General features: G+C 47.4%; 3 protein-coding genes and 1 long non-coding RNA gene across 13 annotated transcripts in view; 3 read left to right on the forward strand and 1 right to left on the reverse strand.

Moving 5' to 3' along the window:
- Positions 1–23,467, forward strand: part of NWD1 (NACHT and WD repeat domain containing 1) — a 94,642-nt gene extending 71,175 nt beyond the window's left edge. For 6 of the 7 annotated variants that reach the window (XM_049877321.1, XM_049877322.1, XM_049877320.1 and 3 more), the window contains 6 exons: positions 479–569; positions 2,450–2,604; positions 8,214–8,490; positions 11,918–12,468; positions 15,207–15,312; positions 21,278–23,467. In XM_049877321.1, coding sequence (XP_049733278.1) covers positions 479–569; positions 2,450–2,604; positions 8,214–8,490; positions 11,918–12,468; positions 15,207–15,312; positions 21,278–21,573 — 1,476 coding nt within the window. In that variant the 3' untranslated portion in view covers positions 21,574–23,467. The remainder of the gene's footprint in view (positions 1–478; positions 570–2,449; positions 2,605–8,213; positions 8,491–11,917; positions 12,469–15,206; positions 15,313–21,277) is intronic. The other variant, XM_049877327.1, reaches the window with a different exon arrangement.
- Positions 23,468–60,361: 36,894 nt separating this feature from the next.
- SIN3B (SIN3 transcription regulator family member B) lies at positions 60,362–101,415 on the forward strand. Of its 4 annotated transcripts, XM_049877328.1 has the most exons (20): positions 60,362–60,501; positions 60,755–60,861; positions 62,898–63,051; positions 72,188–72,388; positions 74,092–74,235; positions 84,768–84,890; positions 86,363–86,452; positions 87,279–87,397; positions 88,127–88,282; positions 89,071–89,278; positions 90,749–90,865; positions 92,070–92,308; positions 93,373–93,556; positions 93,985–94,573; positions 95,266–95,435; positions 98,039–98,212; positions 98,454–98,546; positions 98,697–98,791; positions 99,636–99,840; positions 99,982–101,415. In XM_049877328.1, exons 1-20 carry the CDS (start codon positions 60,376–60,378, stop codon positions 100,210–100,212), a joined length of 3,525 nt encoding a protein of 1,174 aa, XP_049733285.1. In that variant the 5' UTR covers positions 60,362–60,375; the 3' UTR covers positions 100,213–101,415. The 4 variants fall into 4 exon arrangements, with proteins under 4 accessions (XP_049733285.1, XP_049733286.1, XP_049733287.1 ...); XM_049877329.1 differs by lacking the exon at positions 88,127–88,282; XM_049877330.1 differs by lacking the exons at positions 60,362–60,501; positions 60,755–60,861; positions 62,898–63,051 and adding exons at positions 64,196–64,224; positions 65,095–65,209.
- On the reverse strand, positions 89,649–92,175 carry LOC126072333 (uncharacterized). The gene is made up of 3 exons (XR_007516489.1): positions 92,094–92,175; positions 90,593–90,896; positions 89,649–90,138 (listed from the first exon to the last, which is right to left on the reverse strand). It is a non-coding gene; the product is annotated as an uncharacterized LOC126072333 (long non-coding RNA).
- Positions 101,416–110,027: 8,612 nt separating the features above from the next.
- On the forward strand, positions 110,028–112,528 carry F2RL3 (F2R like thrombin or trypsin receptor 3). Its single transcript, XM_049877332.1, has 2 exons — positions 110,028–110,307; positions 110,938–112,528. Exons 1-2 carry the CDS (start codon positions 110,190–110,192, stop codon positions 112,026–112,028), a joined length of 1,209 nt encoding a protein of 402 aa, XP_049733289.1. The 5' UTR covers positions 110,028–110,189; the 3' UTR covers positions 112,029–112,528.
- The last annotated feature ends 23,702 nt before the right edge of the window (positions 112,529–136,230 follow it).

Below are 136,230 nucleotides of genomic sequence, written 5' to 3' on the forward strand. Positions count from 1 at the left end.
TCTGTCCTCTTTGGGGGAGGTTCCTTGTCTCAGCTTCTGTAGTCCTAGCATTCCTTGGTTCCTTGGTGATCTTCACATGGCATCTCTCTTTCCCCTATTAGTGCTTGCTTCTCTCTGCCTCTGGGTCAGGTGTTCAACTACTAGCCAAAAGGTTGGTGGTTTGAACCTACCCAGAGATGTCTCAGAAGAAAGGCCTGCAATCTGCTTCTGAAAAGTCATAACCTTGAAAACCCTATGAAGCAGTTCTACTCAGCAATGGGGTCCACTCGAAGGCAACAACAACTCTCTGTGTTTACTCTGCTCTTTTGTATCTCAAAAGTGAGTAGATACACCCTACACTGATATGGCCTCATTAACACAACAAAGAAAAGCCTATTCCCAAATGGAATCACATTCACAGGTATAGGGGTTAGGGTTCCAACACATATTTTGGGGGGACACAATTCAATCAATAACAGGGATTCTTAACTGTGTACAGGTTTCTCCCGAAGGAGACCGCCTGCTAGAGAAGCTTCCGGAAGCTGTGGGGTTCCTGGTGATCTCCGAGGACGAGTCACTTCTCGCTGCAGGTAGCATTGGCTATCATTTGGGGGTATTGAGGAGGGCAAAGCAGGATTTTGTTGGAAGTGGGAAGGGGCTTGGGAAAAGAGAGGGATCCTAGGCCAGAGGTCGGCAAGCCTTTTCGATAAAGGACTGGATAGTAAATCTTTTGGGAGTTGCAAACGTTACGGTCTTGGTCACAACGACTAGACTCAGCTCTGCCATTGTGGTGTGAAAGCATCCATAGACAACACATCAGTGTGTGTATGTGGCCATGCTGATAAAAAGGCCCCTGGGCGGTACGAACAGTTTGCACTGGACTGCTAACTGAAGGTTGGGGATTTGAACCCACCCGCTGGAGCCGTAGAAGAAGACCTGGTGACCTGCTTCTGTAAGATTACAGCCAAGAAAACCATATGGAACAGTTCTATTCTGTGACACACAGGGTATCCATAAGTCGGAATCCACTCAATGCAATGGGTTTGATTTTATTTTTCTAATTTACTCTGTGCTCAGCTTTGTACTGGGTACCAGGATACAATAGTGAGCCCAAACAGGCAGTTCCTGCCTTCCAGAAACCTACAGTCTTGTAATAATAATAAATAGTCACGCAATTTTCTGAGATTATTGATTACTGCCATCCCCCATATACACTGCCAACTATGTGAGGATAGGGACTGTCTTAGTCTCCTAGTGCTGCTGTAACAAAAATACCACGTGGATAGCTTTAACAAATGGAAATTTATTTTTTCTAAGTTCAGGATGCTAGAAGTCCGAATTGAGGGCGCCGGCTCTAGGTGAAGGCTTTCTTTGTCTGCTCTGGGGGAAGATCTGAGTCCCCTCAATTCCTTGGAGATCTCCACGTGGCATCTATCTTCCCCCATTAGTGCTTCCTTGCTTCTACGCCTAATTTGCTCTTCTTGTATCTCAAAAGGGACTGGTTTAAGACACTTCCTACACTGATATGGTCTCATTAACACAACAAAGAAAACCTTATTTCCAAATGGGATTATTCCACAGGAAGAAAATTTAAAAAACCAAACCCGTTGCCTTGGAGTTGATTCCACCTCACAGCGACCCTATAGAACAGAGTAGAACTGCCCTAGAGGGTTTCTAAGGAGCAGCTGGTAGATTCTAATTGCCGACCTTTTGGTTAGCAGCTGAGCTCTTAACCACTACACCACCAGATCTCCACTCTGCAGGAATAGGAGTTAGGAATCCAACTCATATTTTTGGGGGATACAATTTGTCTTAGTTATCTACTGCTGCCATAACAGAAATACCACAAGGGGATGGTTTTAACAAAGAGAAGTTTATTCTCTCACAGTCCAGTAGGCTGGAAGTCTGAATTCAGGGCGCCGGATCCAGGGGAAGGCTTTCTCTCTCTGTCGGCTCTGGAGAAAGGTCCTTATCATCAGTCTTCCCTTGGTCTGGGAGTATCTCAGTGCAGGAACCTCAGGTCCAAAGGACGCGCTCTGCTCCCGGCACTGCTTTCTTGGTGGTATGAGGTCCCCACGTCTCTCTGCTCGCTTCTCTCTTTTATATCTCAAAAGAGATTGGCTTAAGACACTATCTAATCTTGTAGATCTCATCAATATAACTACTGCTAATCCATCTTATTACATCATAGTGATAGGATTTACAACATACAGGGAAATCACATCAGAGGATAAAATGGTAGACAGTCGTGCAGTCATCCAAGGGAATCATGACCTAGCCAAGCTGACGTATTTTTGGGGATGCAATTCAATCCATGACAGTATTCAGCCCATAACAGGGACCGTGTCTCTTTTGTCCCCCACTATATTCCTTCCACTGGCACATAGTAGGTGCTCAAGAGAATCCTGGTTGATTGAAGGACTCTTGTACTCAAGGAACGGAACGCATAACCCTGCCACTGCCGTTTCAGGCTTCGGAAGATCCGTGCGGATATTCTTGGCTGACTCACAGGGCTTCCACCACTTCATGGCCACAGATCTGGAACACGAGGACACGGTGGAGACAGCTGTCTTTGGTCCCAAGAACAATCTGATTGTCACAGGGTCCCGTGACTCGCTTATTCAGGTGAGGGGGAGATCCTGTCTGGCACCCTCCTTTCTGACTCTGGAATAGAAAATACGATTCTTTTGGGACTTGTTGGCTTCCTGGTACAAAATCCCATGAAAGCTAGCACAGCCAAAACAGGGCCCGTCATCGGGAGGATATGGGGGTGTCTCCAGGGACACAGCAGCAAACTGGGGGCGGCTACTCAAATGGTCGATGAAGGAGATAGTGTTCCCAATGCAACTGAAGAGCTTCCCAGTGAATCTGAAAAACTGGGAGGTTGTGGCCTGCAGGGCAGAGGATGATGTGGGAGGGAAAATTCCAGTTAAGTTCAAAGTTACTGAAGCTGGCAAGAAAACCAAGTGGTAGGGTAATGGTTCTCCAACATTTTGATATCAGGACCCCATTATACTTTTAAAGATTAGTGAGGACTCCAAAGAGCTTTTGTTTGTGTGGATTATATCCACTGACAGAGAGATAGAGAGAGAGATAGACAGACAGACAGGCAGATATTGTTAGGTGCCATTGAGTAGATTCCAACTCATAGCGACCCTATGCACAAACAGAACGAAACACTGTCTGGTCCTGTGCCATCCTCGCAATTGTTGTTATGCTTGAGCCCATTATTGCAGCCACTATGTCAGTCCATCTCATTGAGGGTCTTCCTCTTTTTTGCTGACCTTCTACTTTATCAAGCATGCTGTCCTTCTCCAGGGACTAATTCCTCCTGATAACACGACCAAAGTACGTGAAAAACTCCACTGTGGAAAACACCACTGAATACTCATGAGAGAAAGAAAGTGAAAAAGGCAAATTACATATTAGTATTTGTCTTAGTCACCTAGTGCTCCCATAACAGAAATACCAAAATGGGTGGCTTTAAAGAACAGAAATCTATTTTCTCACAGTCTAAATCGGGGTCTCAGCTATGTGGATTCCTTCTTTGTCAGTAGCCCTGCGGTGCTCCTGGCTTCCTTGGCTTGTAGACAATCATCATATGGCGTCTCTCTTCCCCCATACGTGCATGTCTCTGTGTCTAACCTGTTCTTTTTTATTTTTTTAATTTTTATTGTGCTTTAAGTGAAAGTTTACAAATCAAGTCAGTCTCTCACACAAAAACCCATACACGCCTTGCTACATACTCCCAATTACTCTCCCCCTAATGAGACAGCTCGCTCCCTCCCTCCACTCTCTCTTTTCGTGTCCATTTCGCCAACTTCTAAACCCCTCTACCCTCTCATCTCCCCTCCAGGGAGGAGATGCCAACATAGTCTCCAGTGTCCACCTGATCCAAGAAGCTCACTCCTCACCAACATCCCTCTCCAACCCATTGTTAGTCTGTTCTTTTGATAACTCAGAAGTGATTAGATTTACAACCCACCCTACTCTGATATTATCTCATTAACATAACAAAGAAAACCCAGGATCACATCTACAGGTATAGGGGTTAGGATTCCAACACTTATTTTCAGGGGGACACAATTCAATCCATAACAGTATTATTATGAAAAGAGTCTTGATTTTGCAGAACCCCCAAGTGTTATGGATTGAATTACGTCCCTGAAAAGTGTGTGTTGGAATCTTAATCCCTATACCCGTGGATGTAATTCCATTCAGAATAGGGTTTTCTTTGTTATGCTAATGAGACTATATCAGTATAGGGTGTGTCTTAAACCTAATAAATTTTGAGATATAAAAAGAACAGACTGTCGCAGAGAGAAGAAAGCACAAATGAGGGGAAGATAGATGCCGTATGGAGATCGCCAAGGCACCGAGGAATGACAGGGTTATAGAAGCTGTGACAAGGATTTTCCCACAGAGCTATCAGAGAGAAAGACTTCCCTTAGAGTTGGTATGCTGAATTGAACTTCTAGCCTCCTTGTTGTTGTTGTTGTCAGGTGCCATCATGTTGGTTCCCACTCATAGCGACCCTTTGTACAACAGCAAGAAACACTGCCCGGTCCTGCACTATCCTCACAATCGTTGCTATGCTTGAACCCATGATTTCAGCCACTGTGTCAGTCCATCTCATTGAGGGTCTTCCTTTTTCACACTGACACTCTGCTTTACCAAGCATGATGCCCTTCTCCAGAGACCGGTCCCTTCTGGTAACACGTCCAAAGTATGTGAGACTTAGTCTCGCCATCCTCCCTTCCAAGGAGCATTCTGGCTGTACTTCTTCCAAGACAGATTTGTTCATTCTTCTGGCAATCCATGGTATATTGAATATTCTTCGCCAACACCACAATTCAAAGGCATCAGTTCGTCTTTGGTCTTCCTTATTCATTGTCCAACTTTCACATGCATATGAGGCGATCGCAAATACCCTGGCTTGAGTCAGGAGCACGTTAGTCTTCAAAGTGACACCTTTGTGTTTTTTTCTTAACATTTTAAAAAAGGTCTTTTGCAGCAGATTTTCCCAATGCAATACTTCATTTGTTTTCTTGACTGCTGCTTCCGTGGGCATTGATCGTGGATCCAAGTAAATTGAAATCCTTGGCAAGTTCAATACTTTATCGTAATGTTGCTTATTGGTCCAGTTGTAAGGATTTTTATTTTTTTTATGTTGAGGTGTAATCTATACTGAAGGCTATAGTCATTGAAAGATAGATAGGGAGACAGACAGGCAATTGGCATTAAGCCAACTCCAACTCATGGGGACCTCATGTGCAACAGATCAAATGTTGCCTGGTCCCGCATCATCCTCATAACACCATCATGCTGAGTCCATTGTTGTGACTGTTGTGCCAGTTGGTCTCACCAAGAAGCACCCTCTCCCTCACTGGCCCTCTACTTAACCAAACATGATGTCCCCGTCCAGTGATCTGTCCCTCCTGTTGACGTGTCTAAACTAAAACAAGCAAGTTGGACAAGTTCTGTTGTGATCCATAGGTTTTCATTGGCTAATTTGTGAAAGTAGATCACCAGGTCTTTCTTTCTTGTCCATCTTAGTCTGGAAGCTCTGCTGAAGCCTGTTCACCATGGGTAACACTGCTGATATTTCAAATACCAGTAGCATAGCTTCCAACATCACACCAACGCAAAAGTTAGCACAGTACAACAAACTAACAGCTGAATGGTGGAGATAGATGGATAGATAGAAACATAGACTTTTTAAACAAACTATTTTGGAGGAGTCCCTGGGTCACACAAATGGTTAAGCACTCAACTACTAGACGAAAGGTTGGCAATTTAAACTCATCCTGGGCACCTCGGAAGACAGGCCTGGCGATCTGCTTCTGAAAGGTCACAGCCTTGAAAACCCTACGGAGCAGTTCTGCTTTGCACACAAGGGGCTGCCAGGAGTCAGAATCAATGGATGGCAGCTGGTTACTTGCTATTTGGAATAACTTTAGATGTTCAGAAGAAGAGTTGCAAATAGAGCACAGAAAGTCCCCATATATCCTTTACCCAGCTTCCCCCAATGTCAACATCTCACATTATCTTGATACATTTATCAAAATTAAGAAATTAACACTGGGCAATATCACTAACTGGTCTACAGATTGCTCCAATTTCACCAGTTTTCCCACAAATGTCCTTTTCCAATTCCAGGATCCAATCCAGTGTCCTACATCGCATTTAGTATCTATTGATATTTACCAAATTGAAAATTAAAACTGAGAAAACCCCAAAATATTTATTCATTGGTTTATTCAAAAATAACAACAAAACCATTACATGCTGACACAAATAACATTATTTTACGAAAAATGACTATTTTCTGAAACAGCAACAACCAAAATTCATGAGAAGAGTAGTATCGTTTTACGTTTTTGCAAATCGCTTTATGTCTGGCTTAATAGGACAGAGGTGGATTTTCTTATCTGCTGCAACTTCGATATTTTTTCTTCATTTATCATGATGTTGCTTTTTGGCCCAGTTGTGAGGATTTTTGTTTTCTTTATGTTGAGGCGTAATCCATGCTGAAGGCTATAGTCTTTGATCTTCATCAGTAAGTGCTTCAAGTTCTCTTCCCTTTCAGCAAGTAAAGTTGTGTCATCTGCATATCACAGGTTGTTAATGAGTCTTCCTCCAATCCTGATGCCCCGTTCTTCTTCATATAGTCCAGCTTCTCGTATTATCTGCTCAGCATACAGATGGAATAAGTATGGTGAAAGGGTACAACCCTGACGCACGCCTTTCCTGATTTTAAACCACACGGCATCCCCTTTCTCTGTTCAAATGACTGCCTTTTGGTCTATGTACAGGTTCCTCATGAGCACAATTAAGTGTTCTAGGATTCCTGTTCTTCACAGTGGTATCCATAATTTGTTATGATCCACATAGTCGAATGCCTTTGCGCAGTCAATAAAACACAGGTAAACCTCTTTCTGGTATTCTTTGCTTTCAGCCAAGCCCATCTGGCATGAGCAACGATATCCCTGGTTCCATGTCTCTTCTGAACCTGCCTTGAATTTCTGGCAGTTCCCTGTCGATATACTGCTGCAACCATTTTTTAATGATCTTCAGCAAACTTTTACTTGCGTGAGATGTTAATGATGTTGTTTAATAATTTCTGCATTCTGTTGCATCACCTTTCTTTGGAATGGGCACAAATATGAATCTCTTCTGGTTAGCTGGCCAGGTAGCTGTCTTCCAAATTTCTTAGCATAGACAAGTGAGCATCGTTTGTTGAAATATCTCAATTGCTATTTCGTCAATTCCTGGATCCTTGTTTTTTGTCAGTGCCTTTAGTGTAGCTTCGACTTCTTCCTCCAGTACCATTGGTTCTTGATCATATGCTGCCTCCTGAACTCGTTTAATATTGACCAATTCTTTTTGGTACAGTAACTCTGTATATTTCTTCCATCTTCTTTTAATGGTTCCTGCATGAATATTTTGCCATAGAATCATTCAATTCAAAAGGCTTGAATTTTTTCTTCAGTTCTTTCATCTTGAGAAATGCCAAGCACGTTCTTTCCTTTTGGTTTTCTAACTCCAGGTCTTTGCACATTTCATTATAATACTTACTTTGCCTTCTTGAGCCACCCTTTGAAATCTTCTGTTCAGCTCTTTTACTTCATCATTTATTCCATTCAATTTAGCTGCTCTACATTCAAGAGCAAGTTTCAGAGTCTCTTCTGACATCCATTTTGGTCTTTTCTTTCTTTCCTGTCTTTTTAATAATGTTTTGCTTTCTTCATGTATAATGTCCTTGATATCATCCAACAACTCGTCTGGTCTTTGGTCATTAGTGTTCAATGTGTCGAATCTATTATTGAGACAGTGTCTAAATTCAAGTGGGATGTGCTCCAGGTCATACTTTGGCTCTCATGGACTTGTTTTAATTTTCTTCCACTTCAACTTGAACTGGCATATGAGCAATTGATCATCTGTTCCATAGTCAGCCCCTGGCCTTGTTCTGACGGGTGATATTGAGCTTCTCCATCGTCTCTTTCCACAGATGTAGCTGATTTGATTCCTGCATATTCCATTTGGCAAGGTCCACGCGTATAGTTGCTGCTTATTTTCTAGCCTACTAAACTATGAGAAAAGAAATTTCTGTTCTTTAAAATCACCCACTTGTGGTATTTTTGTCACAGCAGCACTAGGAGACTAAGACTCTGGAGTTTCCCAGAACATACCTTGAGAATCACTGTGGTAGCCCTTCTGTTCTCCGTCTTCAGGTGTGGAGTCTGTCGGAACAGGGGACTCTGCTGGACATTCTCGAAGGTGTCAGTGCCCCTGTGACCCTGCTGGCCCGGGGTGGGGCCTTGGTGGCATCCGCTTCCCAACAGTCCTCGTCTTTCAAAGTCTGGGATCTCACCTACGTTCAGAAGCCCCGGGTCTCTGCCCCCTTTCTGGACCGCACCGGCCTCACTGCTGTATCACACAATGGAAGCTACGTCTACTTCCCCAAGATTGGGGACAGAAACAAAGTCACCATCTGGGACCTGGCAGAAGGTTTGTAAGATCTAAGTACGGTCAGAATGACCACTGGTATTATTTGTGTGGGTGAGAATTGAACCTTCTGTAACTCTAGTCAGGTTGAAAATGGCTAATAGAAAACTGGACTTGATTTTATAATTTTCCAGCATTTAGTTGCGAGCTGCCGTCGAGTCGGCCCCTGACTCGTGGGGGCCCCAGGCGTTACAGAGTAGAACTGCTTTTGCCTGTAATCTTTTCACAGAAGTAGTTTGTCAGGACTTTCTTCCATGGCACAGTTGGGTAGGCTCAGACCACCAACCTTTGGGTTAGCAGTTCACTGCAAACCACTTGTGCCACCCTGGCTCCTTGATATTCAGATCGTTAATCCCTGTTTTAGTTCAGGTTGCCTAGAAGCAGAACTTGAGGCAGGGATATTTGCACAAGCGACGTGTGGAGGGGAACTCTCAGACCCGAGAGGGGGTGGGGGAGCAGTCGGGGGCAGGGGAGGGCTGAGGAAGGACGCAAGCTCAGCTGGAGTCCATCCTCAGCCTGACCCCATGGTGTCTCAGTTCCCAGTGCCGCTATAACACAAACACCACAAATGGGTGGCTTTCAAGAACAGACATTTATCTCTCACAGTTCTGGAGGCTAAAAGTCCAAACCAGCAACTTGGCTGTGTTCGTTCTTTCCTTGTCAGTAACCCTGGGCATTCCTTGGTTTCTTGGCTTGTAAAGGATCCTCCCATGGTACATGTCTTCCCCCTGAGTATGTCTCTGTGTCTAATTTCTTTATATAACTCAGAAGAGATTAGATTTGGAACTCACCCTACTTGGGTATGGTCTTACTAATCTAACAAAGAAAACCCTATTGCCAAAGAAGATTACTTCCATAAGAACCAAAAACCAAACCCTTTGCCGTCGAGTCAATTCTGGCTCATAATGACCCTATAGGAGAGAGTAGAACTGCCCCATAGTGTTTACAAGGAGCATCTGATGGACTCGAATTACCAAACTTCTGGTCAGTAGCTGAGCTCTTAACCACTGTGCACCAGGGCTCCACAGGTATAGGGATTAGGATTCCAACACATATTTTGTTGTTGTTGTTAGTTGCCGTTGAGTCAACCCCAACTCATGATGACTCCATGTGTGCGGAGTAGAACTGCTCCATAGGGATTTCAAAGCTGTGACCTTTCAGAAGCAGATTGCCAGGCTTTTGTTATGAGTTGCCTCTGGGTGGATTCGAACCGCCAACCTTTCAGCTAATAGTGGAGAGCTTAACCATTTGTGCCACCCAAGGAGTCTTTCATGTCTCTTGGGGGCCCCAATTGAATCCATAACACATGGGGAGCTCTGGAGTGTGAATAGCTCCATAGAATTGTCCCATCTTGAAGAAAGGAGGCCATCCTTTTGTAGCCCCATACCCATTAGTTAGTATCTGTGGGCCGTCCTTGGAGAGCAAGGGCACAACCTCCTAGCATTTCCAGGCGAGGGGCTCCCTTCTCCCCAGCAAAGTTCTCAGGTGAAGGGAGCATATGGGTCTGGGTGCTCCAGCCAGTCAAGAGGATCTGGATGTGTCACCAACAGTGTCTGCCACGATCCCCACTGGCAGAGGGGGACGTTACAGATTCCTCACTAATGATAAAGTAGCATGGAAAAAGGTCCCTCAGGGCACAAATGGTTTGCGTTTAACTAGTAGCTGAAAGGTTTGTGGTTCAAACAAACCCAGCAGTACCACAGAAGAAAGCTCTGCCAGTCTGCTTCTGTAGGGACTACAGCCGAGAAAACCGTATGGAGCTCAGTTCTACTCTAACCCATGGAGTTACCATGAGTCGGAACTGGCTCATCAACAGCAAGCTAGTATAGGGACAGACATTCGTTCTTAAGTTCATTCACTCATTCATTTGGCAAAAGCCCGTTGGGTGCCAATCGCTGAACTAGTCTCTGGGGATTGGCGGAGAATAAGTCTAACAAGGTCACCGTTCTCAGAGTGCTTGTCTGCTAGTTGAGAGGCGAACCAGTTGCCATCAAGTCGACTTCGAATCATGGCACCTCCACGTGTGTCAGAGTGGAACTCTGCTCCATAGGGTTTTCAATGGTAATTTTCCAGAAGTAGATCACCAGGCCTTTCTTTCGAGGTGCCTGTGGATGGACTTGAACTGCCAACTTTTTGGTTAGCAGCCGAGCACATTCTCCATTTGAACCACCCAGGGATTTTAAGTGAAAGATTCCAGGTAATAAGAGTTTTAAAATCCTTAAAAATAAAAGACGCCATATAATAGGTGATTCTGTGGTTAGATTTTTTTTTTTTAGTTGTGGTAAAAACGTACAGAACAAAACATACACCAATTCAACAATTTCTACATGTACAGTTCAGTGACATTGATTGTATTCTTCAAGTTGTGCAACCATTCTCACTATCCTTTTCCAAACTATTCTTCCGACATGAACATAAACTCGGTGCCCCTAAGCAAACGCTCCTCTTTTCTCTCTCCCTCTTACCCCTGGTAACCACTAATAATCTTTGGTTTCTATATATTTGCTAATTTCATATATGTGAGATCATACTGTGGTCAATTTTATGTATTTATTTTTGGTGAAAATATGCACAACAAAACATACGTTCATTCAGCAATTTTTACATGCACAAGTTCATTGACAATGGTTACATACTTCCCATTGTGTCACCATTCTCCCTACCTTTGCCCATACTGTTTCACCATCATTAACTTAGACTCTCAGCTCCTTAAAGTTCTCTTCTGTATTTTAGGGTTACTGTTGTCCATTTGATCTCATATAGATAATTCTTCAAAAGAGCACAGTGCTGACATTCTTTATTAAATGAGCTAAATTGTTGTTTAAAGATGACTTCATAGGATAGTTTTGGTTCAAGGCTTAAAAGTAGTTTATAGGCCATTTTGACCAAAGATTCTGTGGAATAATCCTGATCAAAAGAGGGGGAAAATGTAGAACAGAACTTCGAATTCTCATAGAATCAAGACTTTCTGAAGTTACTGAGACTGGATGAACCTCTAACACTATTGCCCTGAGATAATCTTTAAACCTTAAACCAAGACTATCCCCTGAAGTCTGCTTTAAACCAAACAATAGTTTAGATTAATTAGTAAAGAATGTCTGCCTTGAGTCTTGTGCCCTCTTTAAAAAACTACCTATATGGGATCAAACTGACAACAGCAACTCAAAAGGTTAGATAGGAAGCTTAGGAGGCAGTAAGCTTATGTCAGTGGGGGAGGAATAATTTGGAAAAGGAGGGTGAGAATAGCTGTACAACTAGAAGAATGCAATCAATGTCACTGAACTGTACATATAGAAATTACTGAATTGGTGTATGTTCTGCTGTGTATATTTTCAACAACAATAACAACAAAAATTTTTTAAAAGTAGTTTTCAGGCAATAGATTAGGGCTTTGTGGTCAGTTTTCGATGTGGCCTCCTCCTCTTGGCAGGTGAGGAACAAGATGCTCTGGACACCTCCAACGAGGTCAGGTGTCTGGAGGTGGCCGAGCAGACCAAGCTCCTCTTCACTGGCCTGGTTTCTGGGATTGTCCTTGTGTTCCCCCTGAACTCCCGGCAGGATGTGATGTGCATCCCCCCTCCGGAAGCCCGCAAAGCCATCAACTGCATGTCGCTGAGCAAGGGTGAGGAGCGCCTGGCCATCGCCTATGACAACATCGTCCTGGTGCTGGACATCAGCCCCGGGGACCCCTGTCCTGTCATTGATGGACCAACCTACACCTTTTACACCCAGCTGCCCGAGACCATCTCCAGTGTGGCTGTTCTGGCTGACTACCGCGTGGTCTATGGCATGACCAACGGTGACCTCTTTCTCTACGAGTGTGCCAACTCCAAGGTGTTCCCTTTGGAGGCCCACAGGAGCCGAGTCACCTGCGTAGAGGTCAGCCACAAGGAGCAGCTTGCCGTAAGCGGGTCAGAGGATACCCTGCTGTGCCTCTGGGACCTGCAGGCATGCAAGTGGAAATTCGAGATGAGCTACACGGTGCGTGGTCCCACACCATTTTCCTGTGAGGTCCTGGCTTTAGAAAATTGATGTTGTTGTTAGTCGCCACTGAGTTAATTCCGTCTCATCGTGACCCCATGTGTGCAGAGTAGAACTGTGCTCCACAGGGTTTTCAAAGCTGTGACCTTTCAGAAGCAGTTTGCCAGGCCTGTCTTCCAAGGTCCCTCTGGGTGTGTTTGAACTGCCAACATTTCAGCTAGTAGTTGAGCATGTAACTGTTTGTGCCATCCAGGGACCCCCTTAGAAAACTGGTGATAGCTGTCACTTATTAAGTGCATACTAAGTGCCATCGACTAGAGCTAGGAATAATAGGGGAAGGTGAATGAGATCTTAGTTTGGGTTCTCAAGAGGAGTAACACCAGTAAGATGTAAATATATATATATTTGCAACTAAATATATGTTTACAATCATGCCCCCTTTTCCCTTCTCTAAGATAGATAATATTTTTTAATAATTTATTTTATTTTTTGGTGAAAATATGCACAGGAAAACATACACCAATTCAACAATTTCTACAGGTACAATTCAGTGAGATTGATTACACTCTTCAAGTTGTACAATCATCCTCAATATCCTTTTCCAAATTATTCTTCCACCATTAACATAAACTCACTGTTCTCTCTCTCTCTGTCTAGATAGATTTACTTCAAGGGATTGACTCAAGTAGTTGTGGAGCTGTCCGGTCCCAAATCTGCAGGTCTGGTGGCAGGCAGGAGATTTCTGCAGGCTTGCCTCCCAAGATCCATAGGGCAGGCAAAGAAAAGAGTACTGGGTCCAAAGACAGAGAGCGAGCTCTGCCAGACTATCCATTTATATTCTGAAGGCAGGACACTCCTCGTTCAACTGATTGGTTGATCACATCATATCACAACACGGAACATGATTACATTACACTACACTACATTACATAATACATTACGTTATGTTCCATCGAGGAACAGCAACCTATCCAGTATCTGGCCAAACCACTTAGAATCATAGCCTAGCCAAGTTGACACATAAATTTAATCACCACACCTCAGGTGCAAAATTTAAGGGGGCGCCAAAACACTCAGCAATCACAGTCGATCATTTTTTTTAATTGTTATAAAAATATAGCTAACGCAACATTTGCCAGTTCAACATCATTCATGTGTACACTTCAGTGACACTAATTACATCAGTCACATTGTGCAACCATCACCAATATGTGTTGCCATATTTTCCATCACCATCAACAAGAACTCAATGCTTCCTAAACAATGATTCCACGTTTTCCCCTCCAAGATAGATATTTTTTAATAATTTATTTTATTTTTTGATGAAAATATACACTGCAAAACATACACCAATTCAAAAAAATTTCCACATGTACAATTCAGTAACACTGATTATATTCTTCAAGTTGTGCAGCCATTCTCACCCTTCTTTTCCAAATTATTCCTCCATTAACATAAACCCTCCGTTCCCTAAGCTTCTAATCTAATCTTTCAAGTTGCTATTGTCAATTTAACCACCTACAGATAGTTCTTCTTTAAAAGAGCACAATGCCCGCAGTAACATTCTTTACTAATTAAGCTAAACTGTTGTTTACTTTAAAAAAGACTTCAGGGGATAGTTTTGCTTTAAGGTTTAAAGATTATCTCAGAGCAATAGTTTTGGGGATTCACCTAGCCTCCATGGCTCCAGAAAGTCTGGATTCTGTTAGAATTTGAAGTTCTGTTCTGCATTTTCCCTCTTTTGATCAGGATTCTTCTATAGAATCTTTGATCGAAACATTTAGTAATGGTCACTGGGCACCTTCCTGTTCTGGTCTCATAGCCAAGGAGGCAGTTGTTTATGGAGGCAATTAATGTAAATTTTTAAAAAGTCAAAATTAATGCAAAAAATCTGTATAGAACAGAACAGCAACATTTCATATGAAAACAGGACCTGACCCTACACTTGCATGACACTATCATGCTTGCTTCACCCTAGTCCCACTTCGGTGCCATTCTTTCATTCAGTTAATATCTATCTTGCAACCAATGCCAGGTCCTTTTCAAGTACCGAGGATACGGCCGTCACCAGGACAAACATCATCCCATCTCTAGGATTCACATTTTAGTGGGGGAGTCACCGTGAGCTCCCAGTGGACATGGGTTTTTGTGTTTTGCTCACTGAGTTATCCCCTGACCCCAGGACAGCTCCAGATGTGTCCTCAGCACTGAACAAATATTTGTGAAATCAAAGAAAGAAGCAAATACATAATGAGTCAGGGAGTGATAAGGGCTTTGAGGAAAACTTACAGCAAGGTAAGGGGACAGAGAGTGGCAACGGCTGTAGTTTAAGAAGGGCAAGTCATAGCAACACTCAAGCCTCCACTGATGGACAGGTGATGGCTGCACATGAGGTACATTGGCTGGGAATCGAACCTGGGTCTCCTGCATGCAATGCAAGAGTTCTACCACTGAACTACAAATGTCTCACTAATATTTGTATAACCAGGGTCATTTAAGAAATTAAGCCCTATCATTTTCACTGTCCAGTGCACAATGTCTCTAAACCTCTCAATCAAATCTCTAAGAAGTGATGTTGTTGGTCCTGGGCAAATCTCTGCTACCCATCTCCCCAGGTGTTCATTTGGTTCATCCTCTTTGGGATGCTTAAAAGCCTAAATTCCTGAAGAAATGCCTTGGGATTGGCCTCCTGGGAGGCTCTCAACTTGGAATCAAGACCACCTTGTCTATTTCCACAGAGTTCTTACAGTCAAGGGGTGCAATGTGCTTGCTTCTCCAAAGATGACAAGTACGTGTACGCAGGCTTGAAGGATCGCTCCATAATTGTCTGGAGTGTGCTGGATGGTGAGTCATATTTTTATTGTTGTGAAAATATATAATACACAACATTTGCCAATTTGACATTTTCCAGGTGTATAATTTAGTGACATCAGTTACATTAATCATGTTGTGCAACCATCATCCATAATTGTTGCCAAATTTCCCATCACCATAAACAGAAACTCAATGCTTCCTAAACAATGGCTCCCCCTGACACCCTCCCTCTCACCACTGGTCACCACTAATCAATGTTGGTCTCTGCACATCTGCCTGTTCTTGTTATTTCATATAAGTGAGATCATACAACACTTGTCCTTTTGTGGTTGACTTATTTCACTCAGCATGATGTTTTCAAGGTTCATCTACGTTGCGGCACGCATCACAGCTTCATTTCTCTTTTTGGCTGAGTAATATTCCATTGTATACAATATTTTTGTTAATCTACTTATCTATTGATGGACATTTTGGTTGTTTCCACCTTTTGGCTATTGTGAAAAGTGCTGCCATGAACATTGGCGTGCAGGTTTTCGTTTGCATTCTTGCCTTCACTTCTTCCTGGTATATACCTAGGAGTGGAATTGTGGGGTCGTATGGTACTTCCATACGACCTTGAGTATATCCCATCTGAATTTAGAGAGCACCTCAAGAATAGATTTGATACATTGAACACTAATGACTGAAGACCAGATAAGTTGTGGGATGACATCAAGGACATCAAACATGAAGAAAGCAAAAGGTCATTAAAAAGAAAGAAACGATCAAGTTAGATGTCAGAAGTAACTCTGGAATTGGTAGCATATGATCAAGAAACAGTAGTACTGAAGGAATAAGTCCAAGCTGCCCTTGAATGTAGAGTAGCTAAAGCAAACGGAAGAAATGATGAAGTAAAAGAGCTGAATGGAAGATTTCAAAGGGCAACTTGAGATGACAAAGTAAAATATTACAATGGAGAATGCAAAGACTTGGAGTTAGAAAACCAAAAGGAATGAATACACTTGGTATTTCTCAACCTGAAAGAACTGAATTAAAAATCCAAGCCTTAAGTTGAAATATTGAAAGGTTCTATGGGCAAAAAATTGAACAATGCAAGAAGCATCAAAAGAAAATGGAAGGAATATACAGAGTCAACTGTACCAAAAAGAATTGGTCAGTGTTCAACCATTTCAGGGGGTAGCATATGGTCAAGAAACAATAGTACTGAAGGAAGAAATCCAAGCTGCACTGAAGGCATTATTGAAAAACAAGGCTCCAGGAATCGATGAAATACCAAGTGAGATGTTGCAACAAATGAATGCAACACTGGAAGCACTCACTGGTCTATGCCAGGAAACTTGGAAGACAGCTACCTGGCCAACTGACCAGAAGAGGTCCATTCCTAAGAAAGGTGTTCCAACAGACTGCGGAAATTATCGAACAATATCATTAATATCACACGCAAGTAAAATTTTGCTGAAGATCACTCAAAAGCAGTTGAAGCAGTACATCAACAGGGAACTGCCAGAAATTCAACCTGGATTCAGACGAGGACATGGAACAAGGGATATCATTGCTGATGTCAGATGTGTCTTGGCTGAAAGCAGAGAATACCAGAAAGATGTTGTCATGGACTGAATTGTGTCACCCCAGAATATGTGTTAACTTGGTTAGGCTGTGATTCCCAGTACTGTCTCATTGTCCACCATTTTGTCATCTGATGTGCTTTTCCTACGTGTTATAAATCCTATCACTATGATGTATTGAAATGAATTAGTGGCAGTTATATTGATAAGATCTACAAGATTAGATAGTGTCTTAAGCCAATCTCTTTTGAGATATAGAAGAGAGAAGTGAGCAGAGAGACACGGGGACCTTATACCACCAAGAAAGCAGTGCTAGGAGCAGCGCAAGTCCTTTGGACGTAGGGTCCCTGTGCTGAGAAGCTCCTAGTCCAGGTGAAGATTAAGGACAAGGACCTTCCTCCAGAGCTAACACAGAGAGAAAGCCTTGCCCTGGAGCTGACACCCTGAATTTGAACTTGTAGCTTACTAGACTGTGAGAAAATAAATTTCTCCGTGTTAAAGCCATCCACTTAGGGCATTTCTGTTATGGCAGCACTAGATGACTAAGACAGATGTTTACCTGTGTTTTATTGACTATGCAAAGGCATTCAACTGCATGGATCATAACAGTTTATGGATAACATTTTGAAGAAGGAGAATTCCAGAATACTTAATTGTGCTCATGAGGAACCTGTTCATAGACCAAGAAGCAGTCGTTCGAACAGAACAAGGGGATACTGCATGGTTTAAGATCAGGAAAGGTGTGCATCATGGTTGTATCCTTTCACCATACTTATTCAATCTGTATGCTGAGCAAATAATGAAGAAGAACGTGACGTCAGGATTAGAAGAAGACTCGTTAACAACCTATGATATGCAGATGACACAACCTTTCTTGCTGAAAGTGAAGAGGACTTGAAGCACTTACTGATGAAGATCAAAGACTACAGCTTTCAGTATGGATTACATCTTGACATACATAAAACAAAAATCCTCACATCTGGACCAATAAGCACCATCGCGATAAGTGGAGAAAATATTGAAGTTGTCAAGGGTTTTAATTTACTTGGATCTACAATCAACACCCATGGAAGCAGCACCCAAGAAATCAAATGAAGTATTGCACTGAGCAAATCTGCTGCAAAAGACCTCTTTAAAGAGTTGAAAAACAAAGATGTCACTTTGAGGACTAAGGTGCAGCTTACACAAGCCATGGTATTTTCGATTGCTTCACATGCATGTGAAAGCTGGATAAAGAATAAGGAAGACTGAAGAAGAATTGATGTCTTTGAATTATGGTGCTAATGAATATTGAATATACCATGGACTGCCAGAAGAATGAACAAGTCTGTCTTGGAAGAAATACACCCGGAATGCTCCTTGGAAGTGAGGACGGTGAGACTTCATCACATGTATTTTGGACATGTTATTAGGAGGGACCAGTCCCTGGAGAAGGGAATCGTGCTTGGTAAAGTAGAGGGTCGGTGAAAAAGAGGAAGACTCTCAACAAGATGGATTGAAACAGTGGTTGTTAACAATGGGCTTAAGCATAGCAACGATTGTAAGGATGGCACAGGACTGGGCAGTGTTTTATTCTTTTGTACATAGGGCCTTTATGAGTTGGATCTGTCTGGATGGCATCTAAAAACAACAGTGGTAATTCTAAGTTTAGCTTTTTGAGGAATCTCTAAACTGTTTTCCACAGCAGCTGCAGTATTTTGCATTCCCACCAGCAATGGATAAGGGTTCCAGTTTCTCCACATCCTCACCAACACTTGCTATTTTTTATTTTTATTTTTTACAAAATCTTAGCCATCCTCCTGGTAGTGAAGTGATATGTCATTGTCATTTTGATTTGCGCCTCCCTATTTTTTTTTTTTTTTTTAATGGCTAATGGTCCCTGAATGGCGCAAATAGTTATGTGCTCGACTACTAGCCAAAATGTTGATGGTTTGAACCCACCCAGAGACGTCTCAGAAGACAGACCTGGTGATCTACTTATGAAAAATCAGCCATTGAAAACTCCATAGAGCACACTTCTACTCTACACACATGGGGCCACCCTGAGTCAGAATTGATGGCAACTAACATGGCTAATGACATTGACCTTCTTTTCCTGTGCTTGTTGGCCATTTAGTGAATTGTTTTGCTTTAGAGTATGTCTTAGTTATCTAGAGATGCTATACTAGAAATACCACAAATGGGTGGTTTTAACAAACAGAAATTTATTTTCTCACAGTTAAAAAAAAAAAAAACTGTTGCCATCGAGTAGATTCTGACTCATAGTGACCCTGTAGGACAGAGTAGAACTGCCCCAAAGGATTTCTAAGGAGCAGCTGGTGAATTCCAACTGCCAACCTTTTGCTCGGCAGCCAAGCTCTTTAACTGCTGTGCCACCAGAGCTCCCTTTCACAGTTCAGGAAGCTAGAAATCCAAATTCAGAGCTCTGGCTATAGGGAAAGGCTTTCTCTGTCAGCTCTGGAGGAAGGTCCTTGTCTCTTCAGCTGCTGTTTCCTGGTTCCTTGGAGATCTCCAAGACTCTTCGTATCTATCTTAACCCATCTGTCCTCTGCTTGCTTGTGTAATCTCTTTTCTATCTCAGAAGAGACTGACTCATGAAACACCCTACACTAATCCTACCTCATTAACATAATAACAAAGACAACCGAGTCCCTAGTGGGATTATAACCACAGGTATAAACCAAAATCAAACCTGTTGCCAAACAGTCAATTCTGATTCATAGTGACCCTGTAGGACAGAGTAGAACTGCCCCATAGAGTTTCCAAGAAGCACTTGGTGGATTCAAACTGCTGGCCTTTTGGTTAGCAGCCATAGCTCTTAACCACTATGCCACCAGGGTCTCCAAACCACAGGCATGCTGTTGTTAGGTGCTGTCAAGTCAGTTCTGATTCATAGCGACCCTATGTACAACAGAACGAAACACTACCTGGCTCTGTGCCATGCTTGAGTCCCTTGTTGCTGCCACTGTGTCAACCCATCTCGTTGAGGGTCTTCCTCTTTTTTGTTGACCCTGTACTTTACCAAGCATGATGTCTGTCTTCAGGGACTGATCTCTTCTGATAACATGTCCAAAGTATGTAAGACGTAGTCTTGCTATCTTTGCTTCTAAGGAGCATTCTGGTTGTACTATGTCCAAGAGAGATTTATTTGTTCTTTTGGCAGTCCATGGTATATGCAGTATTTTTCACCAACACCACAATTCAAAGGCACCATTTCCTTATTCATTGTCCAGCTTTCGCATGCATATGAGGCGATCGAAAACGCCATGGCTTGGATCAGGCGCACCTTAGTCTTCAAGGTGACATCCTTGCTTTTGAACACTTTAAAGAGGCCTTTCGCAGCAAATTTGCCCAATAGCAATGTGTCTTTTGATTTTTTGACTGCTGCTTCTACGGGTGTTGATTGTGGATCCAAGTAAAATGAAATCCTTGACAATTTCAGTATTTTCTCCATTTATCATGATGTTGCTTATTGGTCCAGTTGTGAGGATTTTTGTTTTCTTTACGTTGAGGTGTAATCCACACTGAAGGCTGTGTTCTTTGATCTTCGTTAGAAGTGCTTCAAGTCCTCTTAACTTTCAGCAAGCAAGGTTGTGTCATCTGCATAATGCACATTGTTAATGACTCTTCCACCAATCCAGATGCCCTGTTTTTCTTCATATAGTCCAGCTTCTCGGAGTATTTGTTCAGCATACAGATTGAATAGGTATAGTGAAAGGATACAACCCTGACACACATCTTTCCTGATTTTAAACCACTCAGTATTCCCTTGTTCTGTCGGAACAACTGCCTCTTGATCTATGTACAGGTTCCTCATGAGCACAATTAAGTGTTCAGGAATTTCCATTCTTTGCGATGTTATCCATAATCTGTTACGATCCACACAGTTGAATGCCTTTGCATAGTCAATAAAACACAGGTAAACCTCTTTCTGGTATTCTCAGCTTTCAGCCAGGATCCATCTGACATCATCAATGATATCCCCAGTTCCACGTCCTCTTCTGAATCCAGCCTGAATTTCTGGCAGTTCCCTGTCAATATACTGCTGCAGCTGCTTTTGAATGATCTTCAGCAAAATTTTACTTGCATGTGATCCAACCGTATGTGGAAATTCTCGAACAATATCATTAATATACCCCAGAGCTGACAGAGAGTAAAAGCCTTCCCCTAGAATTGGTGCCCTGAGTTCATACTTCCAGTCTCCTAAACTGTGAGAGAATAAATTTCTGTTTGTTAAAGCCATTCACTTGTGTTATTTCTGTTATAGCAGCACTAGATGACTAAGACAGACTCTGAGAGGTTAAATGCCATGCTCAAGCTAGTGAGGGATATAGCAAGGATTTTACCCCATGCAGCCAACTCCAGAATGTGTGGTATTGGACCTTTGCTCCCTGGTTTCCTCATTTGTGTCCCTCCCTCTACCCCCACAGGCACCCTACTGGCTGTACAGTTTGTCCACGCTGTGGTGAACAGAATCATCCCAACCTCAAATGGTTTCATTGCTCCAACCAGACATGGTTATCTCATCCGTGAGCGTTTCCAATGCCCTTCATCAAGAACGTCACAGCAGGACCCTCTCAAGAACTTCAAGAAGGCAGTGTGGCTAGTCAAGTCCAGGCAAAGAGAAGAGCTGGCCACCACGACAGGAACACTCCAGGACTCAGAGAGTGCTGAGCGAAATGAATCCAAACCAAACAAACGTTCACAGGTCTGTCTAATAGTGTAGAGCCCCTGATGGGGGCATGGAGCTACAATCACTTAGCCCCATCCAATCTGGCTGAAGCAAAGGGAATATATTTGCTGATGTATATCTGAACCCAGGGCCTCAGATTATGTAACCCAGACTTTGCCTGTCCCCTTATTTCCATTCTTTTCTCCTTATTGGCTCCATTCTCAGATCTGCCATCCTGTTAGAAATGTGGTGGCCAACATGCCATCTCCAAGTTCAGTGGGAAAAAGAGCTTCCCTTTCCCAAGAGTTCTAACCAAAGTCCTGGCCCTGACTCTATTGGCCCCCATTGGCTCATATACCCATCCCTAAACCAATCATTGTCTCAGTGAGAACGTATCACTCCAACTGGCTGGCCTGACCCAGTGAACACCACTGGGGCTGAGATCGGAGTCAGAACTACCCAACTGTGTGGACTGAGACTGGTAAGGGGGCTCCCTCGAGGGAAATGGGGTGCTGGTACCATACAAATTGAGGATGGATGCAAGACAGACCAAACAACAGATGCAGACCACAAACTTTACAGTTTATAAAGCACCAGGTGCTGTCATTCCATCCCCACCATAGCCCATACATTAGAGATGGTGGGAGTTTCTGCCTCCGTTTTACAGATGAGGAAACTGAACCTGGGGAGTAGCTGTGATTTGCTTAAAATCACAAGCTCAAAATGTAAGAGCCCTGAGAAAAGAGAGCAGGAAACCTTCTATTCCAATCATTGCTGGTGGCCTCAGTTCAGTGTTAAGTCTCAGAAGCACAGCCATCTATTCCATGGGTGGCAGAAGCAAATGCCCACAGGGGCCAGCAAGTAATCTGGATAATTGGTGGGGAGCCCACTTGAGCAGCAAGGAGTGGTGGATCCTGCAGGGATGTGGGACACATGCTTTTTCTAGAGTGGGCAGGGGTGGCCACACACCAGCTTCAGCCCAGGGTCACCATGGGAAGAATAGCTCACTGTTGCCAGATCTTCCTATTATCTTACACAAAGGATGTCTAGATTTTCACGTGAAATATTCCCATTTTTAAAAGTCGGTGATTGGCTTAAATTCACATCTTCAGGTACATTGGGCCTGTGTATTTCTAGTACATGAGTCAACCTCAAGGCCCAAGATGGAGTTAAAACAATTTTTAAAAAAGTTATATTTTTTCCAGCCCTACTCCCTGGCTTCCAAAACTTTAAAATAAAGATGCTTTTCTATCTTTAAAACTGGAGGCTCTTGGAAGCAGATGGAAAGAGCTGCCTACGTCTTCCTGCATTGCTTTTAGACAATCTGCCTCTTGCAACTTCAACCATCAAACTCTTGCCATCTCACTTAAATGGCTCTTCGTTCTTTGCCCACAGCCTTCTAGAAGCCCCACTTGCTTCAGGGGACTTCTGCTCTAACAATAGAAGAGTCCAAACCTTCAAGGTGCTATTCCCCCTCCTAGCCTCCTTTGGATTCCACTTAATTTCAGCAAAAGCAACCTTAAAACAGTAGGTGGGATTATCTTGCTTAGCCATTTCCCAAACCAGGGTTCCAAGAAACACTTTGGCAGTTGCACAAATGTTAGGTTCAAACTCTAGTTTTTTAAAAAATATTTTAAAACTGCAGTTGTAAAATGCAGGCTCAGATGCATTGAATGGTAGGTTTTAATGTGCTGGAGATGACTAACATGCTTCTCCTGACCTCTTCATGTAGCTAAAGAACCCACTTAGGTTACAAGGGGAGCCCTTGAAAAGAACTGCTTCTCTCTGACACCACTTCTCTGTGAATCAAGGCTTTACCCAACTCAGAAGAAAATGGATGTTGTAACAGACTGAGATTTCATGGACAATTTCTGGTTTTAAATGTGTGTGTCCATCAGAAGGGCCTCAGTGAGAACCAATTGCTTTGTACATAACTAATTTGAACATAGAGAAGACATTTTTACTAATAAAATGCTATTCTGAGTTGTTGCTTATCTTTTTTTTTTTTTTAAGGTATAATTTCTCTTTTTTTATTGTGGTGAAAATATACACAATAAAACATACGCCACCTCAATACTTTCCACACATAAAATTCAGTGACACGGATCACATTCTTCAAGAGGCGCAACCATTCTCACCATCCTTTTACAAATCACTCCACCACCATGAACATAAACTCAGCACCCTCCAAGCAAAAACTCTGGCTCCTTTAAATGGGAATTCCAGCCCACCGCCCCAGGGAGCCTTACTCCATTATTAACCAACTGGCCATTCTCTTACCTGGCAGCCTCATCTCCACAGCTTTTTCTCCCCAAGGTCTGAACCTAGTACATTGGGGAATTGGCTGAGGAGCACATTTGAGCATCCTATTAGAAAATTATCAAAACTCAAAGAAATTGAAGCATAAGTTTTATTCCAAGCAGTCATTCTATATGCATTCAGGGAGATCATTTCATTTCTAAAAACAAGTGGCTCAAAGTAGGCTAGTTACAACTCTTGAATTGGCTCAAAACAATAATATAATATTTTATTGTTTCATAATTTAATAAACAATTTAAAAATTGGAGGAGTGCAAGTCTCCCAACATGAAGAAATTGAAGAAAAAGAAAGGCTCTGAAGGATTGGAGATTTTCCAGAGGCTTAAATATTTTTTCTTAATGAATACAAGTTTCCATGGTGACCAAGTACTTAGTGGTTACTGAGTTAACACTGAAAAAAGTAGCTCATGTAAATTTGGCCCTTTACTCACTGGTAAAAAAAACTGTAGCTATGAGAAAAAACCCATTGCCGTCGAATCGATTCCAACTCATAGCAACCCTATGGTAGCTATGAGACCTCTTGAAATTAAAATTGAGGAAGTCCATGTTGTTACTGATTTCCCTTTCTAGCCAGGAAAGACAGTTTTACAATGCTGCAGGACAGCTTTTGGTAAAAACAACAGTGAGTCAATAAATTTGCAGTTTAGCTCAGGCTTTTTTACTGTTAATTTTTGGTTTTCTAGGTAAGAAAAACCCCTTAAAATTAAAATAAGATGTCTGTTTTTTTTTTCCTTTCCCACATCTTGTAATGCAAGATGTTAATAGGAGAAACTAAAAAAAAAAAAAAAAAAAAAAATTTTTTTTTTTTTTTATGTGCAGGCGGAAGGAGTAGATGGGAACTCTTTGTACTTTCTACACAACATAAAAGTACTCTAAAAAAACAGCCTATTAAAAAAACCAAAGGCACACACACACAACAATGTAGACTACAACTATTTCCATATTAAAGAAGAAAGGGGTACAGAATTCTAGGTTACTGTTTTTTCTTCAGCACTTGAAATATTTCACTCTGCTCTCTTGCTTGCATGGTTTCTTTTTATTTATTTAAATTTTTTGTTGTACTTTAAATGAAGGTTTACAGAACAAACTAGTTTCTCATTAAACTGTTAGTACACATATTGTTTTATGACATTGGTTAACAACCCCACGGCCTGTCAACTCCCTCCCTTCTCAACCTTGTGTTCCCTATTACCAGCTTTCCTGTTTCTCCTGCCTTCTAGTCCTTGCCCCTGGGCTGTTGCGCCCCTTTAGTCTAGTTTTGTTTTATGGGCCTGTCCAATCTTTGGCTGAACGGTGAACCTCAAAAGTGCCTTCATTACTGAGCTGAAAGGGTGTCCAGGGGCCACACGCTCAGGGTTTCTCTAGTCTCTGTCAGGCCAGCAAGTCTGGTCTTTCTTTTTAAGTAAGAATTTTGTTCTATATTTTTTTTCCAGCTCTGTCCAGGACCCTCTATTGTGATCCCTGTCAGAGCAGCCAGTGGTGGTAGCTGGGCATCATCTAGTTGTGCTGCACTCAGTCTGGTGGAGGCCATGGTAGTTGTGCTTCATTAGTCCTTTGGACTAATCATTCCCTTGTATCTTTAGTTTTCTTCATTCTTCCTTGCTCCTGCAGGGGTAAGACCAGTGGTGTTGCATGTTTCTGAAAAGAATTCTGATGTAATTCTAATCCTTGTTCCTTTATAGGTAAGATTTTATTTATTTATTTTTCCTTTTGGCTTTTCTCTTTGTTTTTGATTTTCTAGTTTATTATGTGCCTAGGTGTAGTTTTTTTTTTTTTTTTTTTTTTTAAGTATTTCTCCTGCTTGGTGCCCTCTGAGCTTCTGGATCTGTGGTTGGTGCCTGTCAACAATTTTGGAAAACTCTCAGCCATTATTGCAGGAAACATTTCTTCAGTTCCTATCTCTTTCTTCTCCTTCTGGTATTCCCATTATGTGTATGTTACACATTTTGTGATTGTCCCACAGCTTTTGGATGTTCAGTTCTTTTTTTTTTTTTTCCAGTCTTTTTTTCTATTTGCTTTTTAGTTTGGGGAGTTTCTACTGACAAATCTTCAAGCTCACTGATTCTTTCCTAAGTCACGTCCAGTCTACCGATGAGCATTCTTCATTCCTATTAGTATTTCCTTTTGATTCTTTCTTAGGGTTTCTATCTCTCTGCCTATATTTCCACTGGAGCCCTTAGCATACTGATCATAGTTATAATAAATCTCAGTCTGATAATTCCAAAATCTTGGCAATATCTGACTCAGATTTTGATGCTTGCCATCTCTGTTCAGACTGTATTTTTTGGGGGGGGGGGTTGCCTTGTAATTTTATTGTTGAAAGCCAGACATCATGTATCAGGTAAAAGAAACTGATGTTCTTTCAGTTGTAATTCCCTCTAAAGCCCTGCTGATAGGCCCAGCAGCAGCAGCATATGCTCCCAGTAAGTGGTGATTCTCTGTATTAGCCTGTGTGTCTCTCCAGTTTTCTGGTCAATGGTTTGCCCTGTGAGCTCTATTCCCTGACAGATCTAAAAGAATTGGTGATGTTCAGTGTCATGAATTGAATTGTGTCACCCAAAAATATCTGTCAACGTGGCTAGGTCTTGGTTTCCTTGTATGATTGCATGACTGTCTACCATTTTATCTTCTGGTGCCTCCCAATCCTTGGAGCCAACAGCATTGGGTGCCCAAAGTTCACCTGCAAAACCCACCCACCTATGTGCTCTAGGGGACAGGGGCACGCCTTCCACCTAGGCACTCAGGGGCAGCCATCAGCCTCCTACCTTGCTAGGCACATAACCTTCTACTACAGCCAGATACCTGTGCCTGCACCAATCACCCCTACGTAGCCTTGCCTATCTAGGACTATAGGTGAGAGGCTGCACCACTTGCTCAGTGATCAATGACCTGGACACATGAGCTGAATCCACACATGAAAAGTAAATGGACTCCTGGGCTCACACAACTAGTATCTGCTCTAACCACCTTGTAACGGGACGTGAGAGCTTCAAAGATGCTAATAATCAAAGTAGCTCACATACCCAGCCTATTTGGACATATCAAAACAAAATAAAACAAGAAGCTAGAACACAGTAAGAAAACATACAATAAATAAATATAATAACTTATTGATGGCTCGGAGACAAAGTCAACATCAAATCACATAAAGAGGCAGACCATGATGACTCTAGCAAGTGACCAAAACGAAGAACCACGAAACCTCCTGGAGGAAGAGAAGATCTTGGAATTACTGGAGGTAGAATTCAAAAGAATACAGAGCTCTTAAAGGGATCAAGAAGGAGATCAGGAAAAACTCAGACCAAGCCAAGCAACACACAGACAAACCAACAGACAAATTTAGGAAAGCTATACAAGAGCAGGCTGCTAGAATCCATAGGGAGACAGCAAATAGAAATCCAAAAGATTAACAATAAAATTTCAGAATTAGACAACTCAGTAGAAAGTTATAGGAGCAGAACTGAGGCAATTGAAGTCATAATTAGTGAGATTGAAGATAAAGCACTTAACACCAATTTTTTCTGAGGAAAAATCAGACAAAAGAATTTAAAAGAATGAAGAAACCCTAAGAATTTTGTGGGACTCTATCAAGAGGAATAACTTATGAGTGATTGGAGTACCAGAATGGGGGAGGGGGAAGGGAGGGGGATAACAGAAAATACAGAGAGAATTTTTGAAAATTTGCTGGCAGAAAACTTCCCTGATATTGTGAAAGATGAGAAGATATCTATCCAAGAAGCTCGTCAAACTCCACACAGGGTAGATCCCAAAAGAAAGTCACCAAGACATATATTCAAACTTGCCAAAACCAAAGATAAAGAGAGAATCTTAAGGGTGGCTAGAGATAAACGAAAAGCCACCTACAGAGGAGAGTCAATAATACTAAACTCTGACTACTCACCGGAAACCATGCAGGCAAGAAGGCAATGGTATGACATATATAAAGATTTAAAGAAAAAAAATTGCCAGCCAAGAATTATATATCCAGCAAGACTGTCTCTCACATATGGGGGTGAAATTTGGGCATTTCCAGATAAACAAACTCTAAGGGAATTTGTAAAAACCAAACCAAAATTACAAGAAATACCAGAGGCTCTTTTACCCTGTGAAAACATTCTTTAAATTATTGAATTAAAGATTGACAATATTAGAGTCAGTATAAGCCACATTTTATCATGCTTTTTTTTTTTCTTTCATGGTTATTTCATGGTTTTTATCATGGTTATTTCAGCATTTATTTCTTGAAGTTCATAGGTGGAATTATTTAAGCTATTATAACATCTTCTACTCTATAGACTATTCTATAACGAATATAATGTTATTAGTTATTGAAATAGCTGATTCCCATATGAAAAGAGGGAAAGGAAAATAAAACTGGTTTTTTATATTTAAAATTAGAACACCAAAAATCAGTAATATTTTTATAAAAACTTTAAGGTAGTTTTTTTTTTTTTTTTTTAGTTTACTCAATATTATGTAGTTAACCTTGGTTTAATGTCCTTCTGTATCAGCAGCAACTTGGAAAACTGTCAGTTTTTACACAGAGTTCAAAAGATCTTGATTTTATTTCATATCATTGATGTCTGAAATATACTTTTTTATAAGTTGATACAGTCTATTTTTTTAATATTATGTTTTAGTGTCGTCAGCAAGTCAGCAAAGAAAACTTATTTGCAGACAACAAAACTCAATAGGGCCATGATTAACTTATAATAATAATTTTTTTAAAGTGAAAGATTTGTTGGAAATAACATAAGTTAATTCAGACAAAAATATCTATAAAACCCTATTTTGAAAGTTTTATATATAACACATAATAACATAGTCAGAATATACCAAGATTATTACATCTGTAAACATCTGAAATGATGTGAATTTTTCTAGTTAAACTATTGGCTTGATGATGCCAGATTTAAAAGAAGTTAAGTTGTTTGTAATTAAGTTAGCAATTGAAATAATAAAATTATGACATAACAGCACGTGCTTTTAGGGTTTGTTTGGTATCACATAAATATTACTGATACACATATTTTTTAACACAAAGAGAATCTGGCATTTTTTTAATTTGACAAAATGTTTTATGTAATTCATAACATAGTAAATAAACTTTTGTTATTATTACTATGATTATTATTTTATAAAACGAACAAATCTTTTGTGGCTTTCTATGAAGTTAAAGTAGTTAAGAGTTTGTTATACATTACTGAGAAATAATACTTGAGTTATTTAAATCAAAAATTCTAAAGGTAAAAACTTTAGTTTTTAAAATTATGCAGCTTGATTTTAATTTAGGAATTTTATTTTAATGAGGGACTGAACACTTGTTTGTAAGGCAGATTATGCAAGGAATAAATCAACTCTTTAACCTAGTAATTAAAGAAAAATTTTTTAACAGTGTGAACCTCAATTCTTTGTATATTATTTGATATTAAGGCCTTTACAAATTCTTATGATTTAACTCATTAAACTTTTGGTTGTAATAAACAAGAACTTCAATCATATTAAACTAAAAGTCTTTAACAAGCCTTTTAAATTTTTTGTCTTTGTTATATGGGACCGACTCAATGGCAACAGGTTTTATATACTTTTTTACAGTATGATTTTTAAGCAGTAAATATATTCATTCTTAGACTTAAACATACATGCACATATCTTTTCTCTGAGGTGTAGGTTTAGCTTTCTTTCTCTGGTGTCTAACTTTTCATTTAATTTTCTATCATTTTCTAAAATTTTTTTCTCTTTCTTATCTTTGAACAACCAGTTTCTTTCATATTAGAATAAAAATTAATACCTTTTCTTTTAACAAAATATATTCTATATGCAATTCAGCTTAAGTTACTTAAAAATATCCTGGAACCTAATTTAAGTTGACATATTATAAAACAATAAAAACTTCACTGGAACAAATTTATCTCATTAATTCCTGGGAACATTAAAAAATATATATATTAGGGCTAGTTAATTTATGTAAGTATTTGTTTATTATTAAATTACTCAGAGCAAGTTCTTAGAAGAAATATTATAATAAAATTTAATAATACCATCCAGAGGCAGATAACAATTATATTTTCACAAGTGCATTTTCTGAGTGTTTTAAAGAATACCTTAGAATAATTTGTTCTTTTTGAAACTTTGCTATAGTAATTAAAATAATTTGTCATAATCAATTAGTTTATGTTAAAAAGTTTGTACAGCAGCTACCGAAGGCTCAGATATATAAAACTTGGCTTTTAAAAATCAGCAACTATCAGAGAACCCCTGAGGGAGCAGGACAGCAGTGGAATGCAGACCCCAAATTCTCGTAAAAAGACCAGACTTAATGATCTGACTGACACTAGAAGGACCCTGGTGGTCATGGCCCCCAGACCTTCTCTTGGCCCAGGACAGGAACCATTCCTATAGCCAACTCTTCAGACATGGATTGGACTGGACAATGGGATGGAGAGGGATGCTGGTAAGGAGTGAGCTTCTTGGATCAGGTGGACACTTGAGACTATGTTGGCATCTCCTGCCTGGAGGGGAGATGAGAGGGTAGAGGGGATTAAAAGCTGGCAAAATGGATACAAATAGAGAGAGTGGAGGGAGGTAGTGGGATATCTCATTAGGGGAAGAGTAATTGGGAGTATGTAGTAGGGTATATATAAGTTTTTGTGTGAGAGATTGACTTGATTTGTAAACTTTCACTTAAAGCACAATAAAAATTATAAAAAAAAAAACCAGAGAGGAGAGCTAAGATGGCGGAATAGACAGACACTTCCCTCGAGCCCTCTTTACAACAAAGACCCGAAAAAACAGGTGAAACGAGCATATTTGTGACAAGCTGGGAGCCCTGAGCATCAAAGGCAAGCTAAGACAACAAACTGAGGGGCAGGGGGAGGAAGAGGCCGTTCAGAAGTGGAGAGGAGTTACTGGACCTGAATCGTGGGGAGCCCTCAGACACCATTCCCAGAGCAGTGGTGGCGGTGGCAGCAGGCGGGCACTAGTGTTCTGCCACAGTTTCCTCAGGGAGGAGCAGCCAGCCACACAGCCCACTCACACCTCCGGAAGCTGAGGAGAAAGGTGCTTTCAGCAAAAGCTAAGCACTTGCGTATATTTTACCGTGCCCCCCACCCCCCATCCCCAAGCCGGGTTCAGTGGCTGAATCCCCGGGCCTGAGATAGACCCTGGTGAGCACCTAGAGCCATCCTCCCGGCCTTGGGGAAGGAAAAAACTTGCAACTGGGGGGAAAAGATAATTTCCTAGCTCCATTAACTGGGGGAGCTCAAGACAGAAGCGGCTCCTGTCCAGGCATAAACCGTCCATGGACCTTCAGCATGTAGACCCTTGTTGGGAAACTCCAACCATTTCAGCTGTGCGATGGAGAGGTGGGTGTTTGACGTTTGACATTGCTTTGCCTATTAAACAAGGTCCTTACCTACCCACAACAGGGACCTAAGGACTGGTAGCTCCACTCAGGTTACCCAGCCACCTGTGACAGGGGTCCAAAGATAACTGGTACCTCCCAGTCCTTACAACCAAAAACTTTGGGTGCCCATGGTCCCTCTGCAGAACCCACCCACCAGCACACTCTAGGGAACAGACACACATTTTCCTCAGAGACACTTGGGGGTCAGTTCTCAGCCCCCTGCCTTGTTCAGAGCGTGACCCCCTGCTGCAATCAGATACCAGTATATATGCCAATCACCCCTGCCCCTCTAAGACTGTAGGACAGAGCCTGTACCACACACTTGATATCAGCTACCTGGAAACCTGAGCTGAATTCATACAAGAAAACTGAATGGACTCCTAGACTATATACCTGATAACAGCTCTAGCCAGCTAGGAGCAGGACACCAGAGCTCCAAAGGCAAAAATAATCAAGCTAGCTCACTCAGGCAACCCATAGGAGTATACCAAAACAAAACAAACCAAGCAGCTATGACACAGTAAGCAAGCATAAACTAATACAATAACTTATAGATGGCTCGGAGACAACAGTCAATATCAAGTCACATAAGGAAACAGACCATGATCACCTCAACAGGCTTTCAGAACAAAGAATCCAGGGATCTTCTAGATGAAAGTGCATTCCTGGAATTACCAGATGCAGAATACAAAAGTTTAATATACAGAACCCTTCAAGACATCAGGAAGGAAATGAGGCAATATGCAGAACAAGCCAAAGAACACACAGATAAAGCAACTGAAGAAATTAGAAGGATTATTCAGGAACATAATGAAAAGTTTAATAAGCTGGAAAAATCTATAGACAGACAGCAATCAGAAATTCAGAAGATTAACAACAAAATTACAGAATTAGATAACTCAACAGAAAGTCAGAGGAGCAGAATTGAGCAAGTAGAAGCTAGAATTTCTGAACTTGAAGATAAATCACTTGGCACTAATATATTTGAAGAAAAATCAGATAAAAGAATTTAAAAAAATGAAGAAACCTTAAGAATCATGTGGGACTCTATCAAGAGAAATAACCTACGAGTGATTGGAGTACCAGAACAGGGAGGGATAACAGAAAATACAGAGAAAATTGTTGAAGATTTGTTGGCAGGAAACTTCCCTGATACTGTGAAAGATGAGAAGATATCTATCCAAGATGCTCATCGCACTCCACATAAGGTAGATAGATCTTAAAAGAAAGTCACCAAGACATATTATAATCAAGCTTTCCAAAACCAAAGATAAAGAGAGAATTATAAGAGCAGCGAGGGCTAAACAAAAAGTCACCTACAAAGGAGAGCCAATAAGAATAAGCTCAGACTACTCGGCACAAACCACGCAGGCAAGAAGGCAATGGGATGACATATTTAAAAAATTGAAGGAAAAAAAATTGCCTGCCAAGAATCATATATCCATCAAAACTGTCTCTTAAATATGAAGGTGAAATTAAGACATTTCCAGATAAACACAAGTTGAGGGAATTCGTAAAAACCAAAACAAAACTACAAGAAATACTAAAGGGAGTTCTTTGATTAGAAAATCAATAATATCAGGTATTAACCCAAGACTAGAACACTGGGCAGAGCAACCAGAAGTCAACCCAGACAGGGAAATCCAAAAAAAACGAAGCAAGATTTTTTATATATATGTGTGTATATATATATATATATATATATATATATATATATATATATATATATATATATAAGAAGCCCAAAACAGGGTAACAGCGATGTTATTGTATAAAAGAAGACATCATTAAAATAATAAAGCACGACTAAGAAATGTAATCGTACGCCTTCTATATGGAGAGGAAGATACGGCAATACAAAGAAATAAAAGTTAGTTTTAAATTTAGAAAAACAGGGGTAAGTAATAAGGTAAACACAAACGAGACAAACTATCCTACTCATCAAAATAAAATACAAGGGAAAAATAGAGACTCAGCAGAAACAAAATCAACAACACCAAATATGAGGAAAGGACAATATATAAAGAAAATCTACTCAGCACATAAAATCAACTGGGAAAAAGAAACTGTCAACACACAAAAAAAGACAGCAAAATGATAGCACTAAATTCATACCTATCCATAATTACCCTGAATTTCAATGGGCTAAATGCACCAATAAAGAGACAGAGAGTGGCAGACTGGATTAAAAAACAAGATCCGTCCATATGCTGCCTACAAGAGACACACCTTAGACTGAAAGACACAAACAAACTAAACTCAAAGGATGGAAAAAGATATATCAAGCAAACAACAATCAAAAAAGAGCAGGAGTGGCAATATTAATTTCTGACAAAATAGACTTTAAAGTTAAATCCACCAGAAAGGATAAGGAAGGACACTATATAATGATTAAGAGGGCCAATACACCAAAAAGATATAAACACATTAAATATTTATGCACCCAATGACAGGGCTGCAACATACATAAAACAAATTCTATCAACATTGAAAAGTGAGATAGACAGCTCCACGATAATAGTAGGAGACTTCAACATACCACTTTTGGTGAAGGACAGGACATCCAGAAAGAACCTCAATAAAGACATGGAAGATCTATATGCCACAATCAACCAACTTGACCTTGTAGACATATACAGAACATTCCACCCAACAGCAACCAAGTACACTTTCTTTTCTAGTGCACATGGAACATTCTCTGGAATAGACCACATATTAGGTCATAAAGCAAGCCTTAGCAGAATCCAAAACATTGAAATATTACAAAGCATCGTCTCTGACCATAAGGCCATAAAACTCGAAATCAATAACAGGAAAAGCACGCAAAAGAAATCAAAAACTTGGAAACTGAACAATACCCTGCTCAAAAAAGACTGGATTATAGAAGACATTAAGGATAAAATAAAGAAATTCATACAATCCAACGAGAATGAAAACACCTCCTATCAGAACCTTTGGGACACAGCTAAAGCAGTGCTCAGAGACCAATTTATATCAATAAATGCACACATCCAAAAAGAAGAAAGGGCCAAAATCAAAGAATTATCCCTACAACTTGAACAAATAGAAAGAGAGCAACAACAACAACAACAAAAAACCCACAGGCACCAGAAGAAAACAAATAATAAATATCAGAGCTGAACTAAATGAAACAGAAAAACAATTGAAAGAATTAACAAGACCAAAAGCTGGTTCTTTGAAAAAATCAAGAAAATTGATAAACCACTGGCCAAACTAACAAAAGAAAAACAGGAGAGGAAGCAAATAACCCAAATAAGAAATCAGATTGGCGGTATTACAACAGACCCAACTGAAATTAAAAGAATCTTATCAGATTACTATGAAAAACTATACTCAAACAAATTTGAAAGCCTAGAAGAAATGGATGAATTCCTAGAAACACACTACCTACCTAAACTTACACAAACAGGTAGAACAACTAAATAGACCCATAACAAAAGAAGAGATTGCAAAGGTAATCAAAAACCTCCCAACAAAAAAAGGCCCTGGCCCTGATGGCTTCACTGCAGAATTATACCAAACTTTCAAAGAAGAGTTAACACCACTACTATTAAAGGTATTTCAGAGCATAGAAAAAGACAGAATACTGCCAAACTCATTCTATGAACCCACTACATCCTTGATACCAAAACCAGGTAAAGACACCACAAGAAAAGAAAATTACAGACCTATATCCCTCATGAATGTAGATGCAAAAATCCTCAATAAAATTCTAGCCAATAGAATTCAACAACATATCAAAAAAATAATTCACCATGACCAAGTGGGATTCATACCAGGTATGCAGACATGGTTCAACATTAGAAAAACAATTAATGTAATCCACCGCATAAATAAAACAAAAGACAAGAATCACATGATTTTATCAATTGATGCAGGAAAGGCATTTGCTAAAGTTCAACACTCCTTCATGTTAAAAATTCTCAGCAAAACAGGAATAGAAGGAAAATTCCTCAACATAATAAAGGGCATTTATACAAAGTCAACAGCCGACATCACCCTAAATGGAGAGAGCCTGAAAACATTCCCAATGAGATCAGAAACGAGACAAGGATGCCCTTTATCACCACTCTTGTTCAACATTGTGCTGGAAGTCCTAGCCAGAGCAATTAGGCTAGACAAAGAAATAAAGGGCACCCAGATTGGCAAAGAAGAAGTAAAAGTATCTCTGTCTGCAGATGCTGTGATCTTATACACAGAAAACCCTAAGGAATCCTCCAGAAAACTACTGAAACTAATAGAGTTCAGCACAGTATCGGGATACAAGATAAACATACAAAAATCAGTTGGATTCCTCTACACCAAAAAGAACATCGAAGAGGAAATCACCAAATCAATGCCAATTACAGTAGCCCCCCAAAAGATAAAATACTTAGGAATAAATCTTACCAGAGATGTAAAAGATTCATACAAAGAAAACTACAGTACACTTCTGCAAGAAACCAAAAGAGACTTACATAAGTGGAAGAACATACCTAGCTCGTGGATAGGAAGACCTAACATTATAAAAATGTCCATTCTACCAAAGGCGATCTATACATTTAATGCAATTCCAATCCAAATTCCAACGATATTCCTTAATGAGATGGAGAAACAAATCACCAACTTCATATGGAAGGGAAAGAGGCCATGGATAAATAAGGCATTACTGAAAAAGATGAACAAAGTTGGAGGCCTTTCTTTACCTGATTTTAGAACCTATTATACCGCCACAGTAGTCAAAACAGCCTGGTACTGGACAACAACAGATACATGGACCAATGGAACAGAATTGAGAATCCAGACATAAATCCATCCACATATGAGCAGTTGATATTTGACAAGGGCCCCAAAACAGTTAAATGGGGAAAAGATAGTCTTTTTAACAAATGCTGCTGGCATAACTGGATATCCATCTGCAAAAAAATGAAACAGGACCCATACCTCACTCCATGCACAAAAACAAGCTCAAAATGGATCAAAGACCTAAATAGAAAATCTAAAATGATAAAGACCATGGAAGAAAAAATAGGGACAACGTTAGGAGCCCTAATACATGGCATAAACAGTATGCAAAACATTATAAAGAATGTAGAAGAAAAACTAGATAACAGGGAGCTCCTAAAAATCAAATACCTATGCTCATCCAAAGACTTCACCAAAAGAGTAAAAAGACTACCTACAGACTGGGAAAAAGTTTTTAGCTACAACATTTCTGATCAGTGCCTGATCTCTAAAATCTACATGATACTGCACAAACGCAACTGCAAAAGACAATCTAACTAAAAACTGGGCAAAAGATATGAATAGACACTTCACCAAAGAAGACATTCAGGTAGCTAACAGATATATGAGGAAATGTTCATGATCATTAACCATTAGAGAAATGCAGATTGAAACTACAATGAGATTTCACCTCCAACAAGGCTGGCATTAATCCAAAAACCACAAAATAATAAATGTTGGAGAGGCTGTGGAGAGATTGGAACACTTATACACTGCTGGTGGGAATGTCAAATGGTACAACCACTTTGGAAATCGATTTGGCGCTTCCTTAAAAATTTAGAAATAGAACTACCATACGATCCAGCAATCCCACTCCTTGGAATATATCCTAGAGAAATGAGAGCCTTTACACGAACAGATATATGCACACTCATGTTTATTGCAGCACTGTTTACAATAGCAAAAAGATGGAAGCAACCAAGGTGCCCATCAACGGATGAATGGATAAATAAATTATGGTATATTCACACAATGGAATACTACGCATCGATAAAGAACAGTGAGGTATCTGTGAAACATTTCATAACATGGAGGAGCCTGGAAGGCATTATGCTGAGTGAAATTAGTCCATTGCAAAAGGACAAATATTGTATAAGACCACTAAACTGAGAAGAAAACATTCTTTTGTGGTTATGAGAGGGGGAAGGGAGGGAGGGTGGGAGAGGGGTTTTCACTAATTAGATAGTAGATAAGAACTACTTTAGGTGAAGGGAAAGACAGCACACAGCACAGGGGAGGTCAGCACAACGGGACTAAACCAAAAGCAAGAAGTTTCCTGAATAAACTGAATGCTTTGAAGGCCAGCGTAGCAGGGGCAGGGGTCTGGGGACCATGGTTTCAGGGAACATCTAAATCAATTGCCATAATAAAATCTATTAAGAAAACATTCTGTATCCCATTTTGAAGAGTGGTGTCTGGGGTCTTAAACGCTAGCAAGCAGCCATCTAAGATGCATCAATTGGTCTCAACCCACCTGGATCAAAGGAGAATGAAGAACACCAAGGACGCAAGGTGATTACGAGCCCAAGAGACAGAAAGGGCCACATGAACCAGCGACTACATCATCCTGAGACCAGAAGAACTAGATGGTGCCCGGCTACAACCAATGACTGCCCTGACAGGAAACACAACAGAGAACCCCTAAAGGAGTGGGAGAGCAGTGGGATGCAGACCCCAAATTCTCATAAGACCAGACTTGATGGTCTGACTGAGACTGGAAGAACCCCGGTGGTCATGGCCCCCAGACCTTCTGTAGGCCCAGGACAGGAACCATTCCCGAGGCCAGCTCTTCAGACATTGATTGCACTGGACAATGGGTTGGAGAGGGATGCTGGTGAGGAGTGAGCTTCTCAGATCAGGTGGACACTTGAGACTATGTGGGCATCTCCTGCCTGGAGGGGAGATGAGAGGGTGGAGGGGGTTAGAAGCTGGTGAAAAGGACACGAAAAGATAGAGTGGAAGGAGAAAGCGGGATGTCTCATTAGGAGGAGAGCAATTGGGAGTGTGTAGCAAGGTGTATATGGGTTTTTGTGTGAGAGACTGACTTGATTTGTAAACTTTCACTTAAAGCACAATAAAAATTATAAAAAAAAAATAGCACGTGCTAGTATCGGCTTCTAATTTGACTGTTCTAAATCAAAGGCAAATAAACAAGATTCAAAACATTCTCAAAGTGGCCACTGAGTTTCTTCAACCTGTCAGACAAACAGATCAAAACGTGTGTAAAACAAAATCCAAGCTCGATTGTTTTTCAGAATCAAACCAATGTTATAAGACTCTGGGATTCCTAGGCAGCAATCAAATTACAAACCTGAACCGACATCTCCGGGAGTATATACAAGTTCACATGTGAACAAAAAGAAGACAGACAGACAGACAACAAATTCTACAATAAAACTCAGGAGAGAGCATCTATGCAAATGAGTGGAAGGCTTGGACCGAAGAGGAATTTACCTTGTTGCACTCTTGAATCCGTCCTGGAGATGAAGGGCCCCAACATGGCCCAGCTCAGTACCGTCAGCCCATCTCCCCGGTGTCTTGGTAGCTGCAGAGGCAAATTCTACTTTGGGTTCCTTCGTGGCCGCCAAGAACTGTTATAGTGAAATATTAAACTTACAAACCGTTGGGAAGAAAATAAAGAGTTTTACTGAAGGACATAAAAAGATTCCACAGAATGGGAAATCACACAGATATCCAGGCAAGCAGGATGCTGTGTGTTCTGCCTTGTGAGGACTGAGAGAGGTTTTTATTAGGTGAGGTAAACAAACGATTGTGCTCATAAGCTCAGGAAATGTAAAGATTTACAAGGGATTGTCAAGTTACAGACTTAACATAAACATTTAACTTAACATTAATTCCTTATTTCTTGATACAACTTGACTAAAGTATTATTTCTAAAATGAGTTGTATAAACATTTTGAAGTAGAAGCTCAGTGATGAATTATAGGCCTAGTCAAACATAATTGAAGCTCTAAAAACAACCATTTAATCAGGAAAGAATTAACCTTAAATCAGGCCTTTTGACATGTAAGCTTTGTTTATCTAGGCTAACAGTGAATTGGGGGTGTTGTTGTTCTTAGGTGCTATCAAGTCAGTTCTCCTGGTGACCCCTATGCACAACAGAAGGAAACACTGCCTGGCCCTGTGCCATCCTCACATGCTTGAGCCCATTGTTGCAGCCACTGTGTCAATCCATCTCATTGAGGGTCTTCCTTTTTCTTGCTGACTCTCTACCAAGCATGATGTCCTTCTCCAGAGACTGATCCCTCCTGATAACATGTCCTGATAACGCACTCTCACCATCCTTGCTTCCAAGGAGCATTCTAGTTGTACTTCTTCCCAGACAGATTTGTTCATCCTTTTGGCAGTCCACGGTATTGTCATTATTCCTGGCCAACACCACCACTCAAAGGTGTCAGTTCTTCTTTGGTCTTCCTTATCTGTTGTCCAGCTTTTGCACGCATATGAGGCGATTGAAAACACCATGGCTTGGGTCAGGTGCACCTTAGTCCTCAAGGTGACATCCTTGCTTTTCAACACTTTAAAGAGATCTTTTGCAGCAATTTGCCCAATGCAGTGCATCTTTTGATTTCTTGACTGTTGCTTCCGTGGGCGTTGATTGTGAATCCAAGTAAAATGAATTAGGGGTAGAGAGTAGTTAAGGAAGTAAGTTAAGAAGTTAAGACAGTGAGTGAAGCTTTTCGAAATGTAAACATTCTTAACAAGCCCTGGGTAAATGTTTATTTAGAGAAGAAGTTCTGTCTGTTGTTTTTCAAACAGTAAACTTTGACATAATGTTGAATGTTTCCTTAGAAGAGTAGAAGTGAAATTCTCAGCTTAATTCAGAATCGGAGTATCTAATTTTAGTTCTGAAATCATCCAATTTAGAGGTGCCGGTATTTCAGATTTGAAAAATCCACACACAAATCCATACACAATTTCAATATCAAGAAAATTTTACTTTTAGCATCAGGAAAGTGCTGTACTTAAGATTACAGTTTTAGTATAGCAAAAAGGATACAAATGAAGAGACGTAAAGGCCAAAGTCTGGGAGAGCTCCCAATGTGGAGCTTCCCTGTCCTCCGTGTCACAAAAAAGGAAATGCATCAGTGTCTTTCATCAATCAGGAAGGCCATGGAGCTTCTGTCTGAGTCCAGAGCCTTTTCCAGGGCCTTATTATGTAGGCATGATTGATTGATTGAATCATGCCCCCCAGAACCCCTAAAGTCAGTTGATATGGAGCAGTGGGTCTTTCTGGCCTAGCCAGCCCCCATCAAAGAGACATCTCATTAGCATAAACCCTCTGGTATGGTCTGGAGTCCTCAAGCAAGACACCTCAATCACCGGGGAAGTATCAAGGTTTTGAGCCCTGGCGGTGCAGTGGTTAAGAAATTGGCTACTAACCAGAAGGTAGACAGTTCAAATCCATCAGCCGCTCCTTGGAAACCTTACGGGGCACTTCCGCTTGTCTTAAAAAAAAAAAAAAAACACTGCCGTCAAGTTGATTCCGACAGAGTAGAACTGCCCCATAGAGGTTCCAAGGAGCGCCTGGCGGATTTGAACTGCCAACCTCTTGGTCTGCAGCCGTAGCACTTAACCACTACGCCACCACTTGTCTTACAGGGTTGCGATTTCATCTGAAACATGACCACTTGTCTTACGGGGTTGAAATTTTATCTTAAACATGACCGTGATGAGTTGTAGCCACTCAGCTACATAAAGGGTAAGATTCCTCTCTATCTTTGTAATCTCTTTAGTGGATTGCCTGTGACACATTATATTCTCATATAAGGCTGACTCAATCATACAGCCCTTCTTTCTCTTCTGTTTTTGTGGAGATGTTTTCAGAGTTGGAGGTAGATTTTGTTTTTCATGACTTTTCCCCCCAACACATGCCAAATGAATACAACAAGTGATCCTGGACTGGTGCCTGGGCCAGAAAAACAAATTGCCGTGAAGGGCTTTATTGGAACGATTAGTGAAATCTGAACTCTGTAGATTATAATATGATGGTCAAGTTCAGGGAACTGAGCTGCCGGGGTGTTGATAGAATCATCTGTGCTGATGTCGAGATACTGGGAATTATGACAGGAGTATTTGGAAAGAGGCTGTGAGCCAGGAGCTAAAATCTCCAAGGAATGAGTATGCGCAGTGCGAGAGACCTGTGGCTGGGCAGATGGAAGGAATGGGGACAGGGAGTTGGGGGTACAGTTTAGTGCTATGTGACTCAAAGCTGATTCAAAGCTGGGGTCAGGGGCAGTTAGGGAAGATGGAGAGTGGTCTATAAGGGCCATTGGGGAACAAGGAGAACACCCACATGAGACATGGAATTTTAATTCTCCTGGAATTCAGATTTTAGGTTTTTGTTATTATATACGCAATTGTTATATACACCAAAAAAAAAAAAACAAAAAACCCTGCTGCCATGGAGTCAATTCCAATTCATAGCAACCCTATAGGTCAGAGTAGAACTACCACAAAGAGTTTCCAAGGATCAGCTGGTGGATTCAAACTGATGGCTTTTTGTTTAGCAGCTGTAGCTCTTAACCACTATGTCACCAGGGCTCCATATAATAACACACATACACACACACCCATTGCCATTGGGTTATAGTTGACCTTAAATCACAGCTTCTACTCTGACCTTGGAATTTGTTTCTTGGAAACAGCACATAGAATCCTTTAAAAGAACACAATGCCTAAGGCAAAATGGTCTTTACTAATCTATCTAGACCATTGTTTGACTCAAAGGTGACTTTAAGAAACCAGTTCTCCCGTACTCTCTGTTAGCCCAAGACTGGAACCATTCCCAAAGCCAACTCTTCAGACAGGGACTGGACTGGACTATAAGACAGAAAATGATACTGGTGAGGAGTGAGCTTCTTGGCTCAAGTAGACACATGAAAATGTGGGCAGCTCCTGTCTGGAGGGGAGATGAGAAGGCAGAGGGGGACAGGAGCTGGTTGAATGGACATGGAAATACAGGGTGGAGAGGAAGAGTGTGCTGTCTCATTGGAGGAGAACAGGTGGGAGTACATAGCAAGGTGTGTGTAAGTTTTTGTATGAGACTGACTTGATTTGTAAACTTTCACTTAACGCACAATTAAAAAAAAAGAAAAAGAAACCAGTTCTCTCAAGGCTCAAGGTCTAAAGAGCATCTCGGGGTGGTGGCTTCGTAGGTTATTATGTGGAGCCCTGGTGGTACAGTGGTTAAGCATTTGGCTGCTATCCAAAACGTTGGCAGTTTGAATCCACCAGCTGCTTCTTGGAAACCCTACAGGGCAGTTTTACGCTGTCCTGTAGGGTCGCTAGGAGTCAGAATTGACTTGACAGCAACAGGTTTGGTTTTGTTATTATATAAACAGTATTCTCACCCCATTCCCATGGCAGTGTCCATAAGATGGGGTGTAAGAATCTTTGGAAATTCTTTTCTCCTTGGAACATTTTTGACTCTCTAGCAGAAATGTTACCCCAGTCTGCAAATCACATGTTAGTGAGACAAGGTCTCACCATCCTCGCTTCTAAGGAGCATTCTGGCTGTACTTCTTCCAAGACAGATTTGCCCCTTCTTCTGGCAGTACGTGGTATATTCAAGATTTTTCACCAATGCCATAATTCGAAGGCATCAATTCTTCAGTTTTCCTTATTCATTGTCCAGCTTTTGCACGCATATGAGGTGACTGAAAATACCCTGGCTTGGGTCAGTGCACCTTAGCCCTCAAAGGGGGATCTTTGCTTTTTAACACTTTAAAGAGGTCTCTTGCAAGAGATTCGCCCAATACAACACGTCATTTGATATTTTGACTGCTGCTTCCATGGGCGTTGATTGTGGATCCAAGTAAAATGAAGTCCTTGATGATGTTTATCGTGATGTTGCTAACTGGTTCATTTGTGAGGATTTTTGTTTTCTTTTTTTAATAGTACTTTAGATGAAGGTTTACAGAGCAAATTAGTTTCTCATTAAACAATTAATACACATACTGTTTCCTGACATCGGTTACCAACCCCATGACACGTCAACAGTCTCCCTTTCTCAACCTTGGGTTCCCCATTACCAGGTTTCGTATCCCCTTCTGCCTTCTTGTGCTTGCCCCTGAGCTTGTGTGCCCATTTAGTCTCATTTTATTTTATGGACTTGTCTAAACTTTGCCCGAGAATTTTTGTTTTATGTTCAGGGGAAACCCTGGTGGCACAGTGGTTAAGTGCTATGGCTGCTAACCAAAAGGCTGGCAGTTCGAATCCACCATGTGCTCCTTGGAAACTCTATAGGGCAGTTCTACTCTGTCCTACAGGGTCGCTGTGAGTTGAAATTGACTCAACGGCAATGGGTTTTTGGTTGGTTTATGTTGAGATGCAATCCCTAATGAAAGTTGTAGTCTTTGATCTTTATCAGTAAGTGCTTCAAGTCCTCTTCGCTTTCAGCAAGAAAGGTTGTGTCATCTACGAATCAGAGGTTGTTAATAAGTCTTCCTTCAATCCTGATGCCGCATTCTTCTTCATATAGTTCAGCTTCTCAGATTATTTCCTCAGGATACAGATTGAATAATGGTGAAAGGATACAACCTTGACACACACTTTTCCTGATTTTAAACAAGCAGTATTCCCTTGTATTTGAACAACTGCCTCTTGATCTATGTACAGGTTCTGCACAAGCATAATTAAATGTTCTGGAATTTCCATTCTTTGCAATGCTATCCATAATTTGTTATGATCCACACAGTTGAATGCCTTTGCATAGTCAATAAAACACAGGTAAACATCTTTCTGGTATTCGCTGCTTTCAGACAAGATCCATCTGACATCAGCAACAATATCCTTCATTCCACGTCCTTTTCTGAATCTGGCTTGAATTCCTGGCAGTTCCCTGTCGATGTACTGCTTCAACCGCTTTTGAATTATCGTCAACAAAATTTTACTTGCATGTGATATTAATGATGTTCAATAATTTCTGCATTCTGTTGGGTCACCTTTCTTTGGAATGGACACAAATACGGATCTCTTCCAGTTGGTTGGTCACGTAGCTGTCTCCAAATTTCTTGACATACACAAGTGAACGCTTCCAGTGTTGCAACTGTTTGTTGAAACATCTCAACTGGTATCCTGTCAGTTCCTGGCACCTCATTTTTCCCCAGTGCCTTCAGTGCAGCTTGGACTTCTTCCTTTAATATCATTGGCTCTTGATCACATGCTACCTCCTGAAATGGTTGAACTTCGACAAATTCTTTTTGGTACAGTGACTCTGTGTATTCCTTCCATCTTCTTTTGATGCTTCGTACATTGTTCAATATTTTGGGCATTGTTGTTGTGTGCCATTGAGTTGATTCCAACTCATAGCGACCCTATGGGACAAAGTAGAACCACCCCATAAGGAGCAGCTGGTGGATCTGAACCATGGCCTTTTGGTTAGCAGCCTGAGCTCTTAACCACTACACCACCAGGGCTCCATTTTGCCCATAGGATCCTTTAATATTGCAACTTGAGGCTTGAATTTTTTCTTCAGTTCTTTCAGCTTGAGAAATACAGAGCATATTCTTCCTTTTTGGTTTTCTAACGCCAGTTCTTTGCACATTTCTTTATAATACTTTGTCTTCTTGATCCACCCTTTGAAATCTTCTGTTCAGCTCTTTTACTTCCTCATTTCTTCCGTTCACTTTAGCTACCCTACATTCAAGTTTCAGAGTCTTTTCTGACATCCATGGTGGTCTTTTCTTTCTTTCCTGTCTTCTTAATGACCTTTTGCTTTCTTCATAGGTAACATCCTTGATGTCCTCCCACAACTCACCTGTTCTCCGGATATTAGTGTTCAATGTGTCAAATCTGTTCTTGAGATGGTCACTAAGTTCAGGTGGCTATACTCAAAGTCATACTTTAATTCTCACAGACTTGTTTTAATTTTCTTCAACTTCAACTTGAACTTGCATATGAGCAATGTCAGCCCCTGACCTTGTTCTGACTGATGGTATTGAGCTTCTCCATCGTCTCTTTCCACGGATGTAGTCGATCTGATTCCTGTATATTTCATCTGGCAAGGTCTACATGTTTAGTCACCATTTATATTGTTGAAAAAACGTACTTCCAATGAATAGGTCATTGGCCTTGCAAAATCCTATCATTAGGGATGTAACAGGCTACAACTCGGGATGGGCATCAGGAAGCACACAGGCCTCCAGTGATTAGCAGGCATTGGCTTCTCTGCCAAGTGGCTGCCTTCTCTGCTGAGTGGCTGCCTTCACTGCTGTGCAGGCCTCTCTGCCACTGGTCTCTCCACTGCTAACTACCTAGCTCATAGCCAGTGTAGCAGCTTGCTCAGCTCTCTTAGCTTGCTCTCTGCTGGCACTCCTCTCTGCCCTTGGTCTCTTCCCTGCTAACTAGCTCTCAGCCACTGTAGCAGCTTGCTCAGCTCTCTTAGCTTTTTTTCTGCTGGCAGTCCTCTCTGCTGTCAGGCCTCTTGGCCATTAAAAAAAAAAAAAAAAACCCAGTGCCGTCAAGTCAATTCTGACTCATAGAGACCCTATAGGACAGAGTAGAACTGCCCCATAGAGTTTCCAAGGAGCACCTGGCAGATTCAAACTGCCTACCGTTTGGTTAGCAGCTGTAGTACTTAACCACTATGCCACGAGGGTTTCCTCTCGGCCATTAGGACTCTCCATTTTTGGCCTCTCCACCACCAGCTTGCCCAGCTCAGGGCAAGTATAGCAGCTTCCAGACCAATGTGGTTCTGCTTCTATGCCAGCTCAGCTCTTATCTAGCAGCTCTCTCTCTTCCAGGGGGCCTATGAAAGCCTCTGCCTTACATCTGTTTATATATCCAGATCTTTGTCAGTTCCAAGGTGGGGCCTTCCTCGCCAGATCAGAATTCAACCAATCCTCAATTACCCATGAGATGTCAATCTCCTCCTATCTTGTTAGTTACCAGACAAAAGTATCAAACCAAGTTGTTTACAGCTTACCCAGGAAATGTCAATTAGCCTGGGGACTCCTTTGGGCAAAAGAAACTACCTAGGAGCTCTCCCACTCCCACCCTGCTAGTCAAGTTGCTTCTCCAAAGAACTAGGGCAAAGATAAAAACTTCTCAGGGCTTAGGGAGAAAATCTCTCAAGCTGTTCTTCCAAAGAACTAAGGCACAAGGCCACATAAAGGAACCATTGCACCATAGACCACACTCTGGCCTTTTGGCCGTGGGCTCTTACCCACACTTAACATTTGAAGGGTTACTTCCTTCTCAGTAAATTTTACCATTCCAAGTCAGTCATTAACAATTAGTCCATAAACAGGGCAAAAATTCCGCTCAGGGTGAGGTCACTCAGGTACCAGCCACACAGGTCTGCAGGCATCTATCCGATCTGGTCAGGTTCTCCAAGATGTAATCTCAGTTTCACTTCTTCCTGTATCTGGCATCATTGGACCAAGAAACCATAACTTTTTGAGCCTCTCCCAAGATATCAGCATACCAAAACTTTTAAGGAGCTTTTCGAAAGGTCGGCAGCCACTCCATGGGAGAAAGATGTGCCGGTCTGCTCCTGTAAAGATTTACAGCCTTGGAAGTCCTATGGGGCAGTTCTATTCTGTCCTATAGGGTCACAATGAGTCAGAATTGACTTGATAGCAATGGGTTTGGTTTGGTTTAGGTTTGATCACTGTACTCTAGTTCACCACATGCCTCCCCTTAGTCCACTCTGTAACAGTTATACCAAAAAAACCCACTGCCGTTGGGTCAATTCCGACTCATAGCGACCCTATAGGACAGAGTGGAACTGCCCCGTAGAGTTTCCAAGGAGCACCTGGTGAATTCAAAATGCCAACATCTTGGTTAGCAGCTATAGCATTTAACCACTACACCACCTGGGTTTCTGTAACAATTATAGCTTCTACAATCATAGTTTTCACAATCACACTTGCCTGGTCTACTCTTTCACTGTCACAACTTCTACAATTATAGTTTTCCCAATCACAAATGCCTCTTCTGGTGGTTAAGGTTGTGTATCAACTTGGCTGGGCCATGAGTCTCAGTGATTTGGCAGTTATGATGTAATTTGGCAGTTATGTAATAATGTAGTTATTCCCCATTTTGTGATCTCATATAATCACCTCCATCATGTGATTTGATGTGACCAGCCAATCAGTTGTAAAGGGAGTTTACTCGGAGGTGTGGCCTGCATCCAATATATATGGACGTTCTGGCAAAGCTCATTGGCTTTTGCTCTGGATCTTCCATCTGGCTCATTATCATCTGACCTCCTGTATTTGGGGCTTGAGCCAGTGGCCTGCCGTATTATCTGCTGATCTTGGGATTCGTCAGTCTCTGCAGCCTGTGAGCCAGCAGCCTACTATCTTACCTGATGACCTTGGATTTGTCAACCTCCACGGCCTGTGAGCCAGTGACATGCCTTTGACCTGCTGATCTTGGGTTTGTCAGCCCCTGCAGCTATATGAGTCAGAAGAAGCCTCCAGGCTGATGCCTGGCCCATGGACTTGGGACTTGCCACCCTCTACAACCACGATAGCCACTTCCTTGAGATAAATCTTTCTTTCTCTTTCTACATATATATACACATACATACATATATACTTATGTATATGTAAAACCAAAACCAAGCCCATTGCTATTGAGTCAATTTCAACTCATAGCGACCCTACAGGATGGAGTGGAACTGCCCCATAGGGTTTCCAAAGAGCGGCTGGTGTATTTGAACTGTCAACCTTTTGGTTAGCAGCTGTAGCTCTTAACCACTGCGCCACTAGGGCTCCATATATGTATATATATCTATAGATGATATAGATATACCCTCCACTGGTTTTGCTTCTCTAGAGAGCCCAACCCAAGACACCTCTGTTTAGCAGTTATTACTCACAGCTGTATCAGCATCTTCCCTCACCCACTCTTCCCCAGATCCATCAGAAAAAGAAGAATCTATTCAGTGGGGGTCCTCCCTCGTCCCTCTCATTTTGAGTGCAGGCCAGCTACTCCATGCCTTTATCTTCCCCCATTTTAGACAGCCAACGTTTACATTGCCCATCCCTATTAAACCAGTTAAGGGGCCCTGGTGGTGCAGTGGCTAAGTGCTTGGCTGCTAACTGAAAGGTTGGTGGTTCAAGTCCACCAGCCACTCTGTGGGAGAAAAATGTGGCAGTTTGCTTCCATAAAGATTACAACCTTGGAAATCATGTGGGGCTGTTCTACCCTGGCTTATAGGGTTGCTGCGAGTAGAATTGACTTGACGGCAAGAGTTTTTTTTTTTTTTTTAAATCCAAGGCTATGAGGAGACAAGCATGTTCTTTGGTCTGAAGGACTTTTTGCACTGGTTAGAACTCTGAGCATCTGCATCTATAAGCAAAGTCAAGACCCTGGCAAGCCACCAAATTGCAGTGAATCCTGCTGCCTGTGTCAGTTTTGCAGCATCAAAAATCTCTCTGATCTTCCCCCTTTAACTGGGGCCAGGTCATCTCATCTTTAGCTGTCCAGCCTAGGTCAATGAGTACCAGCTCTAGGCTTGGGAGTCCACATGACCTCTGCCCTTCAGACCAGCTGGCCCCTTCTCTTTCTATCTCTCATATCCTTAGCCACTGAGGGCTAGGTCAATGGGTGCCAGAGGAGTGTGTTCACAGTAGCCACCTCTTCATTGCTGCATTTCCCCCACTTCCACTTATTTTGTGGACGCTGGTAGTCACCTCAAGTGATCATACCAGGCCATCTACTCACCTTCATTAACTTCATTAACTTCCAGTCCTGAAAGGGGGGTTTCCTGATGGACACTGGCAAGTCTATTCCAATACACCCTTCAGATTTCATAGGGCTGTGCCCCACATGAATATCCTTTTACTATTCACTCACCAAACAGCAATTTGGTCAATTGAGCCTTCAGTCATTGTGGTACTCTCAATCAAAATCCAGTATAATTGTCTTAAATGCAAATCTCCTGTTCTCATGGGCTTTTGGATTCACTTGCTATTTTCCATTTTAGTATACCCAATCAAGTACAGTCTGAAGGGTGGAGTTACATGCTCTCTGTATTTTTATACTACCCAATATTCATTTCTGTTTTAGTTATCTAGTGCTGTTGTAACAGAAATACCACAAGTGGATAGCTTTAACAAACAGAAGTTTATTCTCTCACAGTCTAGTAGGCTAGAAGTCCAAATTCAGGGTGTCAGCTCAAGGGGAAGGCTTTCTGTCTTGGCTCTGGAGGAAGGTTCTTTTCATCAACCTTCTCCTGGACTAGGAGCTTCTCCACACAGGAACCCTGGGTCCAAAGGACATGCTCTGTTCCTGGCACTCCTTTCTTGGTAGTATGAGGTCCCCACTCTGCTTGCTTCCCTTTCCTTTTATCTCTCATAAGATAAAAGGTGGTGTAGGCCACAATCCAGGAAAACTCCTTTTACACTGGATCAGTGATGTGGCCTTAGTAAGGGTGTTACAATCCCACCCTAATCCTCTTTACCATAAAATTACAATCACAAAATGAAGGGTAATCACACAATACCGGGAATCATGGCCTAACGAAGTTGACATATATTTTGGGGGGACACAATTCAATCCGTGACAATTTCCATCAGACATTCAGGTTTGCTTCATAATACCAGTTAGGGGAAGCATTCCTTCAGTCAGACCTATATTCATAATACATTCATATAAACACAATCTTTTTAAACATTCTCTTTTTATCTTCTCTTTTCTACATGTCTATTTTAGCAATTCGTATGCAAGTGGCCTTGGGTCCCTCGTGGGTCAGACCAGGAAAACCCTGTCCCCCTATCAATCATCTTGTTAACTTGCTGGACGTTCACCCCAAGCCACTCTGGATGCAGCTTTCCTATCTTGCTGCAGCCTAATGTCTCTTACTTTCCTTTTATCCATTACGAATACTGATAACCAAAGTAACCATCCAAGAATCAAAAGTTTCTCATCCCATGCCCGTTCACCATTTCTCTTCCAAAACCCTGTGTTACCATGAGTCAGGAGTCATTGCAACAAATCCCACTTCTGACACCGACTGTAATGCCGCATAAGGAATTGTCTAAATTCATGGGGGTAAGAATCAGGATCAGCACAAACCTGATCCTAAGAGATGAAGGTCAGACATACCTCAGCTCCCCAATTTCTTCACCATTTCTGACACCAGCCATTACCATTCTCCCCACCCCCACAGCACACATGGCACTCTGTACTTCTCTGCTGGGTTCAAAAATTTGTTGAATGTCCACACAGAACTCATGGACTGTACTCACAGTTATGTTATTTATTAGGGAAGTAACAGACTATAACTCAGGATCAGGATCAACTTGGAAGTAACAGGAACAACTCAACATCAAGATCAGGAAGCACACAGGTAAGGTCTGAAAGGCTCCCCTGAAGTGGAGAGCACATCCCTCCCTTCTTCAGTGCAGGACGGCTTCTGACCAGGACAGCTCTCTCAGTTGCTTTCTGCCATTAGGCCTTTCTACCATCAGGTGTCTCTGCCATTGGCCTCTTGGCCAGCTCAGAGCCAGTGTCTCTCTCAGCTGTAGCTTTTCTTTACCAAGTGTGAGAGAGGTCTCCATGTCCCAAAAGACACACTCCTTTCCTGGCTCCTGTCAACCGGAATTCCTTTTTAAAAATTTCTATGTTTCACAAATAACCCGAATGAGAAACGAGATGGGCCATATCACAACAGACTCAACTGAAATTAAAAGAATCATATCAGATTATTACAAAAAATTGTACTCTAACAAATTTGCAAACCTAGAAGAAATGGATGAATTCCTAGAAAAACACTACCTACCTAAACTAACACAATCAGAAGTAGAACAACTAAATAGACCCATAACAAAAAAAGAGATTGATAACGCAATAAAAAAACTCCCAACAAAAAAAAGCCCTGGCCTGGATGGCTTCACTGCAGAGTTCTACCAAACCTTCAGAGAAGAGTTAACACCACTACTACTAAAGGTATTTCAAAGCATAGAAAATGATAGAATACTACCTAACTCATTCTATGAAGCCACCATATCCCTGATACCAAAACCAGGTAAAGACACCACAAAAAAAGAAAATTACAGACCTATAACCCTCATGAACATAGATGCAAAAATCCTCAACAAAATTCTAGCCGATAGAATTCAACAACGTATCAAAAAAATAATCCACCACGATCAAGTGGGATTTATACCAGATATGCAAGGTTGGTTTAATACTAGAAAAACCATTAATGTAATCCACCATATAAATAAAACAAAAGACAAAAACCACATGATCTTATCAATTGATGCAGAAAAGGCATTTGACAAAGTCCAACACCGATTCATGATAAAAACTCTCAGCAAAATAGGAATTGAAGGAAAATTCCTTAACATAATAAAGGACATCTATACAAAGCCAACAGCCGACATCATTCTAAATGGAGAGAGCCTGAAAGCGTTTCCCTTGAGAACGGGAACCAGACAAGGATGCCCTTTATCACCGCTCTTATTCAACATTTTTTTTTTTTTATTCGACATTGTGCTAGAGGTCCTAGCCAGAGCAATTAGGCTAGACAAAGAAATAAAGGGCATCCTGTTTGGCAAGGAAGAAGTAAAATTATCTCTATTTGCAGATGACATGATCTTATACACAGAAAACCCTAAGGAATCCTCCAGAAAACTACTGAAATAGAAGAGTTAGGCAGAGTCTCAGGTTACAAGATAAACATACAAAAATCACTTGGATTCCTCTACATCAACAAAAAGAACATCGAAGAGGAAATCACCAAATCAATACCATTCACAGCAGCTCCCAAGAAGATAAAATACTTAGGAATAAATCTTACCAAAGATGTAAAAGACCTATACAAAGAAAACTACAAAGTACTAGTGCAAGAAACTAAAAGGGACCTACGTAAGTGGAAAAACATACCTTGCTCATGGATAGGAAGACTTAACATAGTTAAAAAAAGTCTATTCTACCAAAAGCCATCTATACATACAATGCACTTCCGATCCAAATTCCAATGACATTTTTTAATGTGATGGAGAAACAAATCGCCAACTTCATATGGAAAGGAAAGAAGCCCCGGATAAGTAAAGCATTACTGAAAAAGAAGAAGAAAGTGGGACTCCTCACTCTACCTGATTTTAGAACATATTATACAGCCACAGTAGTCAAAACAGCCTGGTACTGGTACAATGACAGGCACATAGACCTATGGAACAGAATTGAGAACCCAGATATAAATCCATCCACATATGAGCAGCTGATATTTGACAAAGGCCCAGTGTCAGTTAATTGGGGAAAAGATAGTCTTTTTAACAAATGGTGCTGGCATAACTGGATATCCATTTGCAAAAAAATGAAACAGGACCCATACCTCACACCATGCACAAAAACTAACTCCAAGTGGATCAAAGACCTAAACATAAAGACTAAAACAATAAAGATCATGGAAGAAAAAACAGGGACAAGGTTAGGAGCCCTAATACAAGGCATAAACAGAATACAAAACATTACCAAAAATGACGAAGAGAAACCAGATAACTGGGAGCTCCTAAAAATCAAACACCTATGCTCATCTAAAGACTTCACCAAAAGAGTAAAAAGACCACCTACAGATTGGGAAAGAATTTTCAGCTATGACATCTCCGACCAGTGCCTGATCTCTAAAATCTATATGATTCTGTTAAAACTCAACCACAAAAAGACAAACAACCCAATCAAAAAGTGGGCAAAGGATATGAACATGTACTTCACTAAAGAAGATATTCACACAGCTAAAGGATACATGAGAAAATGCTCTCGATCATTAGCCATTAATGCTCTCGATCATTAGCCATTAGAGAAATGCAAATTAAAACTACCAGGAGATTCCATCTCACTCCAACAAGGCTGGCATTAATCCAAAAAACACAAAATAATAAATGTTGGAGAGGCTGTGGAGAGGTTGGAACTCTTATACACTGCTGGTAGGAATGTAAAATGGTACAACCACTTTGGAAATCTATCTGGCGTTTCCTAAAAAAGTTAGAACTACCATACAACCCAGAAATCCCACTCCTCGCAATATACCCTAGAAAAATAGGAGCCTTTACACGAACAGATATATGCACACCCATGTTTATTGCAGCTCTGTTTACAATATAGCAAAAAGCTGGAAGCAACCAAGGTGTCCATCAACGGATGAATGGATAAATAAATTATGGTATATTCACACAATGGAATACTACGCATCCATAAAGAACAGCGACGAATCTGTGAAACATTTCATAACATGGAGGAACCTGGAAGGCTTTATGCTGAGTGAAATTAATCAGTTGCAAAAGGATAAATATTGTATAAGACCACTATTATAAGATCTTGAGAAATAGTATAAACTGAGAACACATTCTTTTGTGGTTTTGAGAGGGGGGAGGGAGGGAGGGTGGGAGAGGGTTATTTACTGATTAGTTAGTAGATAAGAACTACTTTAGGTGAAGGGAAGGACAATACTCAATACAGGGAAGGTCAGCTCAACTGCACTGGACCAAAAGCTGTTTCCGGGATAAACTGAATGCTTCGAAGGTCAGCAGAGCAAGGGCGGGGGTTTGGGGACTATGGCTTAAGGGGACTTCTAAGTCAATTGGCAAAATAAATTCTATCATGAAAACATTCTGCATCCCACTTTGAAGTGTGGCATCTGGGGTCTTAAATGCTAACAAGCGGCCATCTAAGATGCATCAATTGGTCTCAACCCACCTGGATCAAAGGAGAATGAAGAACACCAAGGTCACACGATAACCATGAGACCAAGAGACAGAAAGGGCCACATGAACTAGAGACTTACATCATCCTGAGACCAGAAGAACTAGATGGTGCCCGGCCACAACCAATGACTGTCCTGACAGGGAGCACAACAGAGAACCCCTGAGGGAGCAGGAGATCCGTGGGATGCAGACCCCAAATTCTCATAAAAAGACCAGACTTGATGGTCTGACTGAGACTAGAAGAATCCCTGCGGTCATGGTCCCCAAACCTTCTGTTGGCCCAGGACAGGAACCATTCCTGAAGACAACTCATCAGACATGGAAGGGACTGGACAATGGGTAGGAGAGAGATGATGATGAAGAGTGAGCTACTTGTATCAGGTGGACACCTGAGACTGCGTTGGCATCTCCTGTCTGGAGCGGAGATGGAAGGGTAGAGAGGGTTAGAAGCTGGCAAAATGGTCATGAAAGGAGAGACTGGAGGGAGGGAGTGGGCTGACTCATTAAATATAAAAAAAATTTTTTTTTTATATTTAATTTAGGGGAGAGTAAATTGGAGTATGTAGCAAGGTGTGTATATAGGCTTAAGTGTGACAGACTGACTTGATTTGTAAACTTTCACTTAAAGCACAATAAAAATTATTAAAAAAAAAAAACTTATATGTTTCAGCTGTTCATATATTCCAGTCCTCATCAGTTACGAGGCAGGGCCTCCCTCACCAGACCAGCGTTCAAGCAATCCTCAATTACCCATGAGATGTCAATCAACTCAGGTCTTGTACAAAAGTAATATTTCCTGCCTGCTGAGAGCAGCTTTTTCCCTGGGCAAAAGTAATAACCCTCCGAGGTAGAGAGAAATCTGCAGGGCCCCCCACATTGTTTCTCCAAAGAACTAGTGCAACGGTAAATTCTCAGGGCTTAGGGGAAAAATCTCCCTAGTTGTTTTTCCAAAGAACCTAGACAAAAAGCCACATAAAGGAATTCATTGCACCACATTCACGCACACTCACCAAAACCAAAAACCAAACCCATCGCTGTGGAGTCGATTCTGTTACAGAGTAGAACTGTACTCCATAGGGTGTTCTTGGCTATAATCTTTATGCGAGCAGATCACCAGGCCTTTCTTCCGTGGCCCTGACGGATGGTTTAAATCTCCAACCTTTCAGTTAGTAGTCACGGGCAAACTATTTGCACCATCCAGAGGCCTACACACACTCACACACACATACCCGTTCACACTTACGTATATGTACACACACTCACACATGCGCACACACACACCCCCGAGGTGGAATTGACTTGTGGGTTCCTGTTCTCCACATGACGGAAGGCTTCATCTGACCATTTGAAATCTGAAAAGAATGAAAATTTGGAAGCAACACTGGAAATCTGAACAGAATTCACACTCCCTGAGGTGGGAGGACATTGTGCGGGAACCCATTCGCATGTCAGAAGCCCACATGTGCCATTGGCCCTCAAGCTCAGTGACTCACAGGTTGCTGAGAGTCGTTGGTGCGAAAGGACTGCCCAGGCATCTGGTGACCACAAAGCGTTCTGCCCCCGAGCTGTTGCTCATGCGGTAATACGCTGAAACAGCTCAGAATCCCATTCTGGACTCAGAGCTATGTATCCTGGCTGCCTCTTTCCATTCACCCCTACATCCACCCACTACATCCTCTCAGCTTTACCTGCTAGATATCACTCCCTCCCACCCCCGTCTCTCCACCTCCACCACCTCCGTCCTGGGCTCGGCCACAAACATCCTTTGGCTAAAGGATGTACAACGTCCTCCCGGCATCCTCCCTGGCTCCCCTCCAATCTCTTCCCTTCTGAGCAGCCTGAGCAATCACTTCCAAGTGCAAAGCTTATCACCCAGCTCCTCTGCTTAAACCCACACACGGTTTCCACTGAGGCTGTATTAGCACCAAAGCCTTAACTCATCCCCTAAGGTGCTGTAACGTCTGCCCCAGCTCACCTCTCACTCTTATCCCACATCCTCTCTCTCTCCCTCCCTCTATGCAATTCAGGTACATTGCCTTTTTTTTTTTTTTTTTTTAACAGTTACAGAGTTTTCTTGTTTTAATTTTTTATTGTACTTTAGATGAAGGTTTACACAAACTAGTTTTCATTAAATATTGGTTAACAACCTCACGACATGTCAGCACTCTCCCTTCTCAACCTTGGGTTTCCTATTTTACCAGCTTTCCTGTTCCCTCCTGCTTCCCAGTCCCTGCCCCTAGGCTGATGCGCCCCTTTAGTCTCCTTTTTGTTTTATGGTCCTGTCCAATCTTTGGCTGAAGGGTGAACCTCAGGAGTGACCTCATTACTGAGCTAAAAGGGTGTCTGGGGGCCATACTCTCAGGGTTTCTCCAGTCTCTGTCAGGCCAGCAATTCTGGTCTTTCTTTCTGAGTTAGAATTTTGTTCTACATTTTTCTCCAGCTCTGTCTGGGACCCTCTACTGTGATCCTTGTCAGAGCAGTCAGTGGTGGTAGCCGGGCACCATCTAGTTGTACTGGACTCAGTCAGGTGGAGGCTGTGGTAGATATGGTCCATTTGTCTTTTTTTTTAATTAATTAATTTCTTCAAATATGCCCTGCTCCATCCTGCCTCAGGGCTCTCAGGGCTTTTGCACAGCCATTCCCCCTGACTTTGCTTATGGTTAACACCTATGCATCCTTCATATCTCAGTTATAATGCCACCTCCTCTGGGAAGCCTTCCCCAAATTCCACTGCTGCTGCTGTTGTAAGCTGCCTTCAAGGCAGCGCAAACTCATGACAACCCCATGTATAACTGAACGAAACATTGTCCAGTCCTGTGCCATCATCACAATTGTTGTTATCTTTGAACCCATCGTTGCAGCCACCATGTCAGTGTATCTCATAGAGGGGCTCCCTCTTTTTCCCTGAGCCTTTACTTTACCAAACACGATGTCCTTATCTTGCAATTGGTTTTTCCTGATGACGTGTGCAAAGTAAGCAAGACAAAGTCTCACCATCCTCTCTTCTAAGTAGCATTCTGGCTGTACTTCCAAGCCGGATCCGTTCATTTGTCTCGCAGTCCACAGTATATTCAGTATTTTTTGCCAATTCCACAATTCAAATGTGTCAATTCTCTTTTGATCTTCCTTTTTCATTGTTTAGCTTTTGCATGCATGTGAGACGACTGAAAAGACCACGGCTTGGGTCAGGTGCATCTTAGTCATAAAAACGACATCTTGGATTTTTTAACACTCTGCTGTTTTTGTGAGATGCTGTTGAGTTGATTTTGACTCATAGCAGCCCATGTGATGGAGCAGAACTACCCCATAGGGCTTTCTAGGGTGTAATCTTTATAGGAGCCAGGTTCGTATCCCACGGAGCCACTAACCTTTTGGTTAGCAGCTGAGCACTTAGCCACTGCACCACCAGGTCTCTCTTTTTTTGAACACTTTAAAGAGGTCTTTTGCAACAGACTTCCCCAACGCATTACATTATTTTATTTTTTGACCGCTGCTTTCATGGACATTAATTGTTGACCTAAGTAGAATGAAATTCTTACAACTTCAATTTCTTCACCATTTATCATGATGTTGTTTATTGGTTCAGTTATGAGGATTTTCGTTTTCTTTACGTTGAGGTGTAATCCATACTGAAGGTTGAGGTCTTTGATCTTCATCATTAAGCTATTCAAGTTCTCTTCACTTTCAGTAGGCAAAGTTGTGTCATCTGCGTCCTGCAGGTTGTTAATGAGTCTTCCTCCAATCCTGATGCCACATTCCCCGCAAGTCCCCAGGGCCACAGGTGGTGTTTTCCATAAATGGTCATAGCAATATTACCCATCGCATGTGCTATTCCAGAACCTAACCCCTCCCCAAGTTCTGGAGTTTACTTCTCCTCCTCTTGAACTAGAGAGGGACTCTGTAACTGCCTCTAGGGAAAGAATGCGATGGAAGTGACTGTGTGATCTCTGAGGCTAAGTCATAAAAGGTGATATGACTTTTGCCTGGCTCTCTGTCTTTGGACCCTTGTTCTTGGAACCCAGTTGCCATATTGGGAGGAAGCTCAAACTGCCTGGAGAGGTCACATGTCAGAGTTCCAGGCAATATCTCCAGCTAAGGTGTCAGCCTACACCTCACTTCTGAGTATGCAAACCTGCAGATAGGTCCAACTGCCAACCTCCAGCCACCCCAACTGACATCGAGGGGAGCAGGGATAAGCCATCCCTGCCAAGCCTGGCCAAACTGCAGATTACTGGTGAGCAAAATAAAATGGTGTTGTCATTTTTAAGCCTCTAAGTCTTGGATCCATCACCCATCTGTCAGTTCGTTATGCTGTGGTGGCTTGCATGTTGCTACTATACTGGAAGCTATGCCACCAGTATTTCAAATACCAGCAGGGTGACCCATGGGGGAGAGGTTTCAGTGGAGCTTCCAGACTAAGATAGACTACGAAGAAAGGCCTGGCAATCTACTGCCAAAAATTGGCCAATGAAAACCTTATGGAGCACAACAGAATATTATCCAATATATTGCTGGAAGATTAGCCCAAACATACCAACTATCATGAAGATGGCACAGGACTTGACAACATTTTGTTCTGTTATAATAAGGTCACTATGGCTTGGAGCAACAAAAAAACAAGTCTCAGGGCAGTTTGTTATGCAGACACAGTAGCTGGAACACACTTGTACCTTGTCTTTGAAGCATTTGTTATACTTGAAACTTCACATTTGTTTTTGTGATTATTTGATTCATATCTACCTATCCTAAAACACAGGAAGCTCTGTGAGGGCAAGAATAGTGTTACTTTTTGTCCACTATTATTGGGTATGGGACCTTCAAACCCTCACCAGATGACCTAATCAGAGTCCTTTGGCCTAGAACATTCCCTGGTAGTAAGGTTGGGAACTGAGTCTCTGTCTCAGTTTCTTCTTCTTTATCAGGGAATCTTCTTTCATGTTCTGGGTACCCAGTCTGCTTACTACTTAAGTGCGTGTGTCACATGGCATGTGGCTAGCTCCACTTTTATACCTGATCCCGGCAGGAGGGATGCATGCAGACCATCGTACCTATATCAGCTGCTACAGGGAGTGATCCATGGCCATGGAAGAATGACGCCTAATGTTGAAGCTGACCTTGCTCTGCCTCTTCTCTGTGTGAGTAAAGTGCTGTTCCACCCAATGCCTGTGTGTGAGTCATGTCTTTCTTGGTGACCCCGGGCCTTGTTTTAACAACCATTCTATACCTGACACCTAACACCACCTGGAAAATGATGCATACACCACCTATTTATTCTCAGCTTTCCTGCACCTCTTTACATACTAAAAGAAAAATAATATTTGGTCATTCATTGAATATTCACTCAGTAAATGCTTGTTGATGAAACTCTGTATCAGGCATTTGTGTTAGAGACAAAACACAAAATGAAGACGATGCACAAGGGACTGTGGGAGGCCAAAGGAGGGGTCAGAGGAAGCTTCCTGAGACAGGGGACATTTGAGATGTGTTTTGAAGGATGTGTAGGAGTTTTCTGGGTGACAAAGAGACAAAACATGACTCCTGGCAAAGGGAATGGTGTGTGCTGATGTATGGGGCCAGGAAGCAGCCTGGCTGGACAAAGAATTGTGGGAAGTTCTTCACACATAAAGTACAATTTGCTTGGGTGGAAAATTCTGCAAAAAAAAAAGTTGGTAGGGGCCAGATTCTGACGATGTTAAGGGGTAGGTGGTTTGATTTCATCTCAGGAAAAATAAGAAGACCTCACGGGTTTGGCAGCAGTGGTGGAAGGATCTTGGCTCTTGATAGAGATGGGGCTGGGAAAACCAATGAAGCTTCTGAACTGGTCCAGAGGGAGGTGATGGGACCAGGACAAGAGAAGTGAGGATAGGAGGAGTGGGACTAAGCCAAGGGCTATTTAGCAAACATTCACTGTACAGGGCCTTTTATTTGGATGCTGCGTGTCTTTATCCCACGGTCACACCAACCCTATAAAGCTGTTGTGTTAGTTGCTGTCAAGTCAACCCCAACTCATGGTGACCCCATACATGCAGAGAACTGCTCCATAGGGTTGTCAAGGTTGTGACCTTTCAGCAGCAGATCACCAGGCCTTTCTTCCGAGGAGCCTCTGGGTTGGTTTGAACCTCCAACGTTTTGGCTACTAGTCCAGCACTCAACCGTTTGCAGCACACAGGGATTGGCAAACTTCTTCCATAAAGGAACAGATGTTCAATATTTCAGTCTCTGCGGGTCTTAGGGCCTCTGTCGCAACTACTCAATTGTGAGTTGTAGCCACAGACGATGGGTAAATGAGCGGACATGGTAGTGTTCCAATAAAACTCTTATTTATGGATGCTGACATTTTAATTTTATAAAATTAAATTTTCATGTGCCATAAAATACACTTTTTCCTGAGATTTTTTTCCCCCAGCTATTTAAAAATGTAAAAACCACTCTTAGCTTGAGGGACGTACAGAACAGATGCTGGGTCTCGGTTTATTCACCTCGGCACCTCGGCACCTCGGCCATTAAGCGCTATTTCATGTTTAGGGGTACAACGCAGATTCCCCAACGAGAGCCCCGCCCCTCCTCGCAGCACTAGCCCTAGCCCCGGGGCGGAGCGTGCGCATGCGCGGCCGGAGCTCGGGCTGGGGGGGCGGGGCGGGCCGCTGCTCCGACTTCCAACATGGCGCACGCTGCTGGCGGTGGTGGCGGTGGCAGCGGCGGCGGTGGCCACCCCGCGGGCCGGGGGCTGAGCGGCGCCCGCTGGGGCCGTTCGGCCTCCGCGGGCCACGAGAAGCTGCCGGTGCACGTGAGTGGCGTCCGCCCTCCCTCGGGGACCCTGTTCTCCGGCCCCCGCAGGCCGGCGCCCCTCACCCCGGCCCCGCCCGGTCCTGGCCCCCGCCCCTTCTTGGCCTCCCCTCCGCGGCCCCGGACCCCGGAACCCCGACCTTTCATCTCAGCCCCGCACAGGTCCGGCCTGCCCACCTCCCGTCGGGGACTCCCGACTTCTGTCCCCTTCCTCCGCTGACCCTGGCCCCCCGGGACCCTCCGCTTCCCCGCAGGTGGAGGACGCCCTCACCTACCTGGACCAGGTGAAGATCCGCTTCGGCAGCGACCCTGCCACTTACAACGGTTTTCTGGAGATCATGAAGGAGTTCAAAAGCCAGAGGTACCCGCGGGGCCCCTCCCCACCCCCGAGGGCCGCGCTGGGCCCCGAACCGGGCTGATCAGGGTGAGAGACCCCTTCCCGGTTGCTGCCCCTCAGCTGAATGACCTTGAGCATGTCGTTGAACCTCTGTGAGCCTCCGTTTCTTGTTCTAATGTTGGGATGGATCGTACCCACCTTGTGGAACTGTGGTGGGGATTCTTGGAAGCAGGGCTGGAATTAGGGGAGATAAGGTCAGACAAATGCAAAGTTGGATCCTGCGTTTATTTAAAACGTTGGCTTTAAATAACTTTTGTTCCTTAAGGAATTTTTTTGCCTAAATTTTTTCTTGCAAGCATTGCATTACAGTGTTTTTCGTTTTGATGATTGAGTGCCCCTCCCCTTTAAATTTTGTATCCAAATTGAGTGCCTCCCTTGCCTCCCCTAGACCCTGTCCTGCTTGGAAATAATGTGCATAAAGCCTTTAGTGAGGGACCTGCCACAGGGAAAGTGTTTAAAGACATTAGCTCTTTTTCTAGGCAGAATCAGGAAGGTTTCAGATAAATGGGGAATCTCAGGATCTTGGCCTCAGGATCAGGGCTTGGAGTGGGCAAGGGGCTTGCCCACACGCACCTTAGGGACAGAGGCCAAGTTAGAACTCAGACCCCCCAACCCTTAAATTCTTGCTTGTCACAGGCCCACCTACATGCTCCACTCTCTTAGGAAATATGGCAGGGCTGGTTTTGAGGGTCCCTGGACGGCACAAACGGTTTGCACTTGACTGCACATCCAAAGTTTGGTGGTTCGAACTTACCCAGTGGCACAGTGGAAGAGAGGCCTGTCAGTCTGCTTCCATGAAGATTGTCGGTGGTGGTGTGAGGTGCTGTCAAGTTGATTTTGACATATAGTGATCCTGTGTGATGGTAGATCTGCTCCTGTAGGCTGTAATCTTCACAGGAGCAGATCGCCAGGTCTTTATTACAGTTAAGAAGACCCCATGGAGCAGTTTTGTTTTGTCACACATGGGGTCTCCATGAGTTGGAATTGACTCAGTGGCAATGAGTTTGGGTACCCCCCCCCCCCCGGTTTCCTTCTACGAAGTAGCGTCAGCCCTGTGCTGGGACTACAGTAATGACAAAGCCCCCCTTTCCCCTCTCATTTGTATGCATTCCTGATACTTGCAAGGTTTTGGGTGTTGATACATTGCAGTGAGTTGCTTGGATCAAAACCTGCGTCATGGGTGATCCTAACTCATACAAAGTGACAGACTTTATCACCTCGCGTGGAGGGGGTTGGCCTCTCGCCACCTCTTGGAGTCCAAGCCCTGCATTTAGAGCTTCTGACATTTTCAGGAGTTGCTAGGTGGTGCAAATGGTTAAATACTCAGCCAGTTACCAAAAGATAGGAGATTCACATCCATTCAAAGGCACCTTGGAAGGAAGCCCTGGAGCACAGCTCTACCCTGACACACATGGAGTTGCTGTGGGTTGGAGTCGACTTGATGGCAGCTGGTTCGGTGCCTTGGTTTTGACAGTTTTCGGAACTGAGCACACATTATTGAAGTATTTTGGGAGCCATGCTGGGGAAATATTCAGCGGTTCTCAGGAAGAGGGTGTGGGGAGCCCAGGCCTCGCTGCTCTGAACAGACATGGTTGTTGTTATTGTTGGGTGCTCTTGAGTCGATTCCAATTCTCAGCGACCACAGGTGATGGAGTAGAACTGTCAGAGTAGAAAACCATAGCGTTTTCTTGGCCATGGTCTTTACAGGAGCAGATCACCAGGCCTTTCTCCCGTGGAGCTGCTGGGCGGGTTTGAACCACCAACCACCTTTTGGTTAGCAGCCAAGCACTTAACCGTTGCGCCACCAATGCTCTTTCCTCGCTACTGTGGAAATAGATCACTGGCTGTAGAATCATGCAGCAGATGAGTATATTTTAGGTCGCTTTGTTGCCAGTCAGAAAGCTCCATTACGTGGTACTGTGGAGAGAGTCGGAAATAGGTTTTGCTTTTGATTTGTTCCCCAAGACCCTCTTGTCCACTTGTGTCCCTCTTTGTCCTAGCATCGACACTCCCGGGGTCATCAGACGTGTGTCTCAGCTCTTTCACGAGCACCCCGACCTCATCGTTGGATTCAACGCATTCCTCCCCCTGGGATACAGGATTGATATCCCCAAGAACGGCAAATTAAACATACAGTCACCACTGGCGAACCAGGTAGGCCGCCGCTGGGCGTCAGTTACCTGAATGGGTGTTTGCGCTGTGTGTCCTGGGACCTGGCCGGAGGGGGCAGGGCGGTATTTCTTTGCTGGAAGCCACGTGAGATCTGGTCTTTTTAAAGCCAGACTGCTGATTTCTGGCACGAATCAAACTAGATCAAAACGCCTCCACAGGCAGCCCCTGAATCCCAAGTGGGTCTGCCTGAAGAGTTTATATCACATGCGTCGAGGAAGCCTGCTCCTACCCCAGAATTTTCCTCGAAGTCAGAATAACTGCATCCTGTGATCTCACTTACACGAAATATCTAGGCTAGGCATAGGATATTGTTAGTTGCTGTCCAGTTGACTCTGACTCACAGTGACCCTTGTGTGTCAGAGTAGAGCTGCTGCGTAGGATTTTCAAGGCTGTGACCTTTTGGAATCAGATTGCCATCCCTGTTTTCTGAGGCACCACTGGGTGGGTTTGAACTGCCAGTCTTTTGGTTAACAGTTTTGCGCCACCCAGGGACCACCAAGGTGTATGGTTAATAGTGGTGAACAGGGGCGGGAGGGACGGGGAGAGGGGAACAGTTGTTTAGGAAGCAGTGAGTTTCCGTCTGTGATGATAGAAGGTTTGGCAACAGATAGGGGTGATGGTTGGCACCACCAGCTTGTACACATGGAAAACAATGAATCGGCAAGTGTTATGTTTCTTGAATTTTTACCAAAATTAAAAAAAATACCAACAATTATGGCATCAGCAGGGGCGAAGGTCTTGGCAAGAGGCTTTCCCTGGGAGCATTCCAGGCAGGCCTGTCCACGTACCTGGGCAGATACTCACCTGTGTCTGACAGATCTTGGTGGTGCCAGTAAGGTGGCTGAGAGGAGCGCGCGAAGAGCTGTTTTCATTGTGTTTTATTTCAGTGCTGGGGGACGTTGGCTCAGATCAACCTTTACGCCTCCCCCATGCTCACGGCTTCCTTGTGTTCCTTCTCTGGTGACAGGAAGCTGCCCCCTCTTCTTCTGTAGCCCCTTCTTGTTTGAGCTCATCACGATATTGTTAGTTGCCATCTAGTCGGTTCCAACTTACGGCGGCCCTGTGTGTTACCGAGTGAATTTGCTCCGTAGGGTTTTCTTGGCTATAACCTTGGCAGAAGCAGATCGCGAGGCATGTCTTCTGCAGTGCCACTGGGTGAGTTCAGTCTGCCAACCACTAGGTTAGTAGTTGAGCACAAACTGTTTGTGCCATCCAGGGACCCAAGCTCACCAGACCCTCTGAGAAAAAGAAACCTTACCTGAGCTTTGTGTTTGTAGGGTGATCTTGTATTTTTCTCTAAGTCAGTTTGTCAGCTTTGGAACGGTTGACAAGGAATGACAGAACATCACTCCTTGCTGTGGGGGCCAACCAGCGCACTGATAGGAGCAGTGTTCCTGCCCACCACCCACTTGACGCCGGTAGACCAAACCAAACCTGTTGCCAACAAGTTGATTCTGACTTATGGCGACCCCATGTGAGTCAGAGTAGTACTACTCCACAGAATGTTCTTGGCTGTAATCTTTACGGAAGCAGATCTCTGGTACTTACTTTGTTCGAGCTGCTATGGGTTCAAACCACTAACCTGTAGGTTAACAGCCAAGTGCTTAACCACTGTACCACCAGGGTTCCTTTGGAAATGATATTGCATCGCCCAACACTGACACAGGGCTTTAGATGTGATGAACTGTTCTCACGTACATCACTGCACACGAGCTTGACCCTGCCCTGTTTTGCCGATTAATCCCAACAAGCTTTTAGCAACTGGAGGCCTCGGCTCCACTCCTGGATCTGGGAGCTCCATTTGCAGGTGTGAAATGAAGGCTCTTTGGAGGTGACACCTGTGTGTTTTTGGGTTTCTTTTGAACATGGAGATGAACCCTGGGCTTTACGGGGCAACATGCTGACGGCAGGGCCTGCCTTAAGAAGAAAAAAACAGAGTCTACCCACCAGGCCCTGAGGAGGGAGGCTGACCATTGCCACAGCGCCTGCCTCTCACTGTTCTTTTTCCGAACCCTTTCTCCTCAGTTTACAAGGCACTTGGCAAGCCCCTCCATTGAAAGAAACACCTATGCAGTGCTTCCTGCAGCTGATTTTTACCTTCCCAGCTCAAATCCTCTGGAGTCCCTGGGTGGAGCAAACAGTTAAGTGCTCAGCTACTAAAGGTTGGTGGTTCGCACCCACCCAGAGGCACCATGGGAGAAAGTCCTGGTGACCTACTTCCATGAAGATTACAGCCAAGAGCACCCAGTGGAGCACAGTTGTACTCTGTAAGACGCGAGGTCGCCGTGAGTCAGAATCCACTCGGCTGCAAATGGTGCGGTGGTTTGTTTCTGTTTTTATTTTTTTTTTTCCTCAAATCCTAGGGGCGGGGACTGCAGGGAATGGAGGAACTGGTTTGCCTAGACCAGCTGTTTTCACTTAGGGGCATTTTTGCCCCCAGGGTACACCTGACAGTGTCTGCAGAGGTTCAGGTTTGTCACTACTAGGAAGGTGCTAACTGGCGTCTAGAAAACCCTATAGAGCAGTTCTACCTCGTAACACATGGGGCTGCCATGAGTCGTAATCAACGGAAACAGGTTTGGTTTAGAGGCCCTTGATTGGCACAAATGGAGAAAAGACCTGTCAGTCTGCTTTCATAAAGATTACAGCTAAAAAACCCCATGAGGCAGTTCTACTGTGACATGGGGTCACTGAGTCAGAATTGACTCAACGGCACACAAGGATAACAGCACTTGCTAAGAAAGATCAGGAGTCAGGAGACCGCAGTTGATCTCCATGTGTGAAAACTGCCTTCCTGTGCTCCTGACTGCGGGGGTGACTTGCTGGGAGCTGGGACCTGACAGGAATGCACACTGATACTGGGAGATGATGCTTCCTTTAGTAGCCACAGGCCCTGCCTTTCCACACCTTGGAGGGCTTTCGTACGGGGGAGAGACCAGACACAATCTGGTCTCCCTCCAGGTGGCTTAGATGAGGATAGTTGTTGTGGATGGAATTGTGTTCCCTAAAAATATGTAATGGAATCCTCATCCTTAAACCTGTGGATGAGTTTTCTTTGTTAATGGGCCATGTCAGTGCAGAGCAGGTCTTAAACCTAATCACTTTTGAGCTGTAAAAAGAGCAGGTTAGAAGGAAACAAGCAAGCACAAATGGGCAAAGATAGATACCCTGTGGATTGACAAGGAACATGGATAAGAACACTGGTGAAGCCAGAACAAGGATCTTCCCCCAGACCTGACAGAGCCTTCTGGAGCTGGTGCCTTGGAATTCAGACTTAGAGCCTCCTGAGCTGTGAGAAAAGAAATTTCTGTTTGTGGTATTTCTGTTATAGCAGCAATGGAGAACTAAGACAACAGTCCATTGACGTGAAGAAAGGTTTTATGGGAGCATCCATTAGATACCTACTCTGGAATCTTCCCCCAGCCTGGAGGCAGCCTTTTCTAGCAAGGGTGCTTCCATCCACAGTCAGAGAGGAGCTTTCCCTCTTGGCAGCCCCACTTTGAGCCTACCTGGTGGCAGGTGGTGTGTACGGATCCAGCCTGGTTTCCTGGCCTGCATCCCAGCAGCCCAGTTGTTACCTGCGTGGCTTCACCATAGGCACAAACGAGGTGTCTCTCCAGGTTCCAGCCACCTAAACACTTGTGACGCTGCCACTTGCAGAGGTTTGCGTGCTTTTCTTAATGGTTTTTCTGGTATGGTTGTTTCGAAGTAGAGTTTCGATTTTTTTTTTTTTTAATTTCATTCCTTTATAAATCCTGTCAACTACAGACGGAAGAATGGCTCTTAAAAGCTGGGGAAGATGAATAAGAGGGCCTCTGCCTGTGAGGAGCCTTCAGTACAGAACTTTCTGACCTCGGCACTGGAAACATCTAGTTTGGGATCATTCTCTGGGGTGGGGACCATCCCGTGCACTGTAGGATGTTGAGCAGCATCCCTGGTCTCCACCCACTCCATGCCAGTAGCAACCCCCTGGGGGCGTAGTTGCATCCAGCTGAAGACAGCTGGTCTACGGTATGGGGGAAGGCAGGTGGACGTGTGCTATACGTGAGAGTTGTTGCCAGCAGAGGGTCAGGAGCTCAGAGGGAGGTGCCTTCTCTTGCTGGGGTTGTGGTAGAGGGGGGACTCAGCTCATGACCTTGCGAGTCAGTGTCATTTTGGATCTGGTCATTTGGGCCACAGAGAGGCCCCCTTCCCACCTCAGCTGTCCTCATACCATCCTGTTGGTAAGCTGGAAAATGAATGAAAACCCCTTGCTTCTCACTTGTTTCTATCCCCCAGCAGCTGCAAGTCCATCAGGTTGGCAGGACCCTCATCTGTCATGTTTACAGCTGTGTCTCCGTTCCCGGGACAGTGCCGGGGTGCTGGACACATTTGTGGGGCAGGAGACCAGGTGTTGGCTGCATAAAGGCAGGTCTCTGCTCCTGGATCCTCCTCAGGGTGGCCTGCCTCCTGGAGCTGCCCCTGGATGGTGAGCTGGCTTAGCAGCCGTGTGGACATAGATGAACTTTTTGGTTAAGCGTTCAACTGTTAGCCAGAAGATTGGTGGTTCAAACAAACCCACCCAGAGGCATTGCAAAAGACAGGCCTTCCGAAAGGCCACAGCCCTGAAGGTCTTATGGAGCACAGTTCTACTCTGCACACATGGGGTCACCGTGAGTCGGATATGACAAAAAGAGTATAGCTTACAACATAAAAGGGGCTCACTTACATTCAAACTCACGGTAACCCATTTGGTACAGAGTAGAACTGCTCCGTAGGGTTTTCTTGGCTATAATTTTTATGGGAGCGCATCACCAAGCCTTTCTTCCATGGTGCTGCTGGAAGGGCTTGAACCACTAATCTTTAAGTGCTATGAGTTGAAATCGACTCAGTGGCAACTGGTTTGATTTGGTTACATTCAGAGTGAGGCCCAGCACCTTCTCTCTGGGGAGAATCATTTGGAAATTCTGTCAGTCCCTGAGTACATCAGTTCCCGCATCTGAGTCTCATTCTCTAGTGGAGCATACCGGCCTCTGCTGCGCCAGGCCCTGGCTGAAGCCAAGTCCCCACTCAGGGCACGTGCACAGCCAGGTCAGGGCTGGGATGAGGAGCAGATGTGAAAGGAGTGCAGTGACCACAGTGCTGTAAACACAGACTCAGGGAAGGGCAGGGAGGACAAGGAGGCCAGGGCAGGGCCTGGGGAGGTGTCCGGGGCAGGCACACAGGGAGGGTGGAGCTAGGCCTGCGTCTCAGGGAGAAGATCCCTGTGGGACTGCAGAGGCCTGAGGGGATGAACCAGGAGACTGTAGGGCCAGGAGAGGAGCGTCGAGGGAGCTATGGAGGGTTTTGGAAAGGGCCTCTGTAGCTGCTATGCTGAGAACAGGACAGAGAGGAAGCCATGGTCCAGGGAGGGCCCGAGTGATCCGGGCAGAGTGGACGACACTGGAGGGTGGGGTACAGGCAGAGAGGAAAGGACAGTTGTTCTGGAAGGTTTAGAGAGGGCTAGGCAAACTACTGCCCAAGGACCAATGCTTGCCTGGCTTTGTAAGGCCAGTGGCTTTATGTTTTTCAGTGGTTACATTAAAAAATTTTTTTATTTAGATAAAATTTCTTTAACAAAATGATCCATTATGGCCCTTTGAAAGTGCATAATTCAGTGGGTTTTAGTCCATTCACAGTGTTGCAACCACCACCTCTATCTAGCTCCAGAACATTCTCACCACCCCCAAACAGAAACTCCCTACCAGTTGGCAGTTGTTCCTCATTCTTCTCTCCCTCAGGTCTTGGTAACCTTGAACCTGCTTTTGTCTCTGCATTTGCCTGTTCTCAATATTTCACATAAGTAACATCATACAGTGTTTGTGCTTTTGTGACTGGCTTCTCACTGAGCATAGTATTGTCAAGGTTCAGCCATGTCATAGCGTGTATTAGGACCTCATTTCTCTTAATGGCTGGATAATATTCCGTTGTGTGGATGGAACACATTGTATTTACCCATTCACCTACCGATGGCCCCTTAGGTTGTCTCCACCTTTTGGCTGTAGTGAATAATGCTGCAGTGAACGCCGGCATCTGTGTATTGTTTGAGTTTCTCTTCTCATTCGTCTTGGGTAGAGAACTTGGGTAAGTTCTCTGCTTAACTTTTGGAGGAACCACCACACAGTTTTCCACAGTGAGTGTACCGTCTTATGTTCCCACTAGCAGTGGATGAGGGCTCCTATTTCTCCGCATCCTTGACAACACTGGTTGTTTCGGTGTTTTTTTCTTTGTATAGCCGTCCTAGTGGGTGTGACGTGGAATCTCATTGTGTCTGTGGTTACGTTTTAGCAGAGTACGTATCTGATACCCTCGCTTTCGTCTCTCAGCCTGCCAAGCTAAAGTTCTCTGGTCTCGGGGTGCTTGTCTGTCTTGTCACTGTGGCTCACTCAGGGGCTCTGGAGGGACATATGGGACTCCAAGACGCCTCCTAGGAGTGATCTGCTCCCAGCGCTGCCTATCGTGGGAGGGTGGGGGTGTTACCCCGGAGCCGAGCGCAGAGCCTTCTCTGAAGCAAACTTGTCTCCAAGGCCGCCTCCCTCTCTCCCTCCCTGCCCTTTCCCCCTACCCGTGTGCACTAAAGGAATGCCAGCACAGACCCCTGGAGCCTTTGTGTCATGGGGTGACAGAAAGATATATCGGCATCCTGGCCGCTGCACCTGTAAACATGGCCTAGTTCGGACAAAGGGTCTTTGTCAGTGTTAGCAGTTAAATTCACATGAGGTCATCCTTATAGGGTGAGGCCTAATCCTAATCCCTTGTGAGCCGAGTCTTACAAAAGGAGAGGACAGACACGGAGACAGTCATTCACAGGAGGGGAGGATAGACGCCATGTGATGACAGAGGTAGATGCATCTGCAAGCAGTAAGGGGACAGTTCCTCTCTGAAAGCTCCCAGAAGGAATCCACATGGCCGAGATCCTGACGCGGACCTGTAGCCTCACCACTGTTCTGTTCTCACAAGCCACCCATGTTATGGGATTTTGTTACAGCAGCTCCAGACACTAAGATGCTAAGCAATATAAGTAGCAGGAGCATCTCCAGAAAGTCCCAGAATGGACTCCACTGCTGAGGAGAAATGCTGGCACAGAGACTTTGGCTGCTTGGCGGGGGTCTTTGTATCTCCGCTTACTTGGCTCAGACTGTCCAGAGGCACCTGACTAGCTGAGCCACGTCATACTGGCCTCTGCCACGGCATGTGCTGGTGTCTGGGTGGAGCGAGGAGGCGGGTCTCCCAGTTCAGCCGGTCTTCCTCAGGTCATCAGAAGCGGATGCTTTGCCGGGCCACAGGGAGGAAAGAGAACAGGACTCCGTGTGTCCCACACCTGGTCCCCCACAGTGTGCACGATGCCCTGCTCCTTTCCAGACACCATCCCAGACAGGGAGCAGTGTCACATCCCACCATCACAGACTTTGTGTTCTCATCCGGTGGACAGACAACAGATTAAATGAGTAAAACATGTCACATGTAGGGACAATAAGTTCCATGGAGGAAAATAGAGCAAGGATGGGGTGGGGAGTGCTGGGAGAGCAGGGTAGTCATACCTTGACACAGGATGTCCCGGAAGGCTCATGGAGAAGGCAAAGACCTAAAGCTAAGCAGAAGAGGGGTTCTGACGCTGGAGACCAGGCACTGGGCACTGGGGACAGTGCAGCCCGCGTCCTGGCGGGGGTGGGGGCTGTATTCGGAGAATCTTGGCCATTGTTTCAGTTCAGAGACACGAGGGCACCTCCTGCAGGGTGGTCCTGTCCTGCCTCGAGGTGGAATTCCAGGGACACAGGAGAAAGGCGTGGGTTCCTTTTTCTCTTTCGTTTTTTATTTCTAGTGACAGGAAGGAGACCCTGGGTGGTGCAAACGGTTAAGCGCCCAACTACTAGCCCAAAGGTTGGAGGTTCGAGTCCACCTAGATGTGCCTCGGAAGAAAGGCCTGAAGATCTTCCGAAAGGTCACAGCCTTGAAAACGCTATGGAGCAGTTCTACTCTGCACACATGGAGTCGCCATGAGTCAGAACTGACTCAGTAGCAACTAACGACAAGTGACAGGCAAGTGTATAGGCAGAGGACATGCTGGGCGCTCAAGACCATCTCTTCCCTCTCAGGTGACTGCTTTTTGCTGCTTTCTCCATTAAGATGACCACCTTGTCCCAGTGTGTCCGGAATCAGCACTCAAAGTCCCATGTCCTAAGAATCCCTGTGATCCAGGACAGCCTGGACAGTGGGTCCCCCAACATCATCATTTTATAAAAAACCAGTTGCTGCGGGTCACCCCCAACTCATGTGCCCCCAGCGTGTGTGTCAGGGTAGAGCTGTGCTCTGTAGGGTTTCCAGTGACTGGTGGTTCAGGAGTAAAGCACCAGGCCTTTCTACCAAGTTGCTTCTGGGTGGACTTGAACCTCCAGCCATTCGGTTAGCAGCTGTGTTTGTTCCTGTTTGTACCACCAGGGACTCCCGTCGTTGTAATACATCCCAGCTCTTCCCAGCACTGCTAAAAGCAGGTGGTTTCATACTCACACTCCTGCTGAAGTCAGATCACAGACGACATGGGAAGAGCTTTTATAAACAGCTCCAGACGTAGCCCTGGAAAGGAGTCTGCATCCACTTTTTGTGTACGTGTTCCAGTTGCCAGTTTTTGAAAGTATAGAGTGAATTCAACACTCGTGTCCCTTCTGTAGCTGAGGAAGGACCTGGTGGAGGGGCGTTCATCAGAGCTGCCTGGGAACGTGCAGAAGCTCGTGATGCATGAAGCCGGCGTTGTGTTCCGTGTATGCGCCTAACCCTCTTCCCCCACCCCCAGGCCCCCAAAGCCAAAAAACCAAACCCATTGCCATCGGGTTGATTCCGACTCATAGTGATTCTGTGGGACAGGGTAGAACTGCTCCATAGGGTTTCCAAGGAATGGCTGGTGGATTTGAAGTGCCGACCTTTTGGTTAGCAGCCTGAGCTCTTAGCCACTGCACCACCAGGGCTCCCAGAAGCATCTAAAAGAACCTTGGCTGTGCATAACGTTTTGTCTGTTCTCGTACAGACAGCAACCGTGGGCTGGCAGTTTTCACAGTCCGTCTCCAGTGTTGGGCCTGAAGGTAACTTGTTGCTTTGTTCTTAGGAGAACTCACACAACCATAGCGACTATGCGGACGACTTCAAGCAGCAGGCGCTCTCTAAGGAGGACAAGCCCCAGGTACCCCTGGAGTCAGATTCTGTGGAGTTCAACAATGCCATCAGCTACGTGAACAAGATCAAGACTCGCTTCCTGGACCACCCGGAGATCTACCGGTCGTTCCTGGAGATACTGCACACTTACCAGGTGAGAAGCCACGCCATGCACTTGTGTGTGTGTGTTCCCGGCATCCTCTGATAACCAGGTACACTGAAACGGTTCAGATTTTCTTGTCTTGATTCCTGAAATTGTGTGAAATTCTGTTTGGATTTTATTTTAATGTGCCCCTTGAGGCATCTCCGTATTGGGAAGCAGGATTAGGAAACGCATGTTGTTGTTAGCTGCCTTCAAGTCGGTCCCCAACTCCTGGTGACCCCGTGCACAATGGAACAGAATGCCGCCTGGTCTTGTGCCAGCCGCATGATCTGCTGTGGATTGGGCTGCTGTGCCCCACGTGGTTTTCATCGGCTGATTTTCGTGAGTTGATCTTCAGGCGTTTCTTCCTGGTCTGTCCCAGTCTGGAAGCTCCGCTGAAACCTCTTCAGCATCCTAGCCACACACGAGCCTCACAGACAAATGGGTGGTGGCTGCGCATGAGGCGCACTGGGCAGGAGTTAAACCTGGCCCTCCCGCGTGGAAGGTGAGGCTTCTACCACTAAACCACCGCTGTTCCCTACGTCGAAGATCGGCACGTCCTAAAACATTGTAACTGCAGGTGGGGATAGGTATGACCGCTAAAAACAGCAGCATTGGCTTCGCCTTCTTATTGTTGTCCACTTAATGTCCTTGGTTACTAATCAGAAAGTTGGAGGTTCGTGTCCACCCAGAAGTACCTTGGAAGAAAGGCCTGACAATCTACTTCCGAAAAATCAGCCATTGAAAACCCTATGGAGGACAGTTGCGCTCTGCACGCATGGGATCGCTGTGAGTCAGGGTTGACTCAGTGGCAACTGGTTTATGGCTCATTTGCAGTATTCCCTGAATGGAGGAGTGGTTTTTGCCCCATTTGATTTGGCTCTCAAGGATACCGGTAACTCTTTGGGGGGCAGATGATCTTTTCCCTCTTAAGTAAGTGTCACGTGTGTTAGTGTGTAAAAACTAACCTGCATCTCCTGGGGGTGTACTGTGGCGGGGGTGGGGAAGGGGATGCTGAGGGTTCTCCCTGCATTCTTTGATGAAGTCACGGCCAGTGGGTCGAGGAGGGTTTCACCTGGCGGCCATGGAGTGCAAAATGAGTAACTGGGAGGGCCCTTGCTTTGTCATGTGCTTGAGTGTGATGTTAACTGGGGCAATTCCAGTGGCTGATTGAGGCTCCACTCGGTGGCTCCTGTTTATGCTCCTTCCCTTTACCCCACGGGTCTTGGTGACTGGTCTGTAGGTCCCACCCCCCTCCCCTTTCCCTCTCTTCTCTCCTAGGCCCAGCTCCAACTCCAGGCTCCCCACAGGCAGAACGTACCACTCACCCTGGGATCCCAGGGCCTGGTTCCCCCCGACCTTGTACTTAACCTTTGTATAGCCAGACTCCAGTGGCCCCACACTTCCCGTTCCCTGTGCTCATGAGCCCCCCCGAGGCTGGGCCAGGCCCCTTCTGTACCCCGGTACAGGCATGTTGGGGAGCAGAATCAAGGCACAGAAGCCCAGGATCATTCCCTATGGCGAGGGCCTAAGCCTGGGCAGTCAAAGGGGTCAGTGGGCAGTGAGCAGGCCATTGTGGGTGGCTGTTTGCGTGGTGGAGCCCGCAGGGCTTCTGTGCTCTGTGAACTGCCCCTCAGCCCCCTCCAAGGCGGGTGTCTGCACATCACGGACAGTGTCTGGGCTAATTTCTTCTTTTTCTTTCCGCCCACCGGCAGAAGGAGCAGCTGAGCACAAAGGGCCGGCCGTTCCGTGGCATGTCCGAGGAGGAGGTCTTCACAGAAGTGGCCAACCTCTTCCGGGGCCAGGAAGACCTGCTCTCCGAGTTTGGCCAGTTCCTGCCCGAGGCAAAGCGGTCCCTGGTGAGTACAGCGCCCACCCCACAGGCCGAATGCCCCCTACAGTGACTGGCCTTTGGCCAGGCTTGGTGGCCGTGGGGACACCCTGGCTCTCTCCTCTGATGCTACAGGGGTGCAGACACTTGGGCAGCTCCTCATAGGCTACAGGTGCCCCTCTGTCCAGATCAAGCCTGGGGTGTGGGGTGCTCAGGGGGCTGAGAGTGTCTTCCCGTGGAGATGGTGGGACTGAGCCATTCCGGCTCTGGCACTGCCTCCTAGGGCCACTAACCTACAGTGGCTTGTGACCACAACCCTGTGGGAAGGTATAGGAAGATAAGGCCCCTCTGCTGGGTGGGGCCTTATCTAGGGCTCCAGCAAGATGGGTCTGGAGGGGTGGGCAGAGGTGGGCTAAAGTGGGGCATGACTGGTAGGTGGGGGTGACAAGGGCCATGTCTGGGGGCATTGCCCCTCAGTCCTTCCTCTTCTGCTCTCCCTCCCTTGCCTTTGCCGGGGGTTGCCTTTTCCTCTCCTCTTACTGGTTTTCCTTTCTTTTGCACATAGGCTTTTAAAAAAATTGAGTTCAAATTCATGTAACATCAAATTAGTTATTTTGAAATGAACAATTCAGTGGTATTCTATGAATTCACAATGTTGCATAACCACCATCTGGTTCCAGAATGTTCTCATCACCCCCAAAGAAGACCCCATACCCATGAGCACTTACTTCCCATCCCCCTCCTTCCAGCCCTGGCAACCACTGATCTACTTTTGTCTCTGTGGATTTGCCTCTTCTGGACATTTCATATAAATGGAGCCGTACACTATGTGGCTTTTTGTGTCTGGCTTCTTGCACTTAGTATGTTTTTGAGGTTCATCCATTTCGTAGCGTGTGTCAGTGCTTCATTGTTTTTTATGGCTGAGTAATATTCCATTGGAGTCCCAGTAGCACAGTGGTTAAGAACTTGGCTACTACCAAAAGGTCAACAGTTCAAGTCCACCAGCCGCTTCTTGGAAACCCTACGAGGCAGTTCTACTCTGTTCTGTAGGTTTGCTATGAGTTGGAATTGACTCGATGGCAATGGGTTTGGTTTTGAGTTAATACTTCATTGCAGGTCTGTACCACATTTTGTTGATTCATCTGTTAATAGATGCTTGGGCCGTTTCTATTTTTGGCTGTTATGAATAATGCTGCTATTAAAATTGGTGTACAAGTATCTGTTTGAGTCTTTCATTTCTTTTGGGAATATACCTAGGAGTAGAATTGCCGGGTCGAGTTCGAATCCACCAGGCACTCCTTAGAAATTCTGTGGGGCAGTTCTATTCTGTCCTCTTGAGTCGCTGTCAGTTGGAATTGACTCGACAGCAGTGGGTTTGGTTTGGTTTTTTGGATGGAGCCCTGGTGGCACAGTGGTTAAGAGTTCATCTGCTAACCAAAAGGTCAGTAGTTCGAATCTACCAGGTGCTCTTTGGAAACCCTGTGGGAGAGTTCTCCTCTGTCCTGTAGGGCCACTATGAGTCAGGATCCACTTGACAGCAGTGAGTTTGGTTGGGGGTTTTCTCTGTCCAACTTTTTTAGCAGCTGCCAAATTACTTTCCACAGTGACTGTGCCATTTTACATTCCCACCGGCAGTGGATGAGGGTTCCAGTTTCTCCGCAACCCCATCAACACTTGTTTTTTTCCATAGTTTTTGTTATTATAGCCATCTCAGTAGGTATCAAGTGTTATCTCATTGTGGTTTTGATTGGCGTTTCCCTAATGATGTTGAACATACTTTCATGTGCTTTCTGGCTGTAAAAACAGAGTGAGGGCAGTGTCTGACCTTCTCTCTACAAGGGGAAAGGAGAATCAAGATCAGCAGCCCAAGGCTGATTCCTATGAGGCAGAGGTCGGACATGCCTCCTCTCTTTGCCATCTTAACTAGTTCTAATACCAACCGTCTCTCCCACGGCACTCTCTACTTCTCTACTGAGTTTGGTAATTCATTGCAAGGGCCACACAGAACTCACAGACAACACTCAGGATTATGGGGTTTACTGGGGAAGTAACAGGTTACAGTCCAGGCTCAGGAACATTCAGGATACAGTTCTTCCATTAGGAAAGGCTCTTTTTAGCTGTGGTCACAGGCACGCCTCTCCTGGCCCTAGGCCTCTGCCCTGCTCAGGCAAGTGTTAGAAAGCTCTTTTAGCCGCTGCTAATAAGCCCCCAGAGGCCCTCCAGGCACTCAGCTTTCATGCTGCACGGGCCAGGAAGCACACTGCTTGGTCTCCTGGTCATCTCTCCTGCTACTGCTTCTCACCATCTTCAGGGTTACAGCTAGCTCTATATCGTGGTCTCATGGTCCCAGGAGCTTCTCAGCACAGGGATCCTGAGTCCAAAGGATGCACTGTCCACTCCTGGCTGTTATTCCTTATTAGTAGTAGGATCCTTTCTCTGCTCTGGAATTGGCTCTATTTTAAGGCAAAACTGACCAATCACCTTGGTGGGCCATGATTACCCTGTTTGTACAGTCCTACCAAGCCACTTGGGTGGGAGTTACAAGACCATGGTGAGAAAGGCCACACAACATCACACCACACTGGCCATATCTTCTTTGGAGAAATGTCTTCTCAAGCCCTTTACCCATTTTTTAATTGGGTTGTTTGTCTTTTTTGTCATTAAGTTGTAAGAGTTCTTCATATATATAGGTACTACACCCTTATCAAGGAGCCCTGGTGTCATAACAGTTTAGCGTTTGGCTGGTAACCAAAAGGTTGGTGGTTTGAACACATCCAGTAGCTCTGCAGGAGGAAAGACATGGAGATCCTCTCCCATAAAGATTACAGCCTAGGAAACTGTATGGGGCAGTTCTAGACCCTGCCTTGTAGGTTCACTGTGAGTCAGAATCCGCTCACCGGGACATAACAACAATCAGATACATGATTTGCAGATGCTCTCTCCCATTCCGTAGGTTGTCTCTTCATTTTTGTGATAATGTCCTTTGATACACAAAAGGTTTTTATTTTGATGAAATACAATTTACCTATTTTTTTTTTGTTGCCCATACTTTGATGTCATATCTAATGTCATATCTAAGAATCCATTACCTAATCCAGTGTCCTGAAGATTTATTTCCATGCTTTCTTCTAAGAGTTTTATAGTTTTAACTCTGATGTTTAGGTGCTGGATCCATTTTGAGTTAATTTTCATATATGGTGTGAGGTAGGGGCCCACCCTCATTCTTTTGCGTGTGGCTGTCCAGTTGTCCCAGCACCATTTGTTGAAGAGACTGTTCTTTCCTCATTGAATGGACTTGGCCCCCTTGTTGAAAATCAGTTGACCATAGATATAGGAGTTTGTTTCTCGATTGTCTTACGTTAATCTATATGCCTTTCCTTACGGCAGTACCATACTGTTTGGTTACTGTAGCTTTCTAGTAAGTTTTTAAATTGTGAAATGTGAGTCTTACTTTGTTCTTCTCTTTCAAGATTGTTTTGGCTAACTGGGGTCTCTTGAAACTCCATCCGAATAAGTTTTGGGATCGGCTTTTCCATGTCGGCAAAACAGGTTGTTGGGGTTTTAACAGGGATTGCATTGAATCTGTGAATCGCTTTCAATCTTTGATCCATGACTGTGGGGTGTTTTTCCATTTATTTAGGTCTTTAATTTCTTTCAGCAATGTTTTGAAGTTTTCAATGCACAATTCTTGGTTAAATTTATTCTGGAGTATTTTATTCTTTCTGATGCTATTGTAAAAGAAACTATTAATTTCCGTTTCGGGTCATTCATCGCAGCTGTATAGAAACCCAAGTGATACTTGTGTGTTGACCTTGTACTCTGCCACTTTAATGAATTTTTTTATCAGCTCTAATAGTTTTTTGGTAGATTCTTTAGGACTTTGTAAATATAAGGTCATGTTAGCTGCAGATAGAGATAGCTTTACTGCTTCCTTTCCAATTCGGATGTGTTCTATATCTTTTTCTTCCCTAATTGCTGACTAGAATTTTCAGAATGATGTTGGATAGCACTGGTGAGAGCAGAGTCCCTCATCTTGCTCCTGATATCAGGGGGAAAGTGCTCAGTCTTGCTGACAGCTGTGATGAGTTTGAAGTGAGCTGTGGGTTTTCCATTGTTGCTAGTCGCTGTCGCATTGTGAATGTGTGTATGACAGAACAAAATATTTCCTGGTCCTGCGCTGTCCTTATGATTGTTGGTATATTTGAGTCCATCGTTGTCCCCATGTGTCATTCCATCTCATGGAGGGTTTCTCTCGTTTTCATTGACCCTTTGCTTTACCAAGCATGATGTCCTTTTCTACTGATGGGTCTTTCCTGATGACATGTGTCCAGAGTAAGGGAGTCAAAATCTTGCCACAGCCTCTTCGACAGAACATTCGGGCTATACTTCCTCCAGAACTGATATGTTCATTCTTCTGGCAGTTCATGGTGTATTCATTACTCTTGGCCAACACCACAATTTGAATGTGTCAATTCTCCTGTCTTCCTTTTTCATTGTCAGCTTTCACGTGTGTATGAGGCAATTAACCGTGATTTGGGGTCACGTTCACCTTAGTTGTCAAAGTAAAATCTTTGCTTTTTAACCACTGTAAGACTTTTTTTGCAACAGGTTTTCCCAGTGTAATGCATCATTTGGTTTCTTGACTGCTGCTTCCACGGGTGTTGATTATTGAGCCAAACAGAATGAAATCTTTGACAACTTCATTTTCTTTGCCAATTCCATAAAAAAAAAAAAAACCCATTGCCAGCAAGCCAATTCCGACTCATAGCAACCCAGTAAGACAGAGTAGAACCGCCCCCATAGGGCTTCCAAGGAGGGGCTGGTGGATTCTAACTGCTGACCTTTTTTTTTTTTAATTGTGCTTTAAGTGAAAGTTTACAAATCAAGTCAGCCTCTCATACAAAAATTTATATACACCTTGCTAAGTACTCCGAATTGTTCTCCCCCTAATGAGACAGCACACTCCTTCCCTCCACTCTCTCTTTTCATGTCCATTCCATCAGCATCTGACTCCCTCTGCCCTCTCATCTCCCCTCCAGATAGGAGATGCTGACATAGTCTCATGTGTCTACTTGATCCAAGAAGCTCATTCTTCACCAGCGTCTTTTTCTATCCTATTGTCCAGTCCAATCCCTGTCTGAAGGCTGGCTTTGGGAATGGTTCCTGTCTTGGACTGATTGAAGGTCTGGGGACCATGACCACTGGGGTCCTTCTACTCTCAGTCAGACCATTAAGTTTGGTCTTTTTACGAGAATTTGGGGTCTGTATCCCACTGCTCTCCTGCTCCCTCAGGGGTTCTCTGTTGTGTTCCCTGTCAGGGTAGTGATCAGTTATAGCTGGGCACCATCTAGTTCTTCTGGTCTCAGGCTGATGTAGTCTCTGACTTATGTGACCCTTTGTGTCTCTTGGGCCCATAATTACCTTGGGTCTTTGATGTTCTTTATTCTTTGCTCCAGGTGGATTGAGACCAATTGATGCATCTTAGATGGCCGCTTGCTAGGGTTTAAGACCCCAGACACCACTCTCCAAAGTGGGATGCAGAACGTTTTCTTAATATATTTTATTATGCCAATTGACTTAGGTCTCCCCTGAGACCATGGTCCCCAAACCACCACCCCTGTTACACTGGCCTTCGAAGCATTTGGTTTATTCAGGAAACCTCTTTGCTTTTGGTTTAGTCCAGTTGTGCTCACCTCTCCTGTATTGTGTGTTGTCTTTCCCTTCACCTAAAGTAGTTCTTATCTACTATCTAATTGGTGAATACTCCTCTCCCTTCTTCACTCCCTCCCCTTTTTCATAACCATCAAAGAATATATTCTTCTCTGTTTAAACTTTCTTGAGTTCTTATAATAGTGGTCTCACACTATATTTGTCATTTTGCAACTGATATTGCATAATGCCTTCCAGATTCCTCCATGTTATGAAATGTTTCACAGATTCCTCACTGTTCTTTATCGATGGCGTAGTATTCCATTGCATGAATATACCATTATTTATCCATTCATCTGTTGATGGGCACCTTGGTTGCTTCCATCTTTTTGCTATTGTAAACAGCGCTGCAGTGAACATGGGCGTGCATACATCTGTTGGTGTGAAGGCTCTTATTTCTCTAGGATATATTCCGAGGGGTGGAATTGCTGAATCGTATGGTAGTTCTATTTCTAGCTTTTTAAGGAAGCACCAAATCAATTTCCAAAGTGGTCGTACCATTTTACATTCCCACCAGCAGTGTGTGAGTGTTCCAGTCTCTCCACAACCTCTCCAACATTTATTAGTTTGTGTTTTTTGCATTAACGCCAGCCTCGTTAGAGTGAGATGGAATCTCATTGTAGTTTTGATTTGCATTTCTCTAATGGCTAATGATCGTGAGCATTCCCCCGTGTGTGTTACCTACCTGAATGCCTTCTTTAGTGAAGTGCCTGTTCATATCTTTTGCCCATTTTTTAATTGGGTTATCTTATCTTTTTGTAGTTGAGTTTTGCAGTATCATATAGATTTTAGAGATCAGGTGCTGATCGGAAATGTTACAGCTAAAAGCTTTTTCCCAGTCTGTAGGTAATCTTTTTACTCTTTTGGTGAAAGTCTTTGGATGAGTATAGGTGTTTGATTTTTAGGAGCTCCCAGCCATCTAGTTTCTCTTCTGCATTGTTAGTAATGTTTTGTATACTGCTTATGCCATATATTACAGCTCCTAGCATTATCCCTATTTTTGATTCCATAGTCTTTATCATTTTAGATTTTATATTTAGGTCTTTGATCCATTTTGAGCTCGTTTTTGTGCATGGCGTGAGGTATGGGTCTTGGTTCAGTTTTTTGCAGATGGATATCCAGTTATGCCAGCACTGTTTGTTAAAAGGACTGTCTTTTCCCCATTTAACTGACTTTGCGCCTTTGTCAAATATCAGCGGCCAATTTGTGGATGGATTTATGTCTGGATTCTCAATTCTGTTCCTTTGCTTTATATATCTGTGTTGTACCAGTACCAGCCTGTTTTGACTACTTTGGCAGTATAATAGATTCTAAAATCAGGTAGAGTGAGACCACCCACTTCGTTTTTCTTTTTCAGTAATACTTTACTTATCCGGGGCCTCTTTCTCTTTCATATGGTGATTTGTTTCTCCATCTCATTAAAAAATGTCATTGGAATTTGGATCGGAATTGCATTGTATCTATAGATCACTTTTGGTAGAATAGATATTTTCACAATGATGAGCCTTCCTATCCATGAGCAAGGTAAGTTTTTCCACTTACGTAGGTCTCTTTTGGTCTCTTGCAGTAGTGTCTTGTAGTTTTCTTTGTATAGGCTTTTAACATTTCTCATAAGATTTATTCCTAAGTATTTTATCTTTTGGGGGGCTACTGTAAATGGTATTGGTTTGGTGATTTCCTCTTTGATGCTCTTTTTGTTGGTATAGAGGAAGCCAACTGATTTTTTATATGTTTATCTTGTATCCTGATACTCTGCTGAACTCTTCTATTAGTTTCAGTAGTTTTCTTGAGGGTTCCTTAGGGCTTTCTGTGTATAAGATCATGTCATCTGCAAATAGAGATACTAAGTGCCAACCTTTTGATTAGCAGCCAAATTCTTAATCACTATGCCACCAGCGCCCTTTATCAACCTCGTTTCCTTCTGTTCCTGTTTGCTGAGTGCTCTGTTTCCTCTTTTCCTTCTTCCTCTTTGTCCTGGTGTCTTGGGTGTGGGCACACAAGAACTTCCCCAACTTCCTTCAGAGCCACTGAGCCATGGCCTTTCCCAGGTCCTGTGTCTGAGTGACCATGTGGTTGGTGGGGGGTGTGGGCTGCGGGGAGGTGGAGGAGAGGCCACAACAGAGGATCTGGGTGTGGGGGGTCATTAGAACTCTTGGTCAGATAGAGTAGACTTCAGGTACGTGTCTGCCTTAGTTTTTTAGTGCCGCTGTAACTGAAATACCACAGGTGGGTGGCTTTGAATTTATTCTCACAGTTCAGGAGGCTAGAAGTCTGAATTTGGGGTGTCAGCTCTAGGGGAAGGCTTTCTTTCTCTATTGGCTCTGGAGGAAGGTCCTTGTCCCTTTGAACTGCAGCTCCTGAGCGATTTTCATGTGGGTTGGCATCTCTCTTTCCCATCTTTCCTTCTTTTTTCTTGCTTGATCTACTTTTCTATCTCAAAAGAGATTGACTCATGGTACACCCTATACTAATACTGTCTTGTTAACATAACAAAACCCATTTCCAAGGTGGGATTATAACCATAGGTATAAGGGTTAGGATTTACAGCGCATGTTTTGGGGGGACACAATCCTTGGGTTTTCTCCCTTCCTAAACCCTTTTCCCCTTTGGCCTTGCCTCAAGCCTCTTCCAGCCCATCCAGGCCAGTGCCCCACAGTGTCATCCCATGAGGGGCCCTTCCCTGTGTACTACCAAGGCACCCCCGATGGGGGTCTCCCCTGGAAACATCTCTGAATGGAAAGCCAGAGACTGCGCTCATTGTAGGGCCGAGTTCTGAAGTCCGGGAGCCATTATGTATTGTCCAATGCACCAGATCCTTGGGCAAACTCTCAGGCCTGGGCAGAGCCCTGCAGGCCACTGCCCAGCCACAGTCTCTCATCCCACCGCAGGTGCCTTGGTGGCTGGAACTGTGCCCCCTCATAGACCTTGTCCCCTCTCCCTGCGGATGCCTGCATCATGTTGAGTGCCCCGAAGAGGGCAGCAGCTAACGGGCAGAAAATGCGGGCGCAGGTCCTGGGGCTAGTCTTCTCACCCCCCACCCTCAGACGTCTGCTTCAGGGGCTACAGGGCCACCCCGTCCCCAGGTGAGCAAGTCCCTCCTTGGGGTCCCTGCAGCACTGGGTGTCACCTGTCGATGAGCATCCGTGCTGAGCCCAGTCCCTTGGGGCCCACCCCGCCCCGTCCTCTCTCAGCCTGGAATCTTCTGTTGCCTTCCTGAAGTTCGGGATCCCATGTGTTCTGTTTTGACCCCTTGCCCCCAAGTAATGCCCTCTGAGGCCCCACCCTCTCTGCCAGCCTCATCTGTGCCGCCCCTGCTTGTCTCAGGCCCTGCACTTGGCCCAGGGGCTGCCCAGGCTGAGCAGGAAGGCCGTGTCTCCCACCCTTGCCCCTCTGTTGACCCTGAGGGCACGATGTTCTGGCTCCTGCATCTGCAGCAGCATGTGCCAAGGGCTTTCACACGTGGCTGGAGGTTCCAGTCCACTCAGAGGCCTGATTTAGGAAATAATACTGGAGTCATTATTCCCTGTCCTTGAGCATAGAGAATGTGATCCAGCTGGAGCTGAACTCCCAAGGACACATCGACTGGGCCCTGAGATATAAAGACAATAGCTAAGATAATCTTGGAAAATATCTTTTAGGAAACCTTTCATATAAGCCAGTCAAACAGAACACGAAAGACTTTCCACTCTTATCTTTTTCTGTTAGCATTTAGTGAATAAAAAATTTGTTGGACCAATGAAGACCCTTACTGAAACCTGTACCAGCGATTGTTAAGAAAAGCAATTCAAAATGTAGGATCACAGTTTCTAGCCAATCTGTGAAAAAGTAAAGCTCTCAGTGGTTTTGCCCATTTGTAATGTTAATATATACTAATGACTGTAATATTCCTTGGACTCAGGCAGACATGGCTGTGGCAGCGTGCTTATCTGCTTCCCACTTTTGCCTTTTTGAATGTATGCCCAATAAAAGTTTCTTTTTGCTTCACCAAACTTTGAGATATTTCTTCCCTACAGCAGGCCCCTCAGAAGAAAGGCCTGCCAGTCTACTTCCAAAAAATCAGCCATTGAAAACCTTGTGGAGCACAGTTCTCCTCTGACACACATGGGGTCACTGTGATGTTGTAGGTCACTATGCTGTAGGTTGTTGGGTTGTGCATAGGGTCCGATTCAACCGCACCTAACAACAAAAAATGCTAATAGAAAAAGATAAGAGTGGAAAGACTTTTGTGTTCTGTTTGACTGGCTTATGTGAGAGGTTCCTTTAAAGATATTTTCCAAGATTATCTAAGCTATTGTCTCTATACCTCAGTAGTGGTTAAGAGCTACACCTGCTAGGCTCCTAACTGAAAAGGTCGGCAGTTCAAATCCAGCAGGTGCTCCTTGGAAACGCTATGGGGCAGTTCTGTAGGATCCCCATGAGTCAGAATCAACTCACCAGCAGTGGGTTTGGGTTTTTTTTTTTTTAATACCTCAGGGCCCAGTTGATGTGCCCTTGTGAGTCCACCTCCAGCTGGGTCACGTTCTGTATCCTCAAGGACAGGGAATAATGACTCCAATATTATTTCCTCAATCAGTGAGTTGGGGTCTGTTTGACAGCAATGGGTTTGGGGATTTTTTGGTCATAGGTGAGGCCTTGCCCACCCGAGGTTCCTGGCTGCCTTCTCTCTCTGTGCCCGTTGGAACCTTTTCCAAGCACTGCATCCTCCTAGCACTGTGGTGCTAGGGGCTCAGGGAGCGTGGTCATCCTGTGGTCCACACCATCTCATGAGCTGGCACTCCCCAAGCTTGGATGTGCCAAGACCAGTGCTTAGGCCCAGCATGTCTGTGGTGCTGACCGTGTGTCTTTGCTCAGTTCACAGGAAACGGGCCATGCGGGATGAACAGTGCCCCAAAGGGTGAGCCCGAGAAGATTCCAGAACACAGCAAGAAGCGCACCCGGCCCTCTCTGCTCCGTCCCGTGTCTGGGCCGGCCAAGGTAGGTGTCAGCCATGTGCGGATGGCTCCCTGCTACAGACCCCACTGCCCAGCCTGTGGTCACTAGCCCAGCGACCCTTGTGGCATGTGTGTGCAAAGGTCCCACCTGGAGCCTCAAGCCCAGGGTGTGGCTGGAGTCTGGTTTGGTCTGGCCCACAATTTTCCAGCTGAATGACCTTGGGAAGTCAGTGTCTCATGGTGGTCGCTCGCTACCCCTCTCTCATGAGATTGGCTTCAGAGAGGAGGGGCTAGAGGAGCCAGATGTACCACCTGGTTTGCCCTGGGATTCTGGCACAGCCACAGAGTACAGTTGTCCTGGTCAATCACTGCACAGGGTCCCCAGCTCCAGCCACACCCGGCTAACCCTGGTGCCCAAAGGTACCCACAGAAAATTGAGGCGATTTATCTGTTAACCAGGGGGCACAGGTTGTAGGGACCAGAGGACACCAGCCGAGCTACAGGTGGCTGAGTGCCTGGCCCTGGGCTGTGGCTGGCCATGGGGTGCCTGCATGTAGGGGTAGCACCAGCCTCTCCCCCACCCCTGTTCCCTCTTCTATGCAGGGTAGAGGATGTGAGAGGGGGTGGGTGAGTACCATGTGGGCACCTGACAGACCTTCTTGGGGGCTGTGGGCAGGGAGGGCACCGTGTGGTTGTGGGGGGCCCTGACTTCACAGTGGGTGGTACTGCACAGTCGTGGGGGTCCCAGTCTTCCAAGTGAGGATTGCTGTGCAGTATGTGTGGGGAGAGTCCCATCCTTCACAGTGAGGGGCCGCTGCACCATCGTGGGGAGTCCCAACCTTCATGGTGGGGAGGGCCCTGCAACAGCAGAGGGACGCGTGCAGTTATGGGGGGCCCTGACTTTCACATGGGGGGCCACTGCGCAGTTGTCGGGTGTCCCAGTTTTCAAAGTGAGGGTTACCACGTAGTACATGGGGTAGGGGGAATCCCACCCTTAGTGGTGGGGGACTGCACAGCTGTGGGAGGTCCCAATATTTAAAGTGGGGGAGACACCACACAGTTGTGGGTGGGTTCCAATCTTCAAAGTGAGGGTCACTCTGCAGTCATCGGGGTAGGGGGTCCCTGACCTTCACAGTGCGGGGGGGCACCACACAGTCGTGGAGGGTCCCAGTCTTCAAAGTGAGCGTCACTGCACAGTCCTGGGTAGTCCCAACCTTCATGGTGCGGGGGGCGCTACGCAGTCCTGGGGGATCCCCACCTTCATAGTTGGAGGACACTGTGCATTCATGGGAGGTCCCAGTGAGGGTCACCATGCAGACATAAGGGATCCTGATCTTCACAGTTGCGGGGTACCTTGCAGTACATGGAAGTCTTGGAAGGACTGGGGGCCCTGCCTGCCGCATACCTGGTCCTCATTCTGCCAGGAGAGCCCAGCTTGCTGTCCTTGTTACTGGACCAGAAGTGGATGGAGGGCACCCAGGGAAGGAGAGATTAACATCTAGATTCTCTCTGCAGAAGAAGATGAAGCTCCGCGGGACCAAGGACCTGTCCATCGCCGCCGTGGGCAAGTACGGGACCCTACAGGAGTTCTCCTTCTTTGACAAGGTGAGGGGCGCTGCTCTTGCACTCGTCTTGGGGGTGGTTTGATTGGCCCGCTGAGCTCTTGCTCCCTGGGGCTGCGCCCACCAAGGCCCAGCTCAGACTGGCCACACAGCCCTACGGGAGGTACACGTGCAGTGCGAGGGTGGGAGCTCTGGGGGGAGGCTAGGGAGAGTGGGGTGCGCGGTGGACAGAGACAGCAGAGCAGGTGGGAAGGGCAGCATGAACCGGGGCAGGGTTGGGAACACATCTGCCCTTGCAGCATGCAAAGCTTCAACGTTGCCCCCTTCTTAAGTGGGCATGGTGCCCAGGGTGAGCGGGCAGGACAGACGACACGCGGTAGTTGCCCACAGACCACAGCTAGTCACATAGAGCTCAGGCAGCTGGTAGGGATGTGCACACTGGATGACACCCAAGCTGTGCAGGGGCAGGGAGATGGCTGGTGTGCACACCTTACAGACCACCCCACACACAGCATTAGCCTGCAGGTTATGGCTGGTCACATTGACGATGGGTGGGTGGTGGGGACCCTGGGTGATGTCCAAGTCATGTGGGGGCCAGGCAGAACAGTACCCTCTGATGGCAAGTGGGCTGGCAGTGGGACACACGCACAGGGTGACAGCTGATCTGCATTGAGGCTGGGCAGGGCAAGACCTTCTGATGGTGGGCGGGTGGTGGGACCCTTAAGCTAGGTGACATCTGAACCTCATGGAGGCTGGGCAGGGCAGGACCCTCTGATAGCAGATGGGTGGTGGGGCCACGCATGCCAAGTGACAGTTGAGTCACGTGGGGGCCAGGCAGAGCAGGACCCCCTGATGCGCTCTCCCCACAGGTGCGCCGGGTGCTGAAGAGCCAGGAGGTCTATGAGAACTTCCTCCGCTGCATCGCGCTCTTCAACCAGGAGCTTGTGTCTGGCTCTGAGCTCCTGCAGCTGGTCAGCCCGTTCCTGGGGTGAGCGACCCTCTGAGCCCATGCAGCCCACCATCGTGAGCCCACCCCCTTCCTCTTGGGGTTGGAGATCTGTTTTTGAGGAGGTTGGCTGTTGTTGGCTTTGCTTTTTAGTCGAAGTTAGTATCAAGATCTTTGTAGATTCACACGCAGTCAGTTGTAAGAAATGATACGATAGTGTTACAGATGAAATTGTGTCCCACAAAATATATATTGGAATCCTAACCTCTGTATCTGAGGGTGTGACCATATTCGGGGATAGAAAGTTTTCGTTAACGTTAGCGAGGTCATAGCAAGGTGGGGTGGTGTGTCCTAAACCCACTCAGTTCTGAGGTTAGAAGGAGCAGCATAGACACAGACAAGCTAGCAAACGGGGGCGAGAGACGCCACGAGAATTTTCCCCATAGCAGACAAAGAGTAGAACTGCACTCCATAGGGTTTTCAGGACTGACCTTTCGGAAGCAGAATAGCCAGGCTTGTCTTCCGAGGCACCTCTGGGTGAACTCAAGCCTCCAACTTCAGTTAACAGCCAGGCACTAAACCGTTTGTACCACCCAGGGACACCTAAAGAAGAGGGAAGGAACATTCCCTGGGAGGCACTGAGCAGATGGAAAGTGAGAGGATTGAGGGAAGGGGTTGGGACAGGGTCCAGTCATGAGGGGCCCCTTCAGGCTCTTCTGAGATGATGGTTTAGCAGTGGTCGCCTCCATGGGCCTCTCCTGCATTTGCAAGCTTTGGCCTGGTGTGCTCACCCCATGGGCAGCTGAGTGTGGTGGCCAGAGGACTGCCACCAGCTGACATCGTGCTGGAACAGGGCACGTTGGCTCAAGTGCCTCGCAGACGTCCTCTACTCAAGTTGTTGTGGCTTTCGTCCCTTTTGTGTACAGAGTGAGTGCAGGGTCCTCCAAGGTGGGGCACAGGGTGGCCGTATCACAGAGGGATGGAGTGGTTGAGGGAGGCACCTTGCTGGGTCGCAGCAGGACAACTGCGTGACTGTCAGAGGCACTGCAGCCTCTTCGAAGGGCTTGGTGTTATTTAACTGTAAATCCAGGTTGTCCCGGGGTCAAATGCATTAAGGTTTCCTTGTGGGCATTCATGGTAGTTAGGCTTTTGATTCATGAGAGCTTGTCTGCAGGGGGTTTCCAGGATGGAGGCTCCTTCATGAGGCCAGGGAGACTCTAGAGCAGGGGTCGGCAAGGGGCCAGATAGTAAGTACACTAAGTTTGGGGGGCCACATGGTCTCTGTTGGAGCCACTCAACTCTGCCCCGTCATGTGCAGTGTAGGTGATATGTACATAGATGGGTGTGGCTTTGTGTCGATAAAACTTTATTTACAGAAAGGCTAGATTTGGCCCCTGGGCCACAGTTTGCAAATCCCTGGCCTCACACCTGGCCCCTTCCAGTTTAGGATGGTCACTGGCTGACCCCAGGCCCTTGGTTTCTGCTGGGTTAGCTCACCCTTGTGGCACATTTCAAGGCCTCCCTTCAAGTAACGAGCATGAGTAACAAGCATGGGCGCACAGAAAGGGGTCTGACTGGGTACATGGAGGTGGGGCAGCTCACCTGCCTTGCTCCCTGACACTGAATTCTGACCACTAGTGACCCAGAAGCCATTCTGAAGTCTCGGTCTTGGAGGCCCTGAGGTGCTGACTTACTGCTGATCATTGTCTTTGAAGGAAGTTTCCAGAACTCTTTGCCCAATTCAAGTCCTTCCTGGGAGTGAAGGAGTTGTCCTTTGCCCCGCCCCTGAGCGACCGGTCTGGGGATGGGATCAGCCGAGAGATTGACTATGCATCCTGCAAGCGCATTGGGTCCAGTTACCGGGCACTGCCCAAGACCTACCAGCAGCCCAAGTGCAGCGGGAGGACAGCCATATGCAAGGAGGTAGTGCTTCCGGGGGAGAGCCATCTGCAAGGGGAAGTGCTCCCAGGGCGGAGGGGGGTATGGCCATTTCTAAAGGGGAAGTGCTGGAAGGGTGGGTGGGACGGCCATCTACAAGGAAGGAGTGCTCCCTGGGAAGGGGTGCGCTTCTGCCATGGTCCATTCACACCAGTCACAGGCCCAGGTGCCCCTTGGGACTAAAGTTGGCTTGTATATTGCATCCCCCACAAGGAAAAAGACCCCTACGTCCATTGCCCCGTGTCTGGGACAAGAGACTGCATGCCAGGTACCCAGCCTACTAGCTTCTGGGCAGCGGTGGAATGTGGGCAGCAGACCACCTGGGCAGGGATGGCAGCTTGCTCGCTGCCAGTAGTCTTGGTGAGCTCAGAGCACACGGCGTTTTAGAGTGAGGTTTTTTCCTGCCAGTGCTCCGCTCTGTCCAGCGCTCACTGCCCACGGTGTGTGCCTGCTTAGCTTCACCTGTGACAGGTTTTCAGGATTACTAGATGGACCAGGAGGGAGCATTGGCGGCTCATTGGTTATGTGCTTAGCTGCTAACCGAAAGGTTGGTGGTTTGAACCCACCCAGTGGCTCTACAGGAGAAAGAAAAGATCACAGCCTAGGAAACTGTGGAGCAGTTCCACTCTGTAACACGCGGGGTCACCGTGAGCCTAAATTGACTCGCCAGCATCTAACTACAGACAGAGTGTGGGGGCAGCGGTGGTTTGGTGGCGGAACTCTCACCTTCTACGTGGGAGACCTGGTTGGATTCCTGGCCAGCGCACTTCATGTGCAGCCATCACCTGTCAGTAGAGGCTTGTGTGTTGCTGTGATGCAGAACAGGTTTCAGCAGAGCTTCCAGGCTAAGAGTAGGAAGAAAGGCCCGGCTGTCAACTTCCAAAAGTCAGCCATAGGAAACCTTATGGATCAGTGGTCCTATCCACACCCAGTCATGGGGGTGACATAGGACCGGGCAGTGTTTTGTTCTTTTGTGCATGGGGTCACCAGGAGTTGGCGGATTTGCTGACAACTCTTTGACTGCATTTGCAAAATTCAGGACTGCCTGCTGTGTTCAGGATGTGCTCCAGGGGTTCGCAGACCATAGCCCAAGGCCCAAATCCTCATGGCTGCGTGCCTTTGTAAATAAAGCTTTATTGGCACACAGCCACAGCCGTTTATCTGTTGCCCACGGCTACTTTCCAGCTATAAGGGCAGAGTTGAATAGTTGAGACAGAGCCTGTCAGGCCCCAAAGCCTAAAATATTCATTATCTGGCCCTTGACAGAGAAAGTCTGCCAAAATACTAAAATGTGCTCACTTGGCCACAGGAATGTTAAAACTAAAGTATGAGAAAGTGGGTCCCCGGAAAATCAGGATGGCCTTGGCTTGTCTTAGTGTCTTCTACACTGGAAAAGACAGTAAACGGTGCTGGCAGTTGGGGTCCGCGGGCTGCTCATGCGTCTCTCCTGCTCAGGTGCTGAACGACACCTGGGTCTCCTTCCCCTCCTGGTCCGAGGACTCGACCTTCGTCAGCTCCAAGAAGACGCCCTATGAGGAACAGCTGCACCGCTGCGAGGACGAGCGCTTCGAGGTGCGGCTGCTGGAGGGAGGCAGCTGAGGGGCTGTAGGGAAGGACGGGAAAGGGGCTGCAGGGGGCAGCAGTCAGTCTGGGACCCCTCCTGGGTGCGTGTGTCCACGTGAGGGTGTGCGCATCCACTGCCTGTTTCCTCCTCATCCTCCCCACTGAGTATCTCCCTGCCACCCTCCAGAAGCCCCGGGCATCCCCAGTCTCCTCCTGAAAAAATGGGGTTTGGACACCTTCCCGCGGGGGCACTTCCTGAGAGTAGCTCACTTTTGCTGGTCCTGGCTGGCCCCTGGGCTGGCCACAGTGGTGTGCTGGTTCATTTCCTTCATCTGTCGGCATCATTTTGTAATTGAAATATTTACTGAGCTCATTCTAGATTCCCCCACAGCTGTAAAAAATAGCCCAGAGAGATACCAGCACCCCTTACCCAGTTTCCCCCGTGGGAATGTCTGGTAAAACTCTAGTGCAAAGTAAAACAGCCAGGATCCTAACTGTGCTATGGTCCACTGATGTGATTTAGGTTTCCCCAATTTTACTTGTACTCATTTGTGTGAGTGTGTGTGTGTGCACATGTGTGTCGATGAGGGTGTGTATGTGTGGTCTGCTGTGAGTGTAAATACGTGAGTTATGTAAGAGTATGTATGAATGCGTATGAGAGTGATTGTGGTGTGTGTGAGTAGGGGTGTGTGTGCATGTGTGTGAATACATTGGTTCATGTGACAGTGTGTATGCGAGTATGTATGTGTGAGCGTGCGTGTGGGGGGGGTTTTGTGCAGGTTTATTGCGTGGGGAGGTTCACGCTCGCCGCCACAGTCAGGACACTGAGCAGGTCCAGCTCCATGAGGATTCCTGCTGCTTCCCTTTTATACCCACTCCCCCAGTGCTTTGGATCCAGAGGAGAGTCAGGCCGAGGACCATCCTCCTCTGATGGTGCCTTGCTGTGCTGGGCACCTCCCTGGCGATTAACAGCGTTCATGGCACTGTCTGGGGTCCTGAGAGTCCCGGTGTACCTCTGCCCATGCCCCAGCATGGTGCCACAGCCAGGGTCTGCCCTCCCAACTGTAGAACCCATCCCTGTGCCCACTCTGGGTACCCCTGTGGGCCCATGAGGTGACCCCCCTCAAAGCTGTGGGGTTCCACCCTGCCCCACATCCTGCCCCAGGGCCTCAAACTCCTGCATGGTTTACCCTCCCCACCTTCCCACCACCAGCTGGACGTTGTCCTGGAGACCAACCTGGCCACGATCCGCGTGCTGGAGAGTGTGCAGAAGAAGCTGTCGCGCATGGCCCCTGAGGACCAGGACAAGTTCCGTCTGGACGACTGCCTGGGTGGAGCCTCCGAAGTCATCCAGCGGCGTGCCATCTACCGCATCTATGGTGACAAGGCCCCCGAGATCATTGAGAGTCTCAAGAAGAACCCCGCCACCGCCGTGCCTGTCGTCCTCAAGAGGTAGCCTGCCTGCAGGCCCTGGCCCCTCACCTCCCAAGCCCACTTCTTGGGGAGGAAACCCTTTAACAGTTGTCTGTGCCCTTCTAGAACCTTCCCTGTATGCATGATCACGCATAAACATGGGCAGATATTCTCCAGTGTGACAGGAATTGTTCCGTACCACAGTGTGCTTGCATTTTTTCTAGTAGACTTTGTTTTTTAGAGCAGTTTCAGGTTTATGGAAAAATTGTGCAGAAAGTACAGAGGGTTCCCATATGTCCCCTTCTTCCCCCTCCACACAGTTTCCTGTATTACTAACATCCTGAGTTCCTGTGGTACATTTGTTACAATTGATGATCCAATCTTGACACGTTATTATTAACTCAAGTTCATAGTTTACATTAGGGTTTCTTGGAGTTTTTCAGCCCTGCAGGTTTTGACAAATTTACATAATGTCACGTGTCCGCCGTTACAGCGTCATACAGGATAGTTTCACTGCCTTGAAAACCTCTTTGGCTCCACCTATCCATCCCTTCTCACTCGCCCTGAACACTTGGCAACCATTGATCTTTTCGGTGTCTCCGTAGTTCTGCCATTTCTAGGACATCCTGTAGTTGGAATCCTAGGGTGTGTAGGTTTTTCAGACTGACCTCTTTCATTCAGCAGCATGCATTTAGGGTGCCTGTATGTCTTTTCGCGGCTTCACAGCTTAGTTTTCTAACGGGTGGGTGATGCTGCACTGGCTGGGCAGCCACAGTTTTTCTCTCCACTCCATAGCTTGCTTTTATTTAATCATACACCCAGGGCCCTATCCTTGCTGGGGAGCAGGTGTCGGTTAAGGGTCAGCTTTCACGAGGCAGACATGACGCCTTCCCTCGAGGGGTTTTCAGTCCCGCAAGGGGCCTGTTAGCACCTGGTCATGGAGTGTTCAGCGCTGGGCTGGGACAGGGAGGGTCTCGGGGGGGACGATATCAAAGAAACCATCGACTACTACAGTGGTCCTGTTGGACGGGCGCTGTCGAGGCTGAGGGTGTGCAGGAGGACAGGTGTGGCCCCCACCAAGCTACCCACCCCGCCTCCCACAGGCTGAAAGCTAAGGAGGAAGAGTGGCGGGAGGCACAGCGTGGCTTCAACAAGGTGTGGCGGGAGCAGTACGAGAAGGCCTACCTCAAGTCGCTTGACCACCAGGCCGTCAACTTCAAGCAGAACGACACCAAAGCCCTGCGCTCCAAGAGTCTGCTCAACGAGATCGAGAGCGTCTACGACGAGGTGGGCCTCTGCTGCCTAAGCCGCCTGGGCGTGGGCAGGTCACATCACTCCTGCAGGACTGGGGACACAGGGGCAGGGGTGTGGTCCCCAGGATGGGGCCAGCATCCAGGAGGACCATGGTGACTCTCCCCACAGTCAGTGAGCGGCACGTGCTCTCCTGCTAGTTCCCTCTCTTTCTGTCTTCATTTCTCTGTCTCTTTTTCACTCTCTGTCTGTCACTCTGTTTCTTGCTCTCTACCTCTGTCTGCCTTTGTCTGTTGCTCTCTGGCTCTGTCACTGTTTGTCTCTCTGTTCCTCTCTCTCTGAGCAGAGGTCTGTGTGGGTGGCTGTCATGGGGTGACATCAGGCCTGTGGCAGTTCTGTGTTCAGGGGTCCTCCCAGTCGCTGGCTTCCTGCCTGCTTCACACTCCCATCTCCCTGCCCCCCAGCACCAGGAGCAGCACTCAGAGGGCCGTAGCGCCCCCGCCAGTGAGCCCCACCTCATCTTCGTCTACGAGGACCGGCAGATCCTGGAGGACGCGGCAGCCCTGGTCAGCTACTATGTGGCGCGACAGCCAGCCATCCAGAAGGAGGACCAGGCCACCATCCAGCAGCTGCTGCACCAGTTCGTGCCCAGCCTCTTCTTCTCGCAGCCGCTGGACCCTGGCGCCTCTGAGGAGTCTGCTGATGAGGACCGCGAGGGTGCCCGGGGCCCAGGCACAGAGCCCAGTGAGCATAAGCGGCCGGGGGTTCCCAGCGGCCCCCCAGAGCAGAAGGGGCCCCCTGGGGACGGTCTGGCAGCTGGGCCACAGCCCACACCCCTGGACGATGTCTACAGTCTTTTCTTTGCCAACAACAACTGGTACTTCTTCCTGCGCCTGCATCAAACGCTGTGTGCGCGGCTGCTCAAGCTCTACCGCCAGGCGCAGAAGCAGCTGCTAGAGTACCGGGCTGAGAAGGAGCGTGAGCAGCTGCTGTGCGAGGGCCGGCGTGAGCGGGGCGGCGACCCCGCCATGGAGCTGCGGCTGAAGCAGCCCAGTAAGCCAGGGGACCGGGGCCAGGGGACAACAGATGGACAGCCAGCCAGATCAATGGACCTGGGCAGGATGTGGCCTGCGGGTTGCCGGGGCACCCTCATTAGCTTCAGGGCTTACATCAGGACTGTTCTGCCTCAGGTTTTTCTAGCTTTTCCTCCTGAAGTCATTATAGATGCCCAGGAGGTTGCAGAGGTATTTCAGAGAGGCGCGTGCATCCCCCCCCCCCACCCCCAGCCCCCAGCCTTCCAGCTGCGGTGCAGGGTCAGACCAGGGACCTGGCCTCAGGACTACTGTGGGCCGAGTGCAGGCCGTGTCCATGTCCGCTGCCTCCCCCCGGCTGAGCGCAGCCCTGGGCATTTGTGTCCCAGGCGTTGGACGCGTCGCCGTTTCCACCTGGGCAGATGTGGGCTGGGTATTTATGTCCCAGGGTTGATCATGTCACCACTGCCACCCAAGGCCTGTGTGGCGTGGCCAAGCCGTGGTGGAGGGAGCAGGGTGGGCCAGGCTGCTGCTGCTCATGGAGATTTAGAGATTCTAGTTCGTCTGGGCAGGCTGGCTGCAAGGACCGCGGGCTTGGTGGGCCATCTCAGGCCCAGTTGCTCAGAGCAGGCCTGCAGGATATGGCCTGTTTTGGCGGTCCGGGCTCCCCTGGGGGCCCGGCAAGAATGAAGGGCAGCGGCTCTCCTCCCCCAGGTGAGGTGGAGCTGGAGGAGTACTACCCAGCCTTCCTGGACATGGTCCGCAGCCTGCTGGAGGGGAACATTGACCCCACACAGTATGAAGACACCTTGCGTGAGATGTTCACCATCCATGCCTACATTGGTTTCACCATGGACAAACTGGTACAGAACATCGCGCGGCAGGTGAGTGGTGTAGCCGGGTCCACCAGCTCCCCACCCTTCTCTCTATAGCTTTGTCTTTTCCTAACTGAGGTAAAACTCAAACAATATGGGGCCCTGCTGGCACAGTGGTTAGGTCTCAGGCTGTTAACCAAAAGGTCGGCAGTTCGGATCCACCAGCCGCTCCTTGGAAACCCTGTGGGGCAGTTCTACTCTGTTCTCTAGGGTTACTGTGAGTGGGAATTGACTTGACAGCAGCGGGTTTTTTTTTCCCAAATAACATAAAATTAACCATTCTAAAGTAGGCAGTTTAACAGCATTTAGTCCACTTAGCAAGACATGCAACCACCACTTCTAATTCCAGAGCATTCTTGTTGTTTGTTAGGTGCCATTGAGTCAGTTCCGACCCACAGCAACCGTGTGTACCACAGAACGAAACACTGCCCAGTCCTGTGCCATCCTCACAATAGTTGTTATGCTTGAGAACATTTTTGTCACTCCTCAAAATGAGAGCCATTAGCAGTCACTCACATCCCCCTGCCCCAGCCCCAGGCAGCCACTCATCCACTCCCTGTTTCTGTAGATTGCCTCTTCTGGACTTTTCGTGCGAATGGAATCAGACACCATGTGGCCGTTTGGTCTGACTCCTTTCACTCAGCGTGGTGTTTTTGAGGTTTATCCATGTTGTAGCCTGTATCAGCGCTTCATTCTTTTTTTTTGTTTGTTTGTGTAAATTATAACGAAACGTTTGCCATTTTAACTTATTTTTCACGTACAATTCAGTGATGTTAATCGCATGTCGTGCAACCGTCACCGCTGGCCATTTCCAAAAGTTTCCATTACCCCAAATAGAAACTCAGTGCCCCTCAAGCAATGACTCCCCAGCTCCCACTCCCTCATACCCAGCCTTGGTAACCTTTGGTCTCTATGCACTTGACTTTTCTAGATGTTTCCCAGCAGCGGAATTGTATAATACAGTCTGTTTTTCTGGCTTCGTTTGCTCAGCATAACGTCTTCAGTGTTCATCCACGTTGTAGTATCAGTGCTTCATTCTTTTCATGGTTGAGTAACATTGCATTGTGTGGGTGGACCACACTGTGTTTACCCATCATCTGTGGGTGGACACTTGGGTTGTCCTCACCTTTTGGCTCTTGTGCATAATGCTGCTGTGAACGTTGGTATGAGGTATCTGTTTGAGTCCCCGTTAACAAGCCATCATAAGGGTACCTGACAACGTGTAAAAGACTCTTAACCCTTTTCTCCTGGGGGTGTCATAGATTTAGCGCAGCTGAGTGTCCCCAAGGTGATTTTGGTCACAGAGAGACAGGAAGTGTCTGGAGAGCTGTGGGCCTGTGCATCTCGGGTGCTGTGCCTGGGGTGTGGCTCGGGACCCGTGGGGCTGGCCTTGGGGATGCTGTCTCTCCGGTGTAGACCCTCATGGCAGGGGTATGCTGGGGCCTGTCAGCTGGGTAGGTCGCGAGGAATGGGGGGGGTCGCAGTGCAGCCTGTGCAGCACATGCCCAACAATTCACGAGGTTGAGCCCTGGGCACCCCCCACTACGAAGGGCCCATCGCAGCCTCTTCTTCTGCTGGCGCGTCTGCCTCTTTCAAGTTTACATTGGGGGTCTGTGTCTTCTGGTTGCAAGAATACGTCAGAGGCACGGCTTGTGTTCTGGCACTTCAGGCTCAAGCTGGACCCCTAGGCTGGGCATTGAGTCTGGTGCATGTTGCTAGAAAGGCCACAGCTCTGGGATGGCCCCGAGAGGGTCAGGCCGTGTGTGTGGGTGCCATTGTGTGGGGAGTGCTGAGTCCCCGAGTTTGTATTAACTTGTCCAAGGCCCACAGCTCGGCCTGATGCAGCTCTGATGCCTCCATGCTCACTTCTTCATAAACCAAAACGTAAAGGTGGGATTAAAGCGCACTTGTAGCTGAACAGGAAGGGAAAATAAGCACTCGTAATGGCACAACTTGAGGGTTACTGTTCCCAGTCTGGCACATCATCTCTGGTTGGTTTCCATGCTTCCCACATGCGCAGACACGCTTTGTTGTGGGGTCATATAAGGGTTGGGGTAAGGTCAGGGTGGGGTTGGCTTGGTTTGGGGTTGGGATGGGATTGGGTGGAGTTGGCATGGAATGTTGGGGTTCGGTTGGATTGGTTGGGGTAGGTTGAAATTGGGGTCAGGTTGAGATGGGGTTGAGTGGGGTTGGGTTAGGGTTGGGTCCAGTTGGCTTGGGTTGAATGGTTGGGGTTGGGGTCAGGTTAGGTGGGGTTGGTTTGGGGTTGGGTTGGATTGGTTGGGGTTGTGTTGGGTCTATACTTGAGATTGGAGTCAGGTTGGGTGGGGTTGAGTTGAGGTTGAGTTGGGTGGGGTTGGGTTAGATGATTGCAGTTGGACAGTTGGGGTTGGGTCAGGTTGGGTTGGGTCACGTGTCAGGTGGGGTCTTGGGTCAGGTTGCACACAGTGCTGAGGTTACCCTGTGCAGCTCAATTGGGTTCCTGATGTTCATTCTCACTTCAGACCTGTTCCGTTGTGATCTGTTTCTGGCTTCTGTCGCCCTTGCCTTCGGGGTGTTGGGCTTCCTTGCTAACCTGGCAGGCACTCACCCTCCCTCCGTACCCCCCACAGCTGCACCACCTGGTGAGTGATGACGTGTGTCTGAAGGTGGTGGAGCTCTACCTGAATGAGAAGAAGCGAGGGGCTGCTGGTGGGAACCTGTCCTCACGATGTGTTCGTGCCGCTCGAGAGACCAGCTACCAGTGGAGGGCGGAACGGTGCATGGCTGATGAGAACTGCTTCAAGGTGGGCGGGGGCGGGGGGAGCAGGGGTCAGAGGGCAAGGAAGGGCCCAAGCACAGGGCCAGAGTCAGACCTGCCTGATAAGGATGGACACTGCGTGTACCCTGTGCCCAGCCCTCTGGTCTCCCTGTCTCTGGGACGGTGGCTCCGGCCATACATGGGGCTATGAGGAGGTCCAGGGAGCATGGTCCCTCGTGCTGGGCTGTTCCGGGGGCTTCAGGCGGTTCCTGTGACCCCGCCCCCAGGTGATGTTCCTCCAGCGCAAAGGGCAGGTGATCATGACCATCGAGCTCCTGGACACCGAGGAGGCCCAGACGGATGACCCCGTGGAGGTGCAGGTCAGTGTGAGGCCCCCAAAACGTCCCTGTCACACCGCATTCTCAGGGTGAGTGTTCCACGGGGAGGTCCCAGAGGGTGGGGGATGGTGTCCAAGGTGAGGGGCCATGCCTGGACATGGGGAGTCACAGTGCCTTCCCCCGACCTGGCAGCACCTGTCAAGCTACGTGGAGCAGTATGTGGGCACGGAGGGCACTGCCAGCTCACCGAGCGAGGGCTTCCTGCTGAAGCCAGTGTTCCTGCAGAGGTGAGAGGACCCGCCCCCACTGGTGAGCCCTGGGTGGTGACGGGGTTGGAGCTTCAGAGGCTTAGAGGAGAAGCTACTGGAAGTGGAGCGATCAGACCAGAGGTGCAGGGCCGGGTCTTAGGGCACTGCGGCCAAGCTGAGAAGGTGAACTTGGGACCCAGATCCGTGGGCGCTGGGGGCAAGTGTTTAGATCTGGTGGGGGCTGAGTGCTGCGGGGAGACAGCCAGGGGGCTGACCCTTTGCATGAGGAGGAGAGGGGGGTGGTGCCTGAGGTGAAGGTTGGGGTCACAGTGCAAAGGGGTGCTGAGAGGGAGGAAAAACCCAAAAACCCATTGCCGTTGAGTGGGTTCCGACTCATAGTGACCCTATAGGACAGAATAGAACGGCCCCATATGGTTTCCAAGGAGCGCCTCGTGGTGCTGACCTTTTGGTTAGCAGTTGTAGCTCTTAACCGCTGCGCCACCAGGGTTTCTAAGAAGGAGGAAGGCTGGGCGAAATTTCCCCCGGAGTGGGGGTGGATGGGGCAGGAGTTGGGTGGGAGGGTGTGCCCACAGCAGGGGCACAGAGGAATGGGACCTTTTGGTGTGTTCGGGGACCAAACAACAGGGGCGCTGGTGTGGTCCTTCCTGGACCAGTGGGCTGGGGGTTGTGGTTTTGGTTTGCATCTCCCGCACTCCTGGGGTCAGGCATTTTTCAGTGTGTTGTGACCACAAGGACCCCTGACCTGTGGGCCTGAGTCTCACTCCCTGTGGGCCACCCAGCGCCTCCTCTGTGCAGGGGCCCTCTCTGGGCGGGCACACAGGCAGGTGCCCAGCACTGCCTCTAGAGCACGTTCCTTTGGCAGGAACCTCAGGAAGTTCCGACGGTGGCAGTGTGCACAGGTGCGGGCGCTGCGTGGCGAGGCCAAGGGCACGTGGAAGCGGCTGGTGGGTGTGGAGAGTGCCTGCAGCGTGGACTGCCGCTTCCGGCTCAGCACCCACAAGATGATGTTCATCGTCAACTCAGAGGACTACATGTACCGCCGTGGCGCCCTCGGCCGTGCCAAGCAGGTACCCTGAGCCCTGGGGACCCCTGGGATCCAGCCTTCCCTGGTCCTGCCCACGTTTGTTCACCTTTCCTACTCAGGTCCCTGGGATTCTGCCCACGTCAGGGTGTCCAGCTGGCTTGACCCCCCCCCCCCACCCCCACAGGTGCAGCCCCTGGTGCTGCTGCGACACCACCAGCACTTTGAGGCATGGCACGGGCGCTGGCTGGAGGACCACGTGCCAGTGGAGGCGGCCAGCCTGGTGCAGGACTGGCTGATGGGTGAGGAGGATGAGGACCTGGTGCCGTGCAAGACGCTGTGTGAGACAGTGCGCGTGCATGGGCTCCCCGTGACTCGCTACCGCGTGCAGTACAGCCGGCGCCCTGCCTCTCCCTGATGTCCCCCTGGGACACACCACCCAGGTGTCTCCACAGTGATGTGCCCTGACCTGGGGCCCAGCCTATGCCAAACCGACCTGCCTGCTCCCAAGCACCCGGAGGGGCCCCATCCCGGGAATGCTGGGGTGACTGCCTTGCGAGGATGAGATCCCAGAGTGGCTGCAGGGCTGGGCAGGGCACCATGCGGGGTCTTCAGACTCTTCGAGCAGCCAGAGTCCCCAGTCACAAGCCAAGATGTAGGGGAGGGTGGCAGCACAGACTCCCAGCAGCTGGCCTGCTGTGCCCAGCAGCCCAAACTTCCAGAAGATCCATCCTCCATGGGAGAGAAGCCAGACCAGGGGTTCTGCCATCATCCCTGCTCCACGGTGTACTTAAAGTGGATCTTCTAGAAGGACTCTTACGAGTACACACATATTTATTCTTTCATGCTTTCCTGGCGGTGTGGCTTCCGTGGCAGCCCAGCCCTCCAGCATCTTGTTAGTGAAAGCTCTTGGCAACTCTGTTTGCCCATCCTGCCGCCCCCTCCTGCAGGCCTTGTCCTCTGAGGAGGGGGTGCCCAGCTGCTCCTATGGGCTCATTGTTCTCCCCCATGAGGGTGTGGGCCTGAAAGGCTCCAGCCACGCTTGTGCAGACGTCCAAGTCTCGGTGCCAAGAACCCCACGCGATGGAGTTGGCACCAGCTCCTTGTGAACGTCTTGCACCATCGTGCTGGAGTTCGCTTCCCCAGCACTCAACCTCCCACAGCAGAGCTGTGCCAAATTTGTGGTTTCGCAAAGCGGAGACATGTTTCTAGAAGTTTCCTGTGGAACTTGTGATGCCTTTGACTGAAGGCCCAGGCGGTTCCAAGGCCAGTGTGTTCCTGCCCGGGATCTCGTTGGCCCTGTTTTTCCGAGTGTGGTCAGGCACTTTGTTAGCACCCTGGTTTTATAAGAAGGGAGTTTATCACCAGAATTCTGAACCAGCCCCTCCCCTGGCTGTGCCCTTGCTGGGCCTCCTCTTCGGTCTGTCCATCTGTCTCCGACGGAGCTGAGGGGACAGGGCAGGCGGGCATGGGGCACCCCACCCTGCATGCTTCCAGGGGCATCTGCTCCTCCTGGACACTTTCCGTCCTGGGGCTTATACTTTCTTTGCAGCTGTTTTGAATGTACATTTCCTTTTCTATTTATTTGCACATTAAAGTTAAAAATTAAATATTGATGTAAAGCCAAAAGGCTCTGCCAGTTATTTTCTGTAAGCAAGTCCAGTGAGCCTGCACGCACCACAGCCCCCAAGGCCTGTCAGGGGGGCCCATACACCTGGGCCCATACAGCCCTCACTGCTCTGGGGTGGGGTCCCATTTTCCAAGGCCCCAGAGAATGGAAGTGGCCCTTTGGATGGCAGAGCCCAGCTACCCCCAAAGGTGGTCTTGCCCGAATGCCTCTCCACTGTCCCCAGGGCATATCCCTCCACACATACCTTCCATTCATGAGGAGCCATGGGAGTGTTTTCTAGAACATTCCCACATTCAGTAGGGTTGACAAGGGTTCCTTCTGTCCAGGTGTTAGGTCTGTGAATCCTGGTTTACCACTGTGGGGTTTTCCTGAGCTTCTCCGGGCTGGGCATGACCCCCGACACCAGCCCTGTGCGTCCACACTTGTCTTAGTCATCCGGTGCTGCTATAACAGAAATACCACAAGTGGATGGCTTCAACAAACACAAGTTTATTCTTTCACAGTCTAGGGAGCTACAGGTCCAATCAGGGCATCAGCTTCAGGAGAAGGCTTTCTCTGTCAGCTCTGGAGGAAGGTCTTTGTAATCAATCTTTGCCTGGTCTAGGAGCTTTCAGCACAGGGACCCTGGGTCCAAAGGAAGTGTGGTCCTACTCTTCATTCTTGGTGGCATGAGGTCCACATGTCTCTCTGCTCGCTTCTTTACTATCTCAAGAGATTGGCTTAAGACAGGATCTAATCTTGTCTATCTCATTAAAATAACTGGTGCTAATCCAGCACATTAACATCATTAGGGCAAAATATACAACACAGGAAAATCCCATCAGATGACAAAATGGTGGACAATCACACAATACTGGGAATCATGGCCTAGCCCAATTGATAACACATATTTTGGGGGGACACAATTCAACCCATGACAGTGCTTTTCAGTTGCCCCCAATCAGGGGTCCATCCTCCCTCCCTTACCTGCATCTTTGCAAACCGATCTCCAGAGCCCTATCCACCGCCCCCCCACCCCCCACCCAAGGTCTCTCCACCAGGCCACTGCGCCTGCTCCTGGTAGGTGGAGCCCAGGACCTGCTTGTGGTCTTCTTGGAACCAAACACCCGTAGGGGTCCCTTGTGCCCCCTCTTCAGCCCGCACCTGCTGCCCAGACCACCCTGTCCACCGCCAGAGCTTGGTGCCAGTCCCCTACCCCCAAGAACTGTTCCCTGATGTCCCTCAGAGTCCATTGATGTCCCAGGGACCATGGCACCCCTGTATCCCCACCTGCTCTGTCCCTGGCAGCGTCCTCCTTCCCAGCCCAGAAGGGGCTGAGTGGGCAGGCAGAGCTCTGACGGTGACGGGGCTCAGGGCTATCCCAAGTTCCCCCTCCCACCTCAAGAGTTGCCAGTGAAGACACAGCAGTTCCCAGGAAGCACCAAGGCCTAGGGGGCACATAAGGGGTGAGTCAGGGCCAATGCGGCCGGCAGGACTCCAAGGGGGCCAAAGATTCCCAGTCCCTGAAGGTGGGCTGGACCTGTGATGTGATGGGGTCCTGGGAAATAAGACCCATCTTAGTGGCCTGGAGGAGCTAGCCTGTAAGCCGCCTCAGAGAAGGGCTGCTGGGCCATGCGAGGCCTTCCCCTGGGCCGACGCAGGCATGAGAGTAGGGCCTTGTTCCCCTCACCCCCACCACCCCTCACAGAGACCTGCATAAAGGAGTGCAGCTGGCACCCACCTTGACTGCAGCGCCCAAGAGCACGCACTGGCTTCGAAGGTGCTGAGGGTGGCGGAACCCTGAGCAGAGGGTCCAGCTCAGCCTCTCCAGAGCTGCTGACCACAGAAGCTTCAAGATCACAAGAGGTGTTGCTCTGTGCCACTAAACTTGTGGGAATTCATTATGCCAGCTGCTGTTGAGTCAACCCCAGTCATTGCGACCCCATGTGTGTCAGAGAACTGTTCCATAGCGTTCTTCAGTGGCTGAGTTTGGGGAAGCCATTCGCCAGGCCTTTTTTCCAAGACACTTGTGGGTGGATTTTCACCTTTCAGTTACAGCCACCTCATTCACCATTTGCACCCCCCAGGGACTCCAACCAGTTGCTGTTGAGGTGACTCTGACCCATAAGACCCCATGTGGGTCAGCGTAGAACTGTGTTCCACGGGGATTCTCCAGGCAGCAATGAGGGAGAGAACCCCACACCAGCACCCTGCCCTCACGCCTGCACCTTCCCTTCTAGCCTGCTTCACGGGATGAGGCTTGTGAGGTCTCAGGCCCCAGCCTCCTCACACTCTATGCCCCAAGGGTTGGGGACATCAGGAGCCCCCAGGCCTGGCCTATCAGGGATTCCTTGTGCACAGGTGAGCTGTGGAGCCACAGATAGGTAAGACTAAGTAGGTACTCCTCTCCCCAGGAGAATGCATCCCTTCACGGGAGGCCGAGGGAGGAGGATGGGGCACTCAGGTGGACCCAGTGGACATGGTCCTGATACAGTGACGTGGGTTTCACAAAGCGAGGTCGCCTGAGTCAGTGATGGGCAGTGTGGGTGACAGCTTGTGTGGCTGCGGGCCCTTGGCCTTGGAATCTGAACCTGGGGTGGGTAATGGGGAGGGTTCTGAGCCCTGGGGATTAGGGGGGTCACAGACTCTGGAAAGGAGCCCCTGGCAGTTCAGACCTTATGTGACCAGTGGCTGTTCCCCAGCCCCACTGAAACAAGGTCACGCCCTTCCTCTCGGGTGGCTGAGGGGGTGTTGCCCTGCCCAGAGCTGAAACTCCCTGACTCACCCCTAGAGGAGACACGCTGGACAAGGATCAGGAGTCAACCACGGCACAGAATGGAGAGAGTGGTTTCCACAGTGATGGGGGAGGGGATGAGGGGGAAAGATGGGAGAGGAGGAGGGACTTGGGCCACCAACTCCTCCTCCAAGTCTGGATCTTTCACTGGAGGCAGAGGGACTAGGGGAGGGACTGGGGCAGGCCCAGGGCTGGGGGAGGGGTCATAGAAGCAGAGGCATAGAAGGGTAACAAGCTCCCACGGCAATCTCTAAATTGTGTCCTCCCACTCCCCCCATTCCAGCACCCAGAGGTAATCTATAAATTGCACCATGACCCCCCAATTTCAAGATGAATAGACGTTTATAGCAGCCCAAAAAAAAAAATTTTTTTTTTTATGTCAGCAGAAACTCCTTCACCCTTCTCGTCTGGCTGCCTCAGTAAGGCACCTTTCATAGTTGTGGCAACTTGGAATGCCATTCTGTGCCTCATCTGGCACCCCCCCCAGACTTGGACCTGGGGGCAAGTGCCCCACTCTGCCCGCCTGCCCCTCCCCCCCCACACCTCTGCATAGGAGGGACCTGGGCAGGGCTGGAGTTAGGTGGAGGGAGGGGCTGGCGAGGGCCAGGGTGGAGGCTGGGGCTGGGAGAGGGGCAGGACTAGGAAAGGGGCAGGGGGGAGGGCAGAAGGAGGGACTGGGGTGGGGCTCAGGTGGGTCAGGAAGGGGTCAGGAGGTAGTGGCAGTTATGGGCAGAGCTTCAGACTGGTTCTGTCCAGTTCAGTCATGGCCAAGGAAGAGAAATAGGAAAGCAGAGCCAAATTTTAAAAATTTAGGTGAACCGAAAAGATACCTGGAATAGGAAAAATTACAGGTTGAAGCCCTTCTAGAAACTTAATCTCCCTATTAGAAAACAAGGGCAGCATATGTGTTGCATAGCAACCACATCTCTTGACCAGATTTTGAGCAGAGTCGAAAATAGCTGTGTTCTGCTCAAAGATGGCAGCTGACTGCACTGCTTTGAATGTATGTTGCTCTCCACAGTCCTGGCAATAATCCAATCTCATGCATCAGGGTCCTGAAAAGGCTCACCACGCCTCTTCCAAGTCTCTGATTCCAGGGCTTTGACCTGTAATTTTTACCATTCCAGTTATCATTCTGGTCCCACCCAAATTTTAAAAATTCAAGTCTGTTCCAGTCTCGCTTCATCAGCCATTACTGAACTGGTTTGAATCAACTTGAAGCCCTGGTTCTGGGGGCTGGTAGGGGAGAAAAGAGAGGGCAGGTGGGTCCAGGGAGCAAAGAAATCCAGGACAAGCCAATAATCCCATCTTTTTGCCTTTTTTTTTTTAAATAAGTTTTTATGGAACAGTGTTATGGCTTGAATTGTGTCCCCAAAAGGATACATTCACATCTTAACCCACTACCTGTGAACAGGACCTTATTTGAAAATAAGGTCTTTGCAGTTGTAATCAAGTTAAGATGTAGTCATACTGGGGTTGGGTGGGCCCTAAATCCGATAATTTGTGTCCTTATAAGAAGAGGGGCATTTGGACACAGAGACACAGACCCAGAACAGGAAGCCATGTAATGGCAGAGGCGGAGACTGGAGTGATGCAGCCACAAGCCCAGGACCGCCTGGAGCCACCAGAAGCTGGAACAGACAAGGAAGGATCCTTCCCTAGAGCCTCTGGAAGGAGCATGGCCCAGCCGAACCTTGATTTTGGACTTTGGGTCTCTCAAACTGTGAGAGAATAGATTTCTTCGGGGTTATTTTTGTTTTAGAAGTATTTTATTTCAAAACGAGCAGCGATATTTTGAAACAGAATACAAATTTTATGGGGAATTTTAAGGTAATACAGTCATCAATAATCTCCCCTTTCTAGAGGACTGCTTAGGCATAGGCTCTGCATGGATGCGTTCATCCCCCACTGCTCTGTATGTTGGAGAAGTACTGCTCATTGGGATGATGTGAGGACCGCACCAGGTCAACTACACAAACACATAACCAAACCGGGAACTATGTAAACACTTAACCAAGCCTGACTCAAGGTAGTTTTTCAATAATTGTTCTCTCCCTTTCCTCTCAATGAATATTCATTTCCTTCCTTTCCAAGGATTTGAGACTTAATTTATCACAGTGGTTCTCGAAATATGGTCTTAGGACCAGCAGCATCAGCATCTCTAGGGAACTTGTTAGAAATGCAGACTTTTGGGTGTAATCCAGATCTACTCTTATGGATCGAATTATGCCCCCTCAAAATGTGTGTCAACTTGGGTAGGCCATGATTCCCAGTATTGTGTGATTATCCACCATTTTGTCGTCTGACGTGATTTTCCCACGTGTTGTAAACCCTGCCTCTATGATGAGGCAGGATTAGAGGCAGTTACATTAACGAGGCTGGACTCTTAATCTACGAGATTAAGACCCACTGCCATCAAGTTGATTCTGACTCATAGCGACCCTATAGGCCAGAGTAGAACTGCCCCATAGAGCTTCCAAGGAGCACCTGGGGATTCGAACTGACGACCTCTTGGTTAGCAGCCATAGCACTTAACCACTATGGCGCCAGGGTTTCCTCTACAAGATTAGGTTATTTTAAATCAATCTCTTTTGAGATATAAAAGAGAGAAGTGAGCATAGAGACGGGGGACCTCTTACCACCAAGAAAGCAGTGCCAGAAGAAGAATGTGTCTTTTGGACCCAGGGTGCCTGCACAGAGAAGCTCCTAGACCAAGGAAAGCTTGATGCAAAGGATTTTCCTCCAGAGCCGACAGAGAGGGAAAGCCTTCCTCTGGAGCTGGCACCCTGAATTCAGACTTCTTGCCTACTAGACTGTGAGAATAAATTTCTCTTTGTTAAAGCCACTCACTTGTGGTATTTCTATTACAGCAGCACTAGATGACTGAGACACCTACTGAGTGAGAGACTGGAGGTAAGGCCCAGTAATCTGTGTTTTCATAAATCCTGTAGGCTATAGTGATGTACACTTTCTTTATGTATCAGATTTGCAATTGATGTTCTGATAGTACCTTTAAATTTTTGAAACGTTATTGTAGCCTACTGTCATGGATTGAATTGTGTCCCCCCCCAAATATGTGTCAAATTGGTTAGGCCATAATTCCCAGTATTCTGTGGTTCTCCTCTATTTTCTGATTGTAATTTTATGTTGAAAGGATTAGGGTGGGATTGTAACACCACCCTTACTCAGGTCACCTCCCTGATCCAAGGTAAAGGAAGTTGCCCTGGAGTGTGGCCTGCACCACCTTTTATCTCTCGAGAGATAAAAGGAAAGGGAAGCAAGCGGAGAGGTGGGGACCACCAAGGAAGCAGTACCAGGAGCAGAGCGTGTCCCTTGGACACGAGGTCCCTGGGCCTCAGAAGCTCCTCAACCAGGGAAGGATAGAGGACAAGGACCAAGGACCTTCCTCCAGAGCCGACAGAGAGAGAAAGCCCTCCTCTAGAGCTGACACCCAAAATATGGACTTGTAACCTACTATACCCACTAGATTGTGAAAAAACAAATTTGTCTTTGTTAAAGCCATCCACTTGTGGTATTTCTGTTACACAGCACTAGATAACTAAGACACCTACAGTCTTAGGAATGACTTATTTGTTATGCCTTAAGTTTTTCCCATTGCTGACTTCTCTTGTTATTTTTCAAATATTATTGTTATTATTATTGAATCATATTTTAATATCATTATAATGGTATTATTATATCATTATTATCATACTACCATCATCATTACCTGTACCATCTCTGCTTCATATTTTTGATCAGAAAGTTAAATACAAATTTTTTTTTTTTTTTGGTAAGGTTGTTGAACTGATAATTCCATCCTTCCTTCTCTGTACTGCATAAAACTCCTTGAGCAATATAGCATTCTCCTAATTGACCTCTTCACATTTCTTAATACAGTTAATGAATCGTGACTGACAGCTTTAACAAAAAATAGTTACCTATTTGCAGCTGCCAGGGAAAGCTGTTCTAATATCCAGGCAAACTATAAACTATCCTTCTTTAGCATAGAATTTTTAAGGCAGGGATGTGTCAAACAGAATCATGTGTGTGTGTGTGTTTTGATATTTTCCCAGCCATTAGCTGAAGGCAAGTATCTGGAGATTTAGGACCCACTTATGGTAAGGCAATAACAGCTTCCTAAAACAAAACAAAAAACCCAAACTCATTACAGTTGAGTTGATTGCAACTCATAATGACCCGAAGAGACAGAGTAGAACTGCCCCCATAGGGTTTCCAAGGCTGTAATCTTTACGGAAGCAGACTGTCACATCCTTCTCCCACAGAGCGGCTGTTGGATTCAGAACCACCAACTTTTTGGTGAGCAGCTGAGTGCTTTAGATTTCTTCTCTTTTAAGCCCCCCAGCATGTGGTACTTTGTCCAGCAGTCCTAGGTCACTCACATGAACAGTATCACAGCAGCACAAATGGCTCACGGTGAGAAGTAAAGCCCAAGTCCTCTCCCCAGGCAGCCTCACCCTGCGCCCAGCGTCCCAGGGTGTGGTCCTGGACATCGCACGTCACTCAAGTGAGACCCTGGGTTCCCAGTGTCTCTGTACCTTCCCTGTCATGTCTGGGGTCCCTCCCATGACACAGTGTCATCCACAACGGGGAGGGGGACTGTGCACCCCACTTTGTGCTACAGAAATGTCCTATACAAACATCTTCCCTGGGACATCCAGGGTAAGTTCCCGGATCTGGGGCCCCTGAGTCAAAGGGTGGGAACACTGACTTCCCCCATCACCTACAATGAAGGTGGCAGGGATCCCAGTTGTGGATGTCTTTGGTTACATGTGTCTGTAAGATGTGAGTGTGGGCTAAGTGTGTCCTTAGTGTGATACAAACAGCTCCCTGGGCCCAGGGACCTCTCTGGCCTTGGATTTTCCCGGAGCTGGGGCAGGGCCCTCCTATCTCCACCTGGGCTGACATGGGTGATTGCCACACTAGACGCTGCCCAGGACTCTGCCTCATCACTTCCTGGCTGGTCAACAAGTCCCCGGGTGTGTGACTAGATTAGGGCTGCCCTGAGATGAAACGGCTCCCTCTAACCCCAGACCCCCACCACCACAGGCTGGCCCTCCTGCCCCCAGTTCTTCCCTGTGGCCTGGCCCCGACCACAGGGCTCTCCCAGGCCGGGAGGGGCGTGGACTAGAGAAAGAAAGGGTGCCTACCGTCGAAGCCTCTATTTCTTCATCAGCACAGAGGGTGCCCCCCCCACCAGAGAATGGATGTTACATCCCACAGGGGCCTGGCCGCCAGGATGGGTGGGGGGCGTGGAGGGCTGAGAGGAGGAAGGGCCTCCCTTGGGTTGGGGTCTGGCTGTGAACCACATCACCGAACTGAGGCTGGGGCTGGGGCTTCAAGAGCCAGGGTCCCCTCAGACCCCAGGGCAGCACGTGGTCAGTGTCAGTAACTCTGGCTAAGGACTAAGCCCCTCTTCATTCTCCTCAGCAGACCCCAGGCTCAGCAGGTGCCTCTTACCCCTGCAGTGCCCTTTCTCCCATGTCCAGGGGAAGGTGCTGGACAGGAGTGAGGTCCCACAGAGGACTGGGTGTCGTGGGTGTCCCTCTGCTCGATGACCTCCAGCCTGGGGATGGGGGGAGGAGAGGCTTCAGGAAGGGCCCCTGACGCATGGCTGTCACGAGAACTGGGGCTGCAGAGCGAGCGAACAGCAGGAAGCGACCACTTGGACCACAGATGCTTCCTGGCTTGGGAGGGGGGTGCCGAGGTGGGGCAGCAGCTCAGCGCAGCACCCCCCCCCACCCCCCGCATCTTGCTGGGCCCTGTGAGGAGCCTCAGCTGGGTGGAGTTGACCTTGGTTTGCCCAGTCCTCAGCTGAGTCCCTCAGGCAGGATTGGGGTGGGGGCCAGGAAGGGGTCTTCCTGGTTTATCTCCCAGCTCTCCACCCTCCGGGGCTGAGGCAGGAAGCTGGGCTGGGGGTCTGCGGGCAGGAAGCCGAGGGGCCCAGACTACCGAGCCTGTCGGCAGTGACATGCGGAGGCTCCTGCTGCTCGGGGCCCTGGTGCGGGGGCTCAACCCTGCTGGCGGCACCCGCACCCCCAGCATCTACGACGAGACCCCTGAGGACCAGAGCGCAAGCGGGGCCGATGGTGAGTGAAAGGAGCAGAGAGAAGCCAAGGGGTATGGGGCCCAGAGCCAGGGGGCCTGGGTAGAGGGAAATTGAGGGGCCCTTCAGCCCCATCCCCCACCCTGGCCCTGACCCAGTGGGGCTGGGGGCATCTGCATCCTGAGAGCTGGGGCCTGGACTGTAGCCCCCCATGGGTTGGCTCCCCTCAGCAAACACAAGGGAGCAAATGAGGGGGACAACGCAAGGGAGGGAACTGATTCAAGGGGGAGCACAAGAGAGTGGCTCAGGGGTCTGGGGGGGACACAGGGGCAGTTGAGGAGTCCAGGGTGGACATGAGAGGCAGATACTAGGGGGTCACTAGAGGTGGACAGAAGGAAGGGGGAAATCAGTGGGGCAGCTGAGGGATCTGGGGTGGACCCTAGGGTGGCAACAAAGGGCCCAAGGGGAACACAAGGAGGTGGCTCAGGAGTCTGGGGAGGGACATAAAGGGCAGACACCAGGGAGTAACTAGAGATGGACACAAGAGGGGACACCAGGGGCAGACCCCAAGGAAGGGGATAGGAGGGGCAGATGCCAGGCTCTGGTGTAGCCCCCTTTGTCCTCGGCACCCATCCCTTCCCTCGAAACTGGGCTGACACCGCTCTCTCCGCAGGTAGCGAGCTGGGGCCCTGGTTCAGACACACAGAAGTGACAGCCCCGCATCTGCCCTGCCCACGCAGCTTCCCTGGCCGCCTCTGCTCCAACGACAGCGACACCCTGCTACTGCCGGACAGCTCACAGGCGCTGCTGCTGGGCTGGGTGCCAACGCGCCTGGTGCCTGCCCTCTATGCCTTAGCTTTGGCGCTCGGACTCCCGGCCAACGGGCTGGCGCTGTGGGTACTGGCCACACGTACGCCGCGCCTGCCCTCCACACTGCTGCTCATGAATCTGGCAGCCGCCGACCTGCTGCTGGGCCTGGCACTGCCGCCACGCATCACCTACCACCTGCGCGGTCAGCGCTGGCCCTTTGGCGAGGCCGCCTGTCGCCTGGCCACGGTCGCACTCTATGGCCACATGTACGGCTCGCTGCTGCTGCTGGCGGCTGTCGCCCTTGACCGTTACCTGGCCGTGGTGCACCCGCTACGCGCCCGCGCCCTGCGCGGCCGGTGTCTGGCCACTGGGCTCTGTGCCGCCGCCTGGCTGGTGGCCGCCGCGCTATCGCTGCCCCTCGCGCTGCAGCGACAGACCTTCTGGTTGGCAGGCGCGGGCGCGGGCCATCTGCTGTGTCACGACGCGCTGCCACTCGACGCGCAGCTCTCGCACTGGCGGCCCGCCTTCGCCTGCCTGGCGCTCCTTGGCTGCTTTGCGCCGTTGCTGGCCATGGCGCTGTGCTACGGCGCTACGCTGCGCGCGCTGGCGGCGGGCGGCCGGCGCTACGATCACGCTCTGCGCCTGGCCGCCCTCGTGCTGGCCTCGGCCCTGGCCTTCTTCGCGCCCAGCAACGTGCTGCTACTACTGCACTATTCGGACCCGGGGCCGCGCGCCTGGGGCAACCTCTACGCCGCCTATCTGCCCAGCCTGGCGCTCAGCACCCTCAACAGCTGCGTGGACCCCTTCGTCTACTACTACGTATCGGCCGAGTTCCGTGAAAAGGTGCGCCACGCGCTCCGCAGACTGACGCCTGGAAACGCAGGCGCGACTTCCAAGCCTTCCGGGGAAGGGGTTGGTGCGGGGAACGGCACCCGCTCTACCTCGTTGGTATGACTGACCTGCAGATGGGATGCTGAGCCCCAGGCATCCGGACCCCGGATTAGGTGGATCCCAAACCAGCCGGATCCCCAAAGTCAGCAGAACCTCCAGACCAGAAGGACCCCCCGGGCTAGCCAGACTCCTGGCCCTTCTGGACCTCCAGACCAGGTGGACTGTGGGACCGACTACAGTTAAGCCCCCTCCAGAGATGGGAGCCCCCTAACCTTCTACAGGACCCTGCTCAGGGGGAGTCCCGGCTGCCACCACCTCCCCCTTCCCCCCCAATTGCCCCAGCCGCTCGCGCCCCAGCAACCCTGGTTCCAAATTTGGGCGGTGCCCAGGGTTTGGGGCATCTTCTGAGCAATCAAAACGGAGCCCCTCTGGTGGTGAAATGTTTTGGATAAGGATAACCGGTGGCACAACATGAAAAACGTAATCAATGTCATTGAACTGTAAATGTGGAAGTCGTGCTGGCGGATGTTCTGGTGTGTATGTTTTCACCACAATAAACAGAACGAAACAAAAAAAAAAACCCAGAGCCCCCGACTCTGCCCCAAAGCATCAACTCTGTCATGGGGGATACAGGTCCCAGTCTCTTCCTCCTCTGTCTCCAGGGCCCTAGAGACTCCAGCTTCTCCTCTAAACCACTCTTTGACCTCTCGATTTGATGTTAACTCCCCCCAGAACTAGGTGAGGCCAGCGGTGGGCTCTTGGGGGCCTGGTTGGTACTCAGACCTATAGCCCTGTGACCCCCCTCCACAATGCTCCAGTCTGCTGGTAAACCCCACCCCCATTCACCCCAACACCATGAGCCACCTAGAGCACTGTGTTGGAGCTGTGGGGCAGAGACTGTAGCATGAGGGGACTGGGGGGGGGGGCGTCCTGGGCTCCCCATTGAGTCTGTGCTGCCAATAAGCCCAGCCTTGGGGGGCCAGGAAAGTGTGAGCTGGTGAGCAGGGTGACCCTGAGCCAGGGTGTCAGGGTGCCTGGGGACACACACTCAAACACACTCATACTCACACTAGCTGTCTCACACACACACACTCATTTAAACCAGTTGCCATGTGGTAGATTCTGCTTCATGGCAACCCCATGTATTACAGAGTAGAACTTGGCCCCATAGGGTTTTCTTGGCTATAATCTTAACAGAAGCAGGTCACTAGACCTTTCTTCCAAAGCACCTCTGGGTAAGTTCAAATTGCCAACCTTTCAGTTAGTAGCTGAATGTGTTTACCGTTTGTACCACCCAGGGACTCCCACACTTATTTACACACATTCATCCATACTCATGCTGACACATTTGCAAACACACACACACACTCCCACACACACTCATACACACTCACACACGAGTACATGTAGTCTGTGTAAGATTGGTGGATCAGAATCCTGGCTGTGACCTTGTACTAGAGTTTTGTAAGATGTTCATTAATTGGGTGAACTGGGCAAGGGGTGCCCCGGACGTTCTCTGTACAATTTCCTACACCTGCATGTGAATCTAGGGTGATCTCGGGGTGCAAGTGTGTGACTTCCAGAAACCCCACGCTCACCCAGCTCTAAAGACCTGGGCACAGAAGCCACGGCTGCTGGGGAGCTGCGGCTCCAGCTGAGGCCTGAGGGCCCCTACCCAGCCTCCGCATCTCGGGGGGGCCCTCTGGTCCCTGTCTATGACTGAGCCCCCATAACCCGCAGGAGGCCGTCGCCATCTGTGACTCCGGTGGAAACGAGCTTTTATTAAACCACAACCTCCGTGTTCTTTTGGGGAAAAGTCGGGGAAGCAGCCGCGGGGCCTATCCCCGTGGGCCCACAAGGGCAGGAAGGACAGGGCGGCTGTAAGTGGCAGGGTCGCTGCGCCCCCGGGCGGAGAAACAGCTTAACAGAGTTGGCTGAAATAACTACCTCGGAGAACCCCGCGCAAAGGCGCCGCCAGGGGCAGACACGCGCAAGAACGCGCGTTCTCGGGACGAGTACAGGAGCAGGCTTTGGGGGCGGCCTGGGACTTCTCCCGTAAGGCAGGTCAGACCCCGCGGCGCCAGGAGGAGAACGGTCCTCCAGAGCCGAAGCGGAGGGCCTGTCCTGGGCCGGGGGACCCGGGGCTGGCAGAGGGTACGTTACACTGGACCCGGGGCTTTTCCGTAAGGCTCTGTGCTACCATAGCTAAACGTTCAGGGGTCTTCAGGAGTGGGCGGGAAAGGGAGTGGGGGTGGGTGGGGGAGGGACCCTCGGGGCAAGGGCGGAGGTGGGGAGGTGACCCAGGACAACCCAGCCTTCTGGCTTCTGAGGTACCAGTTAAGGGACTCAGTGGCCAGGAGCCCCAAAAGGAGGCCTGGGCCTCCTGTTGTGGAAAGAGGCAGCCTGTTAAATTTCAAAGTTGCTGATGGAGGGACGCACGTTGTCTCCTGAATTTGGCTAGGTGCCTGTCTGCCTCAGAAAGAAGCCTTTGGCCAGGAGCCCTTCTAGGGAATGCCCCTTCTCCCATAGCGAATTTGGGGTGCAGGAGCTGCCTGCTCAAGGACAGAGATGCCCGAGCATCAGGGCTAGGGGGGTCTGGAGCTCCAGCTGGGAAGAGTGGAGCTGCCCCACCCCCAACAAGCCCCCAGCACCCCCACTGTCCCTCCGGTTGAGGGTGAGGGTGGTTGGGCCCCAGGAGACCCTAAGTAGGGTCTGACGGGCAGGCAGGTCTCTGCTGATCTGCTTATCAGCTTCATTTGGACTCAGGTGTCACCTCCCACCGAACAGTTGCTGGACCTTTCCGAGGGACAGCTCAGGGCTGACAAGAACAGGATGAGGCGCCAAGCAGGTAGGTGACCATAAGGAGGAGAAGCCACTCCTTAGTAAGGACAAAAAAAAAAAAGCATCCAAACCCAGTCCCGTTGAGTCGATTCCGACTCATAGCGACCCTATAGGACAGGGTAGAACTGCCCCATGGAGTTTCCAAGGAGCACCTGGTGGATTCTAACTGCCAACCTTTTGGTTAGCAGCTGTAACACTTAACCACTATGCCACCAGGGTTTCCTTGGTAAGGACACTACTAGGCAAATAAGCTCTGATACCCAGAGGGACCACTAGAAACATAATGGAAAAAAGTATAGTTAAAAAGACAATATAAAACCAAAAACCAAACCTATTGCTCTCAAGTCGATTCCACCTCATAGTGACCATACAGTACAGAGTGGAACTGCCCCACAGGGTTTCCAGGGAGCGGCTGGTGGATTCCAACTGCTGACCTTTTGGTTAGCACTGGTAGCTTGCCACAGCTCTTAACCACTGCACCACCAAGGCTCAAAAGACAATAAACCCATTGCCATCAAGCTGATTCCAACTCATAGTGATTCTGTAGGACAGAGAAGAACTACCCCACAGGATTTCCAAGGAGTGGCTGGTGAATTCGAACCGCTGACCTTTTGGTCAGCAGCCCAACACTTAACCACTGTGCCAGCACGGCTCCAAAATGACAATAGCTAAATTAAAAAAATGGAATTCTAAGAAATATTTGATTAATCCAAAAGAGGGCATGGAAAGATGAACAGAGTGGACAAACGAGAAATAATTAGACAGTAGCCCTAAACCCAAAGGCCCCTGGGTGGAGGAAATGGTTTGCACTCGACTGCTAACCTAAACGGTGGTTCGAACCCACCCAACAGCACCCCGGAAGAAAGGTCTGGTGATCTGCTTCTGTAAAGATTACAGCCTTGAAGACCGTATGGAGCGGATCTACTCTGTAACACATGGGGTCGTCATGAGTTGGAACAATGACAACCCTAAACCCAGCCCCATCAATAATTAATGGCCATGAACTAAACCCAGTGCCTGGGGCAGGATGGCACACCGCTGACCCTTGGGGATTTGGGGGAAAGCGTTCTTCCTGTTGGGTTTGCTGAGTGGAATAAAAAACTGTCTTTGCCACCAAGATTGATGTGAGAGAACCTGCCTGAAAGAAACGCTCACCTGACCAGGACTGAGCCTGAGCCTCACTCCCCCCTGGACTTCGCACAAATCTGAGCTGATAAATCAACCTTTTGCTTAAACCTCTTGAGTCCAGTTTTCTGTAACTTACGCCCCAAAGACTCACCTCCTCCAGGAAGTCTGCCAGGATGTCCCCTCCCAGCCTGACCCCACAGGGCTCCCCAGACCACCTGCAGCCCCTTCTCTACCCTTCCCTTGGGGCCCCAAGCCCAGGGGTGGATCTCTCCTGGAGTTGACCCCTCACTCTGCACACCATGGGCTTGGTCAAGGGCAGGATCCCCCTCTATGCCCAGAAATTCAAAGCCTGACCCCTCCATTTGAGTCATTCCCCACTCCTGCCAGGGGTCCAGAGCAGGGGGTGAGGGATGGATGCGGCCAGCTCTCACCTGTCCTCCTCCTCAGGGTCCCAGTCCACGGCTAGAGACTGGCTGTGCCCAGCCTCTTGGCCTGCTGCAAGTGCGCCCCACCCCGGGGAGGACTGGGTCATAGTCATAGGTGCTATAGGAGTTGGTTGTAAGGAAGGTGGACTTAGAGTTGGGGGTGGGGATCTGGGTGATAACTCCCCAAAGACCTGGAGGTGGGTGGGGGAAGAGATAGCTGGCCCAGAGTAGCAGTGATGGGAGGTAAGAGGTCACAAGATGGGGGTGAGGGGTTCACGAAGGGACAGAAATCGGAAGGAGGGGGCTGTGACGGAGGAGGGGGCTGCGATGGAGAGGAAGGGGTGGTGGGAGAGGAGGGGGCTGTGATGGAGGAGGAGGGAGCGATGACAGAGGAGGCGGCGATGGAGGAGGGGGAGGGTGCGGTGGTGGATAGGAGGGGCGACGCAGGCGGGAACCGGTGGGTGAGGAGGGTGGTGATGATCCTCACCAAGGGCGCAGTGGCCGGCGTAGACGAAGCCGTCGTAGGCGCACACTGGGTCCTCGCAGGCGCCGCAGTCGCGGGCGCACTGACAACGCGGAATCGCCGCCCTCTCCTCTGTGGCCCCGGAGGGACTCCTCCAGGCGCCGCCTCCACCCCCCGCCAGAGGAGGAAGGGTGGTGAGAAGCCCCTGGGGGGGCCGGGCCACCGCCCATAGGGAGGGGTCACGGTGGGACAGTTGCCGGGAGGCCTGAGACCTGAGGGGTGGGGAGGGGGCACGGCGCAGGTCCTATATTTACCTAGCTACGGGTTTACTAAATTAGAAATGTACATTTTTAAAAAATGAAAACCAACCTAAATTCCATTCCGAAATATTTGGGAAGTAAAGAGAAAGGGTGACCGCCAGCCCTGCCCTTGCTGTCTCGGGAAAGTCTGAGTTGAGGAGGAAGAGTCAAGGCCACACTACTGCCGGCCTCCACCCTGCTTGGCAGTGTCCTCTGCGCATTGCCCGCCCTGATGCTGGGCCCCGCCCCATCCCCACTGCCCGCCCCTCCCCCACTGCCCGCCCCCACACGGCTCGGCCCCGCCCCCTCCCAGCTACCCGCCTCCATCCTGCTCGGCCCCTCCCCCCCACTGCCCACCTCCACCCGGCTCGGGTCCAGTCTCCTCCCCACTGCCCCCCCACACACGGCTCGGCTCCGCCCCTTCCCCGCTGCCCGCCCACACACGGCTCGGCCCCGCCCCTTCCCCGCTGCCCGCCTCCTTCCGGCTCGGCCCCCCCCTTCCCCTCTGCCCGCCTCCATCCTGCTCGGTCCCGCCCCTTCCCCGCTGCCCTCCCAGCCTGGTCCTTGACTGTGCCGGGTCCTCCTGCCCATGCGGTCCCCTTCTCTCTGCCTGGCCACCTCCTCTTCTCCCTTCGGATCTCTGCCGGACCCTCGGTCGGGGAGCGGGCAATGGGCGCCCGGAGAGAGGCGGGGCCAGGTGGGAGGGGGCGCTCGCCCAGGGTAGGGGGCGGTGATCACCCGGGGCGGGGCCGGGAGAGCCTGGGTCCGAGCCGGGAGCGGAGGCGTGGTCACCCGGAATGGGGGCGCGCGGACTCACCGGGGCCTGGGGCGCCCTCAACCTCGTTGCATGCGGGTCCGGCGCACAGCTCCCGGACAAGAGGGTTGCGATTGCTGGCGTTGTAGACGCGCGTGGCCTCGAAGAAACGTGGTCAGAGCCCCTGAGGTCCCTGCCCAGAGTGCCCCCTCCCGTCCCTCCTGTGGCCCCAATCCAGCCCTGGGCCAGGTCTGGCCGCCCTGTGGCTCCTGAGGCGCCCTGCTGAGCTCTGCCTCACTTGCCCCATTCAACTCCCACTCCCACTTGGGACGTCTTTTCAGATCTTTGATCCCGCAGCCCACTCCCCAGTAGGCCTCTACGCTAGCCCCAGCCCCTCCCCTAGAACTTTCCTGCCCCCCTCCCGATCCCCCCACCTCCTCGCCTCAGAGGTGCTTTGCTTCTCCTTCCCTTTCTCCCTCCACTCCCCAACCTGAGCTCTCCGGCAAGGCAGCCCTTGTCTCTTCACCCCTCTTTTCTCCTCTATGAACGAGGACATGACATAGGCATCTCTTGAGATTGTGAGCGTGATGCAGGCACCCCACAGGGTCCCCAAAGTTCATGCATTTTTACTGATGCCCTCAATGGCGTTTCTGTCTGGAGAGCCCCCACCCCACCCTGCCTCTCCCCCTGCCAGGGGCAAGTCCCAAAGCACCACCTTTGCCCCACAAAGAAATCTGACAAAAAGCTTGAAATTAGGGACCTGTCCACAGTTTGGACAGTCCCTGGAGAAGGACATTATGCTTGGTAAAGTACAGGGTCAGCGAAAAAGAGGACCCTCAGCAAGATGGGTTGACACAGGCTGCAGCAATGGGCTTAAGCATAACAACTATCGTGAGATGGCTCGGGACCAGGCAGCGTTTCAGTTGCGGTGAGTTGCAGCGGAGCCCCGCTGGTGCAGTAATTAAGAGCTCAGCTGCTAACCAAAAGGCTGGCAGTTGGAATCCTCCAGGTGCTCCTTGGAAACTCTATGGGGCAGTTCTGCCCTGTCCTATAGGGTCGTTATGAGTTGGAATCGACTCTGTGGCACCTAACAACAACCACTACAGGTGAGGTGTGACCTCACCTGCTCCAGGCTCTCCACCTCTGCCCACAAGCCTGACAGCAAGGGCACTTCAAGGATGGACGTGCTGGAGGACACTGTGTGCAGCCACCTTCTGTGAGGGGACCAGAAGCCACACCCAGGCTCTTTGCAGCACTCATGGCCCCCACCACCCCAGCAGCTCGCATTCCCCCTCATCCAGCCTATTTTGCAGCCAGAACACTGAGGCCAGAGGCAAAGGGCCTTCTCCAGCTCTCTTGACTCTGGGCCAACTGCACCGCTCACCCTACACTGTGTCCCCACATGAGAAGCAGCTCATGACCCTGCTCTGAGCACGGCTCCAAGAGGCAGCAGGAGCCCAGGTGCTCCACCAGGGTCTCCCTGGTAGGAGACTCCAGGTAAGTAGCTCCTCAGTGCTGCCCTAAGTTTCCCCTTCTGGGCTGGTCTCTGGAGTCCAGCACGTATCAGGCCCTCCCTGTGCTGCGTGCTGAGGACAGTGAAAGGGACACATTCAAGGAGAAGCTGTGGGCTGGAAGGGATGGGTGGGCCACAGAGCAAGGAGGGGTTGAGGGATGCAGTCAGGCCAACATCTGGGGGCACACAGTGGGCCTCTCTAAACCCCTGGAGGAGAAGCTCAGGCTCAGATGCTTCCCCACCCCCTGCCCAACTCCCATTTGTGCCATGGGAAACATGGCTTGTGGGTTGGGGGGACTGCTCGCTCCCTGACCCACCCGCAGGGGCTCAGGCCAGCCTGTGTCTGTCCACACTGAAGACCTTGAATGAGGACTCTGAACCAGTTTGAACTGGTCCAGTCATGGCCGACAAAGTAAAACCAGGACAGACCTGAATTGTTAAAATTTGGGTGATCCAGAAAAATAACCAGAATGGGAAAAATTACGGGTCGAAGACCTGGAATGGGAGACTCAAGAAAGGTGTAGTGAGCCCTTTCAGAAGCCTGTCGCATGAGATCGGACTATTGGCGGTGGAGAGCAACACACATCTGAAGCACCGGGGTTGGCCATCTTTGATCAGGGTAGTGCTGTTTCAGACGACTCTGCTCAAAGTTCGAAGGGCAAGAGATTTGGTTGCTTTGCAACGTGTGTGCTGCCCTTGTTTTCTAAGAAGGAGATTAAATTTCTAGCAGAGCTTTAACCCTTAATTTTTCCTATTCCAGTTATTGTTCCAGTTAACCCAAATTTTAAAAATTCAAGCATGTTCTGGTTTCACTTTCTCGGCCATGACTGAACCAGGAAGAACCAGTTCTAAGCCCTGCCTTGAACTTGCGTGGAACCTCATATGTTGGAGGTCTAGGGTCAAGGTAGGGCCTGGTGCCTGGGCAGCTCCAACTGGGATGCAGTTGCTGTGGTAACCACCCCCCTCTACCTTTTGGCTTCCAAATTATCACCCATGGCAATGAACATCTTCTGAGTCCATCCACACCCTCTGCTGAGCAGCCATGCCCTCTTGAGGACCTGCCTCAGCCAGTCCTGGGTCCTCCTGGGAAACGAAGAGGCCCTCAGAACCAAAGCTGGGCAGTGCCAGGCACTTGGCCACAAATGGCCATCCCCGCTTTGGCCCATCTGCCCCAACTGTCACTGGGGTCTGCAGCGTCCACTTCCTCTTTCTTCCCTCACTTCAAAACCTGTCCTCAAGCTCCTTCTGGTCCCTTCTGTCCTTGCCAAACTGCTGCCCAGAGAAGCTGGAGCCAGGGGTGTGGCCCACTGGGCAGGTGGCCTTACTGGGTGTATACCTCCAGCGTCATCTCATACTCCTGGAGATGCTGGCCAGCTACGGGATCACTGTCATCCGGGTGTGGGGGTGGGCGTCATCTCCATGGTGGCCTCCAGTCTCAGGCTTCTGGAGGCTCACCAGCAGCTGGAAAGCTGGTTCGGCTACTGGGTCAGGCATGTTGTAGGTGACATCGATCTGGGGGGTGTGAGAGGACCACGGCAGAGTGACCTGGGGTCCTGACGGATGGAGCAGAGTGGGGGGTGGGGGGCGGGGAGAGGGAAACAAGGGAGACATCCAGGGTGATGATGACAACAACATTGATGACAATGTCAAAACTGTCATTGTTTTATTTAACCTCGAGACAGCCGGACTTAGTGTGAGTGCAACCATCCTCCATGTTTATGCATCTCAGGCTCTAGCCCCAGCCTCTCTGGCTCTAAAACTCCCCTCCCATCTCCTATGTTTTTTGGTTTCCCACTTTACCTTCCATGAAACTAAGCCTCTTGAGGGTCACTGAGGCCAACATGCACTCTAATTACTGGCCAGTCAGGTGCATGCCTAATTCCTGGGAGGTGAAGCGCTGAGGGGTGGGGATGGGGTAGGTCCCGGCTGAGACTCCAAGTTCAGGCCCTGGCAGAGAGGATAACCAAGAGCCAAGTGCTATCCCCATGGAGGAGTCTGCTATGGCTGGAGATCTGGGACCTGGGGCCGAGGGGGTTTTACTGGAGGGATCTCCTGAGACCCTATACTTAAAGGGGACACATAGCCACCTAACTTGGCTTCCTGCATCCCTGGTAGACATCACTGATCGATGACCACCCTCCTGTATCCCTGGCTGGGGGTAGTGGATAGACCCTATGATCTCTCTCTCTCACACACATCCTGCCTCAATGCCCTTGGAGCCCTCGCTGCCCCCAGGGGCCCCTGGGTTCCAGATGCCACGAGTGGAGGGACTGACCCCTGAGCCACCCTCTCCTGCAGACTCACCTGTATCAGGCAACAGCCCTCACCCTTGGTGTTCACAACCAACCCCGTGGGGAGGCTGGGGATCTGGTGGGAGAAGATGCTGTGATGCCTGACTGGCCCTCTCTGCCACCAGTGCAGCCCCCACCCTGAGTCAGAGCCCCCACTCGGCCTGGATGCAGGAGTACTCACCACTGCTGTCTGCAGAACCTTCTTATTGGCCCTGTGAAACTTGAAGCTCTGCTGGTGGTAGTCCAGGTTGGCGGAAGCCAGAGAGACCATGAGGTTGATGCCACCAGTGTATGACAGGCTGTCGTACTCAGCCAAGGCCTGCAGCACCATGCAGGTGTCCTAGGGACAGAGGAGGCTGCCATCAGCCCAGGGAAGGAGCCTGGCCAGAATGTGGCACCACCCCATCCTATCTGGAGTACACGCAGGCGGAACAGCACATCCACTGCAGACACCACAGAACTGGGGACCAGGGACAATATTGGGGTCTCCACAAGAGGCAGGGGCTGACAGTGTGTCTGTCCTTTGGGTCCTCCCCCCACAACGCTCCTGCCCTCTCTGGGGCTCCAGGTCTTCAGAGGCTGTAGGTGGAAGGTGCCACCCCAGGGGACTTGAAGAACCCAGTGAGCGTGAAACAAGGTGACCTTGAGGCCCTGTCCTGGGGAGCCCCTCCCCCTGGCCCCAGCCTGGCTTACCTGGGTGAAGGAGAAGCCCCCAGGTGTGCTCTGCTTCCTGGACAGACACTTCACCACTGGTGGGGCAGTGGCCACTTTGCCCAGGAGGGTACAGGTCAGCAGGGTGTAGGCTATCATCTCTGCTTTGGCCAAGGCAACTGAAATGGAAGAGGCCTGATGGACCCTTTTGAGACCAGGGCCGGGACCTGGGAAGGCAGCATCCAAGACAGGTACAGTACCTGACTTAGAGGCCATGTCACTGAAGCTCAGGAACAAGTCCTCAGCCACATCTCAGGAGCCTGTCAGACTCCAGTGGGTGACTCCATTTGCAAGGACAGGATCAGTCGGTCATGAGGATGTGAAGACAACCCTGGCTTGGGCTGGCTCCTGGGGTAGACATCAATACATGTGGTCCAAAAAAGAAATGTCAGGGGACTAGACCCTGGCATTTGGGGAAAGCTGAGACCTCAGATATTTACTTCAGGTCTGCAAACACGTGGTATTCCAGTGTTTCCTGTCCCTCCTGTGCCCCTGGTAGATATCACTAATCAATGACCATCCTCTGCACCCCTGGCAGGCATATTCATAATCATCCTACACCCCTGGCAGACATCACTAACCAATGATCATCCTCCTGCACTCATGGCAAACATCACTAGCCAATGGCGACCCTCCTGTACCCCTGACTGAAAAAAAAAAAAAAAACCCAAACCTACTGCTGTCGAGTCCATTCCAACTCAGAGTGACCCTATATGACAGAGTAGAACTGCCCCATACAGTTTACAAGGAGCACCTGGTGGATTCAAATTGCTGACCTTTTGGTTAGCAGCTGTAGCTCTTAACCACTATGCCACCAGGGCTTCCATAACCCTGACAGACATCAGACAATCAATGACTGCTCCCCTGCATCCTTGGAAAATATCGCTAATCAATGGCTGCCCTCCTGTGTCTCTGGCAGACATCACTAACCAATGATGGCCCTCCTGGCTGATCCAGATGTGGTCCCAGGTGTCCCCATGCAGCCCAGGTGGTCACTTCTGACTTGCAGGAGCACCAGGATCCTGAGCTCACGTGAGGTGCAAAAGGCCCTCAAACTGGGAAAGAAACCAGCCCCCTCAACATTCAGACCCTGAGCATTTAGCGCTGAAGAGGCTCTACCATGAGGGGGAGGGGGGTTAGAATTTTGCTTTTTCACTTTCGTTTTTCTTAAGTAGTGAAAGCCATACTTCGGGTGACATCCTAAGCAGGGAAGGCCAATGAACATGACCCCAGCGCAGCTGCTGGGGCTGTGGGCTCAGCTTTGCCGCAGCCTGAGAAGTCCAATCTCATCAAATCGGGCTCCCTGGGCACAGTGGGGTTAATTTTGTAGGTGCGGAGACTGACCCATAGGGTTTTCTTGTCTGTAATCTTTACAGAAGCGGAACACCAGGACTTTTTTTATGTGGTGCTGCTAGGTGTGTTCAAACCACCAACTTTTTGGTTAGTAGTCAAGCACGAACCTTTTGCGCCACCCAAAGACCAGAAAGATGAAATACTCAGGGGTAAATCTGGAAGAAGATGGGCAAGACCTTTTGCTGTAAACTGCAAAACACAACTGAGAGGAACTAATGAAGAGAGACTGTGTGTGTGGCTCAGAAGACTCAATATTGTGACGGTGCTAATTTGCCCCAAACTGATCTATGGATATGACGCAATCGCTATGAAAACCCCAGTAGGCTCTTTTGGAGAAATGGACAAGCTGGTTCCAAAATTTATGTGAAAATGCAAAGGAGCTGGAAGAGACAAAAAACAAAACAAAAACAAAATAGTTGCCGTGGAGTTGACCCCAACTTGTGGCAACCCATGTGTGTCAGAATAGAACTGGGCTCCATAGGGTTTTCAATGGCTGATTTTTCAGAAGTAAATGGCCAGGCCTTTCTTCCAAGGCAGCTGTGGTGGACTCGAACCATAAATCTTTTGTGTAGCAGCTGAGCGTGTTCCTTTTTGCACCACCCAGGGACTCCTGCAAAGGAGCTAGAAGAATCAAAGCAACTTTGATAAAGAAAAGCAAAGTAGGAGGACTCGTGCTATCTGATATTGTTGTTGTTAGTTGCTGTTAAGCTTGATTTTGACTCTTGGTGACCCCATGTGTGCATGTAGAACTGCTCCATACGGTTTTCAAGGCTGCGAACTTTTAGAAACAGATCATCAGGCCCGTCTTCTGAGGCGACTCTGGGAGGTTTGAACTTCAACATTTCGACAATTAGTCAAGCACTTAACCGTTTGTGCCATACCAAAACCAAACCAAACCCAACCCATTGCCGTCTAGTTGATTCCAACTCATAGTGACCCTACAGGATAGAGTAGAGCTGCCCTGTAGGGTTTCCAAGGTTGAAATCTTTACAAGAGCAAACTGCCACATCTTTTTCCCACGAAGCAGCTGATGGGTTAAACCACCAACCTTTTGGTTAGCGGCTGGGCTCTAAACCACTGAGCCATACAGGGACTCCATATTTGATATTAGATTTACTATAAAGCTAGGGTAATCATGACAGTGTGGTATTGGCATCAAGATAGACAAATACATCAATGGGACAGGACAGAGTCAAGAAAAGGACCCACACGTGTATGATTAACTGATTTTTTGACAAAGGCGACAAGGCAAATTGATGGGTGTCTTTAGTCATCTAGCGCTGCCATAACAGAAATACAAGTGGATGGCTTTAACAAAGAGAAATTTTTTTCTCTCAGTCTAGTAGGTTATAAATCAAAATTCAAGGTGTTGACTTCCCCGGGAAGGCTTTCTCACTCTGTCGGCTCTGGAGGAAGGTCTTGTCCTCAATCTTCCCCTAGTCGAGGAGCTTTTCAGGTGCAGGGATCTGGTGTTCAAAGGACATGTTCTGCTCCTGGTGCTGCCTTCTTGGTGGTATGAGGTCCCCCACTCTCTGCTTGCTTCCCTTCCCTTTTATCTCTTGAGAGATAAACTCCCTTTACCTTGGATCAGGGAGGTGACCTGAGTAAGGATGGTGTTACAATCCCACCCTAAGCCTCTCAACATAAAATTACAATCACAAAATGGAGGACAACCACGCAATACTGGGAATCATAGCCTAGCCAATTTGACACATATTTTGGGGGGGGAGGGACACAATTCAATACATGACAATGGGTGAAGGAAAGTCTTTTCAATAAATGGTCCTGGAACCTTGGCTATCTGTATGCAGGAAAGACTTTGATACACACTTTGCACTATATGCAAAAATTAGCTCAAAATAGCTCATAGTCCTAAATGTAAAGCCTAAAACTGTGAAACTTCCAGAAGAAAACAGGGTTTGGCAAAAGTTTCTTAGATATGACAATAAAAGCATAATCCATAAAAGTGAAAATTGATAAACTGGACTTTATCGAGATTAAAAACTTCTGCCCTTCCCACCTTGGAGAGAGGTGTATGGGGTCTTAAACTCTGGCAAGCAGCCATCTAAGATGCCTCAATTGGTTTCAACCCACCTAGATCAAAGGAGAATGAAGAACATCAAAGACACAAGGTAATTACGAGCCCAAGAGACAGAAAGGGCCACATAAACCAGAGACTACATCAGCCTGAGACCAGAAGAGCTAGATGGTGCCCAGCTCTAACCGATGACTGCCTTACAGGGAACACAACAGAGAACCCCTGAGGGAGCAGGAGAGCAGTGGGATGCAGACCCCAAATTCTCGTAAAAAGACCAGACTTAATGGTCTGACTGAGACTAGAAGGACCCCGGTGGTCATGGCCACCGGACCTTCTGTTGGCCTAGGTCAGGAACCATTCCTAAAGCCAACTCTTCAGACAGGGATTGGTCTGGACAATGGGTTGGAAAGGAATGCTGGTGAGCAGTGAGCTTCTTGGATCAGGTGGACACTTGAGACTATGTTGGCATCTCCTCCCTGGAGGGCAGATGAGAGGGTAGAGGGGGTTAGAAGCTGGCGAAAGGGACATGAAAAGAGAGAGTGAAGGGAGGGAGCAGGCTATCTCATTAGGGTGAGAGCAATTGGGAGAATGTAGCAAGACGTATATAAGTTTTTGTGTGAGAGACTGACTTTGATTTGTAAACTTTCACCTAAAAGAAAATAAAAATAAAAAAACCCAAAAACTTCTGCTCTTTGAAAGACACTATTATGGGAATGAAAACATAAGCCATAGGTTAGGAAAAAATCTTTGCGAAGCATGTATCTGATAAAAGACTCATATCCAGAATATATAATAAACTCTCAAGACAGTAATAAAAAATAATTTAAAAGTGGGGCAAAAAATCTGAATAGACTCTTCACCAAAGAAGACACACAAATGTAAAAAAAAAAGCACACGAAGAGATATTCAGTGTTATTCGTCATTATGGAAATGTAAATTAAAACCACAATGAGATACTACTAGACACCCATTAGAATGGCTAAAACTAAAAAGACCGACAACAGCAAGTGTTGACGACAATAGGAAGAAACCAGGACTCTCATTCACTGCTGGCAGAAATGCAAAATGGTACAACCTCTTTGAAAAGCAGTTTGACAGTTCATTAAAAAGTTAAACCTACACCTACCATATTATATGGCCATTCCACTCCTAGGATCTATCCTGTTTATACACCAACTACTAAGGCCAAAAATGAAAAAATTGAGGATTTTTACCAACTTCTGCAGTCTGAAACTGGTCAAACATGCAATCAGGATGCACTGATAATTACTGGTGATTAGAATGTGAAAGTTGGAAACAAAGACAGATTGGTAGTTGGAAAACATGGTCTTAGTGATAGAAACGATGCCGAAGATCCCATGATTGAATTTTGCAAGACCAATGACGTCTTCATTGCAAATAACTTTTTTTCACCAACATAACCGGTGACTATACACATGGACTTTGCCAGATGGAATACACAGGAAACAAACTGACTACATCTGTGGACAGAGATGATGAAAAAGCTCAATATCATCAGTCAGAACAAGGCCAGGGGCTGACTACAGAAGAGACCATGATTTGCTCACATGCAATTTCAAGTTGAAACTAAAGAAAATTAGAACAAGCCCATGAGAGCCAAAGTACAACCTTGAGTATATCCCATCTGAATTTAGAGACCATCTCAAGAATAGATTTGACACGTTGAACACTAATGACCAAAGACCAGACAATCTGTGGGATGACATCAAGGATATCATACAAGAAGAAAGCAAGAGATCATTAAAAAAGTCAGGAGAGAAGGAAAAGACCTAACCTAATGTCAGAAGAAACTCTGAAACTTCCTCTTGAACACAGAATAGCTAAAGGAAAAGGAAAAAAATGATGAAGTTAAAGAATTGAAGAGAGGATTTCAAAGGGCGGCTTGAGAAGACAAAGTAAAGTATTATGATGACGTGCAAAGAGCTGGAGATGGAAAACCAAAAGGGAAGAACACGCTCAGCATTTCTCAAACGGAAAGAACTGAAGAAAAAATTCAAGCCTCAACTTGCAATACTGAAGGATTCCACAGGGAGAATATTAAATGACACAGGAAGCATCAAAAGAAGATGGAAGGAATACACAGAGTCACTATACCAAAAAGAATTGGTTGATGTTCAACCATTTCAGGAGGTAGCATATGATCAGGAACCAATGGTACTGAAGGAAGAAGACCAAGCTGCACTGAAGGCACTGGCAAAAAAAAAAAAGGCAGGAATTGAGGGAATACCAACTGAGATGTTTCAACAAATGGATACAGCACTGGAAGTGCTTACTCATCTATGTGAAGACATTTGGAAGACAGCTATCTGGCCAACCAACTGGAAGAGATCCATATTTATGCCTATTCCCAAGAAAGGTGAACCAGGAGGCGGGGCCCAGATGGTGGAGTAGTCAGACACTTCCTATGGTCCCTCTTACAACAAAGGCCTGAAAAAACAAGTGAATTGATTATATATGACAATCTAGGAGACCTGAACATCAAAGGCAAAGTTGAGGAATGGGGCTGAGCGGCAGAGGGAGGGAGGGAGAGACGGTTCAGAAGCAGCAAGGAGTTGCCAGACCTAACCCAGCAGGAACCAGCACCCTGCATGGGGGATAGTGCATGGTTTAAAGTCAAGAAAGGTGTGTGTCAGGGTTGTATCCTTTCACCATACTTATTCAATCTGTATGCTGAGCAAACAATCCAAGAAGCTGGACTTTATGAAGATCAGGGCATCAGGACTGGAGGAAGACTCATTTACAACATGTGTTATGCAGATGACACAACCTTGCTTGCAGAGAGTAAAGAGGACTTGAAGCACTTATTGTTGAAGATCAAAGACCACAGCCTTCAGTACAGATTGCACATCAACATAAAGGAAACAAAAATCCTCACAACTGGACCAATGAGCAACATCATGATAAACAGAGAAACGATTGACATTGTCAAGGGTTTCATTTTACTTGAATCCATAATCAACACCCATGGAAGCAGCAGTCAAGAAATCAAGAGTCATTTCACTGGGCAAATGGGCTGAAAGAGATCTCTTTAAAGTGTTAAGCAAAGATGTCACCTTGAGGACTAAGGTGCGCCTGACCCAACCATGGTGTTTTCAGTCGCCTCATATGCGTGCAAAAGCTAGACAATGGATAAGGAAGACCGAGGAAGAATTGATGCTTTTGAATTGTGGTGTTGGAGAAGAATACTGAATATACCATGGAATGCCAAAAGAATGAACACATCTGTCTTGGAGGACGTACAACCAGAGTGCTCCTTGGAAGCAAGGATGGTGAGACTGTGTCTCACATGCTTTTGACTTGTTGACTGGAGGGACCAGCCCCTGGAGAAGGACATCATGCTTGATAAAGTACAGGGTCAGCAGAAAAGAGGAAGACCCTCAACGAGGTGGATTAACACAGTGACTGCAACAATGGGCTCAAGCATAACAATTGAGAGGATGGCTCAGGACCGACCAGGCAGTGTTTCATTCTGTTGTGTACAGGATCTCTATGAGTCAGAGACGACTCTACGGCACCTAACCACAACAACCCCTAGGTCATCACCCAAGAGAAAGGAAAGCGTTTTATCTGTACAAAGATTTGTACATTGTACATAAATGCTTGTAGCAGCTTTATTTGAAATCGTCCCAAATTCGAAACAGGCCAAATGTTCGCCAACAGGTGAGTGGATACACAAAATTTTATATAGCCAGCCATTCAATGAAATACTACTCAGCTTTAAAAGGAATGAATTATTAATACACATTTCATGGATGAATTTCATAATTATTGTGCTGAGCCAAAGAAAGTAGATAAAATAACTACATACTTTATGATTCCATAAAGGGGCCCTGGTGATACTGTGGGTAAAGCACTTGGCTGCTAACTGGAAGGTCAGCGGTTGGAACCCACCAGCCGCTCCACAAAGGAAAATGTGCCAGTCTGCTTCCATAAAGATTACAGCCTTGGAAACCATAAGGGGCAGTTCTGCTTTGTCCTACAGTGTCACTGTGAGTCAGAATCGACTCGATGGCAATGGGGCCTAGAATGATTCCATGTATATAAATTTCTAGACAGTACAAACTATAAGACAGAAAGGAGATCAGTGTTTGCCTAGGGTCAAGGGTGGGCAGGGGGAAGGGGTTACAAAGGAGTGTGACTTTTGGGGGTGATGGAAATGTTTGCTACCTTAACTGGGGTGTTGGTTTCCTAGATGTACACATATGTCCCCGCTTATCAAATTGCACAATTAAGATATATGCAATGCATTGTAGGTCAGTTATACCATAATAATCATGTTAAAAAATGTTACTGGCTCTACTTTGAATACAAAGATATTCATCCTAGTGTTAATTAGTATATCAAAAAACTAGAAACATTAAATGGATGTCCAACAATAGAAAAAAGGTCAAATTATGGAGCAATCATTTGATGGAACATACTGAAACTGTTTGGAAGTGCTGTGAATGAATACTTGGCAGTACCAAGGAAAAGTACTTTGGATGCCTTAAATGAAAAAGGCAGGATATAAAATATATAGGCCATGAGCTCACAGCTATGCTAAAACAATCATCAACACTGTGAAAGCAAATACAACGAGGTGTCAAAAGAGGTCATTTCTGTGTTGTAATGAGAGGAAATTTTCTCCTTTCTATCTTTTCAAATTTTCTCTAATACTTATGTATTGTTTTAAATTTTTTTAATCAAAAATATTAATCAGATCATTGTAGATAAGAAATAATAAATAAAAATAAGAGATCTCGTGTACCCTTTGTCCAGTTTCCCCCAACAGTAATATCTTGTAAAACTACAGGACGATATCACAACCAGGGTATCCGTATTGTTACAATCCACTGATCTTATTCAGATTTCCCCAGTTTTATTTGTGTGTGTTTGTGTGTAAGTTGTATACAAATTTATTACACGTGTCTACCATCACAGTACATACTGAACGGTTCCAACACCACAAAGATCCCAAATCCATGTCCCTCCCCCCTATCTTCCACCCCATCCCTACCCTCTAGCAACCACTAACCTGTCCTCTATACAGTGGTGGAGGGATGGGAATGGAGTGGGGTGTTGGGCAGGGATAGAGTAGGGGGCACAGGTGGGGCTGGAGCGGGGCGAGATGGGAGTGAGGCAGGTTGGGGGAAGGGCAGGGCTCACCACTGGGACACAGGAAGGTGCTATAGGTGTATTTGTAGGGGGCTCCCTTGGGCTGAAATAGAGAAACACAGAGATGGGATGCTGGGTAGGCAGCTGGCACTGGATAGCAGCCAACCCTCTGAGTAAGGCCACATAACCTTGCCACTGTGGCATCTGCAGGGTGGCACTGAGGTCCCAGGTACACAGTAGACAGGGGAGCCCCTCTCCCTGTCCCTTTCAGTGAGAAACTGAGGCTTATTCCTTCATGCTCCCCCTGGCTGTGTGTCCAGGGGTAGGTCACGTGGCCCCTCAGAGCAGCCTGTGCTCTTACCTGCACCTACTCAGAAGGGGCAGGGAGAAGGGGGCGAGGGCTCAGGAAGTGCCAGGTGACTGCTATGCTGGGGATGCCTAAGCCCTGCAGACCCCAACCACTACCTCTCCCACTCCACACTCTCCCGCCCCCAAACTCAGGGCCCTCCTCAGACCCCCTAACTCCCTGCATGTCCCTGCGGCCCTCTGCACATTGTAGCTACTTAAATGTCATTTCGTATCACCTGTCACTGCTCCAGACCATGAGATCAGTAGGTCAGAGCCTGGGTTGGTTTTTTATTTTTTGGTGGTAAAATTCACATAACATAATTTGATCACCTTAAGCATTTTAAAGTGAACAACTCAGTGACGTTTAGTATATTCATGATGTTGTGCAACCACCACCTCTATCTAATTCCAGAACATTCTCATCATCCCAAAGGGAGACCTCGTGACCATTAGCAGTCACTCCCTGTTCCCCCTCTCCCAAGCCCTGTTGTTTTTAACCGCTGACAAGTTGCCCCCCAAACCCTAGGCAACTACTAATCTACTTTCTGCCTGTATGATTTGCCTGTTCTGGATATTTTATGTAAATGGGATCATACAATATGTGCTCTTTAGTGTCGGGCTTCTTTCACTGAGTATAATGTTTTCAAGGCTCATCCATGTTGCAGCATGTATCAGAGCTTCTTTTCTCTTTGTGAGTATGGGTGGACAACATTGTGTTTACCTATCCATCTGTTGATGAATGAAGGGGAAACGGGCTTTGCTAGGCCAAACATGAGTGCCCTTAGGTGATACTTTGTAACATATAAACTTAAAATTATTAATATGTAATGTTGTTGTTGTTGCTAGGTGCTGTCGAGTATGTTCTGACTCATAGTGACCTTATGTATGACAGAATGAAACAGTGCCTGGTCCTGTGCCATCCTCACAATGCTTGTTATGCTTGAGCCCATTGTTGCAGCCACTGTGTCAATCCATCTCGCTGAGGGGCTTCCTCTTTTTCGCTGACCCTCTACTTTACCAAGCATGATGTCATTCTCCAGGGACTGGTCCCTCCTGATAACATGTCCAAAATATGTTTTGCCATCCTTGCTTCCAAGGAGCACTCTGGTTGTACCTCTTCAAAGACAGATCCGTTTGTTCTTCTGGCAGTCCATGGCATACTCAATATTCTTCACCAACACCATAATTCAAAGGCATCAATTCTTCCATCTTCCTTAGTCATTGTCCAGCTTTCACATGCATATAAGGCAATTGAAAATACCATGGCTTGAAACAGGCACATCTTAGTCCTTAAAGTGACATCTTTGCTTTTTAATACTTTAAAGAGGTCTTTTGCAGCAGGTTTGCCCAGTGCAATGCATCTTTTGATTTCTTAACTGCTGCTTCCATGCGTGTTGATTGTGGATCCAAGTAAAATGAAATCCTTGACAACTTCAGTCTTTTCTCCATTTATCATGATGTTGCTTATTGGTCCAGTTGTGAGGATTTTTGTTTTATGTTGAGGTACAATCCATGCTGAAGGCTGTAGTCTTTGATCTTCACCAGTAAGTGCTTGAAGTCCTCTTCACTTTCAGCATGCAAGGTTGTACCATCTGCATATCAAAGGTTGCTAATGAGTCTTCCTCCAATCCTGATGGCTCATTCTTCTTCATATAGCCCAGCCTCTTGGATTATATGATCAGCATATAGATTGCATAAATATGGTTAAAGAATACAACCCTGACACACTCCTTTCCTGATTTTAAACCATACACTAGCCTCTTGTTCTGTTTGAATGACTGCCTCTTGTTCTATGTACAGTTTCCACATGAGCACAATTAAGTGTTCTGGAATTCCCATTCTTCGAAATGTTGTCCATAATTTGTTACGATCCACATAATTCAATGCCCTAGCATAGTCGATAAAACACAGACAAACACCTTTCTGATAGCCTTCCTTAAAAGCTGCCTCAGACGCTGCACAGATGTAACATCCGCCAGAGTTATGCACCAAACCATGAACATGCAGCTTAGTGTCCAATAGGGATGATGGGAATACCAGAACTTGGTAGTGTTTTGCTTCGTTTTCTGGCACCCTGATGGGAGTTGAGCGGTGGACTGTTGGGGGAATGATCTGCCTCTGTGCCTCCCATCCAGGCTGTCTAAGAGCATTCTAAGAGCTTTGAGCCCAGAGCATTCTTTGACAAGGAGGCTGGGAATTGGGTTGCCATCTCTCTCCCGGTTCCTACTTCTTATTGGAGAAGACTTTACTCTGTCGGGGCACAAAGTAACCTCCTCTGTCTCCTGCACGTGTGTGGGCACCATATGGCACCTGACCAACCCCACGTCTCTATCTTTTCCCAGCAGGTTGGGGAAAGGGGTCTCTCATACTGTGGCACGAGAGGGAGAACGTGCCAGATTGTAAGAGCCTGCCTTGAGGGGTGGATTGAAGGGGAAACAGGGATTGCCAGGTCGAACATGAGCACGGTCATGTGGTCTGCTAGTTCACTATAGTTTGCATTCTTATGCAGGTCCCTGGCTTGTAGCCACTATTGCCCACCACTGCTATAAAACCTCTGCCCTCCCACTGAGGGGCACAGAGATCTGCTTTGGTCCTGTGGCCACCTAGGACTTGCTTTGTCTGTAAGTCTCCCTAATAAACTCCTTTGCTGCCACCCTGGAGCTGCCTATCTCTTTCTTTGGTCTCTTGGCACCCTCTATTTTTGGAGACAATTTTCACGTTACTGGTCCATGCCTGGAAAATGGACACTTGGGTTATTTCCGCTTTTTGGCTATTGTGAACACTACTGCTATAAACATTGGTGTACGTGTGTCTGCTAGAGTTCCTGCTTTCATTTCTCTTGAGTAATTAGGAGTGGAATTGCTGAGTCATACGGTAATTCTATGTTTAATTCTTTGAGGAACTGCCAAACTGTTTTCCCCAGCAGCTGTACCATTTGTCATTCCTTCCAGCAACATGTGAGGGTTCCAATTTTCCCACATTCTCACCAATGCTTGGTCTTTTCCTTTTGGATGTGAAGTGGTGTCTAGCTGTGGTTATGATTTGTATTTCCCTGATGACCAGTGACGTCCAGCATCTTTTCATGTGCTTGTTGCCACAACTACCTAGTTTTTACAAAATTATTTTAGGGAGCATGCAAGCAAATACATCTGCAGACCACGAATTCCAGGCCTAAGCCAGTATGTCTTAAGATCTTGTCCGATGGTCCTGCCATCTGGCACCCTCTCTGGTGACGACAGGCTGCTGTCTGGCAGGAGGCGTCCCTTTTTCTCTGCTGTTTGCTCTAGAACCTCTGCCCCTCTTGGTTGGAACCTGGCCAAGGGGCCTTCTGTAGGAGTGAGCCCATTCTCTGACTCTGGCTGACTGCTATCCCTGGCTTCCTGGACACCTCCCTGCACAGCCTCAGGGACAGTGGACAATAGACCTCCTCTTGGCTGCCTGCAGCCTCCCTCCTGCTCCACCTTGGCCTCTGGCAGAATTCAGCCCAGCTCCCTGCCTCCTCCTCTGCTCTGGCCATGGGCCAGCACCCATTCCGACTGTCTTAGCCCATCTGAGCTACACTTATCCTTCCCTGGCTCCAGCCTCTTCATCTCTGTGCCCTACTCAGTCCCTGGGCCCATAACATGGTCTGCATATGATGCCCCTATTGCCAGCTCTGACCATGCTTTTGTCCAGCCTTGTGGTGGGTCTTGGGACTTCATTCCTTCTATGGCCAAATAACGTTTCATTGCGTGCATGCATGAGTTTCTGGGTGTTGCAAAAGACTTGCGCTTGACTACTAACCAACAGGTTGGTGGATCAACCCGCCCAGCAGCACTGTGGAAGAAAGGCCTGGTGATCTGTCTCTGTAAAGAAAACCCCATGGAGCACAGTTCTTTTCTGTAACACATAGGTTTGCCATAAGGCAGAATCGACATGAAGGCAACAGGTTTGGGTTTGATGTATGGGCACCACATCCAATGAGGGACATTTCCTAATACAGAAAGTGAAAGGGCATGCCTCAGTCACCGTTTGAACCTGAGGACTCACTCCAGCTTCCATAATGACCAGCAAGCCCGGCTTCCCAGACACCGCTGTGTCCTCCTTGTGGTCTGCTGAATGTTACCCACTCTGTTCCTTGTTCTTGCTGATTTACTTGGGCATATAAAGATGCTTGGGGAAACCCTGGTGGCATAGTGGTTTAAGTGCTACGGCTGCTAACCAAGCAGTCAGCAGTTCGAATCCACCAGGCACTCTTTGGAAACTCTATCCGGCAGTATCTACTCTGTCCTATAGGGTCGCTGTGAGTCAGAATCGACCCGATGGCAGTGGGTTTTTTAGTGGTTAAGATGCTTGAAAGCACTTAGCCTTCTGGTGGTTGGCTGGAAGCCAGGCAGGATGACAGCAGCCCAGTGGGTTGGTCGGGGGCACTTCCCAGCAGTCCCTTGTGAATCCTTGGCCATGTCACCAAAGCTCACTCGGTCCTGCCATTGAGGAAGCCCCCGCCCATGCCCAAGTTCTTGGGAAGGAACTCCGGGGTCTCCCAGGCTCCACCTGATGGCTGACCCCACCCAAGTAAAGCATCTGCAATGGGTACAGCTATCCTCTTGCCTCCTTCCCTATCAGCGTGGTGCCTCTTCGGGGGAAGCTGTCTTTGTCATAGTCATTGTCCTACTTTGAGTCTAGTGCAGGGGCTGGCACCTTAATAACCAACCAATTGACACTGGGTCTAGAGCTGTCGGGTACAAAGAGGTGGGAGAAGCATTTTGCTACTTGATCAATCCACACAATGCCTCCTGCTCACGAAATACATTTTCTAATTGATGCTTCATTTTTGTGCATCAACATCAAGTCATCTGGAGGCTGAATCTTACCTTTGACCCCCAGGGCTGCCTGCATGACATGGGTGCAGAGGTCGAAACCACAGGTGGTTATTATTCACAGGCAATGGTGGCTCAGCGGTAGAAATCTCCTCTTCAACGTGAAAGACCTGAGTTTGATTCATGG

This window comes from Elephas maximus, chromosome 3 (genome assembly GCF_024166365.1).
Source record: "Elephas maximus indicus isolate mEleMax1 chromosome 3, mEleMax1 primary haplotype, whole genome shotgun sequence".
NCBI lineage: Eukaryota > Metazoa > Chordata > Mammalia > Proboscidea > Elephantidae > Elephas > Elephas maximus.

Coding starts and splice junctions, on each gene's coding strand:
- SIN3B (XM_049877328.1), top strand. CDS start 60,376: ATGGCGCACGCTGCTGGCGGTGGTGGCGGTGGCAGCGGCGGCGGTGGC. Junction 63,052..72,187: donor AGTCACCACTGGCGAACCAG/GTAGGCCGCCGC, acceptor CTTTGTTCTTAG/GAGAACTCACACAACCATAG. Junction 94,574..95,265: donor GCTGCGGCTGAAGCAGCCCA/GTAAGCCAGGGG, acceptor CTCCTCCCCCAG/GTGAGGTGGAGCTGGAGGAG.
- F2RL3 (XM_049877332.1), top strand. CDS start 110,190: ATGCGGAGGCTCCTGCTGCTCGGGGCCCTGGTGCGGGGGCTCAACCCT. Junction 110,308..110,937: donor GAGCGCAAGCGGGGCCGATG/GTGAGTGAAAGG, acceptor CTCTCTCCGCAG/GTAGCGAGCTGGGGCCCTGG.